Consider the following 144179-nt stretch of genomic DNA (forward strand, 5'->3'; position numbering starts at 1 on the left):
GTGAATAAGTATGTGTATACATATATGTACATATACATATATGTGCGTGTATACATATATGTACATATACATATATGTGCATGTATACATATGTGTATATATACATATATGTACATGTACATACCTATGTATACATATACACCTATGTATGTACATATTTAAATTTTGAAAAAGTACATGTATACACATATGTGTGTATACAGATTACATGTATGCATATACATATACATGTATACATACATATGTATGTGTATATATGTATACATATATGTATACATATACACATGTATGTATACATGTACTTTTTCAAAATTTAAAAATTTATAATTTAGTTGGATAAAAAATAGACATAAGTAGAGATAAATCAAAATAAGTTTTTTCACTCAACATTTTCAAATATACATTCTGAGAGGTTTCTTTTCACTGAAAAGAAAACTAAAATTTTCAACTATAACCCTTGGTATATTTTTCAAAATTAAGATTTGAGAAAGAATTTTGTTAATTTGTTCAATAAAGAAACAAGATATATTGATAAATAAATGAATGAATAAATATATAATTAAGATTCAACATATAGTCATTTACATTGTTAATGTTATTAGAAAAAATTGTTAGCAAATGTCTGGAACATGTTGGTGGTGAGACTGCTAGCAGAAAAAATAATATTTTATCTATAAATCTTGAACTGAAACTATTAATAATTTTAAATAATCACTTTTAGATTTGACAGGTAGGTGGCATGTGAATACAGTGGATAGCTAAAATATAGCCCAAATCTAAGGTAGTTAAAATTGTAACCAGTCTCTGGTTTAACAGTGAAATTTAAAAATTCTATTCTCAATTTGCCCCAGGCAAACATGTTAAATACCCATAAAATGATGGCAAATGTCAAATTCTCCAATATAACAAAATAGAAAAATCTTCTGAAGTCACACCAAGACAATATAAAGCAGGTTTCAGGCAACACATCCTGATGTATGCTTAATGTTTTGTAAAACCTAAAAGAAAAACTAGGAAATGAACCACCAGGACAACTTGCCAGCTCAGAGTTATTTACACCACAAACCTCAAAGGACAGGGTCAATGAGGAGTAACTCTGAGGCTATGTAGATCCACAGCAAATGGTGAATTATTATTGACATAAAATCATTGTATACATGCTTTCTCCCTGTAATAGCAACAAAGTAATCACTTTAAGAAAAATATTGATATAACTGCTTATTGAGAATTATCTTTGTGATTGGTGATTTACATAAATTGTTATATTTATTTAGCCTATACTCAAAAATAAAAAAATATATATATCGTGATTGAAGGCCAGGGAGGATGCAGAATACACTCTGGAAACTTGCACCTATGGGGCATCCACATACTCCTGCTACTGCAGGCATTATGTAGACAATGACCCTCTGCCTACTACTAGATGTTGGAAATGAATGAAAATAGAGAAGACACAGTCCTGATAGACACTGTTCTATAATGATCCATGATCTTTTTTCTGTTTTTTTAATGTTATTGCCTTATTTATTTTCTTCAAATTATGCTGCTGCAATTAAACCAGGGAAGACTGATTTGTCCCATCTGACTCTACTCAACAATAACTTTATCAGAAAGTTTTAGATTAATATTCTCATTATCTAGAGAAACTATTTTCCTTGTCCCAGAAAAACGGCAATGAAAGAGTGTTGATCTCAGGATGTCATCCAAGCAGAAATGTGCTAAGTTCTCCTCTATGTTCCAATTACAAATCTAAGCTGGCTCCTACAGTGCTCCAATCATCTTCTATCTTACTTGTCCTGATGTAAGCACCTCTCTGGAACATCATGTTGCGTAGAAGTAAGTGGGTTTTGTTTTCCTGTTTATCTGTTGGTTTAATTTCTCATATGAAGTTATCACAAACATCAGTCTATTCATTACTTACCTACCATCATGTTTTCTAAGGATGAAGCTAGATAGATAGATAGATAGATAGATGATAGACAGACAGACAGACAGACAGTTCTGTTCCCAGCGTTGACAGTATCGGGATCACACTAGTCATCCTAATGTTAAAAATCCTTAACACTTATTGACCTAAAGAAAGAAACTAAGGCAAAATTAATATAAGTAAAGAATTTATTTGGGGCAAATTTGAGGACTGCAACGTGGGAGACACAGGTTGATGTTATGCTCTGATTAACAGCGATTGCCAATAGGTTTTAAAAGATAAAAGAAAGGACAGTTCCTAAATTGAACATAAACTATCAATTGGCTATACATTATTCATGTATCATAAATTCCAGGAACATAAACAAAATGGGTAGAACTCACATTGTACAACTTGTGATGGAATTTTAAATAACTTGTCAGTTACTCTAGAAACTCCAAGCAAAGGAAGAAATGCCTTTAAATAATTGCCCCAATTTCCCCAAGGGCATGAGTTGGGGGTAGGTGGTGAAGACTCCTTCTCTTGTTTTCTGGGCCTGAGAAATGTTGTATACCTCACATTTTTCAGACTGCTTTGAGCTACTTTTCTTTCTCATAGTGTATGAAATACATAAGTTAACTCATGTTAAGCCTTGTAGAGCAGATAACCTTTAAGATTTTGGTTGTTAGGGAATAAAAATTCATAAATCAAGGCCCATGGTCACACCAGCTCTCCCTGGAGACAGCTTCCTGACCACAGTGCAGTGAGCTGGAAACTAATGAGAGCACGGAAGTACCACCAAGCTGAAAAAAAAGCAGTTATCAGTGATTAGGGCAGCTAAAATAACCAGACTGCATGGGATAGGTCAACAGAGAAAAATCAGCTCCATGAGGTGGGGGAAACAATCTACCTAGTCGTTAACCATGAGACCTTGACCTAAGACTGAGCTTCCAATATGGAGAACAAGAGTACAAAAGGTTTATCAGAGAGCAGCTGCCAGAAATTTGAGAGAAAAACAAACATAACTGAGATTAAGCAATGCTGGCAAATATTTAAGATCTGTCACTACTCAAGTACTGCAAATTTGTAACATTTTTTGTTACTCCAGTACTGTAACTGAGACGCAACGTATAGCACCTTCTTCTCTAGACCTGCCCTAAGGAAGTCTGAATACAAGTTTTGAGAAGAACTGATGGGCACACAGTTTGGAAGTTGACGGTCTCACCATGTTACAGGGGCATGGAAAACATCATGAGCTTTATAGACACAGCTGCCCAATTTTTGTAAACGAAACCTACTCAAGTTCATAGTGATTAAAAGTAGATGACGTATCTACTAGAATAAAATACTTTCTAGAAGAATGTAACAGAGCACAGAGTCTCTACGTATATTATTCGCAATGTTTAGCATATAAACAATCATTCCATTCATGTAAATTAATAGAAATACATGACCCAGTCTCATGAACAACGTAAAGTCAGAGATAACCAGGTCAACACATTTGTGTCTTTCCACAATATTGGATTTTTATTGATGCTATTTCCATCGCAAAAGCCACATGTTAATTGGCGTTCCCAAGGAGGCAATTTCCCTTAGTACTTCCCATTCCCTTGGTACTCACAGCCAAGGGTGTATAGGCCCACACCTTTCCACAAGTCAATCAATATTGCAAACCACACATAATAGTACATTTAATTAATATGTAAATGTTATAGATTACATATTTATAGATACTAATATGTAAATGTAACTATAAAAGTTACATTTAACTTCAAGAGAAAAAGAGACAGAAAGATGGGTTAACAAATCAGACCACGGAGAGTGATGAAGATAAAAAAATCTTTTGGCCTAGGCCAGGCAGTCCCTGGGTCTTGCATGGAAGAGACTTTGATGTGGGCAGAGCCTTCAGTGACATATTTTGGTGCTGTTGAAGCCTGTATCTTTATGGTTACAGAGTCCTCTGATGAGTACTGATAGTAGAAAAATGTGCTTGTTTATGTCCTTATATGGTTTGATGCAGTCTTTGTGTTTTTATTTTATTAAGCAAAACACCTTGTTCTTCTTGGCAAAGTATCCTATGAAGTGTAAGATGGAGTCTCTTTCTGAGGTGGATTATTTATGTAACAGGTGCTCTATATATCCAGACTCAAATCAATCAGTCAGTCTATAAAAAACTGCCCCCAAGATGGTTAATTGTTGTTTCCTTTAGGAGACAAAGATGTTAAATAAGTAATTATAAACTTGTTGAAATAAATAAAGGGAGCATATCATAATGAATGGATAGAATCTCAGCAGATAAATGGGAAGAACAAGAAAAGAAAAATTATCTGACCTTAAATATTGGTGAATAGACTTTTCCTATACGTAAAGCAGAGTGGGGTGAAAAAGATTGAAGAAAAATGAATGGAGGTTTAGGAATCTCTGGACCAATTAAACAGCTTAAATAAAGGCAATAAGAGGATGTGCCTGAAGGAGAAGAGAATAAAGATAGAAACATACAGACAAAAAAATTGAATATGTTAATGGCTGAGAAATACCAAGTTTGATCAAAATCTCCAATTATATATCTAATAACTTTGGCAAAACCTGAACAAGATAAATACAAAGTTAACCACAGTGTGTCACATCATGATCAAACGGGCAAAAATGAAGAGAAAATCTCAAAAATTCAAAAAGAAAAATGACACATTTTATGCAGTGTATTAAAGATAAGAATGACAGCTGACCATATTAGAAACAATTGAGTTCATAATATAATACAGAAGATAACAGTTAAAGAAAAGAAAGATTGTCCATCAATTTTCAATATTCAGTAAGAATATCCTTATAAATACATGTTCAGGGGCCAGGCTCAAGGAGGGTGTCTCACGCCTGTAATCACAGCACTTTGGGAGGCCAAGGCGGTGGATTATTTGAGGTCAGAAGTTCAAGACTAGCCTGGCCAATATGATAAAACCCCATCTCTACTAAAAATACAAAAATTAGATGAGTGGTAGTGGTGTGGACCTGTAATTCCAGCTACTTGAGAGGCTGAAGCAGGAGAACCACTTGAGGCAGAGGTCGTGGTGAGCCAAGATAATGCCACTGCACTCCAGTTTGAGTGACAGAGTGAGACCTTGTCTAAAATAAATAAATAAATACATACATACATACATACATACATACATACATGTTCAGGCAACTGACAGCTTAAGAAATTTGCACCAGGAGAACTACACTATAAAAAATGCTTGTATGAATTTTATGCTCAAGAAAAATGATACTAAATAGAAACTAAAATTTGTAGAACTGAACAAAAGAAGGTTAGAAATAATAAATAAGTAACATGTATGGAAGATCTTAATTTTTTTAAGATTAAATCAAGGGATATATATATAAAATAAAATGGAATGATGGGTTTTCATGTATGTAAAGTTTTCAGGAAATACCTCACTGTTAAGAAATATTTTATTAGAAGTCTAAAGTAAGTGAAGAAAAGAGTAATGAAGAATCAGAAAATATCAGAGCGAAGAATTTTTTAATCAAAAGATAAACAAAGAACGGAGGCAAAATCATGTTTGAGATATTTAAGGATCAATAAAAAGTTGATGTAGCTGGTACAGATGAAGGAAGAAGGGAGTTGTGCAAGATGAGTACCATATTATGTTCTAGAATATGATGAAAATGTGGCTTTTATTCTAAGTGTGATGAGGAGCTACTTCAAGGTTTTGTACAGTGAAGTGACATAGTATATTTGTTATTTTAAGGGAATCAATCTGGTTGTTGCAATGAGAATAGGATGTAGATAACTGGAGCAGTAGAGTGCTAGAAGTGGAGAACAAATGTAATGTTATCAAAATCTGAATATATTTTCAAGGAGAAGCCAACAGGAATTATGAATGAATTTGACATGAAGATGAAAAGGATGAGAGAAAACAAAGATAACTTCAAAATTTTGTCCTTGGCAATTGTTAAATGCATTTGCTATTTCCTAAGGAGTTGGTAGGATGAAGACTTTGGGAGATGTTTCATTAGCATTCAGCAGAAAACAGATGGCATACTCAACTTGGGTAATTTGAAGAGAGTTTAATAAAGGAGTGAGATTATTTACCAAGGTCTAGGAAAATCAAGAAAGACTTATACAAAACTTTATGGGCTAATAACTGTGATTAGGGGGCTGATTAGCATTATAAACCCTAAGTCTGAAAAGACAAAGAGAAAGAGCAGTTAACACAAATGACAGGGAGGACATCCATAAGAACTGTCTGAAGAAAGCTGTGTTCATCAGTAAAGTAAACCAGCACACGCTGATCTTAGTAGGGAGGGCTCCAAGGGAATAAATGTCCCGATCATAATCTCCTCTTACTCTCTAGACTTCATTCTTGTACCTCTCATTATGCAAATTCAGCTACAAACAAGGCGGCAAAGGAAACTGTTGATTCTGTTAATATGGAATAAATTATCTATGATACAAAGCAAAAAGGAAAAATTGTGGAAATGTATCCAAAGGAGTAAATTGAAGATATGCAACACAGGTGGAATATCAAGTTTGTTAGGTTTCTCCAGAGGAACAGAAACAATAAGGGAGATACACACACACACACACACACACACACACACTCATATTTATAATAAGGCTTACATGATTATAGAAGCTGAGAAGTCCCATGATCTGCAATTGACAAACTAGATAGAGCTCCTGGAGAGCTAATGTTGTAGTTCCAGTTCAAGTCTAACGGCCTGAGAACCAAGAGTAGTAATGGTGTGAGTTTCAATGAAAATGTTGGCAGGCTCATGAACAAAAAAGAGCTGATGTTACGATAGAAGTTTGATGGCAGGAAAAGACCATGATCAACTTAAAGCAATAAAGCAGAAGTTCCTTCTTATTCATGGGAAGATCAGACTTTTTTTTTCTAGTCAGGCCTTCAATTAATTGGATGATGTGTTTTATGGAGGGCAATCTGCTTTACTCAGTAACTGATTCAAATTTTTTTTTTTTTTTTTTTTTTTTTTTTTTTTGAGACGGAGTCTCGCTCTGTCGCCCAGACTGGAGTGCAGTGGCCGGATCTCAGCTCACTGCAAGCTCCGCCTCCCAGGTTCACGCCATTCTCCTGCCTCAGCCTCCCGAGCAGCTGGGACCACAGGCGCCTGCCACCTCGCCCGGCTAGTTTTTTGTATTTTTAGTAGAGACGGGGTTTCACCATGTTAGCCAGGATGGTCTCGATCTCCTGACCTCGTGATCCGCCCGTCTCGGCCTCCCAAAGTGCTGGGATTACAGGCTTGAGCCACCGCGCCCGGCCAACTGATTCAAATGTTAATCTCATTCAACAACACTCTCGATGATCACCAATTATCTGGGCATTCTGTGGCCAAGTCAATTCAACACATTAAATCAACACAAAGAACCAACTATTAGGTGGCAAAGTAGAAATGTTTGGGTTTGGAGAGAAAGGTTAGAACAAGTAATATGAATTAGAGAATGGGCAGCCTATATGCGACATACAAACCCATGTGACTGGATGTGTATTTCTTTTTTCTTTTCTTTCTTTTTTTTTTGAGACAGAGTTTCACTCTGTCTCCCAGACTGGAGTGCAGCGATGCGAATTCGGCTCACTGCAAGCTCTGCCTCCCAGGTTCACGCCATTCTCCTACCTCAGCCTCCAGAGCGGCTGGGACTACAGGCACCTGCCACCACTCCTGGCTAATTTTTTTTGTATTTTTTAGTAGAGATGGGGTTTCACCGTGTTAGCCAGGATGGTCTCGATCTCCTGACCTCATGATCTGCCCGCGTTGGCCTCCCAAAGTGCTCGGATTACAGGCATGAGCCACCGTGCTCGGCCGTGTATTTCTAATTAAAGACTCATGCCCAGCTCATTCTAGGACTAGGTAAAAAAATGAAAAACAAGCAAGTCTGACTGAAAATAATTATTTGTTGAGGTAGGAGTGTCGTAAAAGAGTTTTACCTTTCGAGCTAAGTTAAGAGTGATTTAAGAAGGACAGAATTAATCAAATGTGTTGAATACTGCTTGTAGGTTTATTGGGATGAGATCTAATACATGATTACCAGTTTTGTCATTACAGCAATAATTTTACTGAATGGTATCCAGTCTCTGATCTGACCTTGCAAAACATCCCCAAACATCCTCAAATTTGTCAATCCTAGGATACCGGACTTGGACTTCCTTGCTTTTTTTTTTTTTTTTTGAGCCGAAGTCTAACTTTGTTGCTCAGGCTGGAGTGCAATGGTGCAATCATGGCTCACTGCAGTCTCAGATTCTTGTGCTCAAGTGATCCTCCCACCTCAGTCTCCCAAGTAGCTCCCTGCAAACATGAGTATTTGTATTAGTCCATTTTCACACTGCTATGAGACTGGGTAATTTATAAAGAAAAAGAGGTTTAATGGACTCACAGTTCCACATGGCTGGGGAGGCCTCACAATTGTGGTGGAAGGCAAAGGAGGAGAAGAGCACATCTTATGTGGTAACAGGCCAGAAAGCATATGTAGAGGAACTGCCCTTTATAAAACCATGAGATCTCATGGGATTTATTCACTAACATGAGAACAGCACAGGAAAAACCCACCCCCATGACTCAGTTACCTCCCACCAGGTCCATCCCATGACACATGGGGATTATGAGAGCTACAATTCAATATGTGATTTGGATGGTGACACAGCCAAACCATATTAGTGTAGTCTCATGGGAAATACCATATCATAAACTGCCTTATGTAAAAAACAGTATCATAAACTGTGGAGACATATGACTATTAGTTCTCTTTCTTTCTTTCCAAGTATTGCATATGGAACATGAAAGCATATAATGGGTCTACAGTCTGCCTACTCATGCTTTGAAGGTGATTAATACAAATCTCAAAGTATAGTCCTCCTATTCATCCTACCACATGTCCTCCCTACTTATTGTTGTTTCTTTAATGGTAAAAGAAAGTGGAAATAAAATTTATTCTCTGTTAGGGCCAAAGCCAAAGTGGTATCTACGACACTATTTTGAACACTCAATTACATATATTAAACTAACTCTGTTGTGGAAATTATTCTGTATTTTATGGTATATAAATGTCAGTTACAAGTGTTATGTATAATTTAAAATTTTGATTATTTATAATGAGATCTCTCATGAGTTTTTGAATTCTTCAATTATTTTAGTTACTTTGTATTCATGAACAACTACCACACATTTAGTTTATTCTCCATAATATGGAAAACTCCTTTCAAGGACACTTATATTGGTGACTTTTTTCCTCACAAAATCTGCACAGGTTGAAAATTTTGATTAATATTTCAAGTCACTTTCTCACAATCTGTATGTATAGCAAACAAAGCAGTATCGCTCCTGACTGAATATTTAGATTTAGTCCTTCACAAGAAACTTATCCAAGGAAATTGATTTCTTCTTGGTCATGTATTCAGTAACAGTTCCTTGTAACTACTATAATTGAATATCCCTCTTAAAATTCTGTTTTGCCTTTCTTAAAATTTTCAATCACTGGTCATGAACAACTCCAGGAGAGCAATGTTACCACTCACCGTTTTTTCTCTGATTTGTCTAATTGGTCTTCTACTGATTCAGATTTTGATTTCCTTTCACTGTATCGTGAATCCCCTGGAAAAAAGACTAAACAAAGTTTGCATATTTATTTCTATTCATCACAATGCATGATTCAATTGTTTTGACAAGATATTACTCATTAAAAATAGGATAAATGTGTAAATTAGGTCAATCTACCACATTATAATTATTTATTCATTAAATGAAATAGAAAATATGCATTTAATGATATTCTTATTTTTTAGCTCTAAATAGCTACAGGTCAGGGATAATGTTTTGTCTTTTGTTTTAATATCTGGTACAGAGTTGACACTGACAATGTCAGTTGATTCCATTTGAATTCATCATACAATTGGATTGAAATTCTGATGATTCTCCTATAGTCCAGATAAAGAAATGGAAGGAGAATTTCTTCTATCTTTTAAAATATATAAAAAGTGCTAATGTGGGGCTAAAAAGCTTCTATTCTATTAAGTAGAAAAAATTTAAATCATGCCTCAACACTTTCTACAGTAGAGATTACAAACTTCTTAAAAAATCACTGATACCTTGGAGGATGTGGCACAAACCTAAAGGCCTTCTCCCTTATAAATATAAAGTTGGATTCCAGAACCTTCCCAAACCTTAACTTCTAGTATCCCAGGACTATGAAAATAATCCTGACCTAAAATATGTATATAAAATAATCCAGATATGTTATTTCTATCTATAACTGAGGAAACCATATTTCAGTGATATAATTCTAATAATCCCAATGCTTACTAATAGCAATTATTATTGTTATGTCTGTAGTATGGTATAAGGTAAATAGTAATGAATCTGAAGTTACTTTTCCTACACTCGGTTGAACTGACACTGTTTAAAGACTTTATTTTTATTTGGCTCACATTACTGTCCCACATATTAGACATTGCACAGAAAATGGTACATTCTATGTACTTAGAAAATATGTACATTCTAACTGTTATTTTCTTAATTTCTATAAGTGACAGGTTATAAGTTAAAGTTACTGTTTAATAATTTATTCATTAATAATATTTTCTCCTAGTTCAATGTGTGTATTTCAATGTTATTTTCAATTTTTTTGTTTTAACCTAATTTTAGATTAATATTTTAAATATTTAGCTTTATATGTACTATATGATTAGTGGAATGCATAATTGGAATTAATAACAAATTAAATGACTATGCTTAGGACATAATTCTGTGTCATTCACTTTTAAAAAATATTTCCTTCTCTCGAAGTTGACATTACATCAGGGTAATAAAACTTGAGGCAAACAAAACTAATTTTATTAGTTACTTATTACTATTTTAATATTTTCCTGATAATACATAAGCATTTTTATGATTTACGAATTCATATGTACTTTCAATATTTTTATGTTTTTATTTTTTCTCTTTATCTATAATTAAAATCAAGCAATATTGAAAACTTAAGATATAGTAATATAACATAACAATTTTTAATAAACTAATAAAGATATAATAGATTGAAAAAATAATAATATAACCTTATATTTTGTGGAAATCAATGATACTTACAATAAAGTTTAGACAGTATGCAAATTTAGATATTAAGACCAAATTCTACACATACGATATTTTTATAATTATTTTTATATAAAAAATATAAATATTTACATGTTTATCAAGGTTACCCTAATCATGCGTGATTGTGACCAAACTGTAGCTGTGCAAAGCTCAAAAACATAATTATACATTGCCAAAAATTTGGTGAAACATGCAGTATGTTATATTATATATATATAAAACATTCAAAATTATTCAAATGTATACATAACATGTGATAATCTATAATAATACATAAAAGATAAAAATTTGGAATATCTGTGCAAAAGTTACCAAGAATATTAGTAACATTCTTGAAATTAGCTTTAGTGAGTATACTGATGTTTGTTTTATGTCTTTATATTTTACATATGCATCAAGTATATTCTTTGTTATGCATGAAATATATTATTAAAGTGGAATAAAAATCTGCAAAATCTCAATGCTAAATTGAGAAAAAGATGCATCTCATGTAAAAAGTCTTCCATATGCATAGCAATATATTTGGAAATTAATTGCATTTGGCTCATAAATACTTAAAGTGTTTTTGTATTTAAGAAATTAAATAAAGAATAACACTTAGGTATAATTTCAGTATTGATTTTGTAAATGCCTGCTTTCAATCATATAGAAAATTGCCCCTGAAAAATTCCTGAGATTTCTAATGCTTGTTTGTACCAACATTTTCCTCAGTTTTTCTCTACTCAGGAAATACACCTTTTCACAACATTATTATGTTAGTTTAATTATTCCCATACATATTTTTATAATGAAAACCTATTTTAAAAGGTTTCATTTCTTTGAAGACAGTCACTTTTTTGAAACTCTGTTGTCAGATTATAGAAGTATTTTCTTTTTAAATGCTATACTGCATACTGAATTTTTATTATCATGTTAAATATTAAATTAATTAGTTTAAAGAATATTTAAATTTTTACTAATTTTAATTTTTTAAATTATAACAAAGTTCATATATGGAGCAAATGGATAGCAAGTTATTTCTCTGACTATTACAAAGTTGTAGAAAATCTTGACATATTTTGGAAAAGAATGTTTTTTCCCTTTAAAATATAATGTGCAGAGATTTTCTGTTTTATTTAAAAATTATTTGAATTAGTTATGTTGTTGCAAAACATGGGCTTTGTTTGAAGAGTACTTAGAGTTTTGTTAATTTAAAAATATCTACAACTTAAAAAAATCCTTTTTATCTATGCAAGCACACAGTTGGCAGGTCTAGGTAAATGACAAGATTATATGTAATATTTAAAATGCATTTTACTGCAAACAAAAAAAAAAGTTTTCCGTTCATGTAATTATGAAGATCTAATTGGAAAATTAAAAGTCACTCAGCATTTTGACAATTCTCTATGCATGTCACTGAGGAAGATATGAAGGTTGATTAAAAGAATTAATCTCTTAGAAAGTGAAATATTTAATATAAATTTAAAGTGCCTCTAAATGGCCCAGTGATGTTTGTCAATCATTTCTATTTATTCTTATTAAGCTGCATAGTTTCCACATTAGTACCTAATTCAAACCTTTTATCGCCACCCTTAAAAACCTACTCCAAGTCTTTTACTTTAGCATACAACTTTAGTTCCTGATTTATTTTTGGGTGCAAAGTAATGATTTATGTTTACTCAACTTCCCTATTTTCTGCCTAATTTTTTTGATACCTTACATCTGTCTTGTAATTCTGATACATCTTCTCTTGTCTACTTTCTCCCTAGACTTTTGCAGGTAAATTATTTTACCATTTTTTAAAATCACTTATCTTACCATTTTACCACAGTAGGTTTTTGATTAGAAAATTTTCTTTATCATGGGTTTTCCTTTCTTTCTGTCTATTGACTCTTTCATTGTAGATAAAACTCAAGCCCTCATGTCTACAAACTCTTCATATTCTTATGTGTACAAGGTGCCTCCACACCACATTTTTCGTCTCCTCTTTAAATCACTATAAACTATTTTCTTGTCCTTATCTTCTTGCTAAAATTCCTGTCTTATGAACTACAGCTAAGTGTATGAAATTAAGAGAAAAAAAAGGTGGATATATGGATGATGAAATGGAGAATCATAGACAATAAAGATGTCTGAATGTTTATTACGACAAATGTATTAACCAAACATGTATTTAGAAACTAACTCCCATGATTTCTGGTTGGTTGAAGTAAGCTAAACCACAGTTTCCTTTTCTAAAAGAATAAATCAATACTAGCTACTTTGCTGCTTTTTTGTTAGTTAATGCATGTAAAGATCTTATCACAGTGCCTACCAAATAATAAGCATTATTTAAATGTAGTTGATCACATATATAAAACATACACATGTATGTGTTGGCTGTACGTATATGTATATATATTATGTAGTGTGTGTGTATAATCTTAAGACTATGGAATTGTTAAGATATATTTTGTTGGTATTACCTAACTGAAATTAGAACTAATTTAAGTTAAAAACACAATATTCAGTGTCTCCAGAATAAATAATAATTACATTTGTTTCTATTACTGCTTATATTAAATCTGCATTTCTACATACAGAAATAAGTTATTAACCGTAACTGGGAGAAAACTATATCCTTTTATCCATCAAATAAATAAACTTAAATGCTGCCTTTTTGTGTGATTTTCAAGAATGGTAAATTCCTGCATTAACCTTTTTTAAAAATTATGTACCATGTTTTTATATTTTATCGCTACATATACTTATGAATGAAAGGAGCTCTTGTCAAAAAGAGAGACATACATGATAATTTACATTTAACCAGACATATAGGTGTTATTTTTTTAATTTTTAAAATATCGATGCTATATCCTCACTTTATCATTAAGGAGAATATGTCTCTATGACCAGAATTTTACTGACATGTAAGATTATAGCAGAAAAGGCAGTTTCCTATATAGGCCAGTGGACTAAAGTAATTGCAATCAAATATTGCAAGGTCACAATATGGCATTTCTAACACAGGACTCATTATATACAATCTGAATGAGTCCATCTGTAATAGTCATGGTATTATATTTTCCAAGTTCCATTATATGCATGAGTGTATTAAATTCCATATGTACATCGTAGTTTGGAAATCTAGTTTCCAATATGGCAATGTAGAAGAAAGACAGTTTGTAAATCAAATTCTATGAATTATTATGAAAATTTATTTAATCTGTGACTACTGTATCATGAAATGATTCATGTCTTGGTACCATGCATTTTAGCTTTTATTCATAAGTGTTAGCTATACTGGTAGAAACAAAGAAATTGGGAGTTGGTGTCAAATCATCCATGGATTCTTTACTATTTTGGGATCACAAAACTGTGTCTTTCATAAAAGCTATCTATAATTTTGAATTAAAATTCAGGCATGCATAAGAAAGGATAGTTTTCCCCAGACTGGCATAAGCAATGGTAGAAAGGGAACCACAGAATTTCATGTGCACCTAGTACCTCTCCATGCATAAATACGTAGACGCACACAAACAACACACACACACGAACACACACACACACACACGCACCCACCAGCAATATTTACTGCCTTAAAGATTTCCAGAACTAAAAGCATTCTTCCTTTCCTTTTCCCATTTCTGGTCATATCTGTCAGCACAAAAATCTGAGCTCCTGTTTATGGTAATCCATTCCCATATGACTTTTGGTCAAGTCTTCACACTCTCCTCCAAGAGTGTCCAAACTGCCTTCCCTGTAAACAAGATATAAGAAATAATCCTGCCCCCCCCCCCCCCCAGTGAGGTTGTATTTTTGTTCTTGTTGTGAATTACAACCCTCAACATTCTGTGTAACTCTTCTGTGTAGTAAAATTCTTTCAAAGGTCTGAGGATTGGCTGGATAATCTGCTATTTCATTGATCTTACAGGCAGTAGAGCCAAGTGAACTCATCCTGAGAATTTTACTTTACTGAAATTGGGTGCCATTAAAGCCAAAGGTTAGTCTTTGTGATTGTTTTCATCGAGGATCTCCTGTTTTCTAAATATCACCTGAGGGTCATGCCAGAATTGTTAAGATTAGTTTTTCATTTCTAATGCCTTCATTTTGATGCCCACCAGTAAGCAGAGAAATACAGACTTACCTTTAGGGAAGATTTTATGGACAAGGGTGGAGGCTCTCATTTCAAACAGAAGCACTGTAAGGGAAGCTACATTTATTTAAATTATAAATTTGAATTTCATTTTGTACTGCAACAGAAGCCAATCAATCTTCACAGGCAACAAAGAGTGTGAAGTGTATATGATGGAATCAGCATTTAAATGTGATGCAGTTTTATAGAAGCACTTGTTTTAAGAGCTCCGAAAGACTGATTAACTAAAAGTGCTTTATGTGAAAGTATTTTAGCTTCAGTAAGTTTTACATGGCTACAATCTAAGTATTATATATGCTTAAGAAAGCAAATTTGACAGATGCATAATAAAATATATTATAAAATGCATATTTCTTTGTAATAGAATCTAATGCAGGTTATCAGAAGTCAGTTTATTATTTCTAAACAAAGCATAAATTTTGAAAATTATTACAGACTACAAAGTGGAGATAATTCATTTTTCTATATATGCTATATAAAATACATAAAATAGATTATGTTTTAACTGTGCAATTTCTTTGCATAGTTTTTTTTTTTTTTTCTGAGTTAGCTTTAATCTGTTAAATCTGGGTAGTGAACCCTTGGAGGCCATAAGGACCCAGAATAATCAATCAAAATCAGACATGAAGTTGCATGGTACCCTCACACTCAAACTCAGGCACCACATGGAAAATGATCCATGTGAGAATGCAGCCTTGGTAGACAAGTGAACTTTAAGTAAACAGGAAATATTTACCTTCTACTGAAAAGGGTTTTTTTTTTTTTTTTTTTTTTTTTACTATAGGCAGGTCAGGACTTAGGGTTACAAAAGTTCAATTAGTTATTATAATTACAGAGTTCTAGTATTTTGATCATCTCAACACTATGAGTGAGAATGTATCCACTAAAGGCAGTAGCGCAGTGTACTTAAAATGTAAGATTAAAATTAAATTACAATTTAACATTGAAATTAAAATGTGTGTTATTATGAAGTCAATGTTTACCCTTAATTATTATTATAATTTTTAAATATTCATTTTCCTACTCCAATACATTACATATATGCCGAATTTTAGGCACCATGCTTGCAGCAAATGAGAATCTAGCATCTGAAGATTGCCTTTGTTTCTGATTGCTTCTTAAATAGCTTTAGGCAAATTACTTAACATTAATCTGAACCTCAGCTTCCTCATCTCTACCATGGAATGACAATAATTATAAAATACATAAACATATTTAAAATTAAATTTAAGTTCTTATGAGTTATTTAGCATACAGATTCCTGTTATGTGAGGAGCTCTCATTCTGTAAGTCTTGACAAAAGACAGGGACCAACCTACTTCCAAAGAAATGACATCAAATCAGTTATTTTTTTCTCCACAATCCTGGAATCTAAGATGTGAGTACATGTATTAGTTTTGATCTTCCAGATATTTACACCTGGGCAGGACTTTGCATACTGAACATCTCAATGACTAAGGAGCAAGTGAGAAAACTCTTATAGTGGCAGGGACTGTGAGACATATCAAGGAGGAGCTGGAAGAGTGGACTTGGCAATCCATCTGTGACAGAAGTGGTATCAAAAGTTGGGTGCCTTTTGGTATGATTTTTGATCCTCACACTGCCTCACTTCTGTTAATTTCTGTATATTTTCTAAGACTATTCATGAGTCATCCAATATCCTTCAAAAAAAAAATATTCTGCCAAAAACCTTCAAGTCTATTTCTGTTTGCAACTATGAACCATAATTGACATATTTGGTCTTCAGAGTGCAATGAGAAAGATAAAAGATATAGAAACTCTAATACTCTTTGATATGATTTTATGTGAAATATTGTGGTTTTAATTTAAACAGTTTTGTTCAACTATAACCTGTCTAATTTCTTGTTACGTTTAGTGAGTTCCTCCCCTATTAACTAGAGACACTGTATTAGTCTTCAATAGTTGCTGTAACAAATTGCCACAAATTTAGTGACTTAACACAAATTTACTACTTTAATTTTTGAAGGAAAGAGATCTGAAAAGCATCTCCCTTGGTTAAAATTAAAGCATCAGAAAGGTCGCATTTTTTTCTGGAGGCTGTAGGGGTGAAACCATTTTTTTCCCCTTTTCAGCTTCCAGAAGCTGCCATATTCCTTAGCTCATTAACTTCTTCATCCATCTTCAAAGCCCAACTACAGCAGGTTGAGTTCTACTCACATTGCATCACCCTAATTTCTTCTTCTGCCCCTTTCCTCCACACTTAAGAATTTTTGTGATTACATTCTATTTTTTCAGATAATTCAATATAATCTCCATATTTTAAGGTTAATTGACTAGCAATTTTAATTCCATCTGCTACATTAATACTTCTTTATCATGAAAAGTAGCATATTCACATGCTCCAGGGATTAGAATGTAGATATAGCTGGACGACCATTATACTGACTACTATAAATAACACCCCAATAAAAGATTTTTTGTATGTATGTATGTTCAATATTACATGAATGTATATAGAAGAGATGAAAGATTTAAGGCAGGTTAAAATATAATATATTTGCTTAGTCTACAACTAATAATTTTAACCAATTCCAACTATCTTGTTCATTGGGTAAAATATTTTGTGTACATACTTTTTTTAAATTGAAATTTATTTTGAGATTTGTAAATAATTTTTACATGTATGATTGAAAAAATAACATGTCATTTTGTGGATATTGAAATTGAAGTAACAGAGACAGGAGTTGTAGAAGAGGTGGGATCTTAGGAATTATGTGCCTGTAGATAATTTCTCCTTTTGTTTAGTAACAATGCCAGTAGAAACAGGGGAATACAGAGGAATAAGGTGTTTTATACTAAGGGAAAAACAATGAAAAGCTATTTTAGGGCCAAATAAGTTGAAGTCCATTGAAATAAGTGCATATGAAGTCAGCTAGATATTTAACTATCGAATCTGGTTTCTATTACACACAAGAAGCATATTGTGAAATACAAAAGAATAAATGAAATTAAAACTGTGTTATCAAACAGGAAACTGAACATAATTATTTATGAAAAAGCTACCTACTTTATCATACAAGATTACTGAATAATGTGAAACTTAACAATGTTTCTCTAACAATTATCTTAAATATTTCAAAATCACATTTCACGTTTTTTTTTTTTTAGTTTTTGTCTAGGTTCTACAAGAAAAGTTCCTTTGCCACTTGCATTTCTGTTCGTAAGGCAGTTTTTTGAATGGTCAAAGATTATATCCATTTCAAAGAGAAGGGAAACAAAGTGAGTTTGAAGCAAAACTAAGTCTACCTAATAAAACATTGTGTTATCAATACCTAAAGTACCTGAAAGGATAACTAATATTCTTCACAATTTCATAAACAGCCTCTACCCTTCTTAGAAAATGTTTTGCATAAAGCAATGGCAATAAATTAAAAGAAAATACTGTATTTTCTTTGCTGTTTTTGTCTGATAGTTTCACAAATATTAGAATAATATTTTCATTGATATTAATATATTAGCATATTATAACTATATTTAGATTTGAATATACTTGTGTAATTGATCTACAGACTTATGTACTTGTGTAATTGGTTTACAGACCTAACATTTTGTATTTTTAATTTCTTGGAAAATTTTCTGTACATTGAAAAGAACAATATTACTATAGAAATAATTTATTTGTTTCTTGGTATGAGTGTGAATTTTGTATTGTGTGTATTGTGTGTGGTTTTTAGAAGTCCATTTCTCTTTTAAACATTTTAATATTTATGGTCAGCATTTTTTAGATTACCACACTTTAGCACTATTTAACAATTGGAATATTTATTGATATTTAAAACCGTAAAACCCTACAGCAGCAAATTATGAAAACAATATTATATAAGGACAAAATATGATTCAAAGGAAGTTAATCTACTGGAATATTAAAATGAAATGGAAGCCATGGAATGAGATTATGCGAGTTTCAGGTTTAATCTTTATGAACATGTGTGCAGATTTTCACTGGAGACCATTCCCCTTTCCCAGAAGTCTAGATCAACACAATAGGTTAAATCAACTGACCTCCTCATCCTAGTTTCCTCTAGGTGATTTCATTTTCTGCAGTTTTCTATTTAACCTCTAATCTATTTTCCAGGAACTCTTTAACTTTCTCCAGTAAATGCACAAGCCTTTAGGGATATTTGGAGTTTGTTACTATTTGTTTTTAATGGATTGGTGTTTTCTTTAAATAAATAAAAAAAAAGAAGAGAAAACAAATTTGTGCGAGCACTCTTTACACAGTACATTGAGTGGTCAGTAAAGGTTAATTTTACTGTGTTCTATACTAACCAAATTGTTTTAAACTAAACTACTAATGAAATTTGTTGATAGAATTTGAAGCCACATTATGAACTGAGAAGAAGAAATCAGGATATTAGGCTGGAGTAATAATAAGCACTAAGGGTAAAGATAAATTTAGAATTTAGAATTTATAGTTGCAATTTTAAATAGAGACGATGTATAAGATGAGATCATAGAAAGAGCAGATTGCTAAATGGAAGGGATAAATGAATGCTGTTTTTGGAAGTGCAATTTTTACAACCACTACTACCAATCTTTTGTGCTACTGTGTAGAAGAAAACATTCTTACAATTTTCATATATAAGGAGTTATAGCAATCTATCAGATAATTTTAAGTCAGCTTAAAGAGGCCTAATACATGGGCCTATACTATATATACACATGTTTTATAGTATTCTATTAAGAAAACAAAACAAAACAAAAAAAGAAAACATCATCTGTTGGTTGCTACTTAATGGTGAAATGGTAGAATGCATTCCAAAAGATAAGTTTTATAAAGAGAAACTTATATGGGTAAGAAAATTATCACACAAAAAATTATGATCTGTTTGCATTTAGCTTATAATACACAGAACTATTGCAGTCCTAGTAGTTTGTAGTCTGTATTGTTTTCACATTTATATCCATATGTGCTCAATTTTAGCTTCTACTTACATGTGAAAACACACACTATTTGTCTTCAAGTTCCTGTGTTAGATAATGACTTCTAGCTGTTAGATTATGGCTTCCTGTGTTAGATTGTGGCTTTCTGTTCCTGCGTAAGATTATGGCTTTCTGTTCCTGTGTAAGATTATGGCTTCCAGCTCTATTAATGTTGCTAAAAAGACATGATATCATTCTGTTTTATGACTGCATAGTATTCCATAGCATATAGGTACTACAATTTCTTTATCCAATCTACCGTTGATGGGTATCTGGGTTGATACTATGTCTTTGCTATTGTGAATAGCACAGCAATGAACATATGAGTGCATATGTCTTTTTGGTAGAATGATTTATTTTCCTTTGAGTGTATACCCAGTAATGGTATTGCTGGGTCAAACAATAAGTATGTTTTAAGTTCACTACTTTCCACATAGGCAGGACTAATTTACATCCCCACCAACAGTACATAAACATTCACTTGTCTCCACAGCCTTGGCAGCATCTGATGGTTTTCGACCTTTTAATAATGGCGATTCTTATTGATGTGAAATGGTATGTCATTGTAATTTCCATTTGTGTTTCTCTGATAATTAGTGATCCTGAGCATATTTTCATATGTTTGTCAGCCACTTATATGTCTTCTTGTGAGAATTGTGTGTTCATTTTATTTGCCAGTTTTTAATGTGGTTGTTTTTTGCTTGTTGATTTGTTCAAGTTTTCTGTAGATTCTGTATATTAGGCATTTGTTAGATGCATAGTTTGCAAATATTTTCTCCCATTTTGTAGGTTGTTCTGTTGATGGTTTCTTTTGCTGTTTAGAATTTATTTAGTTTACTAACATCCTGCTATTTGGCTTTTTGTTGCAATTGCTTTGGGGACTTAACCAAAAATTATTTGCCAATCCCAATGTCGAAAAAGGTGTTTCCTAGGTTGTCTTCCAGGATTTTTATAGTCTGAGGTATTACTTTTAAACTATTAATTCATTCTGAGTTAATTTTTGTACGTGGTAGAAGGAAGGAGTCCAGTTTTAGTCTTCTGCATATGCCTAGCCAGTTATCCAAAAATCATTTGTTGAGTAAGGATTCCTTTTCCCATTGCTTGTTTTGGTCAGCCTTATTGAGATCATGATTATAGATGTGTGGCTTTAATTCTGAGTTTTCTATTATGTTCTATTGGTCTATGTGTCTATTTTCATACTAGTATCAGGCTGTTTTGGTTACTGTGGCTTTATGGTATAATTTGAAGTGGGTAGTGTGATGCTTCCAGCTTTGTTCTTTTTGCTTAGGGTTGTGTTGGCTATTCAGGCTCTTTTTTGCTTTCACATGAATTTTTGAATAGCTTTTTTCTAATTCTGTGAATAATGGCATTGGCGATTTGCTAGAAATAACACTGGATCTGTAAATTGCTTTGGGCAGTATAGCCATTTTAATACTATTGATTCTTTCAATCCATGAGCATGAAAGGCTTACCATCTCTGATTTCTCTTAGTAATGCTTTGTAGTTCTCCTTATAGAGATAGTTTACTTCCTTGGTTAGCTGTATTTCTAGGTATTGCATTTTTTGTGTGTGGCTGTTGTAAGGTCCCATCAAAACACAGAAGATCCTCAGAGACTACTATGACCAATTCTATGCACACAAATTAGAAAATCTAGGGGAAATGGATAAATTTCTTGAAGCATACAATCTCTCAAGATTGAATCAGGAAGAGATTAAAACCCTGAATAGACCAATATCAACTTTTGAAATTGAATTAGTAATTTAAAAAACCTACCACCACCACCATCCACAACAACAAAGTCCTGGACTAGCTAGATTCACAGCTGATTTCTATCAAGTGTACAAATAAGAACTGACACCAATTCTACTGAAACTACTCCAAAAAACCGAGGAGGAAGGACCCCTTCCTGACTCATTCTATAAAGTCTGCATCAGCCTGATACCAAAATCTGGCAGACACACAATGAGCAAAGGAAAATTCAGGCCAATATTCCTCATGAACATAAACACAAAATTTTTCAACAATATATTAGCAAAATGCAGCAGCACACCAAAAAGTTAATACAACATGATCAAGCAGATTTATTCCTGGGATGCAAGACTGGTTCAACATATGTAAATCAATAAATGTGATTCACCAGGTAGGTAGAATTAAAAGCAGAAGCCATATGATCATCTCAATAGAGGCCAAAATTTTCTGAGAAAATCCAACATCCTTAATGAAAAAAAACCTTAACAGACTAGGCATTGAAGTAACATATATCTAAATAATAAAAGCCATCTATGACAAACCCACAGCCATCATATTGAATGGCCAAAACCTCAAACCATTCCCCTTGAGAACTAGAACAAGACAAGAATGCTTACAGTCAAGACTACAATTCATCATAGCACTGGAAGGCTTAGCCTGAGCAATCAGTCAAAGAAAAGCTATAAAAGGCATCCAAATAGAACAAGAAAAATCTAAACTATCTTTCTTCACTGACAAGATGATTCTATACCTAGAAAGTGTCAAAGACTCTGCCAAAAATCTCCTAGAACTGACAAACAACTTTAGTAAAGATTCAGGATACAAAATCAATATACAAAAATTAGCATGTGACAACCTTCAGGCTGAGAGGGAAATCATATGGCCTGTTTTCTCTCTGTATAGCTTATTTTGTTAGGTGTCTGTTAAAGTCCTGGACTCATTTTTAAATGGAGTTGTTATTTTCTTATTTTTGAGTTTTAAATGTGCTCTGTATATTTTGTGTAACAATCTTTTATTAGATGTGTCTTGCAAATATGTTCTCCCAGTCTGTGGCTTGCCATTTTACTCTCTTGACATTGTATTTCACAGAGCAGAAGGTTTTAATTTTAATAAAGTCCAGTGTGTCAATTTTTTAAATAGATCTGCCTTTGATAATGTATATTAAAAGTTATTATCAAATTTATGAGTATCTTGTTTTTCTCCAATGTTATCGTCTAAGAGTTTTATAGTTTTACATTTTATATTTGGTCTGTGATCCATTATGAGTTACTTTTTCTGGAGGGTATAAGGTCTGGGTCCGTCTATATATTTATTTTGTTTTTGTATAAGGATGTCCAATTCTTCCAGCACTGTTTGTTGAAAAACAATCTTTGCTCTGTTTTATTATTTGTGTTCCTTTGTCAAATGTTGGTTGATTATACTTATTGAGTTTACTTCTAAAATCTCTATTTTATTTCATTAATCTATATGTCTTTTCTTTCTCTAGTACCACACTGCCTTGATTACTGCAGCTTCTTTGTAATTTTTGATGTTGGGTAGTGTCAGTCTTTCAACTTTGTTCTTCGTCCTCAATATTATATTGGTTATTGGTATTTAGAATCATTTTGTCAATATCCACAAACTAGTTTGCTGGTATTTTAATTGTGATTTTATTGAGTCTAGATATCAAGTGGGAAAAAGCTGATATTTTAACAATATAGAGTCTTATTATTCATTAACATAGAGTCTTTCTATCTATTAACAGAGAGTATCTTTTCATTTATGTTTCATTTGTTTTTTACATCAGAATTTTGTGGTTGTCTTCATTTAGATTTTATTCATATTTTGTTAGATTTTTATCTAAGTATTTCATTTTTGGTGCTAATATAAATAGTATTTTGCTATTAAATTAAAATTCTACTTGTTCATTGCGTAAATAGGAAAGTGATTGACTTTTCTCTATTAACCTTGTGTTCTACAAAATTGCTAAAATAACATTAATTTCAGAAGTTGTTTCTTTAATTTCTCATACAGATCATCATGTCACCTGCTATCAAATACTGTTTCATTTCTTCCTTCCTAAACTATATACCTTCTACTTCCTTTTCTTAGTGCATTAGCTAGGACCTCCAGTATGATGTTTAAAATGAATGGCAATAGAGAATATCCATGCCTTCTTCCTGGTCTTGATGGGAATGCTTCATTTCTTCTCAGTAAGAATGATGTTAATCGTAGATGTTTTGTAGATATTCTTTATCAGTTTGAGGTTATCCTCTGTTCCTACTATACACTGAGAGTGTTTTTTTAATCATGAATGAGTGTTAAATTTGGTCAAATGCTTTTTCTGCATATATTTATATAATCATTTCTTTTTAGCCTAATGATTCATAAACTTATAAAAATCTGGCTTCTAGTTGTGAATTTGGTGACATCATGAAACAGTCTTATGCTAAAATCTGTATATTGCTTTCAGTTTAAAAACATGATGAGTTATACAGAAGAGTTTCTATTTCTTCACAGTGAAGGTAAAAGATAAATGGCATGAACCTCCCTGCTCACCCCCACTCCCCCAAAAAAATAAAATAAGAGAAAAGAAAGAAGAAACAGGAGTCAAATTTTGGAACATAGCCATAAGCAGATATAATAGTACTAACTCATTACAGGAAGATAGGCTAGTTCAATTCAGAGGGGCAAATCAGTATTATATAAATTACGGAATGGTCCAAAATCTTAAGAGTTATAAACATCAAGAATGTTGAAATAGGAGAGGAGATGACGTTAACAAACAAGAGAGTTGTTTAAAAGTCTTTTTAAGAATCAAAATCTCATTTCCTTTTCTCTAGGTAAGCATCTTTTCCCTAGCAAGTAGAAAAGTACATTGGTTTTATTTTTGAGGGAGTAAAAAATATACAGTTGTATATGAAAACACACATATATGCATGTATATAGGCAAGTGTGTGTGTATACACACAGACATAGATGTATGTATACATATGTATATATAAAAAGAGATGACTATTGGCTTTACTCAATTTTAGTCTGGTTGACTGAATCTAGGGAACTCCCGGGTCAATATCATTAGGTCCTTTCTTCTAGACTTTGATAGATTCCTCTGAAAAATACCCTCGACATGATGCTTAAATCCTCTAGCTTCTATACATATCTAAAAATATGTATTTTTTCACACACACAGTTCACTCAAGAGACATATAAACACAAATACATATTTTGGAGGGTGTGATGATAAATTAATAATAAATGAATAGAAATTTAAACAAATGGTACAAAACAACAACTATTTTATATTGAAAAAATATTTTTCAGAAAAGAATACTCATAAATAGTACAGTCAATAATAGATCTGGAGAAAATAGGAGAGGCAAGTCTCATTATTTCACACTAGGGAGTCAATTGCTTATGTTCTTCTTTGAAAAATCAAAATAATCACTATGTTATTTACAGACATAGAGGAAAACACATAAATAACTTAAAGGAAATACAGAAATGATAACTTCTGAGAGTAGGCATAAAGTGACTTCCACTTTCTGGTGGCAATGTTTATGTTTTTTTTACTCTTAACATATGAACATGCATAACTTTGATGAATTTTAAAAATAATCATCATGCTTAAACAGAGTTGGAACTAGGAAATTTCTCTGATCATTTTCTACATTTATCAGAGCACACAAATTATGCCCCAAACAGTTGGCCCATTTCTTGTAGAACAATATAATGGTCAAGCCAAGATAAAGATAGAAATGTTTGGACTACAAGGAAGATGCTCTTTTTCTACAGAAAGTGTTCTCTTTCCTGTTGAAAACACTCAGTTTCCAGATATGTGTGTAATTACTGGACCCTTTTGTCCTCAAGTTTTGTTAAAAAGTCAGTTTCTTTCCTTTGAATGAGGAAAGACTAGCAGCGAGAAGGGCAAGGTTAAGGTAGGACTTTATTAGAGAACACCATAAAGCATCTAAACTATTATTCAGCTAATACAACCTTTATTGCTAGTAGGAGCAAGTTGTGACAGTCAGTAAAATATTTAAATGAAATGCATTTAACTGGAAATCTGACTTTTTTTACTTAAGAAAAATTAGGGAAGGAGAAAAGCACTATTAATTTGGCAAAATAATTGTTCTTTCTTTATATTCAGTTTTTTTGTTGCTGTTGTTAATGGTTTGGTCTTTATTAAAAGCCAATATATCATTCAGAAATGATAATAGGCTTTCCTGCCTGGCATTATTAATTTCTTTAATAAAGTGTGTTTATTTTAAGTGTAAGAATTAATTAATTGCATTCTATGCTACCTATAGTGTAGAGGTTCACTTTACAGAAAATCATCTCTCTGATAAACGAATAGGCAGCTGTAATTTTGTCCTTGGGAAGTATTTACTGCCATAATCCTGTTACTAGGGGAACATTCACATTTATAACTAAGAATGGTATCCCATTTCTTTCAAACAAACCATGACACTGAAATGTCATAACCTGCCAGTGAATAAAGAGAGTGTCGTTGTTACATATATCTGCCAAGGTAATAACAAGTGATAGTACCTTTCTTTGAGAGTCACAAATATTAACACACTCACCAATTATAGCTCATAATGAAGAGAAAATTACAGTTCTGCACCTTGAGACCAGAAGTTTTTTCATTAGTACTAAGATTCATTCAGGATGAGCTAAAATAGGTTTTCCCCTAACGAATTCTACAGGCCAATTCTCCAACAGCTTTAAGCCTTCTGGGCAATACATTTCTTATACGTATTCTCAATTCTCAGTAGGAAGCTAGGGAAATAAATATGTGGAAATCATTTAGAAAACAGATTACATATATGTGTGTGTGTATATATAATATATTATAAAGTGTATAAATGTATATAGTATTTTAGGAAAGTCACTTCAGTGTTGGTGATATTCAAACTGTCATTGCTTGGAAGTTCAAAATGTGTTTGACTTTTTAGAGTTTTGAAGACGAACATCATTTCTGCTTATGTTGTTCCAGTTAACATGAGCTAATGCTCTTCATTGTGTTTATTGTTCAAAACAAATTAAAAAATGTGTGTAACCTTAAATGGACATACTTCTTCATGTAATAAACTTGCCTGTTGCTGAGAGTTGTTTTGAAGTAAAATTGTTACAGTTAAATATCTTTTGATCCTAAATAAATAAACCTCCTTGACCAAGTTTAAACAATAAATATAAGGTAATTTATCCACAGGGAAATGTTATAGACCCCAATGTTGGGCAGAAACAAGACTAATTCACTGGACAAAGTAACCAGGGATATTTATACATCTTAGGTTTTTCCCTGTAAATCAACTTCATGTCTATTTCTTTATATGGATTCATATTCTCAGTAACTTAACTCATAGGGCACAACATGGATAATCCACGTTTTCAGAATTTATATGCTCAAGCTATAAACCTTTAACCACACAACAACAACAATTAAAAAACAAAATAAACAACTTACTTCTTAAGTCTATAAATCACCTCATGTTTTTAGGAGATAGATTCTAATTGGTTCAAATTGTGTCCACTGTGTGTCATTGCCAAGTCAGCTGTAGTCAGTGGTCAAAAGCATACAATGACATGTGATTTAAAGGGGTTCAGTACTATGAGAAAGGGTCATTTTTCACACAAATAGGATGCATTATAAGCCAGGTAAATATTCTAGTAGGTCTGTAGTATTGTCTTGTTTTCCATGGTTTTGATATCTTACAATTGCAAATTATTTGTTACAACAAATGACTAATTAAGGCATATAAATAAGGTGCAAAATGTTTTGTACCTTAAATAGCAAGTTTCTATAGCAAACTTCTGATGCCAAAAATCGGCTACATTGAGTTCACTTTAACTAGAAGAATGCTTTAGCGATAGGAATAATTTCCACTTTTAATTGGTTCTGAAGGCAAACAGGTGATATTTAAGTTTTATGAATGTTTGAGAACACACAGGAATTGACTATGTCCTCAAGAAGGGAAGAAAAAGGCTGCAGTTTTTCTCACTTCAAATTGTGGTCTTAGCCATATGTAGTAAAATATACCAAGGGTTCACATCACAGATATTAGATACAGCATCTGCAATATGAATGTCAATTATGAATTGGCTGGCATAGAATTATTTGGCTGTGCATAACTGAGTAAATTGTATGAACCAAAAGCTAATATGTATCTAGATAAGCTATATTTTACAGGCTTTATAAATTCATTTTTGAAAATCCTATAATTTCATTAATTTTGTTTGGATTCATTTGATACATCAAAAGCACAACCTTAAGTATCAGAATATTATTCCACTTTAGGGTGTACCTAAATAGAGTTAAATTTGAGGTCTGTAATACCAGTATATTCACCAATTTTACTTTCTACATCTGGAGACACTGAAAGATTATCTTTTTATTTTTCCTTATAATTATGTGGGAGTCATGTAACTGGAGTCTGGCTAAATGTAATGTGGTTAGAAATCATGTGCATCAACCTAAACCTTGTCATAAAACAAATTCCAGGATCTTCCTTATCTCTGCTTTTGCACACTAGCTGGACGAATGCAGAAAATCTAGAACAGGATTCTAAAGAGTCCAGAGGAGAGCAAGGGGCAGCATGAAACAATAAGCTTTATACCCTCAATTGCCACTGAAGAACTCTGTCCGGTACAGTTATGCAACCATCATCCACTTGCAAATTGAGGGAGAAATAATGATTTATGACATGAAGTCTCTAATATTTGAAATAGTTTATAAACCTGCTATTACTGCTTTGACTCATACTAGTGTATTTGTTATTATTGTTTACATTATAAGAGGGTAACCAATATTTTAGGAGGTTACTCTTTCTCCCTGTAATTTCAAGTTTGTTAATAATTCATTTTTTGAAAAGAAGTTAAAAAAATGTTGTTCCTTCAAGTACTATTCTTATCCAGTTTTAGATTTACACGCTTTTACCGTTGCAAAATAAACATTATGTGAAGGGAAAGAAGAATATACCTTTTAGAAGATGTGGTTTTATTTGTAGTCCTATCACCTACAGATCTATGGCCTAAGGCAAGTAATTTTAAGTGCTAGGTTTCAATTTCCTCATATGCAACATGAAAGCATTAGAGCAGACCCCAAGGTCTCATCCAATTCCAAGATTTAATGATCTAGGAATATCCAGGGCTTGAATAGGATGGGAAGTTGAAGAAATATTAGAAAGAAGAAGAATATAAATATTAGAGTTTGGAGAAAGTAGGTGTTGACAAAGAGACTTGGCAGAGATTATAGAGTGTGTTAGTCCATTCTCACATTGCCGTATGGACGTACCCAAGATTGGCTTGCTTATAAAGTAAAGAGGTTTAATTGACTCACAGTTCTCTTTAGGATTGGTGAGGCCTTAGGAAACTTACAATCATGGCAGAAGGGGAAGCAAACACGTCCTTCTTTACATGGTGGCAGGAAGAAGAATGAGAGAAGGGAGAAAAATCCGCTTATAAAGCTGTTAGAACTCATGAGAATTTACTCACAATTATGAGAACAGCATGGGGAAACTGCCCCTATGATCAAATCACCTCCCATGAGGTCTCACCCACAACACATGGGGACTACAATTTGAATTACAATTCAAGATGAGATTTAGGGCAGGGACACAATCAAACCATATCATAGAGAGAAAACAAAATTGCACAAGGACACAATTTACTATAGTTGTATAAATTCTATGTACAGAAATCTTCATGTGTAGAGTTGTGTTTAATAGTTTAGGTTATGAGATCAAATGAAACAGATTTCAAAGTCAAGCTCTGCTATGTGGTCTTGACCACATATCTAAATCTCTCTGCACTTCTGTACCCATGTTCATAAATGAAGATAATAATAACTTTTTGCTAGGTTACAATTAAGGTGAAAATGTGAGAATTGAGTGAATACATATAAAGCACATAAACTAGCATAAAGTGCATGAGCTATATTCCAAAAACAGGATTTATTTATTAAAGTATTTATTAAATAGTTTCATTTCTAAGTCAAATTAAGTTTTTACATATCTGCTTGAGTTATCAATTTTCCTTTAATTTACCATGTAAACTTGTCAAACCATTTTATGTCTCCATGTCTCAATTTTCTGATCTGTGAAAAAGAAAGTCGAACTAAAATATCTTAAATTATCTTCAAACACTAAAATTATCTTATACCAATTTCCTCTTCATGGGTGAAAGCATCTAGAAATGCCAAAATATGCAAACTAAAGAAATGCTACAAAATTACTACTATATTTTCCCTTTATTGATGTTACAAGCACCTGAGGAAAGAAGCATATACAATAATCTTGAAAAGAATCAAAATTTATCTTAATTTTTCAAAAATATTTAAAATGATTTAAAATATTTATTTGAAGAAAGGCATAAATAACAATTGACTTCAATAGTAAATATAAAAAAATACTGTGAATAAAAAAATGAATTGATGTTTTCACAAATTTACTATTATTAATTCTATTAACAATAGCTCTGAGATAAAAACAGCACATTAAAATAACCCTAAAAAAGCTTATAATCTTAAAATTTAACTCAATTTAAGTTGTTTATTTTTTGATAGTTAATTTGATTTTCATACACATAAAACATAAGGAATTGAATTACTTTTAAGTTTTAGTTAGGATAATACAAACAAGTAAAAGAAAATGATGATTTTCATATTATTCTCACACTCTTTAATGGTTGTTTTAATTGAATCCCCATTTCTCCCTTAACATTATTATTTGTGGGTTGATACATATAAAGGCAAACTTGTGTCATTGCTATACTAATTTTGTTAAGGATAATTAGTTAAAATTAGAACTTTAAACTTTATTCTTCTAACTTCTGTTTCTTGAGGATTACAGAGGTTATAAGAGATTGATTACAGATTTCTCAGATCTTAAATTCATAATACATGAAAGGAACATGAATGATTATATACATGATATATACAATTAAATACTCATAATCAGTGGATTTCTAAGAAACAGCAACATATTTAGGAAAAGGGGTTGGAGTAATTACCATAAAGTTTTGGGAATAACCAAAAACTTTATGTCAATTTACCAAAAAGGAAAAAATAATATAAAATTTAATTTAATGTATAGTCTCAAATATTATGTAGATAATTTTCTAGTTCTCCTCCTGTCTTTTAAATATAACTAATATAATAAAAGTAATTTCTATATTTATCTTCTATTTGTTCTTGAGACCTATCTAAAAGGGGTAAAAAACAATTAAAATGTCAAAGCCCACATAAATAAACCGTGGTGTGCTTATCCAAAAGTAATCTACATAATTTATTTTCATAAATAATTTTGGAGATTTGTATTTCTTGTAAAATGTTTACATAGTAAAACTAGACTGTTTTATTTATCAGAGTTCAAGGGCTATAGATTGTGCTTAATCAGTGAGCAATGATTAAAGAATACAAGTTCTAACTACAAATCTGGTAAGGAAATAAAGTGAAATACATCAAGTAGCATAATTCCATCTATATAGTCTAAGTAATTAAAAACTAAATTGCTCATATAAACCTGTTCATTTTACGTATTTGTATTATATTTCTATAAAGTTATAAGATTCTATTTGTTTATTTAATTTCTTTTGAAAAATCATCAGTCAAGAGTTGTTAAAGGATATGAAGTAATACACTAATTTTCAATAGTAAAAAAAATTATCCAACAAATTTTCAGTTGTTTAAATAAATTGGAGAAATATGAGTATTTATTAGCTTGGAACAATTGCAATGACCACCATTAACTTAACATCTACCCCTTTAATTCAGTCTTAATTTTATCAAGTGATTTTGCTTTTTTAACCAAAAACAGTGAACAGTTATGTACCTTTTTATAAACTCTGTAACTCACTAGTGTCTTATGCTACTTTCATTGTCAGAACAAGATGATCTAAAAATTTATGATATTTTAGAAATGAGTACATCATAATCATTCCTTCCATTGAAGTGAGGATGTATTCTCATACATACTTCAATTCAAATATTATGTATCGGGTATTAAGCATCATGAAGAAGTAGTCTGTTTGTAACACTTGTCAGTTTCCTACCATATTCAATATTCAAACTTTCTAATATATTTTGGGGAAAAAAAGTATTTTCCCCTATGCAGAAACTTAGCTTTCTACTCCACAAAGTGTTCCTAGCTATAACTACTAACTGTATCAGGAGGTACTACTCCTGACCCTGCTGTAATTTACTGGTGAACAGTCTTATTCGGCAGAGTGTGACTTTCTCTGTACCTGTTTCTATAGGTGTGAATATCTCTAACATGCCTCACTATTGTATTCCCAGGGTCTATGTTTTATCTGATTAAACTGAAGAATTGGAGTTTCCCACAGCCCTTATAATGTAGGAGATATGAAAACTTTTCTCACGTGATAGCCCCTGTAATGCAGAGGAAAATTATCCTCACTAATCCATCATAGTTCCTATCTTGTCCTCTATCCTCAGATCTGAACATTTATCAAAGAAGTTTACCTGCAAACTGCCACATTGAAATATACATACCAACCAGAGGACAATTCCACTATCTACCCAGAGAGATTGTCTTGGCTATAGAATATGTTACTATCCTCTTCTGACAACCTCTTCCACACAAGAGAACCTTGCCATCTCCTACAGCAAATTTCTCAAAGTCAGAGTCATGTAGCTAAAATATCAAAGTGGGGAAGGTTGAGAAAGATGTTGCATCTGCAAAATAATCAGAGATCAGCTTTGGCTTAGGGGCTTCCAAGCCAGCAGAGTCATCTAGAATGGGCTTGGTCTCAACAATTTCAATTCTCTTCAAAGTCTTCCAGCCATGATGAGGTCAAACAGATGTACTTGTCTTTTTTCTAGATCATTCAGGAGTTGATAGTTTAATTGTACACATAGAGATTCACTCATTGTGTACATATCTGTATGTGTCTTTATGTTTTAGAACATAGAAAATTTGAATCTAGCAATGAATAAAATTGGCAAGAACTCTACCGTTATGGAACTTCCATTCTTTTGAGATAAGAGAGAAAACAAATTAAAAAGCATCGGGAGTATTGACAGAGAGATGCATTTCTATAGAGGGTCTGGGAAACTTTATAGAGAATGAGACATTTTAGAACAGATGGCAAGAACTGAGGGAGTAAATTACTTAGACATGTGAAACCAATAAATGAGCAAACTCCAAGGCCTGCAGAAGAATTCTTACAGTGCCAAAGGCAAATGAAGGAAGCCAGTCTGGCTAGATTAGAGGAGGAGAGCATGAGAATTTAATAAGAGACAATGGAGGAATGGTATGCTACATTCTTTGGCTTTTATTGGGTATGAAATGGAGAGCACATGAACATTTTTCAGCAGAGCAGTAATGTGACCTGACCTAAGGTTTAACAGAATCATGAGACTGCAGTGTTCAGAAGACACTGAAGAGAAGCAATTATAGGGGGAACAAAAAAAGAATAGTTAGAAGGCTACCATAATAATCAAGGACTTCTGCCATGACAAGGAACCTACTAAACAACATAGTAATAAGAGGCTACTGCAATAATTAGGGAGTAGGTGGGGCATAGTGGCTCACCCCTGTAATCCCAGCACTTTGGGATGCCAAGGCAGGTGGATCGCTTGAAGCAAGGAGTTCGAGACCAACCTGGCCAAGACGATGAAACACTATCTCTAATAAAAATACCAAAATTAGCTAGGCATGGTGGTGCATGCCTCTAATCCCAGCTACTCAGGAAGCTGAGGAAGGAGAATAGCTTGAATCCAGGAGGCAGAGGTTGCAGTGAGCCAAGATCACACCACCGCACTCCAACCTGGGCAAGAGAGCAAGACTCAGTCTCAAAAATAAATAAATAAAATAAAATAGGGAGTACTGTAAATCAGGAAGCCAAAGCAATAACCATGTGCTATTCCAATAACCAGGAAGCTAATGCAAGAATCAGGCTAGAGATGACAATGCCTGGATAGTGTTACAATGGAGAAACTGTGATATGATCAGACTTATGATTTGTTTTGAAAATAGGTCCCACAGGATTTCTAAATATAGATATCTCTATAGCATACACGGTATGAGAAGAAAGAAGGACAAAAGAAAGATACCAAGGTTTTTGTTTGTTACTTTGCTTTTGCTAAGACATGAAAAGATGGCATTGCTGCTGATGTGGAAGAGACTGTGGGTAAAGCAAGTTTGGTGAAACTGAATGAGAATTTCAATACTGGTACTGAATTGTGTTTGAAGAGCTATTATCCAGGGTGTATTCTGAGTAAATAAAAGCATATGATTTTTTTCAGAAAATGTCAATTATTTGTTTATTGGAAATATACTCCTCTTTGTCTCTTAAAAATATACAATGTTTGGCTGGTTGTGGTGGCTCACCCCTGTAATCCCAGAAATTTGGGAGGCAAAGGTGAGCGGATCACTTGAGGTCAGGAGTTCGAGATCAGCCTGGCCAACATGGTGAAACCCCATTTCTACTAAAAATACAAAAATTAGCCAAGCTTGGTGGAGGGCACCTGTAATCCCAGCTACTCAGGAAGCTGAGGCAGGAGAATCGCTTGAACCCAGGAGGTGGAGGTTGCAGTGAGCCAAGATCATGCCACTGCACTCCAGCCCGGGCAACAGAGTGATACTCCATCTCAAAACAACAACAACAACTCTCTCTATATATGTGTGTGTACGTGTGTGTATATATATGTATATATGTGTGCATATATGTATATATGTATACATGTGTATACATATACACACACACACACAAAGTCTTTTAAAGTCTCATTGTCGACAAGTATTTCACCTTTACTTCCAACTATCTCAAATTTGTTGAAAGATATAAATGGTAAGTGTCTGTGGGTTTTTGTTTTATAATTCATAATTACTGTAAGTGTCCCATGGAAGTGGAATTTTATAGAACAAAGTTCAGAAAATCCTTATTGAGCAAGTGTCTTATTAAGGGCCAAAAATTATACTAAGATTTTAAAATTTTTTTAACAAATATTCCTCAGAAAGCATTGCAAGATAATATGGCAACTTTGAAATAATAACAGTGTGCTTGCATATAGTAATTATCAGTAAGTGTTTGCCTTCCCCCTCCAGGGAAGAGAAAGATTTTTCACTTTTTATTTACTCACCACAAGTATCCAAATACCTTGTATTATGGAACTTTTGCTTAAGTTGACCAAAATAGTTGTCTTTAAGGTCTCAATTGCCCTATTTTATACTGTCTGGATAATAACAATTATTAAATATAAAAGTAAAGCAAAAGTCACATCTATACATCTGAGTATCAGGGTAGCAATTTCTCTAATTCACTAAAATTAGAGATAGACATCCAATAAATATTTCTTTGTAACCTTTTAAGATGAACCAATTTTAAAAGTTGAAAATGAGTTGCATTGGTATTAATAATATCATCCAATAGTCTTTACATTGTCATTAAAATACATTTCACTTTGTTAAGAAAAATAGCAAACATATTTTAAAAATATTTTGGTATGAATACCTGAGTTTATCAAAAGACATGCATCATCCATAATTTTAAGGTTAATTATAGCTGCTGCTGCTGCTGCTTTTTTTTTTTTTTTTTTCTTGAGTCTGAGTCTTGCTTTATCACCGAGACTGGAGTGCAGTGGCACAATCTCGGCTCACTGCAACCTTCACCTCACGCGTTCAAGTGATTCTTGTGCCTCAGCCTACCAAGTAGCTGAGATTACAGGTGCCTGCCACCACACCCAACTAATTTTTGTATTTTTAGTAGAGACGGAATTTCACCATGTTGACCAGGCTGGTCTGTAACTCCTGACCTCGAGTGATCAGCCCTCCTAGAACTCCCAGAGTGCTGGGATTATAAGCATGAGCCACCACACCCAGCCAGGTTGATTATAGCTTTTAAATGCAATGAAAATATACCCATTAAAATAAAACAATAATATCTAATTTTTTCTCAAGAAAAATCATCACATAATTATTTAAATTTAAAATTTTAATTTTCTGTATATTTGTCTATATCATTCTATTGTATAGTTGCTTTATTCCAACAGATTTAAGGGCAATGACTTATGAATTAGAGAAGTTGTTTGTCTCTAAGGGTTCCCGGATATGGTCCATTAAATACAGCACACAAATATTTTGTAAGTATCTTCAGTAATGTACTACCAAGTGTGGGGAACAATGTGCTTTCAATCATTTCTATCACTTTGTTTATGATAAAAGCAGGTTTTCACCTGAGGCAAATTCTGTTTTATTGAGTGCCACTAAAGTTTATTTCATGGGTATGTTACTTTTGTTGATAAGATAAACCAAATCCTTTGCTTAAAAGAATGCTAAAGATAAAATGCAAGGCATTTCATGCAGTTTTATTCTTAAAGGCATTAACAAATTATCAAGTGTGGTTTAAAATATATTTACTTCATTTTTTCCCCCTAGTTTATATGCTTCTATTTATATAGGCATATATGTTTTCATCTTCTCTTGCATATTTATGAATAACATAAAAAGTTATAGCTCATATTAAGTATAAACCTTATACTTTTGTCAGATATTTAAAAATAAGGTTTTTTTTTGCATTTATCTTACAATTTTTAATTAGTTTCAAATTGTCTCACATAATACGACTATATTTTCTAAGGGATTCAACAAGTGGCTCGGTGACTGATAATGAAGATGGATGAAGAGAGATCAATAATTTTCCACTCTATCAGAATAATTTATTTAGCACATAAACATGCCTAGGGAATCCTCCATCTTAAAACCAATCTAACAAACAATAAATGAAACCACTCTTGCCCCAAGTCCTGCTCCTGATTCTGCCCCATTCTCTGCTTCCCTTAAAAGCAAGGCTATTGAGGAGATATCTATTGTTGATCTCCCTTCCTCACCTATAATTTCTTCTCAGTCTAAACTAAGGTGCATCCCTTCAGAGATTATTGCAGAAAGCTCCCGTAAAAATCTGCCATGGAAACAACCTTTAGTTCTAGTTTTAAAAGGTAAATAAGGACATTAACAAGATAGTGGAATAGGAATTTCCAGCCCTCCCTTTCCTCTACAAAAAACATCAATTTGAATAAGTGTTCACACATGAAAATTCCTAGAAATGAGATAGCACAGAAATAAGAAAAGACACATTGAAAAAGGAGCAAAGGAGAGTTTTCTAATACCTGTGTCAACCTTCTCCCAAACATTGGGAGCACAGCTTGGAGAGAGAAAGGAGCACTGGACTTTGCCTGGGACCTCACCATGAGGCCTGCCCAGTAAAACCCAGCACAGAGTAGTTCCCCATGGCCCCAGGCTTCAGGCCAGCACCTATGGATTGAGCTTCCAGACCTGTCACTGCTCTAGGCCAGACCCTGAATTCCCAGTCCCAGGCTGCCAGGTCAACTTCAGCAGCCCCAGGCTCAGGATGAGCCCCAAAACCAGGCTGGCTCCAGAGCCCTTGGGTCCAGGAAAACTCCAGTGTCAGGCCAGCTCTCTAAGACTCAGACTCTAGGCCTGACCCAGGGACAAGCCAGATCCTGTGGCCCCAACAGCCCTAGTTATCAGACTGTTACCTGCAGACACAGTCTCCAGGCTGTCCCCTGCAGATAAGAGTCTCTAGGCCTGTCCAATGTTAGGCTGGCCTCTGTGGCCGGTTCCAGACTAACCTAGGGCCAGGTTGGTCCACACAACCCCAGGCTTCTGCCTACCCCAGGCAAATTTAAATACTGCTGGCCATTGACATCTTGTTTTGAGAAATGTCTATTAAGATTCTTTTCCTATTTTTTTTTTTAATTTTTATTTATTTTTGTGCTATTGAGTTGTTGGAGTAACATATATTTTGGTTATTAATCCCTTATCAGATGTATGTTTTGCAAAAATTTCCTTCCATTCTATAGGTTGTGCCTTATCTCTGTTAATTATTTCTTTTGCTGTGCAGACACTTTTTAGTCTGAAGTATTTCCATTTGTCTGTTCTTACTTTTGTTGCTTCTGCTTTTGGTGTCATATATATATATGTATTATATATATATAAAATCATTGCTCAGACCAATTTCATGGAGATTTCCCTAGAGTAGTTTTATGGTTTCAGGTCTTATGTTTAAGTCTTTAATTCATTTTAGTTATTGATTGTTTCTTTCATACTATTGTTGTTTGGAAAAATATTGATATGATTTTAATCTTCTTAAATTTGTTAAGACTTGTTTTATGGCCTAAGATATAAACGACTCTGGAGAGTGTTTCATGTGTTGTAGAGGACTGTGTGCTCGCAAACGAGAAGTTCCCGATAAGCCCTGCTCTTGCAAACAAAGCAGGACATTCCTTCTCTGCAAACAAGAAGGATAAAGGAGCCAGCTGTAAGCAGCGGGCTCTGGGAACTGGTCAATGTTTTACTGATCTTGCGAGTCAAGGAAAGGTCAGAGAAGCAACACATGTCCCGTGACTTGGCAACATTCCACAAATGGCTGGATAAAATAAAGCAGTGTGTGCCGTTCGGGGCGGCCGCCATGTATGTCTTGTCCTGTGTTGTCTTGTGTGTTCATTCCTTTGTTTAGGAAACACGCGGAACCCAACAATGTGTGCTTGAGAATAATGTGTATTCTGGTGTGTTTGGGTGTAATATTCTATTGTATCTGTATAGGTCCATTTGGTCTAAAGTATATCGCAAACCCAATGTTTCCTTGTTGATCATGTGTCAGACTGATCTGTCTATTGCTGAAAGTGGGATATTGAAGTCTCCTTCTTTATGGTATTCCAGTCAATCCCTCCCTTCATATCTTTTAACGTTTTCTTTATATATGGAAGTCCTCCAATATTGATTTCTTTCAATATTTCCTGTTTGTCCCTGGTTTCCTACAATTTAAATATAAGATGCCTTAGTTTAAATATGTTGATCTTTATCCCATTTGCTAGTCTCTGATCTTTCTGGATCTGTGGGTTGCTGTAAGCTATTGATTTGGAAAATTCTTATCTTTATTATTTCAAATATTTCTTATGTTTCTTCTTATTCTGATATTCCAATTATACTTACGTTATGCCTTTTTCTAATTGTCCTAAAGCCCTTGGATATTCTGCTTTTTTCTCATTCTATCATTCTCTTTGCAATTTGATTTGAATTATTTTGACTGACATGTCGTCAGGTTTAGATGGACATGTCTTTATTTTTTCCTCAGCCGTGTCCATCATAGACATTCACTATTTCCATTACCATCTTTTTTATTTCTAGCAATCCCTTTTAATTCCTAGAGTTTCTATTTCTCTAATAACTTCACATATCTCTTTCTCCATCCCGTCTAGGCTTTTTCATTGAAACTTGAGTTATTTGAATTCCCTATGATAATTCAAAGTTTATGGGATATCTGATTCTGGTTCTGATTCTTGTTTTGTCTTTTTAGACCATATGTTTTCTCGCCTATTAGCATGCTGTATTTTTCAGCATGGATTTGAGTAGCAGAGGGAAATATTCCAGATTATGAGCCAATGCCTTAAAACTGACTTCTTCACAAATGAACTCCTCACTCATCCCATCCTAACTTTTTGCCATAATGTTAGACTTACTCAATTTGCTTCAAGTAATTTTCATCCTTCCACACTTCTTTTAATTTTTACCATCTCATCTTAGTTTTAGTCACAGAAAAGGTCGACATTATTTTAAGTTTGTTATTGAAAATATTTTAGTTACTCTTGTCTTTGTTTTTCTTCTACTCTAGCTCTGAAACTTCCTCTCATAGGCAACATATATTTTAATATATTTTTTTAAATTTTCTACTGCTTCATAACAAACTATCACAAAAGTAGCACCTTAAAACTTATGTGGCAGGGTTGGGGTCAGGACTCTGGACACAATTGATCGGGTCCTCTGCTAAGTGTTTCACAAGGCTGCGATCAGGTATCGGTTAGGGCTGGATCTGCACATGGAGGTTTGACTGGGGAAGCATCTGCTTCCAAACTCACTCAGGTTTTTAGCACAATTCATTTTCTTGCAGCTGCAATACTGAAATCCTAGGCTTCTTGCTGGCTATCAGCTGGACACTGTTCTCAGCCTGTAGGGCTCTCTGTTGTTGTTAGAGTCTGACCACAAATTCTGGAGGCTGCTTGAGGTTCCTTGTCATGGAGGTTTTTTCAACATGAATGCTTATTTCATCAAGCAAACAAGGATAGTCTCTAAAGTAAGCTTGAAAGCAACATTGAATCTTATATATTAAAATGTAATAGTAGAGTGACATTCACCTTTTCCATATTCTATTGGTTAAAAGTAAGGTGCAGCTGGGAGCGGTGGCTCACGCCTGTAATCCCAGCACTTTGGGAGGCCGAGACGGGCGGATCACAAGGTCAGGAGATCGAGACCATGGCGAAACCCCGTCTCTACTAAAAAATAGAAAAAAATTAGACGGGCGCAGTGGCAGGCGCCTGTAGTCCCAGCTACTCGGGAGGCTGAGGCAGGAGAATGGCGTGAACCCGGGAGGCGGAGCTTGCAGTGAGCCGAGATTGAGCCACTGCACTCCAGCCTGGGCGACAGAGCGAGACTCCGTCTCAAAAAAAAAAAAAAAAAAAAAAAAAGTAAGGTGCAGATCACACCTATACTTCTATACTTAGATGAGAGAGATATTACACAAGGTATTAATATGAAAGGCAGAAAGTAAGCATGGGGTAGCAGAGCATCTTAGAATATGACTGCCACAATCTGGTTCTAAAAATAAAAAATCCTTAACATGAGTCCTGCTGCTCTTCCAGAATGTTTAAGTAGTTATATTTACATGATTTTCATTAGACGGCAACAATGGTGGTTAACATACATACATGTAAGTATTTTCAATGAAACTCTGTTACAAATAATGTTTTATAGAATTTTATTTCATTCAACTGTGTATTATGCATGTATTTCCATATCAAAGACTGTAAATACACATTATCACTTGAAATGTCTGCAAACTATTACATTATATGGATGTGTATAATGTTTTTAAACATTTCCTAATTGATGAACATATGTTTTTTACTCCTATTTTCTTACTCTTAAATATATAGATGAATGAACTTTTTTAATCTGTCAAGTTATTTCATTATGTAACATTTCTTGATATAAAGTTCCTGGGTCATCTAAAAACATGTGCATTTAAATTTTAATAGTGTTTGTCTTTCAAAAATTTGCACATACATTCTCACCTACAGAGCATAAGGGTATCCATGACCTGGATTAAAATCAGGTAAATTGCTAAAACCTAAGTCTTTAATTTGCAAACCAAGTGCACAAGAAAGTCTTCTCAGGATTACTTTAAGAGCGTATGTTCTAATTTTTAAGGCATTCATAAAATCAGTGAAATCTGAGAACTTGGAGACCTATGAGCTATTTCTATGGTGTTCTTTATTATACCCTAATGAATAATATGATGTAAAACTTTTGACTCTTGGTAGCTTTTGACGTTTGGATGAATTATTTATTACGGTACTTGCATGCAATTCACACTACTAACTACTACCTTTATCACTACCTCCTTATTCGGTATTAAAAAATTTAAATAGCCAATGAATACTTCCCATTTAATTCAATTATCCATGTGTTAACCTTTAATGGCATGTATACAAAAATCAATTATTTCATGTTAAATTATAATATTCTGTTGAAGGATAGTAGAAAGCACTTAAAATTTTCAAATATTGAAGAGAATTTTAATGTTTGAGCTGGGTGTTTTGACGACATAGTGAATTTAAACTTCCACATGTTAAGTATAGCTCATGATATGACCATTTTTGAACACATGATATGACCATTTTTGAACAAGTGCCACTTTTCAAATTTTCTTTGGCACTTATACAAATATTGATACTACATAATATTGAGAGGAACAAATACCAAAAACACTTTAAAGACAATCTATTAAAAGAATATGAAGATAAAGAATGATTCCTTTGTGTGGTAGTCAATAAATCAAATGATATTTGAAGAGTTCAGCTCCTGAGCAAAATCCTATCTGTGATTTTCAGGACAGACCATAGGCAATGACAAAGTTACCTGGTAGGCCTCACAGAAAAAAAACTACTCTCCTCACAGCAGACATGCTGTACAGCCAGTGCATTGCAGTCTCTGTGGGGAGCTGCAGTCAAAGACTCAGACCTCTATTGCCTTTGATTCACATTCCCAGTGTGAGGGCATGGCATATGACTTTTCATTATATGGATTTTGCCTGCTTATTCACTCTTTGTGAAGTCTTCTATATACTTTGACATATCACTGTACGCTATAGTTACAGAATAATTCAGTCCCTTAGCTGTACATTCTCTTTCATATTATTTAAATTTTTACATAATTATCATTCTTCTTGAAATGCTCTCCCTTCTCTTGATTCTTCAAGGTTCAACCTACCTAATACTTTTCTTGTAATTTCTTCATGACAATACTAGATAGTCTATACTTTAAGTTCCTTAAGCCCCTAATACATTTTATAGAACATGTGACACTATTGTTTAAATTTTCTTTTTTAAAACTATCTCTTTTTTCTGACCACAGAGAAACATTTTTTTTTTTTTTAATGTACTTCTTCAGTATGCAACATAACTCCTGACATGGAGCTTTTGCTTAATATTTGTTGACTTCATAAGAATAGATTTCCAATATGTAGTTAGACCACATGCCAATTTCATTCTTTCAGTTATAATATCCTTCCCAATATAAATATTCATGAACTTCTAAATTCATGATGCTTTTTCTGTGATTATTTCTTTATTTTTTGATCTATTCCTTTGATGCTCAGCAGTTCTTAAAACTAATTTCACATTATTTAGCAGTTATTTATGATTTCTTACTCCACTGGCAACTGTATCACATGCATTGGTTCCCATTTTCAGATTGGAATGTTACCTAGCTATGTATTTTACTATAAACTCAACTGAGACAAGGTCACCTGCTTGCTTAGATTAGCAACAGTCACTGGTTGCTTCTAAAATCAAACTCAAACTCCACAGTCTAATAAAAACCAAACACCGCATGTTCTCACTCATAGGTGGGAACTGAACAATGAGATCACTTGGACTCGGGAAGGAGAACATCACACACCGGGGCCTATCACGGGGAGGGGGGAGGGGAGAGGGATTGCATTGGGAGTTATACCTGATGTAAATGACGAGTTGATGGGTGCTGATGAGTTGATGGGTGCAGCACAGCAACATGGCACAAGTATACATATGTAACAAACCTGCATGTTATGCACATGTACCCTAGAACTTAAAGTATAATAATAATAAAAAAAAATTAAAAAAAGAAAAAAGAGAAAAAAAAGAAATTTATCCTTAAAGGTACATGTAAATTCTTACTATATATATTAAAAAAAAAAAAAAAAATTCTACCAATTGAATTTTATGTAACTAAAACAAACATGGCAAATGGTAAATTTAGAACACTAGATTGGTTTTGTCTCTTCGTTTTGTTTTGTGAGACAGACTCCACTCTCTGATGCCCAGGCTGGAGTGCAGTCTCTGCTCACTCCAACCTAAGTGCAATCTCAGCTCACTGCAACCTCCGCCTCCTGGCTTCAAGTGATTTTCCTGCCCCGCCTCCCAGAAAGGCGCGAATCATCACGCCCAGCTAATTTTTTTTTTTTTTTTTTTTTTGTATTTTTAGTAGAGATGGGATTTTGCCAGGTTGGCCAGGCTGGTATCGAACTCCTAACCTCAACTGATCCGCCCACCTCGATCACCCAAAAATCTGAGATTACAGGGGTGAGCCACTGCGCCTGGACAATATGCCTAATCTTCTACACAGATGAGTTAATTAATAAACATACGGTGTTATTGAATATGATGATAGATGTTTAAAAATTCATGTTGATATATTTCAATTAGTAGATTGATGTGAGTTTAAAAATTAATGATATATATGTGATGTCATTTTTAGCATTTTTAATCATCAGCTCATTGTCAATAAATGTGGCCATTTTGTATATTCTAACAAAACACTTTGCTGATTTTATTGCACAATACACTTAAATTAAGTAAAAGAGTGATTTGGTCTGTGTGAGTCTACACAACTCCTTTCTTTTTGAGTTCCCGTCTATATTAAATTTCTTTTTATCCTCCAAAATACTGTGCTACATACTTCATAAGTATTTTCCTATTGTTAGAAAAGTTTATGAAGACAGTAAACATATCAAACTGGAATATATGCCTAGAAAATGATCACATTATTACTGTGAAAGTTTTATTTGTTGACCTTATATTTATTTCCACTAGCATGAAATGTAAAATTGATACTATGTGGGGGAGGTTCAATAATATTTGTGCTGGCTACATACAATTTGAAAGTGCATTTATAACTTTTCAGTATTTAAAAAATATTGTTTAAATAAGAACTATTTAATCAAATTTAAACACATACTGGAAAGAAACATTTTTTTGAAAAGTTCTTGGGCTTTCATAAACATGCTATAATCTTAATTTTTTACCAAATTATTTGATTGACATGATAGTAGTATTTGAGGAGACTACTAGTAAAGTTTCCAAGTAGGCCTGTGAGAAAGAGTAGGCATTGAAGAGGTTTGTGAGAGAGAAGAAAGTAATATATGCATTTACTGGATATAGTAATCAATCTTTCAAGAAAACTTTGGATTATAGTTATACACGGATAACTTTCAATATTCCTAAATAACTCTATACTATTTTATTTTACTCTACAAAACTTGCCAAGCTAACTATAGGTTCAGTATTCAGAATACTTTTTTTGTTGTTTAATAGAAGTGACTTAATTTCCTTTCTTAATGAAATGTTGGTTCATTCAAACATTCTCAGAAAAGAAAGAGACTGATAGTAGTTACTACTATTGCTTGAGTTTTCTATGACTTGTTTCTTAATAACTGTAAAGCTTACTTTATAAAAATTGCCCGACTGCTTATTTTGAAAAAACATTTCTACAAATAGAAGATGTTTGTGATGGTTAATATCTAGTGTCAACTTGATTGGACTGAAGGATGCAAAGTACTGTTCCTGGGTGTGTCTGTGAGATTGTTGCCAAAGGAAATTAACATTTGAGTCAGTGGACTGGGAGAGGAAGTCCCACCCTCAATCTGGTGGGCACCATTTAATCAGGTGCCAGCATGGCTAGAGTAAAGCAGGCAGAATAAAGTAGAATGAGAGAGATGTACTTTATTTTCTAACCTTGATCTTTCTCCCATGCTGAATGCTTCCTGCCCTCAAACATCAGACTCCAAGTTCTTCAACTTTTGGACTCTTGAATTAACACCAATGATTTGCCAGGGGCTTTTGGGTCTTTGGCCATAGGCCGAAGGCTGCACTATTGGCTTTTCCACTTTTGAGGTTTTGGGACTTGGACTGGCTTCCTTGATTCTTAGCTTGCAGATAGCCTATTGTGGGACTTCACCTTGTGATTGTGTGGGTCAATGCTCCTAGTAAACTCCCCATCATATATACATATATCCTATTAGTTCTATTCCTCTAAAAATTCTGACTAATACAATGTTAAACTGACAATATATATTTTAGAGCTTACAAATGCACTTAGCACATATAGTTCATGAAAATATACTGCTAACTCATAGTTTTATTGCCTTTGATTGTTCTCTCTCAAAGTCCAGTCATGTTCAAGGAACGTTGGGAATTCTAACACAATCAAAGACGATTCTTTCAGAAGTACACTGTCTTAACCAGTGGTATAAATTCAAATTTCCTTTTTGTTAATGTGGTGCGTCACATATATGAGTTATTGCTTAGGATTTGAGAAATTTTAATTTTCCAATATTGCTATATTTGGTATATTAGTTAATGAGTTGTATTTTTATTTTTAATTTTTGTCTGCATTGAATCATCCATTAATTGAATTGTCTTTTGTGTTTATTGCTGTGGAGAGTAATGTACTGCTATACAATCTAGAAAGGACAACTCTTTATGAATGATGAAATTAGATATTTGTTTAACAAAGCATTATCTTCCATTTGATGACTTTTATTAAATCTGTGATATGTCCAATCTGGTTCATTTAATAGATTTACAAATAGTTAGATCTAACTTTGATCTTACATTAGCAGCTAGCCTTTTCTGGCTAGAGTGTTCTGCTTTTTAAATTATTTAGTGATTCAGTAGCACAGGCTGCCTCTACAAACCCAAATGTTCACATGTAGCAACAAATGAAACACCATAATCATAACAAGATTATTATAATAGTCATCAGAAAAATGGAAATTATCTGCTTTAATTACTAGATTATAACCCCATTAACTCTTCTGCATGAAAAGTGGGAATTAGGGTATAGAAAAAGAAACCATAGATGACAATTAAAACTCCAAAGCAAACTAAAGGGAGGGTAGGGAAAAACATCATACATAGATTCAGATATTTCAGGTAATTTATTTAGTAGTGCGTATTTATTGTAGATTATAATGAACAAACTATAACCATAGTAAGCATATTATTTTGGTTTTGAATTTTATTTTTTTCAGATTGGCTAAACAAGCAGCATTGAAAGCTACAAACTTAAAAGAACACTCTTATTTAAATATGCCTAGAGCTGTAAATTAGTTATGTCCTAAATAAGTTATTAGAACAATATTGTCACTGATGCATTATTTATAGGTAGTTGTTGAAAAGTTTGTAACAGCAGAAGTACAGAAGTGACATTTCCAAAGACATTAACATGAAAATGAGTAGAATCTGAAGAGAAAAAAATCATTCAGTGTGCAACCTCTTACTAAAATTGTCTTCAATAATGTATACAGCAACTACATTTTTTTACTTCTAATATGCGCATGTAATATTCATAGGTCTTCACTAAAGCTTTCTCCAAATTAAGTTTGCATGTATAAATGAAAAAATAAACACCCCATGACAGTAAAATTTATATGATAACAAAATTATGTCCCAATGTTGTTACCACATGCACAATAAACACACTGAGAACAAAATACCCTTCAAAGTTGTTATGGACCATGCAAGTTTAAAAATAAATACTTACCACTTTCTTACTGTGAAATTAATATTTTATATTTTAGGTATGCCAATATAATTATATTAAATTTTAGGTGATCTGTACCTTTTGATGATTAAATAAAACAGAAAACAAGGGAACACATTATATTCAGTGAAGCATGTTATTAAATTTTAACATAGCAGTATCTCAGTTGTTTATATCTTAGAAAAGAATAACGTTATGCTATTGTATGGAAAGATCTTACTGAAATTAGCTTCTAATTTCTGTACAAGAAATTGTACAGAAATAATCATTGAAATAATTTAGAAAAAGAAGCAGGTATTGCTATAGTCATTGAAAGAGGGATTATGAGAAGTAAAGATGAGTTCTCAAGACATTTATTATGTATTCAATCTTAAATCTTAAATGGTGAAGTCAAGAGCTTTAGGTAATGCATTATGCATATTGTGTATATTAGGAATAAAATCCAATGAAAGTTCTCCAGGGTCATATGTAACTCAAACAACCATGAATAAAAATAGTTTTTGTTAATATACATGGTAGTATTATTTATCTACTTCAAAATTTCATGTACTTTTCCCTAATGTCAGGAGATGGGTATATTAAAATTAAAAAAAAGTATGTCATTCTACTTTGTACTTTCAGACTTTTGAACTTCATCAGTTGATTAACATTTCAGAAAGGTAAAAGGTGATTTTCTTTATCTGATTTCATGGGTTTTGAATATATCCTTGGGAAATTGGGAAGGTTTCTTTGTTTTTAGATTTATTTTGAGATATACTGTTTAGGTTGTTCTTATAATGTGATACTCTATGGTTTCTATCAACACAATACATACATTAGCAAACGTTGGTACTTTCCTATTCATATCTACTCCTTCTCTCAATTTGGCTAAGAAAAACTCAATTTTATCCCGTCACCCTTTGTCCCTACTCAGTTATCAGAAACAAACTAAATGACCGTGTTGTCACATCAGGGGTAAATCCTAATTCATCTAAGCTGTTACGTAGTTGTATTCTCATGAACAATGATTATTTTAGTGACTGGTTTTAGCCAAGCAGATGTGAAGTCGTCTGTGATGGCATAGACCTAGGGAATATTTAAATCTTAAGAAGGTAATGGAAGTGATAATACTGGAAAATATGAACACCTAAAGGCAAAATGAGCAAACTGAAGCGCCAAAGAGAAAGGATAGAAAGACCCCCAGTCCTTGAGTATATAATTGGATCACTAGCCCCTACGTGCAACTTCTTATAATATAACTTATTTATTTATTATTTAGTCAGAACATTCAGTAAGAGTCTATGACTTCTTGTTATCAACGTTATTAAAAGAGAACACTTTCAGTGCTAACTACCATCTATTAGAAGTCAGGTAACTATGTAATATCTTTGAATTACACAAATTACAAAAACAATCACTCTTAGTAGAAAAAAATTTATTTGTGGCATTTCTCACATACTAAATTTTTGCTTTCTGGTAGGTAGAATTATACAAAATTGCTTGTTTTATAATATTTTAGAAGATATTAGCATCATCTGGAGTTCATAAATTTTTGTAACTCTGTTACTATTTGCTATTTTATTTTACCAAGTACACTTGCAAGGGCAGACTCTGAAATGAGTCCCACCTCTGTGCTCACTATTACAGATAATTTTTGGAGAAAGACAATTATTGTAAATGAAATAATTAATTCAAGTGGCAGTTTTAAAATTGTTAATTTAAGAAATATACCTATAAATCTTCGAAGATGTATCCACATAAAGAGAAGGCATGGCAAATGGAATTTCAATATGTTTTACTTGAAAATAAGTAAAATAAATGGAAATTCTTTCCATGTATACACAGGTATATAGGTGTATTGTTTGAATTTCTAATTATGAAGGAGTCTTTTTCCTCTAGTCTCTCTAAAAATGATTTACTATTAATTTATGTCTACATTTAAGGTGCCTAAAGAAGGTACCTATCAATTTCTTTTTATTCAATGTACTATTTTTTGCAGAAATAGTCTTAAACAGCCATTACAGAATTAACTTTTAAAATTTGTTTTCAAATTTTATTTTTTGATACATAATAGTTGTACATTATTTTGGAGGGCAATTAACTTTTGAAGCTAAGATTTGGCCCCAAAATATGAAAAGTCACTTTGAGGTAAATACGTATATGCTGTACTTCAGTCCTGGCCTATGTAGAATTGATAATAAATTTGCAGCAATTTTCTTAGCAGCCACCCAGTGGGGGAGGCAGAGATATCTAGTCTTGCTCCTTTTCCCTTTCTTTTGCTAGCATGTTAATCGTAATAAAACCTATTATTTTATTCCATAAGCATTTATTGTGTGTCAATTATGTATCAGACACTGGCTTAGAAACAGGTGTCAAAGATGAAAACACCCAAACCTTTCCCTTCCAGTGGAGGATGTGTTGTTACTCAGCGTTACATTATAACAATAGAAACATGTAGCTTATACAAAGGTAACAGAAAGTGGTTAAGAGGAGAAATGGTAGTGGAGGCTTCCAGAAGAGGTAACTTTCAAGCTAAATGCTGAAAGATAAATGAAAGAGGCTAAGTGAAGGAAGGGAAGAACAATCAAAGTAAAGAGACCAGCATGGTTGTACTAATAAAGAATGATACTTCATGAACTTTAATGAACTCTACACATGAAGCAAAGTAACAATAGCATTTAGCAATAAATGAATTCTATTAGGTTGATGCAAAAGTAATTGCAGTTTTTGCCATTAATTTTAGTGACAGCATACCTAATAGTCACATTACTTTTTAAAAACATATTCTATAGGAAGTAAGTCAGTGGACTTAAAGCAATGCTTTTGATATCTTCTGACAAGACAGTAAGAAAGGCTGGTAATTAATATGTGTCTTGAGGAAAAAATATATATCGTATTGTAGGGTAGAGTTAGAGCTATGACAGGTAACTTAAGTATATTTGCACTTTCTGTTAGTTATCCTAACATAACTAATAAAACACAAAGGACTAGAAAGCTACATTAAAAATATTTTAAGCTATTAGATTGATGCATAAGTAATTGTTGTTTTTGCTATTAAAACTGTTGGCAAAAACCGCAATTACTTTTGCACTACCCTAATGATTCTCCATATTAGATTTTTTTTTTTTTTAGCTTTGTTTGAGTCATTTATCCATTTTCCAATTTGGAGTAAGTATTTTGGCACTGCATTTTCCTACCTAGTAAATTGTGAGCTTCTAGCACAGACAGATTACTCATGTTTATGTCCTCTGCAAGATGTTATCACAGTACTTCATATACAATTAGTATTTTAACAAGTATTTATTCAGCTGAAGTTTTTGCTTTTCTAATACATTTTTTCCATGCAGAAACCTGTTAAATCAATACATATTGCTAGTGTATTATGTTTTAAAGCTTTAAAGTACAATAAAACTGCACTTTTATAAAGACAGATATAATAGCTATATATGTTCTCTTGGGTGCCTTAAAACATGATGTGTATATGTGTGTGTATAAATACGATAGTTTCTTTAAAATCTACAAAGGAAAAGAGCACATATTTTCTGAGGTTAAAATGGAAGCAAATAAGGTTGATAGCATTTATATTTTCTTTATCAATTTAAACCTATCATAATAATTTAACAATAGCTTTTTAAATTTTCATGGTAAAATGTTTAATTATACTGCACTATAAGTTTATTTTGTTTTTATGGACTCATTTAATAAATTATGCTTTTATTAGGTTTATTTTTCATGTGTATAGTTCATTCTTTCCATTAGAAAGATTAAACATCAATAAGGACATTAGTTATTTAATCCAGTTTATCCTATAAAATGTGATAAAAAGTTATTTACCTACACATATTCCATTATATGTATCAGTAAAACAAAAAATTTAAACTATTTTTAAAATTAAAAATAAAACATCAGAACAGTAAGTTACATGCCCTAAACACATATAATTTTTGTCTATTAATCCTCAATAAGGCTGAAAACAATTCTTACATTAAGTCAGTGTCTTTTTCCCCTAGAATATTCAAAGCCATCAGCCAACAAAATGAAACATTTTTACCTTGCTTTGTCTTACAAAAATATTTAAATACCAACACAAATTAGAATATATCTTCTCTCTTCTGCTTAATCTTTCACACGACGTGGCTTCAAACTTATGATGAGACTCACATGCCGGTTTGAAACTAATCTGCCTTTCTGCATCTGATTCACAGTTTGTCTGCTTTAGCTGGTAAAGTTATCCCAACTCCTCCAAAGCTGCAAAAATGTCAAATTTATTGAATGCCACCCCCTTTCAATTTTCCAAGGAATTACCAGAACATGTAAGATTGCCATATTATTAACCCTATGCCAAGCAATTCTAGACAATACAAATATGCTTAATTACTAAATATGACCTGTGCTTATTTTTTATGTGAAATATCATGCTCCCTCAGAAAGTTACAATACTGACTCAGATTGCTGTTACAAATCATCTCTCTTAACTAAAAATTAGTGCTGTCAAAAAAGAGTAGTAGATTGAGACAGAATAAATTCTGTGTGATTCAACCAATTCATGTTAGTTGTAAAGACTTAACACATATGAAATTAATTATTTGAGAATACTTATCATCGGGTCACGGTTCATAAAGCCAATATTCTCATGTATTGGGCTAAAAATCACCTGTACAACTTATACGGTTAGTCTGTTTTTACTTTATGGATTCATAAATATTTTCTTCAGGTACAAATAAGAAATTTGTCAGGACTGTATTTCTGGTCTATTGGGTTCCATAAGGCATCATACAAATTTAAAACTTTTGACTTATCTCTATGCCTTCTTTTACTTTCCTTTCTTACTATGCAAATACCATGTTGAGCACCTGGGATATTGGGGAACGTTAGAAGCAGGAAAGCATGTGCGCAACTTTACATTTATGAAAGTCAAATTGCATGCAAAATATGAGCTCTTTATTCTCACTGTCGTTCACTTAACTATGATTTAAAAACATAGTGAAAATAGTAAACCTCAAATTATACACCAATAGAAAATACTAACGTGGAAGTCTTGCATAGTTTAAGGAAATCATTTTTTGAACATACAAATAAAACTGTCCTCCACAAAAATTAGTTTTTATTCATAGAATTTTTTGCTTGAAGGACATGATCTGATCTCAGGTCAATACATGAAATGCATTTCCTATTCTTTCTTGATTACCGCTACCTGCACCGCTTAAGATGCTCTCGCTTTATTTAGGACTTCAACGTGAAGAGAGAAACTCTCATTCTTGTAGTTTGAGGTTTGTGAAAATGTCTTCATTGGCTCTTGAAATGTAATTCTGGCCGGGCGCGGTGGCTCACGCCTGTAATCCCAGCACTTTGGGAGGCCGAGGCGGGTGGATCACAAGGTCAGGAGATCGAGACCATGGTGAAACCCCGTCTCTACTAAAAAATAGAAAAAAAAAATTAGCCGGGCGCAGTGGCGGGCGCCTGTAGTCCCAGCTACTCGGGAGGCTGAGGTAGGAGAATGGCGTGAACCCGGGAGGCGGAGCTTGCAGTGAGCCGAGATTGCGCCACTGCACTCCAGCCTGGGCGACAGAGCGAGACTCCGTCTCAAAAAAATAAAAATAAAAAAAAAAAAAAAAAAAAAAAAAAAAAAGAAATGTAATTCTGTTTAAGCAAGTGCCTGCTATCAGATCCTCCCTTATTGGGAGGATTGTATTTTTTGTGTAAAACATGCAGTTGATCTCATATTCTGTGGTGCAGAGTAAGACTATATTCCACGATTGACATGTGCAATATTCTGCATGATTGTCGGCTAAATGATGCTGATGGTGGTTGTATCCCATTGCAAAAATGAATATAGTTATAGTTAATATATCATATGTCTGGTCATCCACCTCTGATAGGATGTGGATTTCACCATCTCAGCTGAAAACAAAGAATATTATGTTCTACATGGAGAGGGACTGCATGCATGCCAATGAATCCAACAGGTACAAAAATGGCAATTTTTACCTGATACCATGATGATACAAAATCCTCTAAATTCAAATCATCCAAGGTGAAGGAATGAGGTGCAAAATCTTCAGTGTGATTGATAATGGTAATTTTACTAGAATTATTGGGCTAAGTTAGAAGCAAAACAACAGATTTTATACTATAGTCAGAATTGAGAATCAAAGTAGAAACTAAGTTTACTCACAGAGAATTATTTCCTCAAGTTATATCTTGGTCATCTGAGTTTTTTTTTTTTTTTTTTTTTTTTTTTTTTTTTTTTTTTTTTACTGTGAAATTCATATCTCCTGTGTAAATGGTTCATCTATTTATATGTTGTCTCTGTCTCTCATTATCCTGTAAGGTCCAAGGTAGAAAGGATCATGCAGATCCTTAATACTTATTTAAGAAATAAGGAAGGAAGGGAGGGAGGGAGGGAGGGATGAAGGAAGGAAAGAAGGAAATTTAATGATTAACCTTATAAAGAAAATGAATACATCTCTGAATTAGAAAGATTTCAGGTTAGTTGTTAGAAAAATTTACTTAGTACTTTGATATCAGATAATGGTCTAAATGTGCAGTGAGAATAGTTTAGATCTATGATTAATAAACTAATATGTTCCTGCTCACATAAAATAGCCACATAGAAGGCAAAATAATGACTTTCAATTTTCAGAAACCTTTAAATAAAAATAGTGCTCTAATGAACCGAAAATACTTATCTGTATTCAGGAAAATAAAACCCTTTAATTCTTCTGAACTTCAGTTTTCCTTATGTATTTTTATTTAAATTTACCACTAGAGTTTGGAGTGGTAATGAAACAAAAGAAAGCTCCACACAGACACACACACGCGCGCACACACACACACACACACACACACACATTTCCTCCAAACATAGATATAAAATCAATTCAGATAACACGTTTCTGAGTGTGACTGAATATGTCTCAATATATTATCTGTGTTAGTCTTTTATTTTCTTATTTTCTAAGTTATCCTAGGAGACCTATGTTCATAAAAACAATATGACATGGTCTTTTCTGCACTTAATGTGCCTTTTCTCTGTTTTTGTTTTACATTTATCCTTTCTATTTATTATCTCTTCTCTCCTCTCCTGAGAGATTGTCTTATTAATCTACTTTCTCTGTTACATACATTAATACATATAATATCCGGCATTTTAATTGCTCTTTCCTTTTTTTTTTTTTTTTTTTTTTTTACTTTTATTCTCATCACTGAACTTTATAATTTGGAATAAATGATTTAAAATTTTGCATTGCCTCAAGGCAAACTTTGGTTTGTGGTTCTTAGGAATAGTGGGAAGCAGTTCTCTTCATATTAAACAGTCCTAGCTACTACATGAGGCAAGGGTTAAGCAGTCACACATCAAAGAGCATTAGTATGACATATCTAATAATATGAAATTTCTAAGATATTTTAAAAATGATAAAATGGGTTCATTCTGATTGAATTTTATTGAGTTACAACTACATGAAAGACTTTCATTGGCAGACACACAGTAAATGTTTGCATTATTTTATTATTAGTTATTTCAAAAAATTGGCACAGAATTTTAACCCTAAGAACATTGTGAAAAATTATTCTGAAAAGGGTGTTTTAAAGAACAACAAAACATTTTCTGTTTTTATACTTTATCAATAGGATAATATTAAAGACCAGCAACTTTCAGCAACTACATATAAATAAATACAAATAAATAGTACAAATAAATAGGAATAATACAAATAATACAAATAAATGGGAATTACTGCTATGTGGTACTTAAGAATGTAACACAAATAGGCTGGGTGCAGTGGCTCAAGTTGTAATCCCAGCACTTTGGGAGGCCGAGACCAGCGGATCATGAGGTCAGGAGATAGAGACCAGCCTGGCTAACCCAGTGAAACCCCGTCTCTACTAAAAAATACAAAAACAAACAAACAAACAAACAAACAAACAAAAACAAACTAGCTGGGCAAGGTGGCGGGCGCTTGTATTCCCTGCTACTCGGGAGGCTGAGGCAGGAGAATAGCGTGAACCCGGGAGGCGGAGCTTGCAGCTTCAGCCTGGGTGACAGAGTGAGACTCCTTCTCAAAAAAAAAAAAAAAAAAAAAAAAAAAAAATGTAACACAAATAAATGTGAATAGGCTTCATGTTATTTATACTTTAAGATGAATGCATTACCTTTATAAATTTATAGTAACATTCACCAGAGGCCTTGAAAAGATGTATATTCCGCTAAAAATCTCTTTTCACAAATACTTATTGTGCACTGCATCTATGTCAGATCCTCTCATATGGCTTGAGAATCAAGAAGATTAAAATGAGAGCTTCTGTTCTCAAAAAGTTCCCATGGCCAGAAATAATAAAAAATGGTATTTCAAAATACAAGTTGCAAATATATTTGCATAGTATGTATTTAACATATTATTAGATTGCATAATGAGTGAGTAGTAACAATGAAGAATGACAATAATGGATGATAACAAAATATATAAAAGTTACATGAAATGTTTAGGATATAAAACCAGAAACCTAGAATCATATTAAGGCATAATTTCTTGACTCTAGACTCAAAGAAGCTGTAAAGTGAAAAAATAAAGATGGAAATTTTATTCTTTATTTTTCAAGTAAAGTTTGGTTCACATTATATTAAATTTATCCCCATGTAAACTTTGCAAAAAACTAGATAGAAAATGCAATGAGATTTGGCATTTTTGATTACTGCAGATTTAATCAAATATTATGCAAAAGAGAAACAGTAATTCATATAAGTGTAAAATATAAGAAATAATGACTCAAGAATACTTAAATATAATAAAGTTGAAATATTTGTATTTATTGAAATGAGGTGGTAGAGTTTTAATTGTTTATCTCAAAGCCAATAATTCTATACAAAAAGGAAGTTAAGAATAGTTTATCTTCATTTGTATTTGCTTACCTCTTCCTAATTGCAAATTTAGGTTTAAAATGACAAAATTTACATTAATATAATGTGCATTTTTCTCAAATTTTTATATGTAAAATATGTGGTGAGTGCATAGGACTGTGCTAATTCAATACTAACAGGGTTATTTTTAAGAGAGAAAACAAAGCAAAAAATTATCTCTGCATTATTCCTCAATTATTCTCTGATGCCAGTTTGCACAGTGTCTTATCCATTTCAAAAAAGATTTAAAAAATCACAAGAATTATATTTTCTTAATATTCCACCAAGTAAAAAAACTGGGCTTACTCATAGGAAGAGCTTTTTGCTCCTCGTATTCGCGAGCTTTGATAATAAGAAACATGGTACAATTCAGAACAAAATGATCATAACTGTGGTGCACTACCTCAACCTGTCAGTGCAACAGATACTTGAAGATTAAATAGGTTTTGTAACTACTAGGAATACTTCAGACATTGTAAGCATTTTAGTCCTTTGAAGAAAACCCACCTAACTCTTAAGAAACAGGAAGGTTCAACAATTTTCTGTTTACAAATTAAATGAATAAATGTGATTTCTGGAATCCAGCCATGCATGTTCTTGTTGTGAGAGGAATACTGAAAAGAAAAAACGTATATCGAGAAGTTCTACATTGAAATTCATTGTAGATAATAATGTTTGGCATGCTGTGTCAGCATGAACATGTACAGATGATACCCAGAATGAGCTACTCCGAAATAGTAGCATAATCTGAAAGCATAAGCTGATTTTAAAAGGGCTGGGTAATTTCATGGATGGTTGATCCATAACAGACTGTCCAAAACTAGAAATGTCTTATGTGTACACTCAGTCTTTGAGGCTAATATTATTGAAAATATTAGTGCCAAAGATAGAGTCACAGGTTACTGAAATTTGTGAAACAGTGGTCTTACATGAGAATATTTAAAGTTACAAATATAGACTTTACACTTGGAAGCCCCAAAGTGTAAAATCTGTGCATGTGTGACTATCATCTGCAAAATACTTTGAATACTGTCATATATTAATTTTAAATAATAGTATAGGTATAAAAAGATAAATATTTTCCATGTTTTAAAAACCTTCATTTTCAAGTATACTTAGTAGTATTGATGATGAATTGCACAAGAGGGAAGAATTAAGCAAAAATACATGGTAACAGATAACTGGTTCTTCTTTATTTTGGCATCTCTCTGTCTCTCTCTCTCTCCCTCAACACCCCTTTCTCTCTTCATGCTTAATCAATTTACTAGGTAGAAAAAGAAAGATTGGTATGGAAAATGTCCAATGCAGCACCTTCCTATTTATGCTTTTTTTTTTTTTTTTTTTTTTGAGATTATGTCTCCCTCTGTAAGTCAAGCTGGAGTGTAGTGGCATGATCTTGGCTCACTGCAGTCTCCGCCTCCCGGGTTCAAGAGATTCTCCCACCTCAGTTTCCCGGGTAGCTGGGATTACAGGCACGTGCCACCACACCTGGCTAATTTTTGTATCTTTAGTGAGATGGGGTTTCACCAGGTTGTCCAGTGTGTTCTTGAACTTCTGACCTCAAGTGATCCACCCATCTGGGCCTCCCAAAGTGTGGAGATTACAGGTGTGAGCCACCATGCCCAGCCTCTATGCTCTTTTTTAATGTGAACTTATGACAATAGAACATGGAGTTTTATTGTCGCATCCTATTGAATCTGAATTGGCTGTGTGTCTGCTTTGACAAATAGCAGATGATGAAATGGTACTATGACAGACCGGACATGGCTTTTACCTAGTCTGGTAGCTTCTAACTTCTATTTATAAGAACATGCAATCTTAGGACACTCCCTCTTGGCAGTCAGCAATTACACTATGAGCAGCACAAGTCTCATGGAAAGGCCAAATACAGGTGGTTCCATCAATAGCCCTAGAGGAGCCTTCATTCCACAGCCAATATGATTTTCCAACTTTGTGATTCACTCCTCTTGGCCATCCGACATAGCTGAGCTTTCAGATCATGGGATCCTTAGGAGATATCTAGTTGCAATCATGTGAGAGATTCCAAGGAAGAGCTACTGTACTGAATTCACTCAGCCCATATACCTGTGAGATATAATATATAATTGTTATTTTAATCCATCAATTATTGGAGTTATTGCATAGTAATAGTGGAATAGTAAGAAAATAGCCACAGTGCAGATAACTGGAGAAAATCTATAGGTGAGAAATATGAAAAAAAATGTTTGGAGTCATATCTTTCATGTGTGTGTGTCTCTGTGTGTGTGCGATAATAACAATATCAAATGGAAATAAAGGCAGTACAAAGGTTCTTAAGAATGCTCCTGGAAAATGTGTGTTATGAAAACCCTATGTATGGATTTCAAATTTTTTGTACCAAAGTAAACTTGTACTAACTGTTCAGATAAGATCTCTGAACAGGATATGGTTTGAGGCACTAAAAAGTACAATATATCAGTTTGAAAAAAACTTCTATCAGAGCAACATGATTTCTACTAAAATTGAAGGACAGCAAACATCATATTTATGGTAAAGCTTGGGTGGAAGAATAATGAAATAATTGATGCTTTAAGAAAAGTTTGTGAGGATGTGCCCCAAAGAAATCAGCAGTTTAGAAATGAATGACTTATTTTAAGAAGAGACTAGATGACATTGAAGATAAAATCTGAAGTGGTAGACCATCCATCCATTTGTGAGGAAAAAGTTCATCTTGTTCATGCCTCAACTGAAGGGGACTAATGATTAACAGCACAAATAATAGCTAATAAGACAAACATATTGACTGGTTCAGCTTACACAATTCTGACTGTAGAGTTAAAATCGAGCAAACTGTCCACTCAATGGATGCCAAACTGTTGTGCCCAGATCAGCTGCAGAGAAGAGTGGAGCTTTCAATGGAAAGTTTAAACAAGTAGATCAAAATTCTGAAACACATATTCAAAGAATTGTGAGAGGAGATAAAACACAGCTATACCAGTATGATCCTGAAGACAAAGCACAATCAAAGCAATGGCTACCAAGAGGCAGAAGTGCTCCAGTCAAAGGAAAAGTGAACTGGTCAAGACAAAGGTCATGGCAACAATTTTGGGGGGATTCTCAAGTCATTGTACTGTTAATATTCTAACATCTTTCTATGATGGTGTTTTGAGAAAGTTAACCAAAGCTTTGGCCGAAAAGCACCAGAGAAAGCTTTGTCAGGAAGTCCTTCTCCACTATAGTGATCCTGCACATTCCTCTCATCAAACAAGGAACATTTTGTGAGTTTCCATTGGAAATCATTAGGAATCCAACTTACAGTATTGATTCGGCTCCTTCTGACTTCTTATTGTTTCCTAATATTAAAAAAAATGTAAAGGGCATCCTTATTTTCATTATTAATAATATAAAAAAGACTGCATTGTATTCTTAGTTGTTTAGGGAAGTGCTACATGACTGCTGTCATGGCTTATAGAAGTGTCTTGAATTTGATGAAGATTATATTGAGAAATAAAGTTTATATTTTTTATTTTTATATTTTCAATAAATAAAACATTAATAATTTTAACATAAAATTATTTATAATTTCAAATTTCATGAAGTTTTTGAAGTGCCCTCAAATTTAAAAGCCAAAACAGGATGAGAAAACAACATTGTAGAAGAATAATACAAAGACTACTAAGAGTATGGGTGGAGGTAGTGTCACACAGAGTCAGTTTACTTGCCAGGGAAGAGTACACAAACAAGTACAACAAGAGCTGGCAAAATTGGTTCACTTAATTAAGGGAGAACATGGTGGCAGGGGTAGGGAGAGTATGTTTCAGAAAGGTAGGAAAATTTATAATAGCTATGCTAAATGAGAATTGAAAGCTTGCAGTCTGGATAAGGCGTCATGAATTCATATGTCTCTATACGGTTTATTGAAAACAAGTGCCATTATTCACTGGTCAGATAAGGGATTTCTTGTTTGGACCATTAAAACTCTAGTGTACCACAGATATTCACCATTCTTAATCATTTTTTCAACTTTCAGGGATGGGTTACTCAAAGTTCAGAGTGGTGTTTGTTTTTTTACAGTTTGAGATGGTCAGCACTGTTTATATAGAAATACCACGTTCAGTTGTAATATCTCCAAACAATTGGAAAATTTTCCATTTATAATGAATCAACATCCTCAGGTTTTATAATCTTTGTTTTTAATCCTGTATTGTTTTTCAGGTCTTCTCAACACAATCTATCAAAAATTAATCTGTTTTAAATTCTTTCAAGGAACATAATAATCTTTGAAATATTTTGAAATTAAATTTAACTTACTATACTTTAACAAAACACATAATCTTTATAACTCTTTCAAGGAGGTTTATTGAATCAAAAAAAAAAAAAAAGTTTTGAACTCTAACAATTTAGGAAACTTGAAAGCAACCCTATTTTGAATCACAAAACACAATATATTAAATCAAAAGTGTGACTCAAAATAAGACTAGAGTTAGCACAGGAATGGAAATAGCTAAAATGGGGAAGATATTTATTCTTTCAAAGTCTAAGTTTCAGATGCCTTATCCTCTGTAACACCAACAAAACATTGGCATTCATTAGTACATTCATCACAAAACCAATGTACACACAATGTTACTCAAACTCAGATTTAATTTATTGGAAAGGTTTCTTCAAAGAAAGTAACTCATTTTTTCCAAAAGTGCTTTGTAGGAATTCAGATGTTTTGAAATTATTAATAACAATCTCTGTTGTGATGTATTTAACTACCAAAGTATTCCAAAAATTACCAAACTGCCTCTATCTCTTTTTTCTCCTCGATAGATACTCTGTTTCCCATAAAACAGACAGGAAATAACTAACCAGTTGTGGACTGTCTGAGTCTGAGACAATTTAAATAGTTTTCCAGTTCTAGGTTCTTAAAAGTGTAAATTCGTGGTTAAAACACAATAACACCACTTTAGCGAGTCATGGAAAATAATATTTTCTTTTAAAAGTAAAATGTACTACTTTTTGAAGATGAAAATGAGCTGACTGTGCTAAGTAAATAAAAGAAGACGGTTGTAAAAATACGATTAGAAACACAGTAACCATCTTTTTAACTCACTATTTACTAAAATATCAGAAATCTTAATAAAAATTTTTCAAACAAAGTGACTTTTTCAATAAAAAAGAAAAAAAGGTAAATTATTTATTGCCAAATTTCTAATGTATGTAGGTATATAAACTACATTGCCATGCCTTTATGGCTTATTTTCAGAAAGTGATATGCAAGTAAAATGAAAACAAATGGAGAAATGTAGAAACACTACAACATTATCTACTTTGCAGAATTTTAAATTATTAAGGATATTAATATTAATGATAAATTCTCAAAGTGTAATGTTGTAAGGATTCAAGATTTATCATATTACAAATAAATAGTTTTAATGTTAATTATGCATACATATTAAATATGTTCTAGATGTAGTTTTATTATTATTATTATTATACTTTAAGTTCTAGGGTACATGTGCACAACCTGAAGGGTTGTTACATATGTATACATGTGCCATGTTTATGTGCTGCACCCATCAACTTGTCAGCACCCATCAACTTGTCATTTACATCAGGTATAACTTCCAATGCCATCCCTCCCCCTCCCCCCTGCCCATAATAGGCCTTGGTGTGTGATGTTCCCCTTCCAGAGTCCAAGTGATCTCATTGTTCAGTTCCCACAATGAGAACATGAGTGAGAACATGCAGTGTTTGGTTTTCTGTTCTTGCAATAGTTTGCTGAGAATGATGGTTTCCAGCTGCATCCATGTCCCTACAAAGGATACAAACTCATCCTTTTTTATGGCTGCATAGTATTCCATGGTGTATATGTGCCACATTTTCCTAATCCAGACTGTCGCTGATGGACATTTGGGTTGATTCCAAGTCTTTGCTATTGTGAATAGTGCCACAATAAACATACGTGTGCTTGTGTTTTTATAGCAGCATGATTTATAATCCTTTGGGTATATACCCAGTAATAGGATGACTGGTTCATATGGTATTTCTAGTTCTAGATCCTTGAGGAACCGCCATACTGTTTTCCACAATGGTTGAACTAGTTTACAATCCCACCAACAGTGTAAAAGTGTTCCTATTTCTCCACATCCTCTCCAGCACCGTTGTTTCCTGACTTTTTAATGATTGCCATTCTAACTGGTGTGAAATGGTATCTCATTGTGGTTTTGATTTGCATTTCTCTGATGGCCACTGATGAGCATTTTTTCATGTACCTGTTGGCTGTATGCATGTCTTCTTTTGAGAAATGTCTATTCATATCCTTTGCCCACTTTTTGATGGGGTTGTTTGTTTTTTCTTGTAAATTTGTTTGAGTTCTTTGTAGGTTCTGGATATTAGCCCTATGTCAGATGAGTAGATTGCAAAAATTTTCTCCCATTCTGTAGGTTGCCTGTTCACTCTGATGGTAGTTTCTTTTGCTGTACAGAAGCTCTTTCGTTTAATTAGATCTGATTTGTCAATTTTGGCTTTTGTTGCCGTTGCTTTTGGTGTTTTAGACATGAAGTTCTGGCCCATGCCTATGTCCTGAATGGTATTACCTAGGTTTTCTTCTAGGGTTTTTATGGTATTAGGTCTGACATTTAAGTTTCTAATCCATCTTGAATTAATTTTCGTATAAGGAGTAAGGAAAGAATCCAGTTTCAGCTTTCTACTTATGGCTAGCCAATTTTCCCAGCACCATTTATTAAATAGGGAATCCTTTCCCCATTTCTTGTTTCCTTCAGGTTTGTCAAAGATCAGATGGCTGTAGATCTGTGGTATTATTTCTGAGGACTCTGTTCTGTTCCATTGGTCTATATCTCTGTTTTCGTACTAGTACCATGCTGTTTTGGTTACTGTAGTCTTGTAGTATAGTTTGAAGTCAGGTAGCGTGATGCCTCCAGCTTTGTTCTTTTGACTTAGGATTGTCTTGGCAATGCAGGCTCTTTTTTGGTTCCATATGAACTTTAAAGCAGTTTTTCCAATTCTTCGAAGAAAGTCATTGGTAGCTTGATGGGATGGCAATGAATCTATAAATAACCTTGGGCAGTATGGCCATTTTCATGATATTGATTCTTTCTATCCATGAGCATGGTATGTTCTTCCATTTGTTTGTGTCCTCTTTTATTTCACTGAGTAGTGATTTGTAGTTCTCCTTGAAGAGGTCCTTTACATCCCTTGTAAGTTGGATTCCTAGGTATTTTATTCTCTTTGAAACAATTGTGAATGGAAGTTCATTCATGATTTGGTTCTCTGTTTGTCTGTTACTGGTGTATAAAATGCTTGTGATTTTTGCACATTAATTTTGTATCCTTAGAATTTGCTGAAGTTGCTTATCAGCATAAGGAGATTTTGAGCTGAGATGATGGGGTTTTCTAAATATACAATCATGTCATCTGCAAACAGGAACAATTTGACTTCTTCTTTTCCTAACTGAATCCCCTTTATTTCTTTCTCTTGCTTGATTGCCTTAGCTGGAACTTCCAACACTATGTTGAATAGGAGTGGTGAGAGAGGGCATCCCTGTGTTGTGCCAGTTTTCAAAGGGAATGCTTCCAGTTTTTGCCCATTCAGTATGATATTGGCTGTGGGTTTGTCATAAATAGCTCTTATTATTTTGAGATATGTTCCATCAATACTGAATTTATTGAGAGTTTTTAGCATGAAGGGCTGTTGAATTTTCTCAAAGGCCTTTTCTGCATCTATTGAGATAATCCTGTGGTTTTTGTCTTTCGTTCTGTTTATATGCTGGATTATGTTTATTGATTTGCATATGTTGAACCAACTTTGCATCCCAGGGATGAAGCCCACTTGATCATGGTGGATAAGCTTTTTGATGTGCTACTGGATCCGGTTTGCCAGTATTTTATTGAGGATTTTTGCATCAATGTCCATCAGGGATATTGGTCTAAAATTTTCTTTTTTTTGTTGTGTCTCTGCCAGGCTTTGGTATCAGGATGATGTTGGCCTCATAAAATGAGTTACGGAGGATTCCCTCTTTTTCTATTGATTGGAATAGTTTCAGAAGGAATGGTACCAGCTCCTCCTTGTACCTCTGGTAGAATTTGGCTGTGAATGTGTCTGGTCCTTGACTTTGTTTAGTTGGTATGCTATTAATTATTGCCTCAATTTCAGAGCCTGCTATTGGTCTATTCAGGGATTAAACTTCTCCCTGGTTTAGTCTTGGTAGAGTGTAAGTGTCCAGGAAATTATCCATTTCTCCTAGGTTTTCCAGTTTACTTGCATAGAAGTGTTTATAGTATTCTCTGGTGGTAGTTTGTACTTCTGTGGGGTCGGTGGTGATATCCCCTTTATCATTTTTTATTGCATCTATTTGATTCTTCTCTCTTTTCTTCTTTATTAGTCTTGCTAGCGGTCTGTCAATTTTGTTGATCTTTTCAAAAAACCAACTCCTGGATTCATTGATTTTTTGGAGGGATTTTTGTGTCTCTATCTCCTTCAGTTCTGCTCTGATCTTAGTTATTTCTTGCCTTCTGCTAGCTTTTGAATGTGTTTGCTCTTGTTTCTGTAGTTCTTTTAATTGTGATGTTAGAGTGTCAATTTTAGATCTTTCCAGCTTTCTCTCGTGGGCATTTAATGCTATTAATTTCCCTCTACACACTGCTTTAAATGTGTCCCAGAGATTCTGGTATGTTGTATCTTTGTTCTCACTGGTTTCAAAGAACATCTTTATTTGTGCCTTCATTTCATTATGTACCCAGTAGTCATTCAGGAGCAGGTTGTTCAGTTTCCATGTAGTTGAGCGTTTTTTATTGATTTTCTTAGTCCTGAGTTCTAGTTGTTTTGCACTGTGGTCTGAGAGACTGTTTGTTATAATTTCTGTTCTTGTACATTTGCTGAGGAGTGCTTTACTTCCAATTATGTGGTCTATTTTGGAATAAGTGTGATGTGTTGCTGAGAAGAATGTATATTCTGTTGATTTTGGGTAGAGAGTTCTGTAGATGTCTATAGGTCTGCTTGGTGCAGAGTTGAGTTCAATACCTGGATATCCTTGTTAACTTTCTGTCTCATTCATTTTTCTAATGTTGACAGTGGGGTGTTGAAGTCTTCCATTATTATTGCATGGGAGTCTAAGTCTCTTTGTAAGTCTCTAAGGACTTGCTTTATGAATCTGGGTGCTCCTGTATTGGGTACATATATATTTAGGATAGTTAGCTCTTCCTGTTGAATTGACCCCTTTGCCATTATGTAACGGCCTTCTTTGTCTCTTTTGATCTTTGATGGTTTAAAGTCTATTTTATCAGAGACTAGTATTGCAAACTCTGCTTTTTTTTATTCTCCATTTGCTTGGTAGATCTTCCTCCATCCCTTAATTTTGAGCCTATATATGTCTCTGCACATGAGATGGGTCTCCTGAATACAGCAAACTGTTGGGTCTTGACTCTTTATCCAGTTTGCCAGTCTGTGTCTTTTAATTGGACCATTTAGTCCCTTTTCATTTAAGGTTAATATTGTTATGTGTGAACTTGATCCTGTCATTGTGATATTAGCTGGTTATTTTGCTCATTCGTTGATGCAGTTTCTTCCTAGCCTCGATGGTCTTTACATTTTGGCATGTTTTTACAATGGCTGGTACCGGTTGTTCCTTTCCTTGTTTAGTGCTTCCTTCAGGGTCTCTTGTAGGGCAGGCCTGGTGGTGGCAGAATCTCTAAGCATTTGCTTATCTGTAAAGGATTTTATTTCTCCTTCATAGATCAAACTTTGTTTGGCTGGATATGAAATTCCGGGTTGAAAATTCTTTTCTTTAAGAATGTTGAATATTGGCACCCACTCTCTTCTGGCTTGTAGAGTTTCTGCCGAGAGACCTGCTGTTAGTCTGATGGGCTTCCCTTTGTGAGTAACCCGACCTTTCTCTCTGGCTGCCCTTAACATTTTTTCCTTCATTTCAACTTCGGTGAATCTGACAATTTTGTGTCTTGGAGTTGCTCTTCTCGAGGAGTATCTTTGTGGCGTTCTCTGTATTTCCTGGATTTGAATGTTGGCCTGCCCTACTAGGTTTGGGAAGTTCTCCTGGATGATATCCTGAAGAGTATTTTCCAACTTGGTTCCATTTTCCCCCTCACTTTCAGGCACCCCAATTAGACATAGATTTGGTCTTTTCACATAATCCCATAGTTTTTGAAGGCTGTATTCCTTTCTTTTTCCTCTTTTTTCTTTAGACTTCTCTTCTCACTTCATTTCATTCATTTGATCCTCAATCGCTGATATCCTTTCTTCCAGTTGATTGAATCAGTTACTGAAGCTTGTGCATTTTTCTCATATTTCTCGTATCATGATTTTTATCTCTGTCATTTCGTTTATGGCCTTCTATGCATTGATTATTCTCGTTATCCATTCTTACATTCTTTTTTCAAGATTTTTAGTTTCTTTGCACTGGGTACGTAATTCCTCCTTTAGCTCTGTGAAGTTTGATGGACTGAAGTCGTCTTCTCTCAACTCGTCGAAGTCATTCTGCGTCCAACTTTGATCCATTGCTGACGATGAGCTGCATTCCTTTGTAGAGGGAGATGTGCTCTTATTTTTTGAATTTCCAGCTTTTCTGCTCTGCGTTTTCCCCATCTTTGTGGTTTTATCTGCCTTTGATCTTTGATGATGGTGATGTACTGGTGTGGTTTTGGTGTGGTTGTCCTTTCTGTTTGTTACTTTTCCTTCTAACAGTCAGGACCCTCAGCTGTAGGTCTGTTGGAGATTGTTTGAGGTCCACTCCAGACCCTGTTTGCCTGAGTATCAGCAGCGGAGGCTGCAGAAGATAGAATATTGCTGAACAGTGGGTGTTCCTGTCTGATTCTTTCTCTGGAAGCTTCGTCTAGTGGTGTAGCCCACCGTGTGAGGTGTGGGATGTTGTTCTGCACCTAGTGGGGGATGTCTCCCAGTTAGGCTACTCAGGGGTCAGGGACCCACTTGAGCAGGCAGTCTTTCCGTTCTCAGATCTCAATCTCCATGTTGGGAGATCCACTGCTGTCTTCAAAGCTGTCAGACAGGGTCATTTGCATCTGCAGAGGTTTCTGCTGCTTTTTGTTTAGCTATGCCCTGTCCCCAGAGTTGGAGTCTACAGAGACAGGCAGGACTCCTTGAGCTGCTGTGGGCTTCACCCAGTTCGAGCTTCCAGGTGGCTTTGTTTACCTACTTAAGCCTCAGCAATGGCAGGCACCCCTCCCCCAGGCTTGCTGCTGCCTTGCAGTTAGATTGCAGACTGCTGTGCTAGCAATGAGGGAGGCTCTGTGGGCATGGCACTCTCCTGGCCAGGTGTGGGATATAACATCCTGGTGTGCCATTTGCTAAGACCCTTGGTAAAGCGTAGTATTAGGGTGGGAGTTACCCGGTTTTCCAGGTGTTGTGTTTCTCAATTCCCCTGGCTAGGAAAAGGGATTCCCTTCCCCCTTGCACTTCCCAGGTGAGGCAATGCCTCACCCTGCTTCAGCTCTCCCTGGTCGAGCTGCACCGGCTGACCAGCACTGATTGTCTAGCACTCCCCAGTGAGATGAACCCAGTACCTCAGTTGAAAATGCAGAAATCACCAGTCTTCTGTGTCGCTCGTGCTGGGAGCTAGAGACTGGAGCTGTTCCTATTCGGCCATCTTGCTCGGGAGTGTTCTATATGTAGTTAATGCACAGTGGTAATGAAAACTGTTAAAATGGCCACTTAAATCATGTAAATATATTTTTGAATATTTACAATCAGAGAATAAGAGCTTTTTATTTTTTGCCTTTTAGTTTTTAATAGAGGCACAAATTACATGCTGTACAGATCTTAAGAGTTCCAGTTTGGTATGTTTTGACAATAATATAAATTTATGTAATCCATACACTTATTTAGACACAATTACAACTAACCAAGAAAGTTGCTGTACGCCCATCCCAAATCAATCCCTAATCTCCCCACCCAACATAGACTATATAATGATGTAGATTTGATTCTGTTACAGAATTATCCTATCATGTAGATTTTTCAATTCCAAAGTTAGAAAAAATATATGGCTTCTGTTGTGTCTGGCTCCTTTCTTTCAGCAAACTTTTGAGATTTTTATTCATTCATTTTGTGTATCGGAATTTTTTTTTTTTCCATTTAGTTCTGAGTAATATAACATTACAAAACATGAGCCAAGAATTGTTTATTCATTCATCATATTGACAGATATTGAGCTTATTTCTGATATTTGACTTTTAAGAACAAAATAACTAAAAACATTTGTGTACAAATGTACAACATAGATGTATGTTTTTATTTCTTCTTTACCAATGCCCAGTAATTCAGAGTTGAATTTTCATATCTTCTTCCATAAAGTATGTAAGTCTTTTATCCTTATTTCATTAAGCTACTTATAACTTTATTATTGATTTTAGGAATTATTTGTATATTATGAATATAAATCCATTGTCATTTATGCTGTTCGGAATATTTTCTCCTAGTCAATGGCTTGCCAGTCTATTTTCTTAGCTATATATTTTGATGAGCAGAAGCTTTAAAAATGTTATGTAGTTTATACTTTTTTAATCATTAGTATTTTCTTTGATCTTTATAAGAATATTGTTTTTTGTTCCAAGGTCAAAAAGGAAATTTTTTTTTTATGTGTTTGAAGATTTACAGTGGCAACAATTGTATCTGAGTATATTATCCATATGTAGTTCATTTTGTGTATTGCTTGAGTATTTTGTGTATTTTTTTTCCTGTGCATAACTAATCATCTGTTTCAGGACCATATGTGGAAAAGGCATTTCTTTCTCTATTCAATAGCTTTGTCGTCATCGTTTTTCCAAAATAAATAAATAAGACATTATTTAACTTCAACATCACAATCTGTACTTCTCAATCTATATTCATTATCTTACCTACATGTTTTATATTTCTATTTTCTTTCTTTTTTTGTTTTCTTTTTCTATTAAACTTATTTTTTAACTTTCAAAGCAAGAACTATTTCTAAAACTGGAAAATCTAGGCACCTGGAAAATAAGAATGATAATCAAGACACTTGTGGTGAATATATGGTATCTAAAAATCATAGCAACCACTTTAATTCTCTATGTGTTATATAAAAGGAACATTAAACAATTTTTATGCTTCATTATTTAATATTCATTATTTAATATTTTGACACACTTATACCAGAAACTGTTTGAAACAACCCTGTAAGTTGCAAATAATTTTTACAGATAAAAATTATGAAATTCAGAAGGTTTAGTAGTCAGCTTAAATATTATGATTCCTGCATAAACAAAAGAACCTAATCAAAAATAAAAATGTCTGAGGTTTACATAGGTCAAAAATCATGTCACATTCTGGTATTGAGAGTATTAAACTTTTTTTGTAGATGAGACAACATGATTTTGAAATGTTGGCAATTTCTTCTGCAATAAATAGCAGAACTGTGTTTCATACATAATATGGATAATACAGACAGCTATACTTTTTCTCAGTACATTATCTTATAGATTTGCCTAATGTAGATGCTAATGCATTGAGACCACATGTTTATTTAGACTAAGTTTTTGATCATTTATGTGCATATAATACTTACTGACATAGAGCTATAAAAAGATACAAAAATGTTGAAAGAACCTATGATGATCCTGAATATAGAAGACAGAGCTTAAAAGTTTATTATTAATGTAGTAAAAATAATTTAGGTTTAATATTAATTTAGATAGCAGACATACCACTGAAACAGGGTCTTGGGAGGATTATACTGAGTCACATTTTACCTTTCAACCAGGATCTGAGTTCCTGGGGGACGGTTTATATGGGCAATATAGTGGGATCACATGGGAAGCTCAGGGAGAGGAGTTATATAGCAACCAGTGTAGAATTATTTTACTATTTTACCAATCAGTACTATTGTACAAGTGTATACTTATAGAATATCTGCAGTTATACTATCACATTTTATCACTGCTATGACATGTATAACACGTATTTTTTTGCCTCCACCTATTAGCAATAGGATGTGTCTGATACCAATGTTACTTAAAGCTGTATTTAGGCAAAGACCCTCATTAATTAGTTATCCTCATGAACATGCAAGCTTGGGCAGCAGACTTATTTATATTTTCATTGCTACAATTGAGTTATGTATACTCTTGGCAATATATGATCAGAGTTTAATTACTAATTACAAGTTCCTTTAAAAATTAAAGTATAACTCAGCAATAAAAATGTTAGTTACTTGGTTTGCAGAAAACAGAGCAGAGAAATACATTTTTGTCATCAGAGGATCGTCTGAAATCTCATGTTTTCCTGTAAAGCAATAAACAAGTGCTTTCTAAAGCCTAAGAAAGAAAAAAATTACAAAATAAAGGTGACAACATTTTATATTTGAAATGGTTATCAAAAGAAAACTATATCACCCACCAAACGGTACAACTAGAAACACGAGAAATTCTACAAAGCAGAAGAAAGAAACTCCAAAACGACAAAAAAAAAAAAAAAAAAAAAAACAGTCTGACCACTTTACGGATCGTGCATTGAGATAGAAACATTACGTTATAATTTAATTAAGAGCAGTTTTTTTTTCCTTCCTGCATTGTATGTAACCTAATGGTGCCTCCTATAATCTGTGAGCTCCACAAATCAATAAAATATAGAATGTACATAAAGTAACACCCCAAAAAAGGAATAAAAGAATAGTTAGTAAAATTGCTTCAGTGAGAAATCCTTAAAGGCATGACAGCATGCTTTATATTCTAGAATAGTAGTTGTCACTGAGATGCTAGTCCCAGTATTCAAGAGGCACACATCACAAAAACACTATTTGCTGTGACTCAGGCTTTTGGACATAATGAAGGAAAAAAACAGTAGTTGTAAGCTTGTTGAGCCAAACTATCAAGAGAAGATGAGAAATAATGCTAAATCACATCTTCAAAAATCCCACATGACAATTGGGAAAAATTCAGCTTACTAAAATAAAGAGAAATAGACATGTCTTTGGTAGAAGAGACTGGTCATGTTGGAGTTTCCTCACATATATTTATGTCTTTTCTCTTTCTAAAAGAAACACTGGGGTGCTGACGAGTTGATGGCTGCAGCACACCAACATGGCACAAGTATACATATGTAACAAACCTGCACGTTATGCACATGTACCCTAGAACTCAAAGTATAATAATAAAAAATAAAAAATAAATAAAATAAAGAAAGAAACACTGTAGGAGGTCAGGGATTTTTCTTTCCTCCTTCACTGCTCTTGATGCCTAGAGAAGTACCTGGCATAGAGTAGACAACACTCGTAAAGAATGAAGAAAGATGGACTCATTTTGCTTATTTGGCAATTATTTGTAAAGAGATGTTGTATGTTCATATAAATATTACAATCCCATATGGCTAACTATTTACAAAAATATCATGAGAACAATGTCAAAAATAAAGGAAACTTGATCTTTTAAAAATGATCTTGTAAATAATTATTGAACAAAGTCATTATAATTACTATAACAGAAGCAACAACTTCCATACACAGATTTCAAATCTGATGAATTTCCATGTATCTCACATGCCCAGTTGGTTCCTGAACGGTGATAGCTGCTCAGGATGCTCAGGAATCAAGTTACCCTCAAGAATTCACTCACAGATTTGAATAAAAGAAGTTTTGAATTGTTACTACTAGCCAGTAACCAGTGAGTTTTTTTGTCCTTCAAGTGGAAGTCTGATGAACAAAGCAGACATAGCCCCGCACTTGGTGGTGATTAGGATGATTTTTAAATGAACTACGCTTTTAAGAAAATGCAGTGAAAAAGAGAAAGACTAAGATTTACATCCTCTGCAATTAGGGTATTAGAAAAATGCACAATTGCAGATTTAAAATCAGAATAACTGACTTGACTCAAAGGCTTTAAAAAAAACTTATGGAATGTATGACATTAGATAACTCTTTTGTTTCTACTTTCTTATCTGTAACAACATGTGGCAATAAATACCTCCAGAGCTTTTGTGACAATAAAAACATGATGTATGTGAAAACATCTTGTGATCTTTAAAGAACTATAAAAATGAAAGTTATTGTTTCAATTATTCCAAACAGGAACCAGAAAGATTATTTCTTAATGGCATTCTGGTGTGATAGTAAATGAGTAAATTCATGCAGAAAAAAGGGGGCAAAAGTACACTAACAGATTCTGCAAAAGGACTCAAATCCAGGTTTACAATATATCATGTTTAAAGAAGAAGGAGAAGAAAGACAATGAATAAAAGGAGTAGAAAGACAATAAAACAGTTCCATTTTTATATTTTTTAAATTGCTGTAACCATTAACACTAACAACTATAGATTTTGAAACAATTTAATTTTGTTTAAATATGTAAGGAAATAAAAAAATATTCTTCAAGTTATAATGGAATCTCCAAATTAAGATAATTTTAATATTAGGATTCTCTTTACACTTTTGATAACTTTCTTTTTAGAACCAATTTAAAAAAAAAAAGTGAGAAAACCAACATTTTAAAATGATGTCCAATTGCAGATGTGTTATCTGTTTCTCATGTAAAATGATTTGGTGAGTTTTTAATACAAAAATTTTAAGTAATTTCAAATATAATTGGTTATATAAATGGTGGGTTTGAGTAGAAAAAAATATTTGAAAATAAACTATATGTGTCGTTTTTAACTGGTAATGTTTTATAAATCTGTAGACAAAGCTATATTCTGGAAGTTAGTAACACCTGTCTGTAGATGTATTTCTAATGGGGGCTTGAAAGGAAAATCAATTATTGGAGAGGCTAATTTTCACTTTCGGATACATTTTTCATGGATATAAACTGCAATTTGTTTACCAGTGTTTTTGTTTTTATTTTGTGTAAATGGTGGCAAGATTTAGCTTTACTAAACTGTTATTTTAGGAGCAGGTATAAAAATTTATGGCTAAATTGAAATTGTTATAATAACATTCTCTCAATTCTTATCCTGCATCCAATTTCAATAGAATGGTTATTATAAAAGATGTGCTTTGTGATTTTTCATCTCCTCTGGAGGACAAATTATGATAATTATAACTGACTTTATAGTAAACCATTCACAATAGTGCTAGTGCTGGGCACTAGAAAACTAAATCATCCTGGAGTTAAATTGAGATTGTTTTTAAGATAAAACTTTATTGAAACAATCTCCTTTCATTAAGGTTTGCTTTGTTAGGATGAAGATGTGTTTATTTATTTAGGTCTTCACCCAAAAAGACAATGAGAAAGGGGGTGCTATGATCACAAAGTAAGCCTTATACAAAATGTGAGGAGTAAGATGTATCCACATCATTGCTTATGTCCCATCAGGCTAATAACCCTGGATAATGGGTACAAAGTGCATTTTGAGAAGATAAAGTTGGGGAGAAATCTAGGTAGTCTTCATAAATCTAGATCACAGTAAAATATTATGGAGGTAATATTTTTGTAGAAAGAAAGATGAAGTATTAGAATTACAGTGGTAATTAGTCATTAGCATTAGCTCAATGGACTGTCATTGAGAACTAATTGAGCAATTCTATTAGCAAGGCTTAATTTGCATAAAGTGGATGAAAATAAATTCATTTTGCCCAGTCCCATAGTGATCTAAGAAATTCTACGTTACCACCTAAAGGGGGCAAATAAAACATTTTAAACAATAATAAAATATTTTATATTCTGATGTAACTCTTCAAAATAACTGAGTTCTTTTTAGAAACATGCAAAAGAACATAAATAACTTCTTCCAGAGACATTCTCCTGTTAACACTTTTAGAAAGTTATGAAATCTGGAAGTTTCTCCACAAAGTCAGGGCAATTTATCAGTGCAAATAATTTTTGGTCAAACATTGTCAAGAATGTCTTTTCAACACAATATAGTTCTAGAAAAAAATCTATGCTATCTGTTCCAAATATTTTTCTAATTCTAAGTGAAATAAAATAGATATCCAAAAATATTGATGCCACTGCATTTCAATTAGTCACAAAGGCTGAGCATGAGCTTTTATGCTATGTTTTTATGTATAATATTTGTTGTTTAGGGAGGTGCATCTGGTGTTTTTCCTTTTATAAAAACAATGAACTTGGAGTGGAGCACGATGGCAAAATAGAAGTCTACACCGCCGAGTACCCCCACAAGAACATCAGATTGTAACAACTACAGACAAAAAGCACCATCACAAAAACCAAAAATCAGCTGAGCACTCACAGTACCTAGTTTCAACTTCATGTAGCTGAAAGAGGAACTAAAAGGTGTAGCAGACACAGTCTTCAATTGCTAATGCCACCCTTCACGACTCCCCAGGCAATGGCTGCACAGTGTTGCAAAACCTCTCTGCTTGAGAGAAGGAGAATGCAGCAACTGGGACACTTTACACTGAACTCATTATTACACTGTCACAGTAGAAAGCAGAACCACGCTATATCCAGCTGATGCCCACTCACACAGGGCACATTTGAACTGGCCCTAGGTAGAGGGGCATCACCCATCACAGTTGGAGCCAGTGTTCCAGCAAACCTCACCACTGCAGGCTAAAGCATTTTCAGGCCCTAAGATACTTGAAGGGCAATGTAGGTCACAAGGACTGCAATTCCAAGCCAAGTCCTAGTGCTGATCTGGGCCTAAAACTAGTGGACTGGAGTTGGTGTCCTGACCTGTCGAGACACCAGCTGAAGCAGCCAAGGCAGTGTTGTGCGACCCCTCCCTCATGCCTTGGCAGTGGCTGCACAGTGCGGAGAAACCTGTGCCTTTGGGAGAAAGAGAGCAAACCATTTGTGAGACTACATTGAACTGAGTGCTGTTCTGTTATAGAAGACAGCAAAGCTGTGCTGGACTAGGCCAGCACCCCTGTACAGAGGGAGCATTTGGACCACACCTAGCCAGAGGGAAATAGCCCATCCTGGAATTCAGAACTTATTTTTCAGTAAGCCTCGCCACTGCAGGCCAAACTGCTCTAGGGTCCTAGGTAAATTTGAAAGGCAGTCGAGGACACAAGGACTGTAATTCCTAAGCAACTCCTAGTGCTGTGCTGGGATTAGAATTGATGGACTCAGGGGCACATGACCTAGGAAGACACCAGATGGGACATTTAAGGGAATGGTTGCACCACTCGTCCTCCAAACCCAGGAAATGGCTCAGCAACAAATTTAATTTTGCTTTCTGCTTGAAAAGAGAGTGACTAGTAGAAGACTGTGTCTTACATCTTGGATACCAGCTCAGCCAGAGTAGAACAGGGCACCGGGCAGGGTCATGAGGCTCCCATTTCAGGCCCTAGCTGATGGATGACATTTCTGGACATACCTTGAGCCAAAAGGAACCCACTTCCTTGAAGAAAAAGACCCAGTCAGAACAAGATGCATCACCTGCTGACTAAAGAGCCTTTGGACCCCAAATAACCAATAACAATACCCAGTAAAGTTGTCATGGCCCCTGGGATCTGAGATGTGCCAGTTTTGTGTGTGACCTAGCATATTCCCAGCTGCGGTGGCTATAATGAAAGACTCCTGTTTGAGAAAAGCAGAGGAAAAGTAAAGGGAATTCTGTCCTGCACATTCGGTTCCAGCTGGGCCACAACAGGGTAGAGCACCAACCAGGCTCTTGGGGTCCCCAAGTCTAGCCTAGGCTCTTAGTCAGCGTGTCCGGACCTGCCCTGCTCCAGAGGGGAGCCCACTGCCCTGAAAGATGAGTCTCAGGCCTGGCAGCATTCACCACAAATTGACTAAAGATCCCTTGGGCTTTAAGGGAACAATGATGATATCCTGGCAGAACCCCTCATGGTCCAATGGTGTTGGTTGTTGCAAGGAGAGGCTCCTCTGCCTATGGAAAGGAAAAGGAAGTGAGAAGGACTTTATCTTAGAGTTTGAGTGTCTGCTTAGACACAGTAGAATAAAACATCAGATAAATGTATGAGGCTTTTGACTCCAAGCCCTGGTTCCCAAACTGTATTGCTGGATCCACCTGGGGATGGGGGAACTCATCCTCATGAAGGGAAGGAAATAAACCTGGCTTGCTTACCACCTGCTGATCAAAGAGTCCTAGTGTTATGAGTACACATAAGTGGTAGCCAGGTAGTGGTTACATCGGGCTTTGGGCAAGACCCAGTGCTGTGCTGGCTTTAGCCCTGAATAAGCACCGTCCCAATGGTGGTGGCAACAAAAGTGTTGTGTCCTCCCACCCTTAGTTCCAGGTGTCTCAACACACACAAAGGGAGACTCCATTTGCATGGGAGAAAGTAAAAGAAAAGAACCAGAGTCTTTGCCTGATAATCAAGATAATTTTTTCAGATCTAATTCAAGACTACCAAGACAGTACCTCTATGAGTCTGCAAGAAACACAGCATTATTGGGTTTTAGGCCCAAGTCCCTTCAAATACCTCAAAAACTTTCCCAAAGATGGGCATAAAAAAGCCCAAGTTGCAAAAACTATAAATGCCTAACTATTCAGTGCCTAGAAACAACATCTACAAGCATCAGGCCATCCAGGAAAACATGACCTTATAAATGAACTAAACAAGTCACCAGGGACCAATCCTGGAGAATCAGAAATATATGAAATTTTAGACAGAATATTCAAAATAGCTGTTTTAAGGAAACTCAAAGAAATTCAACAAAATATGGAGAAGAAATTCAAAATTTTAACCAATAATTTTAACAAATGGATTGGAATTATTTTAAAAAACTGAGGAGAAGTTCTAGAGTAGAAAATGCAATTGATATTCTGAAGAATGCATCAAAGACTGTTAATAGCAGAACTAATCAAGCAGAAGAAAGAGTTAGTCAACTTGAAGACAGGCTATTTACAAATTCACAGTCAGAGGAAACAAAAGGAAAAAGAATAAAAAACAACGAAGCATGACTACAAGACTAGAAAATAGCTTTAAGTGGGCAAATCTAAGAGTTGTTGGCCTTAAAGAGCAGGTAGAGAGACAGATAGGGGTAGAAAGTGTCTTCAAAGGGATAATTACAGAGAAATTCCCAATTCCAGAGAAAGGTATCAATAGCTAAGTACAAGGAGGCTATATAGCACTAAGAAGGCTGAATCCAAAGAAGACTACATCAGGGAATTTAATAATTAAATTTCCAAAGGTCAAAGATTAAGAAAGGATTCTAAAAGCATTAAAAGAAAAGAAACAAATAACACACACTGGATTTCTAGTACATTTGGCAGCAGACTTTTCAGTGAAGACCCTGCAAGACAACAGAGTGACATGACATATTTAAAGTGCTTGACTGGGCACAGTGGCTCACACCTATAATCCCCACACTTTGGGAGGCTGAGGCAAACAGACCACTTGGGGTCAGGAGTTTGATGCTAGCCTGGGAAACATGGCAAAAACTCACCTCTACTAAAAATATAAAAATTAACTGAGGATGTAGGTATATGCCTGTAGTCTCAGCTATTTGGGAGACTGAGGCACAAGAATTGCTTGAACCTTGGAGGCGGAGGTTGCAGTGAGCCAAGATCATAATTCTGCACTCCAGATTGGGCAATAGAGCAAAACTCTTTCTAAAGAAAAGAAAAAAAAAGTGCTTAAAGAAAACACTTTTACTCTAGAATAGTATATCTGGTGAAAATATTCTTTAAGCATGAAAAAATAAAGACCTTCCTAGACAAACAAGTCGAGGGATTTCATCAACACCAGATCTGTCCTAAAAGAAATGCTAGAGGAAGGACATTAATGAGTGTTAAGAAACCATCTGAAGTTATGTGAGTAAATGTGTTTGCAGTAGCATTGAGTGATCTTTTGTATTTCTGTGCTGTCAGTTGTAGTATCTCTCATTTCATTTCTAATTGAGCTTATTTGGATTTTTTCTCTTGTTTTCTTGGTTAACCATGACATCAATTTTATGTATCTTTTCTAAGAGCCAGATTTTTTGTTTCATTTATCTTTTGTATTGTTTTTTTTTTTCAATTTTATTTGGTTCTGCTCTGATCTTTGTTATTTTCTTTCTTTTGCTGGGTTGGGTTTAGTTTGTTCTTGTTACTCTAATTCCTCAAATTACGGCTTTAGATTGTCTATTTGTGCTCTTTCAGACTTTTTGATGTAAGCATCCAAGGCTATGAACTTTTCTCTTAGCACGACCTTTGCTGTATCCCTTTGCTGAGGTTTTGATAGGTTGTGTCACTATTATCATTCAGTTTGAATATTCACACCCTGATTTCATTGTTGACTCAGTGATAATTCAGAAGCAGTTATTTAATTTCCAGGTATTTGCATGGTTTTAAAGGTTCCTTTTGGAGTGGATTTCCAGTTTTTTTCCACTGTGATATGAGAGAGTGCTTGATATAATTTCAGCTTTCTTAACTGTAATGAGAGTTGTCTTGTGGCCTGTAATATGGTCTGTCTTGGAGAATGTACCACGTGCTGATGAATAGAATGCATATTCTACGATTGTTGGGTAGAAGGTTCTGTAAATATTTTTAAGTTCATTTGTCCCAGAGTATAGTTTAAATTCATTGTTTCTTTGTTGACTTTTTGTTTTGATGACCTGTTTAGTGCTGTCAGTGGAGTATTAAAGACCCCCACTATTATTGTATTGCTGTCAATCTAATTTCTTAGGTCTATTAGTCATTGTTTTATAAATCTGGAATCTCCAGTGTTGGGTACATATTTATTTAGAGTTGTGATATTTTCCTGTTGCACAAGGCCTTTTGTCATATAATGTTCCTCTTTGTTTTTTTCTAAATGCTGTTCCTTTAAAGTTTCTTTTGTCTGATACAAGAATAGCTACTCCTGCTTGCTGTTGGTGTCCATTTGCATGGAATATCTTTTTCCTCCTCTTTACCTTAAGTTTATGTGAGTCCTTATGTGTTAGGTGAGTCTCCTGAAGGCAACAGAAACATGGTTGTGAATTCTTAGCCATTCTGTAATTCTGTATTGTTTAAGTGGATTGTTTAGGCCATTTACATTCAATGTTAGAGGAGATGAATAAATTGCTGAAAAGATACAAACCTCTTAGCTTAAGTCAGGAAGAATTAGAAACCCAAAACAGACCAGTAACAAGCAGTGAGATTGAAATGGTAATTAAAAAATTAGCACCACGACCAACAACAACTACAAATCCAGTACCAGAAGGATTCACAGCTGAATTCTACAAGAAATTTAAGGAAGAATTGGTACCAATCTTACTGACACTACTCTACAAGATAGAGAAAGAGGAAATCCTCCCTAAATCGTTCTAAGAAACCAGTATCACCCTAATACCAAAAACAGGACAGGACATAACAGCAACAACAATTAATGATCTGCTTCATACAAGAAACACACTTCATCTATAAAGATAAAATACATTTTAGGATAATATTGAAAGAAAAGACTAAACAGGTCATTATATAATGATAAAGGGGTTAATCATTAAACTCCCAAAGGTCAAAGCAGGAAGCTAAATAATAATAAATATATATGCGCTCAATTCTGGAGCACCCAAATACACAAACCTAATATTATTAGAGCTAAAGAGAGAGCTAGACCTGAATACAATAATAGCTGGAGGGTACAACACCCCACCTACAGTATTGAAATGATCTTCCAGACAGAAAATCAACACACAAATATTGGACTTAATCTGCACTATTTCAATAAATGGACCTAATAGATACATACAGAACATTTTATCCAACAGCTGAAGAATACACATTCTTCTCCTCAGCACATGGATTATTCTCAAGAATAGACCATATGATAGATCTCAAGAGAAGTCTTAAGGCATTTAAAAATTGAAATAACATAAAGCATCTTCTCTGATTACAGTGAAACAAAACTGGAAATTTATAAAAGGAATTTGGGAAACTACACAAATACATAGAGGGACATTATATAATGATAAAAGGATTAGTCCAACAGGAAAATATCACAATCCTAAATATATATGCACCTAACACTGGTGGTCCCAAATTCGTAAAACAATTACTACTAGACCTAAGAAATTAGATAGCAACAGAGTAATAGTGAGGAACTTTCATACTCCAACAGCGCTAGACAGGCAATCAAGACAGAAAGTTAACAAAGAAAAAATGAACTTAAACTATAGCTTAGAATAAATGTACTTAACAGATATTTATAAGACATTCTACCCCAAAACTGCAGAATATACATTTTTCTCGTCAGCACATGGAACATTCTCCAAGGTAAACCATATGATAGGCCACAAAACAAGTCTCAATAAATTTAAGATAGTCAAAATTACATCAAATACTCTGTCAGACCACAGTGGAATAAAATTGGAAATTAACTCTAAAAGGAACCCCCATAACTATACAAATATATGGAAATTAAATAGTCTGCTCCTGAATGATCTTTGGGTTAACAATGAAATCAAGGTGGACATTAAAACATTCTTCACGGCTGGGCAGGATGGCTCATGCCTGTAATCCCAGAACTTTGAGAGGCCAAGGTGGGCAGATCACTCGAGCTTGAGAGTTTGAGACCAGCCTGGCCAACATAGCGAAACCCAGTATCTACTGAAAATACAAAAAAATTAACCGGTGTGGTGGTGTGCTCCTGTAATCCCAGCTACTAGGGAGACTGAGGCAGGAGAATCACTTGAACCCAGGAGGTGGAGGTTGCAGTGAGCTGAGACTGTGCCATTGCACTCCAGCCTGGGCAACAAAAGGGAAAACTCTGTCTCAAAAACAAACGTTCTTCGAACTGAATGATTATAGTGACACAACCTATCAAAACCTCTGGGATACAACAATAGCAATGCTAAGAGGAAATTTCGTAGCCTTAAATGCCTACATTGAAGAGTCTGAATGAGCACAAATAGACAATCTAAGGTCACACCTCAAGGAATTAGAGAGACAAGAACAAACCAAACACAAACCCAGCAGAAAAAATAAATACAAAAATCAGAGCAGAACTAAATAAAATTGAAACAAAAAAATACAACAAATAAATGAAACGAAAAGCTGGTTATTTGAAAAAATAAAATAGACATACCATTAATGAGATTTTTCAATAAAAGAAGAGAGAAGATCCAAATAAGCTGAATTTTATAAACAAAATAGGAGATACTACAAATGATACTGGAGAAAATCAAAAGATCATTCAAGGGTACTGTGAACCTCTTTATGTGCACAAAGTAGGAAACCTAGAGGAGATGGATAAATTTCTCGAAATATACAGAAATTCTTGTAAACCCTCCTAGATTAAACCAGGAAGAAATAGAAACTCTGAGCAGACCAATAACACTTAGTGAGGTTGAAACAGTAACAAAAAAATTGCCAACAAAAAATGTCCAGGATGATATAAATTCACAGCTGAATTCTGTCATTCAGAGAAGAATTAGTAGCAATCCTGCTGAAAATATTTCAAAAGATAGAGAAAGATGGAAGCCTCCATAAATCATTCTGTGAACTCAGTATTAACATCATACCAAAATCAGGAAAGAACATAACAACAGAAAAAGAAAACTACAGACCAGTATCTCTGATGAACATAGATGTAAAAATCCTCAACAAAATACTAGCTAACCAAATCCAGCAGCATATGAAAAATATAATAAACCATTATCAAGTGGGTTTCATACCATGGATGTGGGATTAGATTAACATATGCAAGACAATAAATGAAATACACCACATAAACAGAGTTAAAAACAAAAATTATGTGATCATCTCAACAGATGAATAAAAAGCATTTGACAAAATTTGGCATCACTTTATGATTAGAACCCTTAGCAAATTAGCATAGATGGGACATGCTTTAAGGTAACAAAAGCTGTCTATGACAAAGTCACTGCCAGCATAATACTGAATGGGGAAAAGTTGAAGGCATTCCCCCTAAGAAGTGGAACAAGACAAGGATGCTCACTTTTACCACTTCTACTCAACATAGTATTGGAAGCTTTAGCCGGACGAATCAGAAGAGAGAAAGAAATAAAGAGGGTCCAAACTGGTAAAAAGGAAGTTAAACTGTCACTATTCACCATAATATGATTGAATACCTAGAAAACCCTAAAGACTCCTCCAAAAAGCTCCTACATCTGATTAGCACTGCTATATAGCAACAGTGATCAAGCTGAGAATAAAATCAAGAATTCAACCCCTTTTACAACATTTGCAATAAATACACAAATAAAAAGGAATATACCTAAGTATGAGGTAAAATAACTTTATAAGGAAAATGACAAAAAGCTGCTAAAATAAATAATAGATGACACAAACAAATGGAAACACATTCCATGCTCATGGATGGGTAGAATCAATATCATGAAAATGACCATACTACCAAAAGAAATTTATAAATTCAATGTAATACCTATCAAAATATCATCATAATTCTTCACAAAATTAAAAAGAAATCCTAAAATTCACATGGAACCAACAAAGAGTCCACATAGCCAAAGAAAGACTAAGCAAAAAGAGCAAATCTAGAGGCATCACATTACTCAACTTTAAACCTTACTACAAGGCCATAGTTAACAAAATAACATAGTTCTGGTATAAAAACACACGCGTAGACCAATGGAACAGAATAGAAAACCCAGAAATAAAGCCAAATACTTACGGCCAACTGATCATTTACAAAGCAAACAAAACCATAAAGTTAGGAAAGGACACCTTATTCAACAGATGCTGCTGGGATAATTGGCAAGCGACATGTAGGAGAATAAAACTGGATCCTCATCTCTCACCTATACAAAAATCAATTCATGATAGATCAAGGATTTAAATCTGAGACTTAAAACTATATATATATATATAGTGTGTGTGTGTGTGTGTGTGTATATATATTCATTCTACAAGATATCATTGGGAAAACCCTTCTAGACATTGGCCTAGCAAGGAGTTCATGATGAAGAATCCAAAAGCAAATGCAAGAAAAGCAAAAATAAATAGATGGGACATAATAACTAAAGAGCTTCTGCACAGCAAAAGAAATAATCAGCAGAGTAAACAGAGTTGGAGAAAATATTCACAAGCTATGCATTGGATAAAGTACTAATATCCAGAATCTACAAGGACTCAAATCAGTAAGGAAAACAAACAAACAAACAAACAAACAACCGCATCAGAAAGTGGCCTAAGTTCATGAATAGGTAGTACTAAAAAACAGATATACAAATTGCTAAAAAACATACGAACATCATCACTAATGATCAGGGAAATGCAAATTAAAATCACAATGAGATGCAATCTTACTTCTACAAGAATGGCAGTAATAAAAAAATTTTAAAAATCGTAGATGTTTGTGTGGATGTGGTGAAAAGGGAATACTTTTACACTGCTGGTGGTAATGTAAATGAGAACAAGCACTATGGAAAACAGTGTGGAGATTCCGTAAGTAAGTAAAAGTGGATCTACAATTTGATCTAGTAATCCCACTACTTGATATCTACCCAGAGGAAAATAAGTTATTATACAAAAAAATACAAACTCATGCATGTTTATAACAGCACAACTTGCAGTTGCAAAACTATGGGTCCAGCCTAAATGCCCATTGACCAATGTGTGAATAAATAAATATACAATGGAATACTACCTGCCGTAAAAAGGAATGAAATAATCGCATTCAGAGCAACCTGGATGTAGTTGGAGATTATTATTCTGAGTGAAGTAATTCAGGATTGGAAAACCAAACATCCTATGTTCTCACTTATATGTGGGAGTTAAGCTACGAAGACACGAAGGTACGAGAATGATATAATGGACTCTGGGGATTCCGGGAGAAAGATGGAAGGGGAGTGCAGGATTAAAGACCAAACATTGGGTACAGTGTTTGCTGCTTGGGTGATGGGTGCACTAAAATCTCAGAAATCACCACTAAATCACCACTAAGGCAATCTGTAGATTCAACACAATCCTTATCAAAATACCAATGATATTCTTCACAGAAATAGAAAAAAAAAAGCTATTCTAAAATTTATATGGAATCAGCAAAAACCCAGAAAAGCCAAAGCTATCCTGAGCAAAAGAACAACACTGTAAGAATTGCTTTACCTGACTAACTTATACTACAGAGATGTTGGATAGAGAAAATGTGGTACATACACACTATACAGCCATAATAAAGAATGAGATCCTGTCGTTTGCAACAACAAGGATGGACCTCGGGGTTATTATGTTAAGTGGAATAAATCAGACAAACTTTGCATGTTCTTACTTACTTGTGGGATGTAACAAATCAAAACAATTAAACTCATATCGATCAAGAGTAGGATGGTTACCAGAGAGACTGCAAAGGGTAGTGAAGGGTGTGAGGAAAGTGGTGATAATTAATGGGTGCAAAATTAAAATAGTTAGAATTAGTGAATAAGACCTAATATTTGATGACACAATGGGGTGATTATAGTCAAGAATAATTTAATTGTACATCTAAAAATAACTAAAATAATATAATTGTATTGTTTGTAATACAAAGTATAAATGGTTGAGGGGCTGAATACCCCGTTGTCCAAGATGTGATTATTATTCGTTGCATGCCTGTATCGGGGTGTGTCATATATCCCGTTAATATATACACCTACTATGTACTCACAATAATTAAAAATAAAACTGAAAGAGTTTTTCTTTTCTTTTTTTATTTATTTATTTATTTTTTTTTTTTGAGACGGAGTCTCACTGCGTCGCCCAGGCTGGAGTGCAGTGGCCGGATCTCAGCTCACTGCAAGCTCCGCCTCCCGGGTTCACGCCATTCTCCTGCCTCAGTCTCCCGCGTAGCTGGGACTAGGCGCCCGCCACCTCGCCCGGCTAATTTTTTGTATTTTTTAGTAGAGACGGGGTTTCACTGGGTTAGCCAGGATGGTCTCGATCTCCTGACCTCATGATCCGCCCGTCTCGGCCTCCCAAAGTGCTGGGATTACAGGCTTGAGCCACCGCGCCCGGCAAAAGTTTTTCTTTAAATGTAAGAAGTAATGCCTGTTGTCCGTTACAGAAATGGATAGATAAAATAATATTTTAATGTATAGGTAATTCAGGAAGACACACTAATAAACATGATGGTAGAAATTTTAACAGATTAGTGAATCACTGCAAGAATTGAAGAAGTGTCCTAGAGATTTGTTTCTCAATAAATTTTACAGATATGATTTTTTTTAAGATAGCAGTTTGGTTTAGTTGTTGATGAAATGTTATTGGTAATACACTTTTTTTCATAATATTTTACAAATGCATTTTAGATTCCAGTTGCATATAATTATGTTTATACATAAATTATAAAAAATATAGATGTTATTCCTAATCATATAAAGCTCATAGAATTTTTTGCCACACAGTAAGCATTCAGTATCTTAATAAGTGTTTAATTAATGAATAAATGAATAAAAAACTCAATAAACATAGACATTTTCAATTTTCCAAAAATACTACTGATTTATTCATAATATAAAGACAAATCACCAGATGACTCTTTTTGAGGTAAATGAATCAGGTAAGTTGATTTTTTGAAAGAAATTATTTGGTGATTGCAAAGCAAGAGGTTTCATATTGTGCATGTAGTATTTTGTCTCCAAATTTGTAGTTTTTTCCATTCATTTGTTGATGTATTTGATTATTTAACAAATACTTGTTAAATGCCTATTATAGCATAATAAATGTGCTAGGCATGGCCATGGAATGAATAAAATTGTAAGCATTGCCCTTTACCTCAAAGTATCTAAATATATTGGCAAATACAGAGGCATCAAGAGGAACGTTTGAACTCCAAGTTAAATATTAACAACAATTAATTCCAAGAGAGTACTTTATAAACCCAAATGGTATTTTATGTATGTACAATTTACTGGTTGTCTGCTCAAATAATTTTCTCATAGTGATTACTTCTAGTGCAGAAACCAAATTATATGAGAAACTGCTCATCATGTAAATCAAGCAAATGGAACTGGATAATCTTAAGGGATGTTTTCATAGTGCTGTGGGTTTGAAAAAAAAAATTCTGAAGAATAACTTCAGTCTAAAGAACTCTGTACATTAACTAAATATTTGTTAAATATCTACTATTCATAGCAAAATATTTTATTATTAGCAGTGTCAAATTGCTTCTCCCTCTCCTTGAGATTATGATTGACAATAATGAATATACTCTCTATTCTCCAACAAATGTATCACTCTTTACGAGCCAATCTGTAAGGTGAAGAGGGATGTCATGATAGAAAAGACAGCGTGGACATCAATATTCTTACTCATTTACTTTAGCATAGTGTATGTTTCTGCCATTATAGTTTTTGGCCATATAAAACTGGCTAACATGTTCAGTTATATATTTTATCTTAGCATTATTTGATTCCATGAACACTTAAAGAAGTATTAGAAGAGTTTCTCTCCAACCATCTGCATGTGATATTTTAATTATAAACTAATAAGTAAAAAAAAAAAAACCTATAAAAACATATATCTCACCAAATACATACACACAATTCTATTGGTTCTTTTTATACTAAAAAACATCTCTTGCAAGAAAATCTCATACGCTTTTTCTTAGATTCCATTACAGTAGAGGAAGTTTTTTGTCATTTGATTTAAAAATGCTGTGAGAATATTTGTTGCAAGAAGTCTGTTCCCAGCTAACAGACAGAAACTTAGACACAGATATTGTTTCTTGAGCTGGAATATGTATGGAAAGTATTGTTAACACAAATAAGATTTTGGTATGTTCCATTCTATTCAGGGAAGAAAGACTTACACCTGGGATTGTATACATTTTTTATAAATATTCTTATGTATCATAATATTTTAATTATGAAATATTTAATAAGATACAATAGACTATGTCAAGTTTAGAGTTTTGTTATTTATTTTATTATTTCTGGTTGAAACTTGAAAATAATATTAGATAATTTTTATTCAGCCTCTTCTGTTTCTTGCTCAGGTTTTTTAGATAGATGCTTGTGTGAGATCTTAGGAAATTGATACATTTGCACTGTCAAAGAAAAGCTTATATGAGTTTTGCAAAAAATCAGATGCTGGAAATCTGTAAAAGAAAATCAATGATAGTTTACCTTTTTTCTCATTACAAAGCTTGACCTATTATTAGGCATAGATAAAACTTAATGTATTTGGTATTCTCCATGACAGCCACAGCTATTCCATATTAAATTTATATATACATTATGTTTATAGATACATGGAATTATTTAAGAATAGGAAATTTACTGACAAAGAGATATATTAATTGGGAGGTTTTATTTATCCTCCAGTTGCTGGTTGAATTTAGCATTAAAAAATACAAGAAATGAATCATAAGTCATCTTCCATGAAACTGAAGCTGTAGGTTTTCAAGTCTTAAATAAGAAAAAGTTTATTGTGTCTTTCAGTACATGGGCAGAAAATCACATATGGAAAATTCTTTTAGAGGCTCTGATATGCATAAACATAGTGGAAAAGCCACTTTAATCTCCTTAGCTTTTACAGAATCTTCTTGATTTCTAGATACATTTCTTGCTTTGTGTTTGGATTTTATGTCTTACAATGATGACCCTCCCTGTTTTCATTACCTAGAAAAATACAGTAGGTATTGCATCAATTGTCTAGAAAGTGTATAATAGAAATAATGTTAGAAATGCCCTAAATAACTTTAGTGACTCACTGTAGTATTCAGTTATAGAACAAAAATATACACAATTATAAATCTCAATAATATGAATGATTTGTCAGTGGAGGATATTTTATTTTGCACAGAAAATAACTAGCAAATTGCATAAACTCAGTGTTTAAATTTATACCTGGACATTTATGTATTCATATATATCACTAAAGTACTTATATGTGTAAACTATATATACATTATATATATGTTCTTATACATATGCAGATGCATATTCATATGCATGTCTATATATACTCATACATATTCATGTGTATATATGTGTGTATGCAAGTGTAGATTTATTACACAGTATACATGTAGTGTAACTTATGTGTATACTTACATTTAAAACAAAATTATATAGACAGATAAAATTAGGAAAATTCATTTATTATGTTGTAAATGTAAAGTTTCGGCTTTGAAGTAGAGTCCAGAATCTTACCGCTGGCTAACTCTATATCTTTGATCAAGTTACCTAATCTTTATAAACCTGTTTCCTCTTCTGGAAAACGTGTATGACACAAATCTATGTCCTTCAGAGTTTGCTATTGTAAGGATTAAATAAGCTAATGAATGCAGAGAAGAAAATTGCACAGTCTATTCTCATGGTAGATGTTCAATTAATATTGAACACCTCCTCCTTATTCCAGTCCCTGTTTAATAGCATCACTTATTGGGAAAAATTATTGTGCATTTTTGTGCATATCGTGTAGGGAAGAGTCCAAATTGAAAGAAATTGCAAAACTGTTTGTCTTCTCATACAATGAAAAAATAACAAAGTGACTCTGAAGAAATTATTGCTTTACTTTTTACCTCAGTCGGTTGAAAGTATATTATCTCTGAGCACAAGCTATTATTAACACCAACAATTGTTTTTATCTTTCTCTTAGTGTTTCAAATTATCTGAAGCTATGCTTTAGGATGTATTCAAATACTCCATCTTCTGTGCTCATTATCCTTTTAGCTTCATACAACAATCATTTGAGTAGTTTGAATTTCCAATTCGCCAGCTTGGCAAAGTGATGACGTAATCAGTGTCCCCTCGCTGCTAGTAAGACAGTTGCATTTCAACACCTCACTGTTTGGGATCCTCTGCAGCTACTTATCTTTGAGGAAAACTGCTCACAAGTCAACGTGGGGCACAGGAATTTGTTCAGCCACTGATTTTTATATGTTAATTTCTATATTAAATTGAATACTAATTGACAATTTTACACAGTTCCTGGGCTTTTTTCTTATTTTTTCTAATTCTCACAAGCATGAGGTTGGACAGTATGGTGCGTAGAATCTCAGTCAACATGTATGTTCCTTTTATATGATGTAACCTAAAGAAGAAGGGGTTAATGTTTTCTAATCTCAGCTGAGGTAATGCTCTAATATCCTCTTATCTTTGAGTTATTTATTAATAATTGTTAATTTTATCATTATTCGTTTATCTAACATTAAACAAACATTAAATGAGTACCAGCTATATTAATATGACCCAGTCACTGTTGTATGTGTTAATGCAATTACTCACATTCCTAATGGAGAAATAAATTGATAATAATGTTTACCAACTCATTCCTAAGTGTTTATGACTATGTGGTATAATGAACAAGCACCATAAAATCTTTGCTGAAACAGTATGTACAGGTTTTCAATGTTATTGTTTCTCTGCTGAGTTAGATGATTATCTCAGATATGACTAGGGATGAGCTAATAACTGTATAACATTTAGAAGATTCAATTATTTGATATTACTTCCCTTGCTAAGCTGTGTCTTTTGAAAATTAATATTACAAATATATATGAAAAACAAGGAACATGCCCTATAAAACGGAATGGAATTGAAAGACACAGTTAACTCTAGCAGTATCTAAAGTTGTAGTCAATTCAGTCCCCATATTTGAACAGGTGACACAAAAGATGGGAAAATAGCAGGTCTACTCGGCAGTGCTCATGTCCTTGATACCAATTGCTACCTATTCTAGTTTTATGTTTTGATGTTTCACATGACAGTTGTTTTGGAAATGTGTTTTACCACAAATAGTTGACAGCCATTGATCTAATCGTTATTACAAATAACTGATATTACTACATGTTTTTTATCTTATAGAATATATGTAGGTTAACAACTGAATTATTGTTGGGTTTGACAATAATACTCTCATGAATTTTATTGATAGAAAATGAGTCAATGTGTAAGAAAGTGAGATAGAACATAACTGAACAATATTGCTGTAATTATGAAACTCAAGTGGTACATGCCATATGTAAAATTAGTCAGCACTTTGTATTAGCTCATATTTTCATATTTCCTAAAACAGTGTTAACTAAATGTATACATTTTAATAGTCTTTTTCTTTAAGAGCAGTTTTAGGTTTACAGCAAAGCTTAATAGAATGTATGGAGATTTCCCATATACTCTCTCCCTTGACACATGCCTAGCCTCATTATCAGCATCCCCCACCAGTGTGATGTATTTGTCACAGTTGGTAAATTTTCACTGACACATTATTATCACGCAAAATCTGAAGTTTACATTCAAGTTCACTTTTTGTATTGTACATTTTGGGTGCTTAGAAAGATGTGTAATGACCTGTATCCACCATTATATTATCATACAGAGTAGTTTTACTACTCTAATAATCCTCTGCGCTCTATTCATCCTCACTTCCCTCTGAAAACAACTACAGTTCATGTATCTCGATCTGTTAATTTATTGTTTTCACATAAATTGAAAAAAAAAAAAAATTCAGGCCAGGCATGGTGGCTCATGCCTGTAATCTCAACACTTTGGGAGGCCAAGGCGGGCGAATCTTGAGATCAGGAGTTCACAACCAGCCTGACCAACATAGTGAAGCCCTGTCTCTACTAAAAATATAAAAAATCAACCAGGTGTGGTGACAGGCACCTGTAATCCCAGTTATTCAGGAGGCTGAAGCAGGAGAATCGTGTGAACCCAGAAGGTGGAGATTGCAGTGAGCCGAGATCAAGCCATTGCACTCCAGCCCGAGAGACAGTGTGAGACTCCGTCTCAAAAAGAGAGAGAGAAAAAAATCAGTATATCTTTTATATAGTAATGCCAGTGTTTTGTTGCTTTGTTTCAGCATAAATACTTAGCAGCACAGTGAGTTATTATCATTTATCACAAAGGAAGAAATTGAGCCATTAACAGCTCAGTTAACTTTTCCAAGGTCATAGAACTAGAGAAATGATTCTGGTTTCCTTCAGTAAATTATAATGTCTTCTGAAACATTTTCTCTACATTTAGCATGGCGCTTTATGAAAGTGCTTGAAGTCCATAAATGTTCATGACTGACTAATCTACAAGTGGAGCTGATCATAGGAAGTCTAACCCAGTAAGATTTGCGTGTTTTCCTAATTTTACTTTTTCAGTCATAATAAAATGGTGCAGAAAATACAATGTTTAATTAAATTGAACTCTATTTTTTTTTGAAAAAACTTTCAATATCAATTGACAGTTTATAACTGTATAAATTTATGAGGTACAAAGTGATGTTATGATTTATGCAAGCAATATGGAGTAATTAAATTAAGCTACTTAACATATCTACCATCTCAAATACTTAACTTTTTTTGTAGTGAGATAATCTGAAACTTACTATCTGAGCCATATGAAATGTACAATATTCTATTATTAACTATATTCACTATGCTATTCAATAGACCTAAAAAAATAAGTGTTTCCTGTCTAAATGAGATTTGTGTACACTTCAACCATTCTCTCTCCACTTCCTCCTCCATTCAGCCTCTGTAACCAACATTTTACTCTATGTTTCTGTTAGTTTTATGATTTTAGGTTCCACGTATAAGTGAGAACATGTGGTTTTTGTCTTTCTGTGGCTGGTTTATTTCACTTAGCACAATGTTCTCCAATTCCATCCATGTGTCACAAATGACAGAATTCCCATCTCTTTTAAAAGCTGAATAGTATTACATTGTGTATATCAACCACATATTCTATATCTATTCATCAGTTGATAAACATTTAGGTTGATTCCATATCTTGGCAACTGTGAATAATACTGCAGTGAACACAAGAGTGCAGACATCACTTCTACAAACTGATTTCAAATCTTTTTAGTTATACATAGAAGTGAGATTTTTGGATGGTATAGCAATTCTAATTTTAGTTTTTGAGTAAGCTTTATACAGTTTTCTATAATGATTGTATGAATTAACATCCATACCAACAACATACAGGGATTCTCTTTTCTTCACATCTTCGCCAACCCTTGTAAACTTTCATCTTTTGATTACAGCCATTCTGACAGGTGTGGAATGATACCTCGCTGTGGTTTTAATATGTATCTCTTTAATGATTAGTGATGTTGAGTATTTTTTTCATGCCTGTGTTGACCACTTGTGTGTCTCCTTTTAAGAAATGTCTATTAAGATTTCCTGTCCATTTTTATTTATTTATTTTTGCTATCGAGTTGTTTAAGCTCCTTATATATTTTGAATATTAATCCTTTATCAGATGTATGGATTGCAGATATTTTCTCCCAGTTATTATGTTGCCTGTACACATTGCTAATTGCATTTTTTATTGTGCAGAAGCTTTTTAGTTTGGAACAAATCCATTGGATTTTATATGCTTTTGTTATCTGTATTTCTGGGGTCAAATTCAAAGAATTATTGCCCATCTCAATGTTGTATAGTTTTTTCCCTATGTTTTCTTCTAATGATTTTACTTTATCTAGTTAAGTCTTTAATCCTTTTTTAGTTGATTTTTGTACACAGTATGAGACAAGGGCTCAATTTTATTCTTCTGCATATGATATGTAGTTTTCCCAACACCATTTATTGAAGACTATCCTTTTCCTATTGTGAATCCTTGAAACTTTCAGCAAAATTCAATTGACTATACATGTGTGGAATCATTTCTGAGCTTTCTATCCTGTGTCATTGGTCAATGTGTCTGTTTTTTTAACAGTACTGTGCTGCTTTAATTACTATTGCTTTGTAGTATAGTTTCAAATTAGGATGTATGATACCTCCAGCTTTGTTCATTTGTTTTTTGTTCTTAATTGTCTTGGCTATTTGGGATTTATTTGTGGTCCCATACAAAAAAAAGACATTGAAATTTTATTAGACATTGCATAGAATCTGTACACTGTTTTGGGTAGTATGTATTATTAACAATATTAATTCTGCCAATCTACAAACACAGGAGAGCTTTCCATTTATTTGTGTCTCATTTAATTTCTATAATCAATGCTTTATAGTTTTCAGCATATGGTTACCTCACCTCCTTGGTTAAATGTACACCTAAGTATGTATGCATGTGTTTATTTGTAGCTAATGTAAATGGTATTGTTCTCTTGAATTTTTTCTTCAGATAGTTTATTGCTTACTCATTTTTTGTGTTACTTTTTGTTAGGCAACTTTACTATCTTTTTATTATATCTAAGAGTTTTTTAGTGAAGTCTGTAAGGCTTTATATATAAGATAATGTCTTTAGCAAACTAATAATTTCACTGCTTCCTTTTACATTTGGATGTCTTTTATTTATTTATCTTGTCTAATTACTCTGGCAAGGACTTCCTACAATTTGTTAAACAGAAATCAGAATTGTCATCCTTATCTTGTTCCAAACTAGTTTCACTTTTCTTTTTTCGATATTTTTATGTGAATGTTCTCTCAATTATTCTTTTTTTTTTTTCTTTAAGCTCTGAGATAAAGTGCAGAACATGTAAATTCATTACATAGGTATATGTGTGCCATGGTGGTTTGCTGCACCTGTTGACCCATCCTCTAAATTCCCTTCCCTAGACCCCTAACCCACAACAAGTCCTGGTGTGTGTTATTCCCCTCCCTGTGTCCATATATTCTCATTGATCAGCTCCTACTTGTGAGTGAGAACATGCAATGTTTGGTTTTCTGTTCCTGTGTTAGTTTTCTGAGAATGATGGTTTCCAGCTTCATCCATGTCCCTGCAAAGAACATGATCTCATTTCTTTTTATGGCTGCATACTATTCCATGGAGTACATGTACCACATTTTCTTTATCCTGTCTATCATTGATGGGCATTCGGGTTGGTTCCGTGTCTTTGTTATTATAAATAGTGCTGCAATAAACATACATGTGCACATGTCTTTATAGTACAATGACTTATGTTCTTTTGGGTATATACCCAGTAATGGAATTGCTGGGTCAGGTGGTATTTCTGGTTCTAGATCCTTGAGAAATCACTATACTGTCTTTCACAATGGTTAAACTAATTTGCATTCCCACCAACAATGTAAAAGCGGGTTTCACTTTTCACCATTGAATATAACATTAGCTGTAGGCTTCTAATATACAGCCTTTATTGTGTTGAGGTAACATCTTTTATACACCTAATTTAATGAGAGGTATTTTTTTTGAAAGGAGGTTAAAATTTGTCAAATTTTTTTTTTTCTGCATCTCATGAGATTGTCATGTGGTTTTCTTCTTCTTTCTGTTAATGTGATGTATCTCATATATTGATTTGTGTATGCTGAACCATCTTTGCATCCCAGGAATAAATCCCACTGAATCATGGTGGAAGAGCCTTTAATATTTTGCCAGATTCAGTCTGCTAGTATTTTGCTGAGGATTTTTGCACCTATGTTTATCAAGAATATTGGCCTAAGGTTTTCTTTTTCTTTGAAAAGGAGAAAAAAAAGAATTTTGTGATGTTAATAATAAAGACAAAGTAGTTATGAAATTGCCTTTGTGATTTTAATTCTGTTGAGCTCATTATTAAAATACATAAAACGGATGGAAAAAATGTCAGAGGAGACGTAATTTTCAGATTATGATGATACGCTATTTCTATTAAGAAAGAGCTAGTATAGAAATAATTACAACTTAAATATTAGACAGGTAGATGTCCCAACTGCCAAAAACCTCTTCTAATTTTGGCCATTTTCTGACAATAAATACAGGAATATGTTTAAAAAAATACTTGTGCCTCCTCTAGAACTATCTTGGCAGACTCAGAAGGAACCTACCCATTTTGTGCATTCAAATATACCATAGAATGTTTACTATGCATTCTATTTTTTTTTATTGTTGTACTTTCAGGTGTTAAGCATGTTTTAAGAGACAGACAATCCTGTGTATGTGATTTATCTTGGGATGTAATGTCATACTTTACTTCAGAGCTGTGGTTGGGAAGGTAACAGAAGAGTGGGGAGAAAGGTAAAAAGATGTGGGCAAGGAAAATAAAAATACAGAAAACATTTAAAAACATAGTCAGCCTTCAGATCTCATATGTACGGCTAAATATAAATATTATAATATTTTTAGCCAAAAGAAGAATGCTTCAACCGTCTTGAATCTTCAATTGTATACTCTGTATACCCTTCCTGTATACTCTGTTTTACCTGTGCAGATCCTGATATCATCTGAATTTGAGATCCCTCAAAATGAATAAGCATTTTATTTCTTCTGATTGTTATTTATACAACAGTAAGTACAATAGCTTGATTATAATAAATGATCAATAATAATTTATAAATATAAATTAAATATAGCTTATTGTCCCTCTGTCAATTAATTTGAGCAAAAGTTATATAAGAACATAAACATAAAAATTCCACATAATTTTCTAAATAATTCAGTAATCCTATATGATCTTAAAAATACTTTTCATATCTTTCTTTGGGAGAAAAAATGAAATTTATCTTGATTCAGAAATGAAATGATAATAGAGGATAAGTAGAAACTCAATAAAATTCCAAAAGGCATTATTCTCTCTTAAATAATTCAGTGTGGAAATGAATTGGGTTTAGTGTGATAATCTCTTTGAGAGATCTCTAAAAAGATAAAATATAATTTAAAGCATCTGTGGCCTACTGATTAAATTATTAATGTCGAGTGAGAAAGCGTTATTGCTGGTGCTGAACCAAAAAATTTGTCTGTGTATGTAGGAAGTTTCTTTCTTTTTTTTTTTTTTGAATTTTTTCCTAACAAGTATGAACAGGACTTTGGTTCGGTTGTGTGCTTTCTTCATATATCACAAATATTATTTAATATGCAAAATCATTGGGAAAGCATCAATTATGCAGAGCTAGTTAAATGAAGTATGCTAATATGCAATGATTCTAAACTACCACAGGGTGGTAGGAGATTCACTTTCCACAACATTTATCTAATTAGCAGAACTAACTGCTTTGCTATACTTCCACTACATTCAAATCCCTTATTAAAAACTATATCATTGTTACTGCTCAATAAGTGTGAATAAAATCTCAGAGACAAAAATTATACTTTGTGATATGCTATACTTAAAGTTCAATTCAACTAGAAACAACAAGTATCCATGTATTAATTTGGTTGATTTGCATGTTTACATATTTTCCTACTTTTTCATAAAAGACAATTTACCTTTAATGATCAATGTAGGGGAAGTTCACGGGGCATTGTAACAAATGTCCATTGTAACAAATGTCTCCACAGGTGTAAAGCCACCTAAATGACTATTTCATCACAACATTCCAAATATGAAAATACACATGTATGTATTATTGAATCAAAACTTTAGAGTTAGAAACAATTCTCAAATATATAGGGGCCCACTTTCTTATTTTACATGTATAAAATTAAGGTTAGGATATATTGCAAAGATCACATGGATAATTTGTGACAGAAATAAATCTAGTAACTAAATCTATGGAATACAAATTATTTATTGTATTAAAATTATGCACACTTATGTGCTCATCCAGAGTCTTACTATTAGATTTAAAGATATGCAGAACAATTAGGTTGGTGAAAAATGAGTTTTATTTTCATTATTTCCTATGTGTGTTCATATGGGATTGGTGGAATTATTTATATACTTTTACATATTTAGTATCTGAGTAACACAATTTTATTAGTTTTTTTTTTTTTTTTAATCAGGTCAAAAGCCAACTTGTACCCACTTTCTTGTCTACTTACATGAAAAAAAAAAAGAGATTAAAAAGAGTTTACTAGACTTGTTTGTTCCATCAAATATTACCATTTGAATTTTTATTACCTCTTAAAAATATTTCACATATTATTATGTATACCCACTTTAAAAATGTGTTAACTCCGTCATGAAATTTTAATTGTTGTTATGTTTTATGTGGATTGTAATACAATATATCTATCTGAACTAGAAACACTTAACTATTTCTTAAATGCTTGATAAAAGTAGATTTCACATTCCAAAATATTTAATTCTTAAGTGCAATATTCAAGACATGTTTCTCTTCTGTATTTTAGTTTACATATATATATATATACACACACACACACTCACACACACAGATATACACACATATATATATTAAACAATACACAGCTCAAATTCTAATTGACATTCAGGGACTAAATACTAAAATTATTTTTAAAGTTTTATCTTTCCCAAAGATATTTTTATATATCTGTAAATACATACTTTTACATTCTTAAAATGTTATGATTATTTTCATTCTATATAATTTGGAAGGAGAGAGTACCGTGTTGGGTGTTAAGGAGAATTTGTATGTAAATTATGTTTTACCTTAATTATTTTAAATATTTTCTGGTATATAAACACTACAAATACTAAAACATTTCCATTCTCCAAGCCAATGTTCTAGAATATCAATTTTAATACATACAAAAGAGTAGGCATAAAGACTTTTAAAAAGGCAAGATGTAACAGTGAATTAGTGCTATAAAATTGTGTTAAAAAAATACTAAAGAAATATGACCAGAGTTTATTAGGGCAAAAAAATTGAAACACATGATAGATAATTAAGATACAAATATAGTATTACATGGTAACTCAGAAAAAGCCTTCAGAAATCGGTAGGATACATAATAAGGAAAAGAAAAGTGTTGGAAATTTGTTGAAGGAAGTGTGACCCTTAGGTGAAGGCAGGCCGGATGGGAGTGGTGAAGTAGACGATGTTGTCACATAGACCCTAAGGGTTTCTCAGCATGGAGATATTAATAAAAGTGTGAAAATCCACAAATAAACCCTAATGGTATCTATTTGTAAATACATTGAATTTGAGAGATTGGCATTATATTCTAGTAGAAATACTAAATCTTAGAGATTGTGAGACAATCACATGGGAGATATTTTTATTACAACATGAAATTTGGTGCCACATATAAAAAAGGATGTGAATACATTGAAATGAATGAGAGAAAAGTACTAAGGGTTAAAGACAAATTTTGTGAAATGTCAGACTGTAAAAGACTGTGTAAAAAAATTAAAAATACGAGCTACCATGGAAACCAAATGAACAAAATGCTTTTGATCACCCAATCAGATGGATCATGTCCCTCATTTGAGCCCTCAGCCATGTTATGCTTCCCTAACTAGACTGGAAAATTCTTCATCATCTTCTCCACAGACACCCCTAACACTTTATCTCATTGAACAACTATTGTTTTTATAGACAAATTTCATATGGCATTCAGTAACATCAAAGAGTATACAAATAAGGTTGCTGTTAATGTTTTGGACATCATCAATTATGAGTAGGGATCAGGGAGTGAAAATCATTCTGTCAAGCCAATGATAATAAAAGAAACATTTAATTGTTTGGAAAACGGTATTATTCCTCAGGATCATTATTCTTATTTTACTCATACATGAAGACAAAATTAGAAATACACAAACTTATTTTTTGATTGATTGTAAATGCATTTCTGTGTTTTCAATCAAGAAAATAATCATATTTTAAACTTGTTACACATATAATCAATAACATGTAAGATGTAATTGAAATAAGTCTTCTTCCTTCCTATTGACTTTGGATGGTCTGATGACAATATGCCTTGGTGAAGTTAGTTTTGCAATGTATCTTTTAGCAGTTCTCTGAGTTTCTTTCAGCTGGGTTCTCAACCTCTGGTAAGACCAGAGAAGTTTTCCAACTCTTCTTATTGTTTAGAAAATTTATGAGCAGTTAAGAGTCTCTACATTTTGATGTTTTGCATGATGGCCAAAGTATATTTAAGAATAATATTTTAGAAACTATTTTATTTCACATAGAAATACAGAATAAAGGGTCTAAAATGTTTATGTATTAGAACTAAATGTTTAAACATTATAACTAGTTTTTTTAAATAAAATAAAACAAACCTGCGGAATTTTAATTTTATACTTCATTACTCCATGACACAAAATTAAAAATGAAGATGCAACTAAGATGACAAATTATTTTAATTGATATACAACTGCAAATATCTCATTGGTAAGGTACTTTGTGTTTTACTTGCCTGGATTTCTTAGGCATAAATAATAGTTATAAATGTTTCATAAAGGAATAGGAACCCATAAAATACTTAGGTAGAGAGAAATTTACTGGAATATTATTTTAATATAAAAATTTTAATTTAATGCTTTATATTATACAGTATAGAAGAAGCTGAAATATTATGAAACATCAATATATTCATTTGCAATGGCAAAAGGTAAATATGATGCTATAAACAAAAATAATGACTATTTTAGTTCCCATTGGCTGCCACAAAAATTACAACAAACCACATGACTTTAAACAACAGAAATTAATTATTTCACAGTTCTGGATCCTTGTCTAAAACCAAGTTTTTGGCATGGTCTATTTCTTCTGGAGGGCTGGAAAAATAATCTGTCCCACTCCTCTCCCTCAGTTCCTGGTGACTGCTTGAACTTTTTGGCATGCCTTGGTTTGTGGTTGCATAACTTCAGTCTTAGTCTCCAACTTCACACGACTTTCTCCGTTGCATTTCTTCTTGTCCAAATCTCCCTCTGATTCGATCCTATAGGGACGACTTCATTGCATGTAGGGCCCACCCTAATTTCAGAATGATTTCATATGAAGATTCTTATCTTAATTACATCTGAAAAGATGTAGTTTTCCAAATGAAGTAGGTTTCGTGTGTGTGTGTGTGTGTGTGTGTGTGTGTGTGTTTCCAAACAAGGTCTCATTTCCCAGGTACTGGTGATTAGGACTCAAACTTATCTTCTGTGGGGGCCACTGTTCAATGCATTCCAGTGTCAATCAAGTTATGAAAAAAAACATACGAAACAGTTACTATATGCTCTGTCATGTACTAAGTGTTTTGAGAGCTATTAGTTTATTTTAGTACTAAAATGAACCTTTGAATAATTCTGCCTCTGAAGGAAGATTTTCTGGTTTCAAATGCTGGCTCTATCATTGACATATAACCTGACTTTATCATACCTCAATTTTCTCATCTAGAAAGTGGGCATAATAAGGATTGTTGTATGTAGTGAGCTAATATAAAAATATGTGTATGTTAAAAACACATAATAAAGCTAACAAGTGCACCACAAAATGAATAGTAAAAACATTTGGTAATGCAAGTTTTGTTTCCAAACTATAATGAAATAGCTGACTAACAAATCTGTCTACACTCCAAAAATAACTAGAAAACTACATGAAATATTTGAAACAATAATTTTTAAATCATGAATCATAGGAAATATACAACAATGACAAATGAGAGAAGGAAAATTAGCACTGTGGGTGCCACAGCCAACCCAAACTTTCTGTTTGGAGCCAGTTTCCTGATCTCAGTGCAGACAAGGGAACTGAAACACAACGAAGAACTTACTGAAATGTAGAGATAATTGAATTTGGGCAGGCTAAGAAGTCTGAAATTTATGAAGCAAAATTTGTAAAGAGAAGGAGATCAGCATAGAGATCACTTTCAGTTGTGATTAGGATTCTAGGTTGCTTATACATAATCAGAAATTTCTGAAGGCTTTAAAACATTTTTTACAAAGACCTATAGACATAACATTCCACAGAATTCATACAAGATTGAAGAAGCTTAACATTATCCATGTTTTATCAAATTTGAACTATCAATTCGTTAGAATATATATGACATATACATATTTAACAATTTACATTAGACATACATAAAAATGTCATTAAACTCACTCATAAGAAGATATGAAATTAAATAATTCTAACTTAAAGCTGTTGGAACTTTATCCTGAGCCTTGAAAGAAATGCGGGTATACAACCTGAGTCATGCTGCATGTAGCTGCAACTTCTTTTTTGTTTGTTTGTCTTTTAAATTTCCTTGAAATGTAGTAATCGGTAACCAATCAAACTGCTGTGGCGCGTGCACTTGGTCTTGTACGGAAAATGTTGTAATCCTGCTAGAACTTCTCTGCCTTTAGCTACATAATTGAAACTATAGCTTTTCCAGTTTGCAAAATGCTGACCCCATTCATTTAGTGTCCGTGCTTTTCCCCAGTGACCAGCCTCAAACTTTTTATTTGAATAGATTCGATAATTAATAATATTTTCTCAGTCTCATTATTTAAGTTTGAAAAAGGCCACCAGGCCAATGAAGAAGGCCAAAAACATTAAGCAGATCTCAAAAAGATCTACAAATGTACCTGTATATTTACTATATGAGCAAATAGCACAACAAATACTGAAAAAATTTTTGACATTGGTGAAATGTGGATATCATGTATTAGCAAGGATGTGCACCAACTGGAACTCATACATTACTGGCATGGTAGTAATACGGAGGTCTACAGCAGGCAAAACTATAGTGACGGAAAGCCCGAGGCTGTGTATGAGTGGAGGTATTGTTTGTAAAGGACACAGTGAAACATTCTGGTAGACTATAAATGTATATCTTGATTGGGATGGTGATTAACTAGACATACACATTCGCCAAAACTTGTGAAACTGGAAACTGTACATTTAAATTGAGTGTATTTAATTTCATGTAAAATACACTTCTATAATGTGAATTTAGAAAGTAATAAATATTTTTAAATAACAAAGTGTTACACTCTGAATTAATTTAATATTTTCTTTGTATATTTATTAATCTTCAATAATATATGTCCCTTCCTTTTCTAATGAAATGAATAAACAGTTAACATAAATTACTAATTGGGTCATGTCTCTTTTTTTAACTAGTATAAATACATCTTAATGAGATGGTCAGTTGGAGCACTCTGAAACTTTGTTGCTGGGAATAAATACATGAGTGATTTACACAATAGCGGTAAGTGTTTGTGCTACATTTTAATTCACTAACATATAACAACCAGCATGAGAAGCAGAAAAATCTACTATGTTAATCAGGGCATGCCTGCTGCCCTCTTGAATTTTATTCTACACTTCTTGATCCCCAGGTAAAGCATTAAAGTCTGACCTGTGCTATGTCTGCACATGTATTGATTTGTAACACCAAATAAGGCAGCACAATCAAAGAGAAAAGTCAGAAAGAAACATCAGCTCCTTGCATGAGATGAAAGCTCTGCTGTTAATCATACTATTGATGGTATCACTAATGTAGTTAGCAACTAAATTTAGAAAAAGAGAAAGAATTCATTTATCCTCATCAAATCTGCTTTCATGACTGTGTTCTTAGGAAAGTGGACTGCTAATTATCTAGCATATGTATGCATTTAAAATTTAGTCATTTCTCCCTTTCTTTCTTCCTACCCTTCCTCCAAGCCAATGTGTTTATAAAAATAAATACTGAGGCTAAATATCATAACCACCTTCCATCATAACACTTTCAATATTGCCAAGCTGTGCAAAGCTTCAGACGAAAAATCTTTCTTACTTGTTAATTAATCTCATACATAAACATGTCCAAACTAAAACAAAGAGAGAACATATGAATAAATTTTAGAAGCAAGTTTCTAATGTAACTAATTCATTTAGTGCCAGAAGGTGAACATGTATACATGTGCAACTTCATTGTTACAATATTTTGAAAAGCATAAAGTACTAATTAGCATACTACATATACAATAGTATTATCTATTACCAGAAGTAGCACAAAGCCCTTGATTATCAAGTTTTAGAGTGTCTCCACTGTTGCTTTATGAGATATTCTGGGGACTGAATGAAAACTTTCTCTTTATTAACAAAGGGAAAATTATAATGTATTGGCTACTCTGAAAAGTGAAAATAGCTACAAAACATTGTAAAGAAAACCTGAAATTTTTCATTAACATTAACACTTGACATAAATATTGGACCACTAATCTGGGTGAGTACCTTATTTCAAATGATAATTCCTATTTTATGATATTTAAAAACTATCAGTAACATTGGAGTTCATATAGCACCTCCCAATCAGCAAACGCACTATTACCAGAGAAGAAATTGACATATTAACTACAAGAACCACTTCATTGTTGAATCATTCCAGTTAAACAAAACACACACACACACAGATAGATAGATAGAGAGAGAGAGAGAGAGAGATACACACACAGGCACAGATACATACACACATACACACATACCTGTTTTTCTCCCCATGTAGAACTACAACTGTATGTTACTGGTATAAATTCAGACCTCTAGCATCAGATAACAAATATCCTTCACCTTCTACATAAATAGCCCTTCCAATTTTGAAAGCCAGTCTAGGGTCTTAAATGTCTCTCTTCTAGACTGTCTAAAGTGAGCAGTAGCATGCTGAAGCAAGATTGGACTGCCTGTTGGTACAAAATTGATAGTGAACGTTCAGAAATTTTTCCAGCCTTTGTATCAGGTTGGTAGCTTGAAACTTGGCGTGACAAAATATTTACATCATGGTAATCAGCAAATAGCACAAATCAAGGCTTCTTTCCTACTGACCTCTAGCTGGCTGCTAACCATTTAGCAACACATCAGTGATTTTATTTCTTTTCAAAAGTAATTTCTCTTTCAGAAAAAGAAAAACATTGGAGAAAGGGAAGTTAAGGGAAGGAAAGAAGGGAAAGGCAGGGCAGAGAAAAAGCACTATAAATTTCCCTCTTAACACTGCTTTAGCTGTGTCCCAGAGATTCTGATATCTTGTATCTTTGTTCTCATTAGTTTCAAATAATTTCTTGAATTTCTGCCTTAATTTCCAATTTACTCAAAAGTCATTCAGGAGCAGATAATTTAATTTCCATATTGTTGGTATGATTTTTTTTTTTTTTGAATAGGCTGAGGATTGTTTTATGTCCAATTGTGTGGTTGACTTTAGAGTATGTGCCATATGGTGACAAGAAGAATGTATATTCCATTGTTCGGGGGTGGGGAGTTCTATAGATATTTATTAGCACCATTTGGTCAAGTGTCAAGTTCAGATCCTGAATATCTTTGTTAGTTCTCTGTCTTGATGATCTATCTAATACTGTCAGTGGGATGTTGAAGTCTCCCATTGTTATTTTGTTTTTACCTAAGTTTCTTCATAGGTCTCTAAGAACTTGCTTTATGAAATTGGGTGCTCCTGTGCTGGGTATGTATAGATTTAGGATAGTTAGGTCTGCTTCTTGAACTGAACCCTTTACCATTATTTGATGCCCTTTTTTTGTAATTTTCAAATTGTTGTTGGTTTAAAGTTTGTTTTGTCTGAAACTAGACTAGCAACCCCTGCTTTTTTCTGTTTTTCGTTTTCTTAGATTTTTTCTCCATCCTTTAGTTTGAGCTTATGGGTGTCATTGCATGTGAGATAGTTATTTTAAAGACAGCATAAAAATGGGTCTTTATTTTTTATCTAATTTGCCATTCTGTGCCTGTTAATAGGGGCATTTAGCTTATTTATATTCAAGGTCAGTATTGACATGTGTGAATTTGTTCCTATCATTCTGTTGTGAGCTGGTTATTATGAAGACTTGATTGTGTGGTCACTGGTCTCTATATTTTGGTGTGCTTTTGTACTAGCCAATAAAGGCCTTTCCTTTTCACAGTGAGGATTCTCTTTGAGACCTCTTATAAGGCAGGTCTTAGGGTAACAAATCCCCTCAGCATTTGCTTCTCTGTAAAGGATTTTATTTCTCCTTTGCTTATGAAGCTTAGTTTGGCTGGATATGAAATTCTTGACTGAAAGTTATTTTCTTAAGAATGCTAAATGTAGGCTCCCTACCTATCTTGGCTTGTATGGTTTCTGTTAAAAGGTTGGGTGTTAGCCTGGTGAAGTTCCCACTGTAAGTGGCATGCCCCTTCTCTGTAGCTGCCTTTAACACTTTTTTCCTTTTATTTCAACCTTGGAGAATATGACTATGTGTCTGGGGATGGTCTCTAATGTAGTATTTCATGGGGCTTCTCTGCATTTCCTGAATTTGAATGTTTGCTTCTCTAAAGAGGTTGGAGAAATTTTCATGGATGATATCCTGAAATATATTTTCCAGGTGGCTTGCTTTCTGTCCTCCTCTTCTGGGGATGCCAAAGAGAACTAAATTTGATCTCTTTAAATAATCTCATATTTCTTGGAGACTTTTTATTCTTCTTTATTTTTATTTACTTTTGTCTAACTGAATTATTTTGGAGAAACAATCTTCAAGCTCTTTCCTCGGCTTGGCTGATTCTGTCTGTATTCTGAAATTCTTGAAGTGAATTTTTTGGCTCTATCAGATAAGTTTCTTTCTTTCTTTCTTTCTTTCTTTCTTTCTTTCTTCTTTCTTTCTTTCTTTCTTTCTTTCTTTCTTTCTTTCTTTCTTTCTTTCTTTCTTTTTTTTTTTTTTAAGCCAAATGTCTTTCAGCTTCTGTATGATTTTATTGTATTCCTTACAATCCTGGGATTGGGTTTTGACTTTCTCCTGAACCTCTTTAATCTTTATTCTTATCCATATTCTGAATTCTATTCCTTGTCATTTCATCGATTTTAGCCTGGTTAAGAACCATTCCTGGGGCACTAGTGTGGTGGTTTGGAGGAAAAAACAACAAGAAGACGCTGCCTTTTTGAGTTGTTAGAGGTCTTGCACTGGTTCTTTCTCATCTTTGTGAGCTGGTGTTCCTTCAATCTTTGAAGTTATTGTCCTTTTATTTATTTATTTAATTTTTGCTTTATCTTCTTTGATGTCATTGGGAATTTGATTGTGGTATAAGGTGGGTTCAGTTAATTGGCTTTGTTTCTGGTAGATTTTAGGTGGTCAAGGCTCAGTTCAGCACTACTGAGCTGCATGCTGTAATTCTTGGTGGTTGGTTTTAGCCCCAGGCTTTGTTCTGTGGTCTCTTGAAGTTAGAAATCTGCTGCGCTGGAGGGGCCAAGGTGTTGAACTGCTGGCCACAACACTCTGATGGGTGGTGCCAACCAAAGCACTTTGTTGGGTGGTAGCAGCAGAATCCATGATGAATTACAATGCCAGTAACAATACAGCATGACGGGGTGCATGCTGTTCAGCTGGGGTGGGGTGCTGGTGGGTGTAGTGGTATTGGCCTCAATGTGGGTGTTCACAGCAGCACTGATGGTGGTATGAGGGAAGGGGGTTGGGGTTATGGCCTCTTGTCTCCTTGTGAACATTCACACTGGTAGCAGTGTTGGCATGGGACCAGGGTGCTGATGGATGCAGGGCTGGCAGCGACCATGCACACATTCATGCCAGTGCAGTAGCAGTACTCATTTTCTTGAATTTCTAAATGATTACAATTTTTTCAGTAATACTGTGCAAACATTGTTTTCAGAGGAGAAAGTTATATTTAAATATATTTCAGAGAAGAAAGTTTAAAAATTCCCATCAATAACCATAGACATCTTTATTGACAAGCTGAGAGGGGTGAGGTGAATACTATATACTTTCAATAAAACTTGGTTTAGGAAACTATAGCAAATTTTTACATTTATCTTCATGACCACAGTATCTGTCTTCTAATTTTGTTCTTATTCCAAGATTTTTCTTTTTGAATGCATTCTCTGGAGTGCTGCTTAAGGTACCTTACTAAAATGTAAGTATTATTAAGTTACCACTTCATTTAATTTCTCCCCAATTGCTTTCATCACTATAGATTTGTAAACAATTCTTAGAATGTAATATATGCTCTTTGACCTTATAACCGTCTTCCATTCCATTCAACATTTCTTAATTCAAACACTTAAGAGTGAGTAGCTAATGTATGTTAGAATTAGATACCACAGAGATTTATAAATGGATATGGCATGACTCGTGAATTAAGGAGGTTACATTCCGAATAAGAAAACAGATAAGTAAATAGATAACCGATAAGATAAGTAAATAGATAGCAGAGTTTACAAAATAACTCAAACTATAACCCAAATTCACAGATGAAATGAAATCTTTGAATTCAGTTTATTGTAACTCTAATTCTTCCCTAAATACATACCAACACATTACTAGGGAAATAAATATGAGAAACTAAATATCTCAGGAGAGTGAACTATATGGGATAGCATAAACATTCTCTGCAGATTAATGTTTATTCTCACTTAGAAAACACAAAACAACCACAACTCTTAGCTTTGCTTCTCCTCCTCATTATCTTCTTTAAAATAAGGTTATTTGTTTCTTTATTTAGGATGAGGTCCATGCTTATGCAACCATCTGGGAAGCAGAGGAAAAGACAACAGGGTTTTATAATAACATTTGGAGATTTGTTATTTTCTGATATATATATATATTATATTATATATCCATATTTTATATATATATATATATGGAAAATTCACTTTCCCATAGGTACATCACTTTCCTTGCTGGAATTCCTAGTGAAGCAGTTAAAGTATGCTCTTCTGGTATATTGACTGTTTAAGCTAAAGACACTTGAAAAATAGCGGGTGCAAGATCACTCTGATCTTTGTGCTATTTCTCAAAACAGAAAACAGAATTCCTGTATGAAAGCCATTCTTATATTAGAAGGAAAAACAACACCCTTATGTTCAAGGACAAGAAGTCAAGACCAAGAGAAGGCTGTACTGACCTTGCGAAACTAACTCTTATCTTTTAAGTCTTCTCATATAATTTGTCACAGCTTAACAAATGACTATTCTTTGTCCAATTCATTATTTAAGTAACTGACTCTCATTGCTTCTTTGAGGTTTTCATGTCTTTAATAACTAAAATGCATATTGTGTTTTACTCCTGTTAATCTATCAAGTCAATTTAATTCTTGAATCTAGCCAGGACCCTAAGAAGATAAAGTTGGAGTTTGGCTGCCTTTACACTAGTCACATTTGACAACTGATACCATTACAGCAAATCCTCTTGAATTACTCAAGCACAGGTAGTATATTCTGGATGACTTGCTCTCACCTAGAACCAAGCTATCTTTAGGCTTTTCATTATCTTTCCGAGGTCAAGTCTCTAGCAGATCAGTCATTCCTGTCTTTAGTAGTCCCATGTTTTACTAACTCTAATTAATCTTTCTCTTCATCCCAATTTCTCTGGGCTTGGAAATGAGGCAGGACTAGTGTATTTCCCCTAGGCTCTCTTCTATTACCTCAGAGCATGCCGAACTGCTATAAGTGAAAAGGGAGATCTTCTCTGTAATAGCAGTAAAATCTGTGACTGGAGCCTATGCTATACTGAATTGGGATATCTTTACATTTTTAGAAAATCATCAGATAATAACGTGCTTTGCAAGGATTCTGTGTTTATATGATTGTATTGTTTAATGTCAGCATCTACTGTTGCTGTAATTTTCCCTTAAGCAATAAAAGCTCTGAATTAGCTTGCATGAAGTATTTATACTCAGAAAGGCAGACAAAAATTTACATTAATAATGTACAACTTGTTATATAATACATTTCGGTCACTGTTACTAACCCAGACTGGGGAAAATGAAAATCAAAGAATTCCTAGAGAAACTACACCCTAAGATGAATTTTGTAGGCTCATTATGAATTATTCAGTTAAAGAAAGGATGCTTCGAGCAAAAGTGAAACATATGCAAAGTGTATTAGAGCTGAAAGAGCATAATGCATATGGAAGAATACAAGACTACATGACTGACATGTATCACCTGAAGAATGGATGGGTAGCAATAAGACTAGAAAGAGAAAGAGGACAAGGTTAGGCTTTGTGTAGGGTGCAGTTTTTGAATATATAATGAAGGCTGTAACAAAAAGAAAAGTCCTCTAAGGGAAGATCAAATGTATTAAAATTACATCTGAAAACTGTATTTGAAGGAAAGAGAATGGATTGGGCAAGAGCAGAAACCTAGAGGCAAGAAAACAAAGGTACTTAGGTAAGTTATAATAAAAATATCAAGAAATAATTCCCACATATATAAAAATATTTATTTTTTTAACTATGTAAGCTAATAGTTTATTTTATTATCAATGAGAACCATGAGATAAAATAAAATTGTTTGACCTGAAACTTAGAATGTAAAACATTGACGTGATTCTTTTTGTGACAAAGATGATGAGAAAGGCTAAATGATATTTACCATATGTACGAAAGGGAGAAGCAGATACAAACATTAGTCAATTGGTGTTAACATAGTTTTATATTAGATTAATATCTATTTTGTGTCTTGGTCATCCCCAAATACTGTCCTTTTCAGTCCTGACAAAACACAGTACGTTCTCTTTGATACAGTATAATCAATAAGAATTAGATGTGGATTAGAGGCGGAGTGAGAAAAACGAAGATGATGGGTGAGAAAACAGAGAAAATATTTCAAAATTCAACAGTACCATTGCCTAATGGTGCTTACTGTTAAAATTTGCCCCCAGACACAATGACATTGGAAAAGTGTGCCTCTGCACGTGCTATGCCTCTGCACATCCCTATAATAGATTATCTATATTTTCTATCCTCTCTCCCATATCTTCTATTCCCAGTATTCTTGGAAAACACCTAGACTACATTTTTAAGTTTAAAGCTCCATTTTATTTTAACCCCTTTAAATGTTTTGTTTAATTACACTTAACCACTTCACTTCTGGGTTTTCCTGGGTTTATCACACTATATACTTGATTTCCATGGTACTATTTAATTTTTAAATTCCATAATAAGTTGTGTTAATGTCAATGGTACTTTTACATTTAAAAGCCCTATGTTACATTGTGTTATTTATTTTTGTTTATATTTTTCTTCTGGGCTTTAGGACTCTGGAATGCGAAAACTAGGTTATTTTTATTTGAATGCCTAAGAGTAGGATACTTTCTATCACCTAATAGGTGTCTGTTAAAGTGTATTGAATGTGAATATATCATAACAAAAATTCTAAAACAAAGGCATGCCAAAGCTAACATATATGAGTGTCTACTAAGTAGATTTTTTATATGTAACTCTTCCTTAAAACTTTTAAAATTCTGTGGAATCAATGTACATTTTTTTTTTTTTTTTTTACATAGAAGACATTGAAATAGTAGCTTAAGAAGCTAGCTGTTGAGTAAACCATACTCATTTTCAAAGCTATTTCTACCAAAACACACAACTTACTTGAGGTAAGACTCATTTACAAATCTTAATATCTCTCAAAAAATAAGGTCCACAAATTGTTAAACTGCTATCATATGTCAGGTATTGAAAAAAGTTTCACATGTGTAATTTTATGTAGCTCCCCTCTAACAATATAAAATGGGTTCTGTTATTCACATTGTACTAGGGGTGGAAAAAAAGTGGGGTCTAGATGCAAAAAAACCTTGTTTACATCACAAAGCAAGAAAGAAATGAACTGGTAAGTCGGCTCATGTTTGTTTGACTCCAAAGTTTGGGACCTTAATTATTATGCCAAATTAAATCATTCAGATTATAAATGAATCTATATTGACAAAAATAAGGTAGATAATAGCTACACAGGAGACTTGGCAAGATCTGGCAATTCATGAGACTATGACTTTCCAAATGTGGTTTTCAGATTTCTCCATACTTCATTGAAGAGGAGAGGTTTCCGTTTCCTGAATACATAATTAAGAAAAAAAATTTACAGTTTTATATTTTTTTCTGAATAATAGGGATTTAAAAGACATTGGAAGATCATCAAAAATCTTGCTACATATATTAAATATATTTACCTTAATTTGACAAACTTTTGTGAGTTAATTTTTGTACTTCCATTTATCTGCCTTACCTGTTCTCACCTCAAGGGAAAGACACACATTAGAATCATGATTTATTTATAAACACTAATTTTTAAATATTAGTTATTAAATACTGTCTCAACCATCTTAGCTGGAAAGCTTGGATACATGTTTGATGATTTCCTCCTTCTGACTCCTGACATTCAATAATAACCAAAAATAATTCTTAAATTGTGTAAATAAATCTTGTCAGTAGGTTCAGGTATAACATACACATGGAACGCCATTGTACATAGAATTAGTCATTAGACTCCTCAACATATCATATGAAGTTGACTGGGAAGTTATTCTCCTGTACCCTTTATAATCTGTGTTTCTGTCTCTCCCTAAACATAAACTACTTGATACCTACATGCTTTTATACATTCTGTTTTTTCATCCTTGTATATACCTTTCCCACATCTCTTCCAGGAAAATACATGTTTATTGCTGAAGGAACAATTTAAAAGTTGTAAAGAATATGCTTCCTGGCCTAGACAGAATTAAGACTTCATCCTCTTTGAAACCCGTTCTCTGCAAACACTTTATATAGTCTGAATCATACTGCTTTATAAATTTAATAATTACAAATCTATGCTTACTCATTTAATGGAGTGTTCTGAACTGAAAATGACAATTTCTTGCTTAACTATAGTTAATACACTGCATTTGTAATTAAAGGTCTGAACAGAACACCAGGTAAACACTCATTACTTTAAATTTTGTGTATTCTATGGTCTCTAATATAATTTGTATACAGAGTATAACTTAATACATTCTAATTTTAATGTTTTAATAAAATACCAATGATTAGCTAAGGTAGACATTGTGGCTGATTACTGACATAAAAAACAAAATTTGTTAGAGTAGAAAAACAATGTAAGGAACTTAGGTAGATGAAGAGATTTTATAGGTTCCTCTAACAAACAGATACTGATACATTCACCTTTTCAAACATTATAAAATCTAAGTAATATTAATTTACTCTTTATCATTAAACTAATTTTTCTGTGATATAAAAAACCTTTATGTGAAATGTTACATGAATAAAATTTCTGAATTCATTTTTAAACAAGAGTAATGTTTCTCCAGTGATGAAATGTCAACTTCTGTATTTCACACACTGTCAGATTTTCTATATTGCTTAAGAAAATATCTTAATAAATATATAAACCATGTCCTAACTCTAAATTCTGAAATTTATTAGACATCTAAAGGAGTGGGCAACTCCCTGACAATATTTTGTCTTCACTTTGAAATTCATGCAATGACTCAGTCAAAGATTCTTTATGTTCTAAAGTTCTGACATAATAGAAAAAAGGAAAAGACAGAGTTCTCTAATGTAAGGCAACTTAGAGTTCTGGGTGTGAGGATATATATTAGTTACAGTTATGTCACTAATTCATTATGCCTATGATTTATCTCACTTTGCCATTCCATAAGGACTTATGAGCAGATCTCCAGGAACTATTTTCTATTATTGTAATCATTAATTCATTATAACAGTATTTATTCAGCACTTAGCTGTGTCCACTGTGTTGTTAGTGACTTGTTTCTTTTTCAATCCAACCTTAACGGTGACTCAACTATTTTTCTTTCTTTACAATCACATAGCTCAAATTGGTTCATAGTCTTAGAGTACTGTAGCAAATTCTCTCTGAAATTCTTATGCTTTGTTTTTCTTCCACTATATCCCCTCAATGAGTACTACCATATTTGCCTTCTCAAAGTACCACTTGATGTATGCATTCTATGCCTCAATAATTTTCTTAACATCTCAATGTTTATTAATTCAAATTACAACTAATTAATACAATGTAATATTAGCTCACCATAATTTTTCTATTTTTTTATATGTTTTAACTTCATTTTATACATGTAAGCCAGATTTCAGGCAATGAAACACTTTCTCAAAAGAAAATTGGGCTCTGAACCTCAACTAAAGTATAGGAGATGTTCTAGGTAAACAAATGAGAGAAGAACTGCCTCTGGTCAAGATAAAATAAAGGGAACCTTACACTTCTACCTGAAACTCCTACAACATTGACAAAAATAAATGAGACAACAATGTTTAAACAGTGATTCTTAAGAGATGGGATACAAGTAAATTAAACTCTATACTAGATTGAATAGTGTCCCTAAAACGTCATGACCACTTGGAATCTGTGAATGTGACCTTATTTGGAAATGGGGTCTTTGTGGATGTAATAAAGTTAAGTTGAGGGCATACTGAGTAAGAGTGAGCCCTAATTAAATGAGTACTATCCTTATAAGAGGAAAATTGGACACAGAGATAAACAGGGAAAGTGTCATGTGATAAAGGACACAGAGATTGAAACTATGCCACTATAAGCCAAGGAACACCAAGAATTGCCAATCACCATGAGAAGCTGGAAGAAGCAAGGGAATGTTTCTCCAGAGATTTAGAGAGAGCACAACACTGCCAACACCTTGATTTCAGACTTCTGGTCTCCAGAATTGTGAGACAATACATTTTTATTGTTTTCAACCATTCAAGTCTGTGTTAATTTGTTATGGTAGCCCTAGGAAGTATTTCAAGCCTTACAACTGTCACAGTTTTACTGCCTAGGGAAAAATTTAAGACTTAAGCTCAAGGAGGGAGAACTCTGGTGGAACTTGATGATCTCCCTGAGCTGTTAACTCATGACACATTCCATGAGACTCAAGGCCTCTGGAATACTGGAAAACGGAAAGCTTCACATAAAGATAACTCCAATAACCTGCAGAAGGTTCTCTTTCATTATTTATCTGGGTACTGACGAGCACATTTGTATAAGGAAAGTACCCAACCTGTGATGAAGAACCATTCAAAAGAATCTAAGTGCAAATTCCTAGACCTCCCACAACACCAGAAGTAGTTCATGTTTTTACCTACCACAACAGAATATCTCATAATTTACAAGGTATTGAATAATCAGAAACTGCTCAGGAATGAAGCTATCAACTCTAAGACCTTTTTACCTGTGTAACAAAGCAAGCCTTGAATTCTCAAAAATCCCATCAGACATGTGTAGAAGAAGGAAAACAAAGCCCATAATTAAGATAAAAAAATAAATAAATAAACTGAAATTGTTCTAGACGTGATAGAGATGACAGAATTACTAGAAAAATATTTTAAGAAGGTATTAGGCTTCAGCTCTGGTGTATATAAAATCTTAGAAATCATCACTCCAATCCTTAGAATGTAAAAGTAGAACAAACTGAAAATCAAGACTTTTCTTAGGCCCATCAGATACCTGGAGTCACAGTGAAAACCATGATGTCAAAATCTGTAGAAACAAAAGAACCTAGAGAATCACTACTAAGATGTGTGTAGCTAGAACAGAAGCTTCCGAAGCCACAAACTGAGGAACAATTAAATGCTAATATTGAAGAGCTACTGAAATCTGAGTATGGATTAGCATGGGAGTGAGAAATCCTTAGTGGGGCTCTCACGCTTTTTTGGATTCTGCCACCAGAAAAAAAATCTCCAAATTCATACGGCAAAGATTTGAAAACAACAGCAGCAACAACAACAAAAAAGCAGTTCTTTGTTCTGGCAGAGGTATGGAACGAGTAATCATGATGAAATACACTGAGAGTGTGTCCTATAGCAAGAGCCTACTCCCCCAAAAAGTAGATTTTCCTGGAATTTTAACCCATATGGAAGAATGGTACATTTTCAATTTTCACTCCCTGGAGCCTTCCTGCCTCATCTGGGTAGGAGAAAAATGCTGAGAAACAAACACCTGTGGTAGTTACATCTCAGAGACACAGATGCACTAAAAGACTGAGATTTAATCATAAGATTATAAAATACTTTCTTCCACATGTACTTTAGCAATGAAGAAACAGGGCTCCGGTTCAATAATATCAGATTACAGCTTGAACTTTTGGAGGAATACTTGAGGAAACCCAGAATCAATAGGAGACATAAAAACCAGGGCACTAGAGAAAATGTGAAGCCACTGGAACCTACAGATATGCCAAAAATTAAACATAAAACTTCTTGCCAGATGAATGTGAAGCCTACCACGGAAAGACTGTTTACTTCAGTTTCTACGACCCAATACATCACTTTGACTTTCAACAAATAATTACAAGGCGTGGTAAAGGTAAAAAAGCATGCCACATATCACACACACATACACACCCACAAACACACACAGAAGCAAAAATACAAAAACAAAACTAGGATTAGAGGTCAATTTGCAAATCACACAAGTATAAAATAGACAAATTAAAAGTGATATTTAAAATAACAATGATTAATATATTAAGGGGTGTAATGGGAAATAAATAGACAATATGAGAGAGCAGATGGACAATTTAAGCAGAGGCAGAAGCTCTAAGAAAAAATCAAGAGAAAATGTTAGAATTCAAAAATACTAAGACAAAAGAAGAATGCCTTTGATGGACTTAGTGGTAGACTTGACATGGCTTGTTGAAGATTCGGTGAGCTTGAAAAAAAGGCAATAGAAACTCCACAAACTAAAATATACAGAGAAAAAAATGAAAAATGTAGAACAGAATATTCAAGAACTATGGGGTCATTTCAAAAGTCATACAAGAAATAAAATTTTAATAAAAAATAAAGAGAAAGAGAAAGAAGCAAAAGAAATATTGAAATTAAAAATGGCCCAAAATTTCCCGAAATCAATGACAAACACCAAACCACATATCCAGTAATCTCAGAGAAGATCAATCAGGATAAATAGCAAAACAAAAACTACATCTAAGGATATAAAATTCAAAGTGCTAAAAGCCAAAAAGAAAAAGAAAACATTTGAAATAGAGAAAAAAAATGAAACTAAATAAGCAAAACAAAACCAAAAGCAACATCCTACCTATAAAGGAATAAGGATTAGAATTACAGCAGACAGAAGTCTGCTTTAGCAGACTTATATGTTAATATGTTAGCAACCATCTTAACATATAACTAAGTGAAAGAAGCCAGTCTAAAGAGACTAAAGGTCATGTGATTACAGTTATTTTATATTCTGGAAAAAGAAAAACTACAGCAATGGTAAGAAGATCAGTGTGTGTCAAGCAGTTAGGGGTAAGGAGTGTTGACGTGGTGAAACGCAGGACATTCTGCAGTGGTGAAGTTATTCTGTTAAACATTGTCATGGTAGCAATATGACATTATGTATTTACCAAAATTCATAAAATTTTACAGAACAATGAGTTAAAATTATGTATTCAAATTAAAGACAATTATTTAGGAACCCAGGTGTATCCCTGAATGAAATGCAAAATGTGACAAAACAACTTAACTTTAGAACAAATGTAATAAGTCACCTCACCAAGGGAGATGAGGGGAAGGTATTGACCTAGGTAATTGAAAATGAGTGGAGATGTAACAGTAATGACAAAAGACACAGTCAATAAACAACGAATATACTGCATTTGATAAAATTTCTTCCTCGGGAGTTATGAGTTTAAAATTATGACACTATTATACATATATACTGACATTAAACAATATATAATATAATTCTCATAGCTGAAAAAGGAGTTAGGAATTAAAAAGTTAGAATGATCTATGTGGTAATTGATTAGAAGTGAATCTATTATATGTATTCCTTTTATAGCTTACTATAAATACACATGCAAGCACCTATAAATATGTATATACACATGAGTTAATATGCACAGATATGAATCTTTGCTCTATCACCCGAGAGGGCCTAGAAAAGATGACGCTTCAGTAGCAAGGACACACCTAGCACCCATGGCTTCTACTGCCATATTTTCTAATAAAATCTAAAATAAGAGAAACCATTTTCTTGGAGAATTGGCTGATTCTATACCCGAGGAAGGAATGTAATAATAAAAATAATTAATAATGAACCTGGAGTTTCTTCAGTGCCAGAAATTAAGGAAATTCGCAGATAAAAGCACCCACAATAATGGGATCATAACAAAGGGAAAACAGCCAGCTGAAGGAGCTCAAAATGGCCAAAGCTGCAATAATTTTAGGGTCAAAATTAGTAAATTATAAATCACTTGCCCATGTGTTTAATAAATATTTGTAAGTCTGTAAAAATATGAAAGTGAATAAGTAAATGGTGGGAAAAGAGACTTGTGTCTTTGGAAAAAAAAAGTCAAAACACACATCTCTTATGTAAAATAATTTCAAATATCTCTCCACTCTGTAAGTGTCGGCTGCACTCTATTTCTCCAAAAAGTACATTATGGGAAAGGTGAATTAGAAAAAGTAACTGTAGAGTGGAGAAACCTAAAATATGCTTTATCAGCCATGGAATTAAGGTCAGCATCCATAAGTCATTTTTGTAGTATGTATCCTTGATATGATGTGATGATAATAGCTTTTATCTTTGTTGTCTATTTCCAAAAACACATATATCCAGAGTAATTAGAAGAAAAACATTAGACAAACCCTAGGCAAAACTTCGAAACCCAAAACCGGCAAAATGATCAAATACAAGAAACATCTGGGAAATAGTCTCAGACAAGAAGATCCGAGGAAGACATAACTATTAGGTGTAATGTGGTGTCCTGGTTGTAATTCTGGAAGATAAAAGAGGCATTTGTTAAAAACTAAGGAAACATAATAAACTATGAACTTCAATAGTGATGTATCAATATTTGTTCATTATTTTTAACAAGTGTGCCATATAATGTAAATTGTTAATAACAGGAGACACTGGATGTACCTGTGGGTATATAAGAACTGTCTGCATGATCTTTGCAACTTTTATGTAAATTTAAAACTTTTACAAAAGAAACATGTTATTAATACTAAGTTGTTGTAATTGTGTTCTATGTATTCAGAAACTAGAAGAAAAAATGAGCATGTCAAATAAAGACATGGGAAATATTTTTAAAGCCCCAATTCAAATATATCAGTAAAATGTTTGAAATAGAAAATGCACTATATGAGACTGATAACTCTGTAGATACTGCAGAAGAAATCATTAGTGGACTTGTAGACATAGAGTAGACACTCTCTTAAATGAAAAAGAGGCAAATAACAAAAAAGAATTACCTGATTGGGATGTAATTATAGTATTTGAAGGATAAAGTAGAAGGAAAAATACATATTAAAAGACATAATGACCAAAACAATGCAAATTTGCTGAAAATTATAAACCAACAAATTTGATAAATTCAATGAAAATGAAGTATAAGAATCACCAGGAAAACTATAACAAGACTCATCAAATCAGACTGTTTAAAACTTGTGATTAAAAATAAAATCATAGACCTGGCGTGGTGACTCATGCTTGTAATCCAACACTTTGGGAGCTGAGGTGGGGGATCCCTTGAACCCAGGAGTCTGAGACCACCCTGGGCAACGTGGTGAAACACTGTCTCTCCAAAAAATGCAAAAATCAGCTGGCTGTGGTAGCCGGTGCCCCAGCTACTTGTGAGGCTGAGGCAGAAGAATCGCTTGAGTCCAGGAGGTGGAGGTTGCAGTGAGGCGAGATGGCACCACTGCACTCTAGTCTGGGTGACAGAATGACACTGTGTCTCAAACAAAGACAAAAACAAAATCTGTGGGGTTGAAGCTAAGAAGTCTGTATTTTTTTAGCAAGTGCCTGAGATGATTCTAATGAACAAGTATCTGAGAATGATTGTTCCATGTCATGATGACCTACTATAAACATTACTAATACATCGAATTTTATTGCTCCTCCAGAAATAGTTCCCAAGATACCGCTGTGAGTTGCTTAATTAGCTGTTCTGTATTAAAGCATTCAGTGATCAAAAAAGTATAGTTAATTTGGTTAATATATCTCCTCCTTGAACATTCATGATATATATTAGCAATAATGTAGGAAGATAACATTAAGTATTATAATTAAGGTTTTCTGCTCTATGTATTTTTCTTCTATCTCAGACCTTTATCCATTGAGTTAAAAGTCATTGCTGCTACCCAAAGTATTTGTCTTCTCTTGAGGGGAGAGTCACCAAAGAAATCAGTTTAGTTTCCAAACTAAATAAACTAGGAAACAAAGTTTCCTTGCTTTGAAGAGTGGATTCTTTTTCCCTCAGCATGTACACAATGCTTAGAACACTGTCATTCGTGTGTGTGTGTGTGTGTGTATATATATGTGTGTGTGTGTGTATATATAAATACACACACATACATACATATATATACATATATACATGTGTGTATATACGTGTGTGTGTGTATATATATAGCTTAGAACACTGTAATAAACTGAACAGAATGTCTCAGTAAATGCAGTTTACAGCATAAAAGATGGAGTTGGGAAAAAATGTGTCATTATGCAAGTGCCAGTTTCCCATCTGAAGTTGACCAGCTGGTGGATAAGAGATGAGAGAAACTACTCATCCATTGGAATGACTAAAATTTTTTTAAAATACACCAAAAACACATGATGGAGAGGATGTGGATAAACTGGATCTCTCATAAACTGCCGGTGAAAATGTAAAATGCTACAGTCTTTCTGAAGAATCAATCATTTGGCATTTTCAAATAAAATTAAATACATATTATCTTATGACAAAATAATCACACTCTGAGGCATTTATCCCAGAAAAGTGAAAGCTTATGTTCAGAAAAATGTTCGCAGTAGTTATTTGAAATAACAAAAAATAAAAAGAAAACAAAAGTTGTCCTTCGACAGGTGAATGATTTAATAGCCTCTGGTATTTCCATGCCATGGAGAGCCAGTTATCAAGAAAACAAGCAAAATATTGAAACATTTCACTTGGATGGATTTCAAATACATTAGACTGATTTTTTTTTAAAGCTAATCTTGTATAAAAATAATCTCAATTGTAGGATATTTTAAAAATTGACAATATTGAAAGATGGAAGCAGATTAGTGCTTTCCAACAGATAGGGATGGAGAAAAAGTGGTTATGAATATAAACAGCATGAAATTTATATTTATGGTTCTGGGACAGTTTTATGTCTTCATTATTTGTAGTGGTAGGTATATAAATCTACCATGTGGTAAAATTTCAGAGAACAATTCACACCCACATACATATAGAAACAAATAAATGCATGCAAAAACGATAAATCTCTTTAAAGTCTGTAGTTTAGTTGGTAATATTATCCCAATCAATATCCTGATTATGCTATTTTACTGCATTATCTAAACTGTTACCACTTGGGTAATCTGGATGAAAGATATACAGTTTGTCTTTGTACTGGCTTTTTAGTGAGTCCATGAATATTTCAATATAAAAAGTTTGAAAAAAGGAGGCAGACCAAGTTGGCTTGTGAACCGTAGTTTGCTGAGTCATATATTTCTCAATTGTAGATTATAGAATTAATAAAAAATTAAATCAAACTTATTAATTAACTTTTTTAAAATGTTGTGACAAGAGATTAAAAAAAAAAAACAACCTAATGTCATGTGTGTCTTTGGAAAAAGGTGTTCCACTATATCTTGAAAATTTGGAATGATCTAAAGGCAAAGGATAATGAGGTCTTGCTATGCAAAATGTAGCTTAGAACACTGTAATAATTTGTAGAAGAGCGATGTTTGACTCAGTGTTTCCTGAACATGTGTCTTAGAGCAGCCCTTCTGATTTGCAGACATCAGGAAGCATCTTTTGATGCTTGAGAAAGCATCTAAAACTTTTCTTTTCTCCAAGACATTTGTTGGACATGAAACAAATAAACTTGAAACCATAAGGCAGATCTTTATAGATAATAGGAAATTTAGAGGACTATATGAGTTATGGGAGCTAGGCTGTAACACAGTAAACATATCCTTTCACGCACACAGAAAAACCCAGTAGCTTAACATAAAAGCATATTATTTATTTATTTATTTTCCCCACACTACTTTCCTAGTGCAGGCTGACTTAGACTTCGCTCATTACTGTTCCTAGCAGTCTTGTTTTGAAGATACAGGCTAAGACAGGCTCCATTTTGAAACATGCTTTCCACAATCATCTTGGCAAGTAGAAGAGAATTCTGTAAGATTATAAAAAGCAACTCAATAATTGACACATTTTGCTTCTGTTGCTGAAACAAGTCAAACACTGTAAAATATTGAAAATATTTAATCTGAGCCAAATACGATTGATCATGGCCCATGACAGCCCTCACGAGGTCCTGAGAACGTGTGCTTAAGGTAGTTGGGGTGCAACTTGGTTTTATGCATTTTAGGGAGACATGGACTTCAATAAAACACATTTAAGAAATATGTTGGTTTGGTCCAGAAAGTTGGGGCAACTCGAAGTGGGGGTGGATGTGGGGAGGCACAAATCTAATATAGGTAAATTTAAAATTTTTCTAGTTGACAGTTGGTTGAATTTATCTAAAGACCTGGGATCAATAGAAACGAATGCCTGAGTTGAGATAAAGGACTATGGAGACCCAAGTTCTTATTTGCAGGGGAAGCCTTTAGGTACTAGGCTTCAGAGATAATAGTTTGTAAAATGTTTCTTATCAGACTTAAAGTCTGTGTTGATGTTAGTGCCAGAGAGGCATAGTGAGGCATGTTTGACCCCTATATCCCCGCATGGCCTGAAACAGTCTGTCAGGTTAAATTTTAAAAGACCCCTGGCTGAGGAGGAAGTTCATTCAGAAGGTTGGTGGCGGGGTTGGCGGGGGGGCGGGAGGGTGCTTCGAATTTTGTTTTTAGTTTACATTTTCATTCAATTTATTTTCTAGGATTCATTCCAACTTCCAAAGCTGCTCAGAAAGGTACTAGTCATTTCAGTCTTTGATTAGCCTGGAAGGAGTGGGAAACTAATTATGAGAAAGAAGGTTGAATGGTTACCTAAAATGTATTAAGATGAAACATAATTTCATGGACAGCTGAAGAACACAAAGGATGAAAGGATGAAATGTACTGTTTTCCCTTCTCTGTTAACACTGTGTCAATAATTGAGCATCCCATTTCCACAATTCCACATACTTGGGGTGTGGGGTACATTTGAACTAATCAAAATTAAATTTGCAAACTCAGCTTCTGACAAGTGAGTTTTTGTCTTTTACAGAAACATTATTTTTAGGAATTGTTTAGTAAAGAAACCTGGTAACTTTGTTTGTTAAATTGTCTTATTACTAAATGCCTATTGATATGTTTTAGGAATCTTATGTGTCACAGAAAAGAGTTTGGTAAATTCTGCTTAAAGAGTAAAGAATATATTACCATATCTTTTTCTCTTATTCTATTGATTGAAAGACTCATTTTTGTTAAGATGTCCAGCCTCTCTAAATACCTCTACTGATTCAATGCTATGCCAATCAAAATCCAAGATAACTCAATATGGAGGTTAATCTTTTTTTATTTTTCAACAAATAGTGTTGAAATGACTCAATAAACTAAAAGAAAAAAAACACACACACACAACAAAGTAACAATAAAAAAAACCTCTTTGATCTTTTTCCCACACTACATACAATATCAGTTCAAAATGAGTAAGAGTCATAAGCATGAGTTAAACTATAAATGTATAAAAGTAACTGTGAAAGAATAAGATAAAAATAACTCTAGAAGAAAACAAATTTTAAAAATCATCATGGCCTTGAATAAGACAAAGATTTATTGGACAGGACAAAATTACTCCCAGAAAAAGGAAGTAAAGCAAGAAAAGCAACAATGAAATACAGGCAAGGCTTACTCGTTTTTATTTGTTATTAATTTTCATGCTCAGCTACTAGCAAGCACTAATTTACCTTCTGTCACTACAATTTTGCCACTTATAAGAATTTCCTATACAAAGACTCATACACAAATCGTTGTGTCTGCCCTTTTTCATTTAGCATAATACTTGTTTTGTTGTTACATGCATTGATAGCATTTCTTTGTGTGATTACACTGTGAGTTTTTAGTCAATTTACTCATTGATGGACATTTAGGTGGCTAGTTTCGAACTATATAAACAGAGGTACTGTCAATATTCATATAACGGTTTTGTGTGTGCATATGTGTATATATATATGCATACACACATATAAAAGGGGTAGTCAAAATTACATTGAAGATGCATATTATTAAGAAAAACATGCAACAAAATTAATTTATACTTTGTTATGACAGGTCTGAAGAAGATCTAGTATGAAGCAGCATCCAGAAGGATAAGACAATTTGAAAAGAACCTGTATCAGAGCAACACGAATTCTGCTAAAATTGAAACAAGAAAAAACATCAAATTTACAGTGAAGTTTGGGTGGAAGAATGGTGAAATAGTTTATGCTTTACAAAAAGTTTGTAGGAACAATGCTTCAAAGAAAACAGCAGTGTATAAATGTGTAACTCATTTTAAGAAGAGATAATGTTAAAGATGAAGCCTACAACAGCATACCATCCACCTCATTTTCAATAAAAAACTCATCTTGTATGTCCCCTAATTTAAAAGGACTGACAATTAAAAACACAAACAATAGCCAACATCACAGAAATCTCATTTGGCTCAGCTTACACAATTCTGACTGAAAATTGAAGTTGAACGAACTTTTCACTCAATGGGCGTCAATATTGTTGCACCCAGATAAGTTGCCCAATAGAGCAGACCTTCTCATGGACATTTTAAAGAAGTGGGATCAAGATTGTGACGTATGTCCTCAAAGAACTGAAACAGCAGAGGGCTTTACTAGTATGATCTTGAAGACAAAATACAATCAAAACAATGGCTACCAAAAGACAGAAGTAGTCCAGTCAAAGCAAAAGCAGACCCATCAAGAGCAAAGGTCATGGCAACATTCTGTGGAATGCTCAAGGCATTTCCAGCTTGCTGACCTACCCTACAGATTTTGCACTTGCTGACCCCCACAAACATGTGAGGGAGTTCCTTAAAATATATAATCTCTCTCTGAGTGTGTCTCTCCATCTCCGCCTGTTTTGGTTCTATAGTCTATTTCTCTGGAGAATCCCCACTGTTATAACACTGAAAAACCGAGTCATAAAATTATTAAAGTACCAGCAATTCGCTTGTTTATAATAAAATGAATCATTTAAAATTCCAGTTAATGGAAAAGATATTTGCTGTCCTAATTAACAAAATTAAATTTTAGAAAATCTAGTATTACAAATAAAGTTTCAAACAGAAGACAATAATTAAAAGTACATCTGTTAGTAGGTTTATAAATAAGGTTTTGATATTTTGCTCTTTTCTCAATCACTATTCATTTTATTTATGGCTTTGTTTTAATTATCTCCTATAAGTTGATGATTCTCAAATATATATGCTAAGTCAAACAACTCATATAAGATCTATATCTTTGTTAAAAATTGCCTCCACAGAAGTTCCCTATAGGACTTCAAACAGCATTTTAGAACTAAGTTTGTTATTTTCTTACTTCATAACATGCTCTCCTTCCTCCTTCCAATTTTCCAGTCATTATCCATACAGATACCCATGCTAGATCCTAATTTTTCAGACTCCCTCTCACCCCAAATTCAATGGATAACTAACATTTTTTTCAGTGCAACCTCTTTACTTCCTCCCCAATATATCCTTTCCACTAAATACTGTCAATACTCTAGACCAAGCCTTAATCATCTTTGATTATAAAAATTGTAGTATAGCTATCTCATAATCTCTCATGTAATCCTTTTCTCTCAACATCTGTATTGCTGCTTCAGTTACCTTTCTAACCTATAATACTGATCCTATTAAGCTAGGAGGTAGTACTCTACTCCTGAGGTGGAGCTCAAATACCAGACCAAACTGAGGACTACCTAACATAGGTCAGGGGCAGAAGCAGCTTTCCATAAAACATACTCACCAGTGTGCCACGTCAGTTTACCATTGCCATGGCAGCACCTGGATGTTAGAGACCCTTCCAGGGCAACAACCTGATTATCCAGAAGTTACCACACTCGTCCTAGAAATTGCTTTATAAATGGTCCCTCAATTTGCAAATAATTAGAAATGGGCATAAATAGGATTGCAGAACTGCCTCTGAGTTGTTACTCTGGGCACAGAGTACTCTGCCTGTGGGATATCTGCTCCACAAGAAGCAGTACCTGCTACTACTGTACACTGCTGCTTAAATAAAAGTTGCTGTTTAACACCACTGGCTCACCCTTGAATTCTTTTCTAGGTGAAGCCAAGAACCCTCCTGGGTTAAGCCTCAATTTGGGGGCTTGCCTGTCCTGCATCGCTACACTATTTGAAATACTTCAATATCTCTCCATAGTAGTATGTTCTACAGATATTAGCTCTGACAAGCCAAAGACCACCAAGAAGTGTGTTCGCTTGACAGGAACACATTTTTGTTTTTTCTGTTTTGAATAGAATTTGAATATCCTTTGGTCTATCTACTTGACAGGGGCCAACACTCCTGTTTCCTTTACATTCCAGGATCTCATATTTGCCCAATTTGCTTGATTCCTGCACACATTGACTTTGCACAACTTATGCCTGATTTATAAGACCCTTCATGTTCTGACCTCTGTTTATTTTTCTAACTTAATGACACCAGCCCTTTTTCTCCTGATCACTGTCCTTTGACCCTATTTTATAGGGACACTGAGGACCTTTAAGGCTCTGCAGATGCTGTTTTGTAATATTATGTGTCTTAGCACCTGCTGTCTTCTGCAACTGGAGTTGTCTCCCTCTCTTACACTTCATCTATGTAGCGAAATTCCTCTCAATGTGCACTTCCTTTGGTAGAAGTGTCAGTTCTCAAAAACATTTATTTGGCTTTCATGCCTTCTAAAATATTCAAGGTGCAAAAATATAATCATATAGTCTTTACTCATCGGCTTTGACGATTGTTATAAAAATAAGACGCTCTATTTAAATGATTTGCCATTACAGTTGATTTGGAATAAACCAGATGTTACTTAACAAATATACAAAATAATTGCTTTCTCTACTGAGACCACATTGACCTCTCTTTAGTCATTATCTATAATGTATCTATTGTCTAGACAAAACAAAACTCTGTCTCCATATGAATTTAAAAGGTTTATTTTACATTCTAATTATATTTTATAATATTCTCCCCTTTCCTCTCAGAATTTAATCAATTTCTTGCAAACATAATGTTAAAAAATATATAGACATTTATATAGCAACAAATTTGAAATATAATATTATGACATTCAGCAATATAAAAATCTCCATTCAACAATATAGAGGGGAGCAGTGTCATGTTAACTCAAAACAAAACCAAACAAAAAACTTAGCACATTATATTGTTGCATGAGGAAGACTCATTAATTAGAACATGTAGGGTAATGAAATTGAATATGGTCTAGGTTCGATTAGTTAACATGAAATTCAAATCCAATAACCAGTAACCTTCAAGAAATATAGACCAACTATAGTAATAATTAATTTACCTTGCAGAGAAACCATTTAAATTCCAAGATTCAGCAACATCAAATAGGTGTTGGAGGTGTGCAGGAAAAAATTGCAACAGTGGTTAAGGTACTTGAAAACAACAGCATTGATTCATTTTTTCCTTCTTCCCTATACTACTATTTTCTATTGGCATGCTATTTTAAAAAGAAAATAGGGACTAGAGTTAACCTATACTGAATTCAAACATTGAGTCTATTTATTCATATGTGCCCTTTGTTAAGTTACTTAGATCTCTAACTCTTTAGATGAGTTTTCTCATCTAAAATTAAGTAATAGAATACCTACTATTAAAAAGTGTTCTTGGATAAGAAACTGCACTGATGACCTGTATTTATTGAGTATCATCTGTGACCCAGATTCTGTTTTAGGCATTTGAGAATTTTGTTGAAAGGCTATCACAACTTAGTCCACAGATGCATCTGCAATCTACAGAGGAAGACAAAACTGCAAATCCAGGGAGACAGAGGTACAGACAAAGTGGTAAATAAATAGCATCTATAAGCATTGTTGACTTATTGAACTTGTTTATTAAGGAACAAAAATATTAAAAATTGATAAGAAATTTGGAAACTAGTCTGGAAGCGAAAATCAGAGTTTGGAAATTAAAAGCAATATGGGAAAATATTTTGATTTTTTTTTTGGTAACATAAGAGAAAATGACAGGTCTGAATATGTTTACAATCTGAAAAGAAAGGGTTGGTGGAAAGGGAGATGCTAAAGTATGTAGGGGATTTTTCTATAGTAACTTAAGAAGCAACAGAAATCTCCTATCTCCAAAATTTATTCCCCACTGGCCTATTATTTTCTCCAAAATTCTATGTTTGAGTACTTTATGCCAAGAAATTGTTTCCATTCCCAGTTCTGTAAAATAAACCTGTGTTACTTGTGTTAGCTGGGGGAAGTCTGCAGTTTTGTGCAAAGGATTCGAGGATTTAGATTATTAGCTAACTATAAATCAAAAGTCCTAAACATAAAGAGGTAAAAAAACAATTTTGTCGTGTGTTTTTGTGTTGTTGAATTTATTAAAGGCAAATATAATTTCTGCATGGGAATATTATCAAAAATGAATGAGGTTACTGGTAAGACCAAGAGTATTATGAGCCAAAAGCATATAATAGGCCTAAAGTAAATCTCTTTCTGGATTACATAACTGAGGTAAGATAGATGCTTACTAGTTTCAGAGATAGACACTCAGTTCATTCTGAGTTACAAAGAATAAAATGCTGAGCTTTAACTCAGAATTTCTAAATAATGGCAATGGGGAAATATTTCATAACATGAGGATAGCATACTTGTTATTAGACTTGCCTTTCTAACAAAAGAGCTAAGACTGCTCTTTTAGAATTAATACAGATGAGATGAAAAATGATTACTGTTCACAGAAAGTAATGTGCCAGTCAATGATTCACTTTTCTAAGTACTGTATTTCCTATATATGCTTGTGCTTGCAATTACTAAATTAACCTCATAACAGGAAATCAGAAGAGCCCTTAAGTTTGTATTATATCCCAGTATGGAGGGACATTAAACTGCCAGCTGTTCACTTTTAATAAAACAATATAATGTTTATGAAGTCCAACAGAGTCTTAGAAAGCTCTGTGTCATCGCAGTTTTTCTGTTTTGCCCTGCCCCCCATGAATAGAAAAGAAACTCTTCTATCATATGATGAATTCTTGTAATATCCCAAAGTGACTTTAAAAATTTCAATAGCCTTTCCCTCTGAAAAATAACACTTCTTTCATTCTCTTGTTGCATATTTGTGCTTTACTTTAGTAAGTGAACACTGAAGAGGATATTTGAGAGCTCTAATAGCTTCTGTTGTGTTCTTGTAATAGTAACGTTTTTAGCATCGCTGTAGTTAAGAACTTGTCAGCACTTATAAACTCCTACTTTAGTGAAATTTCACTTGGCATATGAGCTTTCAGCCCAGGAGCAATTTTCATTTTAAGCTTTAAAATAATCTCTCAGGGTATTTGTGATGGTGTGGTTAAACTTAAAACAAAAGCTTACTATTCTCAGATGATTCCAAATCCCCTCCAAAATTGCTCTTTGCAAATTTCTTCCTCCATAAAAATCAATTAGCTGATAATAGTGAAAGAGAGTGGGAATATTTTAACAGTTTTAATGATAGATGTAATACAGTATTACACATCAAAATTACATAATTTTAAAGTGTCAAAGACAAAAATGTTGATGAATAGGAATTGTGTACACTTTAGTATTTGACAAATATCATTTGATAAACCAAGTTGTAGATGATATCTAAAATATGAAGGTGAAATGCTTTCAGTACGAGCCTTAATGTTAACCTTTAAATATCATATTTTGATGTTTCAAATGAATGCAAAACTTTACTGGTTTTATTTTTACTATCTAGCAAACTAAAGAATTTGAGATTGTTAGTGTATCTCTCAGTTTTTTGGGTGTTTCCTCTTTGATTGCTTTCCTGGCTTCTCCTTTTCTACTGCATTTTAGAGTTTCCCAGAGCACTTCCCTCAACCTGTGCCTCTCTTTAGGTCATCTCACCTTGTCACATGACTTTAAATGTCATATTTATTCTAATAAATCTCAAACTTTTATCTCTACATTGGAAATTTTCAGAGTTCACATAGTTACTTGGGATATTTTACAGGCATCAAAAATTTAAACTGCATATATTAGAATCTTGATTCTTCCTCTTTCATCAACCCACAATCTGTTTCTTTTGGTCTTAGCAACCCCGCTGCTCATGAAAACAAAAGTAGATATCATTCTTGAGTCCTTCTTTTCCCTCTCCCCCACACTGAATCAATCAGCCAGTACTTCCAGTTTCACCTCAAAACAGACCTCAAATCTGTTTCTCTCTATTTTCATTTGCTACTAAAATCTCTAATCAATTATCTCCCAAGCTGTAAAGAAGAGTAAAAGGGACATTTTAAAATACAAATGCCATAATGACCTTGCCCTCAAAACCTCCCTATACGCTACTAACAGTATTCAAATGCCTTAGCTTGATTGGCAAGGTTGTATGCTATCTGTACCGTCCTAAATCTCAAGCTTTATCTTCCATCATGTTCTAGTCAACTTCAGGATGCTCTAGGGACATGAATCATTTTTTGGACATTAGATAAAAGAGAAATTTAGATTTTTTTTTCTTATTCTCACCCTTTGTTAGGATTTTTCACTTGCTTGTTCATTTTAAGAAATTTCTTAAAGAGTAATTGAACAATATATCAAAAAGAAATCCAGGAAATTGAGCACCAAAACTTATAATGATATATTGAGGGTAATGAATTTTAACTAACTAATTACATAAAAGTCCCTGAGTTTTTAGTGATAGTAAACAAATGAAAGATAGATAAAATTCTGACAAAGGAAAGTTCTTCTTTCAGAGGAATATCAGCTACATCACCTAATATATACAGAAGAAATAGTAGAATTAGAAAATTACCATCTTGTAACCCCCACATAATGATTGGCTCAGGCAGGAATCCTCAATTGATGCCAAAATGATTGAAAGTTTTAGGTAAATAGGTAATTCCGATCATCTCAAATTATAATCTCACTATTTGCCTATTAAATGCAAAGGTGAATATTAGCTGTATTAAGAGGTCTCACAGTAACCAACTTACATAAATGTCTACATATGGTATTGCCAATAGCCCCATAGCATGACAATATGAGTCTTTTGATGTGATTCACCAGTCCTATGCAGTGTTGGCCAGAATAGTTCAACATTGATCAAATCATGAGGAAGCCATAAGAAAACAAGCAAAAAGCAGGGTATATTCTAGGACAGTGAGCCAGAAACATTCAACATAAACAATATTGTAAAGAACAAAGAAATGGATGAAGTACTTTAGATTGGGAAAGAATAAAAGATGTAATAGTCAAAGCCTGTATGTGAAACACATTGGATTCTAGATCTTGCTTAAAATGAAAAATAATGTAAGCAGACAATGGAGTATTTTCCAGCACTAAAAAGAAATGTGCTATCAAGTCATGAAAAGACATGGAAGTAACCTTAAATGTGTATTGTTAAGTTGAAGAAGTCAATCTGAACAGGCTACATAGTATATGATTCCAATTATATGACATTCTGAAAAAGGCAAAACTATGGAGACCGTAAAAAGATCATAATTGCCAGGGGTTAGGAGGAAGGGAGAGATCAACTAGTGGAGCACAGAGGAGTTTTAGGGCACTGAAGCTATTCTGTATGACACAATAACAGTGAATACATTTCATTACACATTTGTCAAAACCCTTAGAAAGTACAGTGCAAAGAGTGAACTCTAATGTAAACTACAGATTTGTTAATTATATTGTCAATGTAGGTTCATCAATTGTCGGTTGTAACAAATGTACCATTCTGGTGTGTGCGTGTATGTGTGTGTGTGAGAGAGATATATATATATATATATGTGTGTGTGTGTGTGTGTGTGTGTGTCTGTGTGTGTGTGCGTGCGTGTGTATGTGTGTGTAATATATACATGTTTAAAATATATATAAATAAATAAATGTATATAATTTTGGTCTGCTATCCAGGCTGGAATACAGTGGTACAGTGGCATGGTCATAGCTCACTGCAGCCTCAAACTTGTAAGCTCAAATGATTCTCGGGCCTCAGTCTCCCAAGTAGCTGAGACTAGGTGCATGCTGTAAATATAAAACCACTCTAAAAATTAAAGTCTATTGAAATAATATAAGCAGACAGCAGTCTCTTGAGTATCTTTCTCTTTGTAAATTCATCTACCTGGAATTTTGCAGGGAGGGGTCCTACTGGATTTTTGTGTGGGAGAAAGTAGATACATATATAAAGTTAATGAGATATGTGAAAATACCAGTTTTGAACTTGAATTGGAGAAATCTGTATATATTAATTTTTTATTTTAAAAATACTTGTTTCTTGTCTCTATCTATTGAAAAGACTCCATAGAAAAGAGCAGTTCTAGCTCCATGTTTTGGGTTCTATATACTATTTCCATATAAAATGAGCCCATGCTCTTGGTTGAAATGGCTTATTCAAAGGATGGGTCAGTAAATACGTAAATACGTAAGATGAGCCTGGCATATTTGTTTGTCATAATAGAAAGGAGAAAAGCTATTATGACCACCAAGGTAATGTAATAAAAAAAATACTCAGGTACCCGCATGAAAAATACTTAGGTACCAGTGTGAAAAGGCTGTCACTGGACAAAGTAGAGATTTTTCCAGTAATTCAAGAATAACTGGAATTAATTGAAACACACAAATTATTTAAAAAATTAAAAAAAAAACCTCCTTAGTTATGTTTAGATAATGCTGATAAACCAAGTCATTAGATGGAAATCTGGTAAATACATGAAAAGAAGCAAGCACTTATCCAGCCTTTTCTATACAGATTTTACCTCAACATAAGGGCACGTTTTTAATGGAATGATCCAGTTAACAGTAGAAGCCTGTGTGACAGAACTTTACAAGCACTAATAAAATAATGGATCATCAATTCCTTATACTATCACCGAAAGAGACTTTACGAGTCTCCTGGTGAAAATACACCTCTGTACAAAATATTCGTAGGAAAATTTCAAACTTGAATCTAATCAAACCTAAATCTGACTACTAATACTCACAGAAATCAGAAAAAGAGGTATATAAAGGAAACTATGGACATATAATCAACAAACTAAAATCTTTTGATACATTATCTCATGAAATCACTCACATGAGTAAAACAAAGATGAGAAGGATAAATGAAGAACTTATAGGTTAAAGAGATTTAGAAATTTAAACTCAGTTAAATCTTTATTCCTATTTAGCTATTAATTTGGCCAAACCAATTATTATAAATATATTTGAGACAATAAGGGAAATATTAACATTGACTGAATAGTTTTTAAAAAGTAAGAGTATTTACATTTAGAGATAAATATTAAAATATTCACATATATAAAGTTATTCAAAATAATTTAGAAGAGTCAGGCATGCTTGTAAACTCATGCTTGTAATCCCAGCCCTTTGGGAGGTTGGGAGTGGAGGATCAATTGAGATCAGGAGTTCAAACCAGCCTGAGAAACATAGTAAGACCTTGTGTCTACAAAAAATAAAAAATAAATCAGTTGGACATGGTAGTGTATGCTTGTAGTTCCAGCTACTGGGGAGCTGAGGTGGGAGAATCGTTTGAGCCAGGAAGTCAAGACTACAGTGAGCCTTGCCTTCCACTGCATTCCAGCCTGGACGACAGAGTGAGACCCTGTCTCAAAAATAAATAAATGAAACAAAATAAAGTAATTCAGAAGAGCCGAGAGTGGTGGCTCACACCTGTAATCCCAACACTTTGGGAGGGTGAGGCGGGCAGATGATGAGGTCAGGAGTTCAAGATCAGCCTGGCCAACATGATGAAACCCCGTCTCTACAAAAAATAAAAAAATTAGCTGGGCATGGTGGCACAAGTCTGTAATCCCAGCTACTCAGGAGGCTGAGGCAGAAGAATTTGATTGAACCTGGGAGGTGGAGGTTGCAGTGAGCTGAGATGGCACCATTGCACTCCAGCCTGGGTGACAAGAGCAAGACTCCATCTCAAAAATAATAATAAAAATAATAATAACACTGATAATTCAGAAGAAAAAAAGAAGAACGTAAGTGGACATATGAAAAATAAGTAGATAATTGTTAAAGCTGGGCAATGGGGACATTATGTTGTTCTCTCTATTCCTGTATATTTTGTAATTTTTCTTAATAAATTATCTTGAATTGATATTACCTTGTAGAAGCTTAGTTGATGTGTGGTAATTAAAGTATGTGGTTTTGACTTATTTAACAAACATTTCCAAATGGTTTATTTTAAGGTTAAATATTTAAACAGAGATTTTAGTAGATGAGAATATCAAACAACGTAATGATCTATTAATTTACTTACATGTTACCTAACTTATTTGTCTGCCTATAATTACAGTCTTAAAAAGTTTAAATGTATGTTTTAGAATAAATTCCTAGTACACAGAAAGTGAACACATCAAAATAAGTTAATATTTTAAGAAACAATACATACTCTGGAAATTAGCAAAGTAATCCTTAAATAGGCAAAACTGATGCAAGTAATGAGTAGTAGGTTGGGGTGTTCAAAGTGGACTTAAACCAATTTCCATTGAGTTTTGAGCTTTACTCCAGAAGTAGAAAACAGTATTTTCTTTAATCCATGCAAGCTGAAAATAGCAAAGAGGAAAGCTTCCAAATGGAATAGAAAACCACTAGAAAATATCTTTTTATTTTTATTTACTTGTCTTTTTTATTATACTTTAAGTTCATGTGCAGAATGTGCAGTTTTATTACATGCATATACATGTGCCATGGTGGTTTGCTGTACCCATCAGCTCGTTATCTACATTAGGTATTTCTCCTAATACTATCCCTCCCCCAGCCCCCCACTCCCCGACAGGCCCAGGTGTGTGATGCCTGCCCCCACTCACAACCCCTGTTCATGTGTTCTCATTGTTCAACTCCCACTTATGAGTGAGAACATGTGGTGTTTGGTTATCTGTTCTTGTATTAGTTTGCTGAGAATGATGGTTTCCAGCTTCATCCATGTCCCTGTAAAGGACATGAATTCATCCTTTTTTATGGCTGCATAGTATTCCATGGTATATATGCCACATTTCTTTATCCAGTCTATCACTGATGGACGTTTGGGTTGGTTCCAAGTCTTTGCTTTGTGAATGGTGTTGCAATAAATATATGTGTGCATGTGTCTTTATAGCAGCATGATTTATAATCCTTAGGGTATATACCCAGTAATGGGATTGCTAGTCAAATGATATTTCTAGTTCTAGATCCTTGAGGAATCGCCACACTCTCTTCCACGATGGTTGAACTAATTTACACTCCCACCGACAGTGTAAAAGCATTCCTATTTCTCCACATCCTCTCCAGCATCTCCTGTCTTTTTGATGATCGCCATTCTAACCGGTATGAGATGATAATCCATTGTGGTTTTGATTTATATTTCTCTAATGACCTGTGAAGATGAACTTTTTTTCATATGTTTGTTGGCTACATAAATGTCTTCTTTTGAAAAGTGTCTGTTACAATGACCAAAACAGCATGATATTGGTACCAAAACAAATATATAAACCAATAGAACAGAACAGAGGCCTCAGAAATAACACCACATATCTAAAACCATTTGATTTTTGACAAACTTAACAAAAACAAGCAATTGGAAAAGGATTCCCTATTTAATAAATGGTGTTGGGAAATCTGGCTAGCCATAGGCAGAAGGTGAAACCGGAACCCTTCCTTATGCCTTATACAAAAATTAACTCAAGATGGGTTAAAGACATAAATGTAAGTCCTAAAACCATAACAATACTAGAAGAAAACCTAGGCAGTACTATTCAGGACATAGGTATGGGAAAGACTTCATCACTAAAACATCAAAAGCAATGGCAAAAATTGACAAATGGGATCTAATTAAACAAAGAGCTTCTGCACAGCAAAGGAAACTATCTTCAGAGTGAACAGGCAACCTACAGAATGGGAGAAAAATTTTGCAATCTGTCCATCAGACAAAGGGTTAATATCCAGAATCTACAAAGAACTTAAACAAATATGCAAGGAAAAAAAAATCAAAAAGTGGGTTTTTGTTTATTTTTTACAAATAATCTTCCAAATAGTGTTTGGCCTGCAAAGTTTCCCATATCCATCTCATTCCAGTACCAAACATGAAGAAATGATAAGTCATGCTTCCAATAGTGTGTATATTAAGACCTGACGGAGTACTGTGGCAAAAAATGCCAGCTATAAAATGGAAATGGAATGGAAATCCATTCGGAAAATTTACAGGAGATACCCATAGTTAGGTATATAATGGCAATTTTGAATTCAATATTTTGAAATCTATCTGATTACAAAATAAAAATTGTGTTACTTAACTACTGAGAAAAATATGATTATAGCCCAACAAAAACACCACTAATGACCACATTTTCTTGGTTTTCATATGGTCAGATCTAGAATAACTTACAGAAAAATGTCTAAGTCTTTTCTTTGCATTACAAGTATCTAAACTCTATAGTGAGTACCAATAACCTTGAAAAGAAGCAAATGAGATACTAAGCTCAGAATGAATAAATGCAACATGCAGATAAGCTAACATCGGAAGTTTCTGAAAAAGCAGATGAAGCAATATGACAAAGAATCCTTCAATATAAATGTACTATAAAATATTGCAATGAACATATGACTTATCAGTTTGAAAGTTCCTGCAGTCAACTATGAGTACATAGGAATCAAGGCTTGATTAGAGATTGGGCATCTAGAATTGGCTATAAGTGTTTGGAGAGACAATATCAGTTAGTGCTTAGGCATTGACTTTGACAATTAACTGACTTCAAGTTATAGCTTGGTCATTTTTGGAGTTGCAATATCATGTAAGTCACTGTTTCTCACTGGTTTCACTTTTAATATGTGGATGAAATTATTGGCCAGCTCATGTGGTTGATTTGAGGATTAAGTAAGATCATAGGGGCAAATTAATGAACTCGTGCTTTGTTTAAAAATATTAAATGATACAGTGTTTGTGATGTACAATTCGTAACTAGTGTTATTCATCTGAATCGTTAACTCAATAATCCTCTATTAAGAGTGCCTCTGAGAATAGAGAGAAATCACAGCATTAAGTAGTGTTAAAAACAAAAACACTGAAAACCATAGCAAAGCTACAGCTAGGAAAGAACTGCTGAAGATTAAGTGATTGAGTTGTGCAAATTGTAGTTGCCACCAATTTAAGAATTTATGTGTAATGTAGCTAAGTGATATTTGTTATGTACTGTTTCTTATAATTAAACATACATAAATTCCTGGTGAGTGTGAATACAAACACTTCAGATATTTTCAGAATTAGTTTACAGGAGACCTACAAAAGGAAAGAAACTCATCATCAGTCAACTTTCAATTAAAAAATTATTATTTGTGGAAACTCAATGTTACCTTACACTGGTGTGTCTATTATACAACAGCTGTGTGTGGTTTAATGCATGGACATCATTAAATACATAAAACATATTGAATTTCGGGCAGACGATAGTCACTGAATTGTTTAAAGACATGGTTAAACATATAAGCTGGGCTTAGAGCACAGAGAGCCTCGGGGGAAGCCAAAGAGTTTATGCTGTATTCAATAAGCACCAGGTAGTACCCACAAGGGCGTGGGACCAAAGCTTACTTTTGGAAAACATCAATGTGTTGCCATTTTGTCATGTGCTCAAAGAATGAGAGATAGAAGCAGCAATTTGTAGTTGGCAACTCTGATTTTATAGGTACGTTTTCATAGTTATTTGTTTATATTCACATATGTGAAAATAAATGCTTCTAATGGATACTTATTTACAATTATAAAGAAAATAATATTTTTACAAAATCTTCTGTAACATAAGGTGGTTGGTTTTGAAATTCTATTTAAGGCCATTCTGAAAGTTTTGGTCATTATAGCTAAAGTGCTTCTGTCCATGTAATTCATTATAGTAATAAAAATAAACAGAAAAGAATATATTTTCCTAAGTGTATTTACAATCTTTTTGTTTAAAAAAATTATTAAAATGGATTTTTCTTAAATAAAATTTTAAAGCTACAAATTGATGTTCTGTGTCATTAAATGAAGATCAACTATTATGGCTTCATAGCAATATCAGATTTGAAATATAAAGTGTGTATAAATGAAAAGTTTTCTAGTATTATACAAATTGGTATATTTCCCTTTTTAAAATTGTTCCAAAATTGTTCTATTATATTAAGTACTTTGAAAATCACCTTTGTGTTCTGATTTTAATAAAATGAGATTCAAAGTAAGAGAAAAGTACATATGAACATTGTTGTGTGATTTTTCGTATTAGTTGCTATATAATTTAAATGCCTTGGATTGGTAAATAGAATAGTCCTGCCTTTCTCTTCATCAAAACTATTATATTAATGTGTAATGTGCTTAATATGCCAGTGGCTTTTTAAAGATAAAATCTCTATTATATGTATATGCAAATACTTAGTTATATTACTGTCCAAGACTCAAATAAACTATTGTTTTTTTGTGAAAATAAACAGTATAAATTGTTTTTCTTTCAATAAACTTTGACAACAAATGAAAGGTAGCAGAATATGCTAAAGAACATCAAGAGCACAACCCTTTTACCAACACAATGATTAAAACATGCAATTTAATCTTATTTTCAGTTAGTTTCAAGTTTGGAAAACTGATTTTTGAATACAGTGGGAGAAATGCTTTACACACTAAATCATCATTATACAGTAGTCATGTAATGCTTTCAAGAGAAAATAATAAAATATGCAAAAGGGAGAATGACAGTCACTCCTTAAAGTTTTCAGCTACAATACAGAATAAAGTCCTGTTATTTGCCACAACATGAATTAACCTGGAAAACATTATGTTAAGTGAAATAAGCCAGGCATAGAAAGACAAACACTGCATGACCTAACTTATGTGTGGAATCTAAAAAAGTTGGTTTCATAAAAGTAGAGAGAAGAATGGTGGTTAGCAGAGTCTGTGGAGGGTTGGAGAAAGGAGAGGACTGTCAGAGGTTAATCCGCTGGTAATAAGTTAGAAGGAAGAATAAATTCTGGTGTTCTATTACACATAAACAAAGAGCAAGGTATCATATATTTCAAAATAAGTAGGAGAGAAGATTTTGAATATTATCACATAAAAATAAATTCTGGTGTTCTATTACACAGAAGCAAAGAGCAAGGTATCGTATATTTCAAAATAACTAGGAGAAAAGATTTTGAATATTATCACCATGAAGAAATGGTAAGTGTTTAAAGTGAAGATATGGTAATTACCCCAATTTGATCATTATACTATGCATACATGCATCAAAGCATCACATTGTATTTCACAAAGATGTACAATTATTGTGTGTCAATTATAAACTAATGTAAAAAGTTAATAAATTAATGTTTTAAAAGATCATTGGAGAGTATTAAATAGGAGTAGGTACTTGGAAAGTACTACCAGTAGTCACACTGGAGAAAAAGTGTGCAAAAGTAGTGCCAGAGCACAAAGTGCTAAGCATGTGTGTGGGCTATGTACTTACACACAATAAAACGTGCACATACAATTTTTTTTCCTACTAAAATGATAACATTATTTTACTTTTGAAATTAGAATATTCAGATTTACACATGTTGTATGCTGAGCTTGTTTACATACCTATTCAAGAAATTTGACTATTTTTCTTTATTTTTTATTTATTTATTTATTTTTTTATTATACTTTAAGTTCTATGGTACATGTGGATAACGTGCAGGTTTGTTACATATGTATACCTGTGCTATGTTGGCGTGCTGCACACATCAACTCGTCATTTATATCAGGTATAACTCCCAATGCAATCCCTCTCCCCTTCTGCCTCCCCGTGATAGGCCCCAGTGTGTGATGTTCCCCTTCCTGAGTCCAATTGATCTCATTGTTCAGTTCCCACCTATGAGTGAGAACATGCGGTGTTTGGTTTTCTGTTCTTGTGATAGTTTGCTGAGAATGACGGTTTCCAGCTGCATCCATGTCCCTACAAAAGACACAAACTCATCCTTTTTTATGGCTGCATAGTATTCCATGGTGTATATGTGCCACATTTTCTTAATCTAGTCTGTCACTGATGGACATTTGGGTTGATTTCAAGTCTTTGCTATTGTGAATAGTGCCGCAATAAACATACATGTGCATGTGTCTTTATAGCAGCATGATTTATAATCCTTTGGGTATATACCCAGTAATGGGATGGCTGGGTCACATGGTATTTCTAGTTCTAGATCCTTGAGGAATCTCCATACTGTTTTCCATAATGGTTGAACTAGTTCACAATCCCACCAACAGTGTAAAAGTGTTCCTATTTCTCCACATCCTCTCCAGCACCTGTTGTTTCCTGACTTTTTAATGATCGCCATTCTAACTGGTATGAGATGGTATCTCATTGTGGTTTGGATTTGCATTTTTCTGATGGCCAGTGATGATGAGCATTTTTTCATGTGCCTGCTGGCTGTATGAAATTCTTCTTTTGAGAAATGTCTGTTCATAACCTTTGCCCACTTTTCAATGGGGTTGTTTGTTTTTTTCTTGTAAATTTGTATGAGTTCTTTGTATGTTTTGGATATTAGCCCTTTGTCAGATGAGTAGATAGTAAAAATTTTCTCCCATTCTGTAGGTTGCCTGTTCACTCTGATGGTAGTTTCTTTTGCTGTGCAGAAGCTCTTTAGTTTAATGAGATCCCATTTGTCAATTTTGGCTTTTGTTGCCGTTGCTTTTGGTGTTTTAGACATGAAGTCCTTCCCCATGCCTATGTCCTGAATGGTATTACCTAGGTTTTCTTCTAGGGTTTTTATGGTATTAGGTCTAACATTTAAGTCTCTAATCCATCTTGAATTAATTTTCATATAAGGAGTAAGGAAAGTATCCAGTTTCAGCTTTCTACTTATGACTAGCCAATTATCCCAGCACCATTTATTAAATAGGGAATCCTTTCCCCATTTCTTGTTTTTCTGAGGTTGTCAAAGATCAGATGGCTGTAGATGTGTGGTATTATTTCTGAGGACTCTGTTCTGTTCCACTGGTCTATATCTCTGTTTTGGTGCCAGTACCATGCTGTTTTGGTTACTGTAGCCTTGTAGTATAGTTTGAAGTCAGGTAGCGTGATGCCTCCAGCTTTGTTCTTTTGACTTAAGATTGTCTTGGCAATGCAGGCTCTTTTTTAGTTCCATATGAACTTTAAAGCCGTTTTTTTCAATTCTTTGAAGAAAGTCATTGGTAGCTTGATGGGATGGCATTGAATCTATAAAATACCTTGGGCAGTATGGCCATTTTCACGATATTGATTCTTCCTATCCATGAGCATGGTATGTTCTTCCATTTGCTTGTGTCCTTTTTTATTTCACTGAGCAGTGGCTTGTAGTTCTCCTTGAAGAGGTCCTTTACATCCCTTGTAAGTTGGAATCCTAGGTATTTTATTCTCTTTGAAGCAGTTGTGAATGGAAGTTCATTCATGATTTCGCTGTTTGTTTGTCTGTTACTGGTGTATAAGAATGCTTGTGATTTTTGCACATTAATTTTGTATCCTGAGACTTTGCTGAAGTTTCTTATCAGCTTAAGGAGATTTTGGGCTGAGACAATGGGGTTTTCTAAATATACAATCATGTCATCTGCAAACAGGGACAATTTGACTTCTTCTTTTCCTAACTGAATCCCCTTGATTTCTTTCTCTTGCCTGATTGCCCTAGCCAGAACTTCCAACACTATGTTGAATAGGAGTGGTGAGAGAGGGCATCCCTGTCTTGTGCCAGTTTTCAAAGGGAATTTTTCCAGTATTTGCCCATTCAGTATGATATTGGCTGTGGGTTTGTCATAAATAGCTCTTATGATTTTGAGATACGTTCCATCAATACCGAATTTATTGAGCGTTTTTAGCATGAAGGGCTGTTGAATTTTGTCAAAGGCCTTTTATGCATCTATTGAGATAATCCTGTGGTTCTTGTCTTTGGTTCTGTTTATATGCTGGATTACGTTTATTGACTTGTGAATGTTGAATCAGCCTTGCATCCCAGGGATGAAGCCCACTTGATCATGGTGGATACGTTTTTGATGTGCTGCTGGATCCGGTTTGCCAATATTTTATTGAGGATTTTTGCATCGATGTTCATCAGGGATATTGGTCTAAAATTCTCTTTTTTGTTGTAGCTCTGCCAGGCTTTGGTATCAGGATGATGTTGGCCTCATAAAATGAGTTAGGGAGGATTCCCTCTTTTTCTATTGATTGGAATAGTTTCAGAAGGAATGGTACCAGCTCCTCCTTGTACCTCTGGTAGAATTCAGCTGTGAATCCATCTGGTCCTGGACTTTTTTTGGTTGGTAGGCTATTAATTATTGCCTCAATTTCAGAGCCTGCTATTGGTCTATTCAGGAATTCAGCTTCTTCCTGGTTTAGTCTTAGGAGAGTGTAAGTGTCCAGGAAATTATCCATTTCTTCTAGATTTTCTAGTTTATTTGCCTAGAAGTGTTTATAGTATTCTCTGATGGTAGTTTGTATTTCTGTGGGGTCGGTGGTGATATACCCTTTATGATTTTTTATTGCATCTATTTGATTCTTCTCTGTTTTCTTCTTTATTAGTCTTGCTAGCGGTCTATCAATTTTGTTGATCTTTTCAAAAAAACAAACTCCTGGATTCATTGATATTTTGGAGGGATTTTTGTGTCTCTATCTCCTTCAGTTCTGCTCTGATCTTAGTTATTTCTTGCCTTCTGCAAGCTTTTGAATGTGTTTGCTCTTGCTTCTCTAGTTCTTTTAATTGTGATGTTAGGGTTATCAATTTTAGATCTTTCCAGCTTTCTCTTGTGTGTATTTAGTGTTATAAATTTCCCTCTACACACTGCTTTAAATGTGTCCCAGAGATTCTGGTATGTTGTATCTTTGTTCTCATTGGTTTCAAAGAACATCTTTATTTCTGCCTTCATTTCGTTATGTACCCAGTAGTCATTCAGGAGCAGGTCGTTCAGTTTCCATGTAGTTGAGCGGTTTTGATTGAGTTTCTTAGTCCTGAGTTCTAGTTTGATTGCACTGTGGTCTGAGAGACAGTTTGTTATAATTTCTGTTCTTGTACATTTGCTGAAGAGTGCTTTACTTCTAATTATGTGGTCATTTTGGAATAAGTGTGATGTGGTGCTGAGTAGAATGTATATTCTGTTCATTTAGGGTGGAGAGTTCTGTAGATGTCTATTAGGTCTGCTTGCTGCAGAGATGAGTTCAATTCCTGGATATCCTTGTTAACTTTCTGTCTCGTTGATCTGTCTAATGTTGACAGTGGGGTGTTGAATCTTCCATTATTATTGAATGGGAGTCTAAGTCTCTTTGTAAGTCTTTAAGGACTTGCTTTATGAATTTGGCTGCTCCTGTATTGGGTGCATATATATTTAAGATAGTTAGCTCTTCCTGTTGAATTGATCCCTTTACCATTATGTAATGGCCTTCTTTGTCTCTTTTGATCTTTGATGGTTTAAAGTCTGTTTTATCAGAGACTAGTATTGCAACCACTGCTTTTTTTTGTTCTCCATTTGCTTGGTAGACCTTCCTCCATCCCTTTATTTTGAGTCTATGTATGTCTCTGCATGTGAGATGGATCTGCTGAACACAGCAAACTAATGGGTTTTGACTCTTTATCCAGTTTGCCAGTCTGTGTCTTTTCATAGGAGCATTTAGTCCATTTACATTTAAGGTGAATATTGTTATGTGTGAACTTGATCCTGCCATTATGATATTAACTGGTTATTTTGCTTGTTAGTTGATGCAGTTTCTTCCTAGCCTAGATGGTCTTTACATTTTGGCATGTTTTTGCAATGGCTGGTACCAGTTGTTCCTTTCCATGTTTAGTGCTTCCTTCAGGGTCTCTTGTAAGGCACTCCTGGTGGTGACAAAATCTCTAAGCATTTGCTTATCTGTAAAGGATTTTATTTCTCCTTCACTTATGAAACTTAGTTTGGCTGGATATGAAATTCTGGGTTGAAAATTCTCTTCTTTAAGAATGTTGAATATTGGCCCCCACTCTCTTCTGGCTTGTAGAGTTTCTGCCGAGAGATCTGCTGTTAGTCTGATGGGCTTCCCTTTGTGGGTAACCCGACCTTTCTCTCTGGCTGCCCTTAAGATTTTTTCCTTCATTTCAGCTTTGGTGCATCTGGCAATTATGTGTCTTGGAGTTGCTCTTCTCGACGAGTATCTTTGTGGCATTCTCTGTATTTCCTGAATTTGAATGTTGGCCTGCCCTACTAGGTTGGGGAAGTTCTCCAGGGTGATATCCTGAAGAGTGTTTTCCAACTTGGTTCCATTTTCTCCCTCACTTTCAGGCACCCCAATCAGACGTAGATTTGGTCTTTTTACATAATCCCATACTTCTTGCAGGCTTTGATCATTTCTTTTTTCTTTAGGTTTCTCTTCCCGCTTCATTTCATTCATTTGATCCTCAATTGCTGATACTCTTTCTTCCAGTTGATCGAGTCGGTTACTGAAGCTTGTGCATTTGTCACGTATTTCTCGTGTCACAGTTTTCATCTCTGTCCATTCGTTTATGGCCTTCTCTGCATTAATCATTCTAGTTATCAATTCTTGCACTCTTTTTTCAAGATTTTTAGTTTCTTTGCCCTGGGTTCGTAATTCCTCCTTTAGCTCTGAGAAGTTTGATGGACTGGAGCCTTCTTCTCTCATCTCGTCAAAGTCATTCTCTGTCCAGCTTTGATCCGCTGCTGGCGATGAGCTGCGTTCCTTTGCAGGGGGCGATGCGCTCTTATTTTTTGAATTTCCAGCTTTTCTGCCCTGCTTTTTCCCCATCTTTGTGGTTTTATCTGCCTCTGGTCTTTGATGATGGTGACGTACTGATGGGGTTTTGGTGTGGGTGTCCTTCGTGTTTGTTAGTTTTCCTTCTAACAGTCAGCACCCTCAACTGTAGGTCTGTTGGAGATTGCTTGAGGTCCACTCCAGACCCTGTTTGCCTGGGTGTCAGCAGCAGAGGCTGCAGAAGATAGAATATTGCTGAACAGCGAGTGTACCTGTCTGATTCTTGCTATGGAATCTTCCTCTCAGGGGTGTACTCCACTGTGTGAGGTGTGGGGTGTCGGTCTGCCCCTAGTGGGGGATGTCTCCCAGTTAGGCTACTCAGGGGTCAGGGACCTACTTGAGCAGGGAGTCTGTCCCTTCTCAGATCTCAACCTCCGTGTTGGGAGATCCACTGCTCTCTTCAAAACTGTCAGACAGAGTCTTTTGTGTCTGCAGAGGTTTCAGCTGCTTTTCGTTGTTGTTGTTGTTGTTGTTGTTGTTGAGCTGTGCCCTGTCCCCAGAGGTGGAGTCTACAGAGACAGGCAAGACTCCTTGAGCTTCTGTGAGCTCCACCCAGTTGGAGCTTCCCAGCCGCTTTGTTTATCTACTTAAGCCTCAGCAATGGCGGGCGCCCCTTCCCCAGCCTCGCTGCTGCCTTGCCACAAGATGGCAGACTGCTGTGCTAGCAATGAGGGAGGCTCCCTGGGCATGGGACCCTCCCAGCCAGGTGTGGGATATAGTCTCCTGGTGTGCCCGTTTGCTAAGATCCTTGGTAGAGCGCAGTATTGGGGTGGGAGTTACCCGATTTTCCAGATGTTGTGTGTCTCAGTTCCCCTGGCTAGGAAAAGGGACTCCCTTCCCCCTTGCTCTTCCCAGGTGAGGTGATGCCTCGCCCTGCTTCAGCTCTGGCTGGTCGAGCTGCAGCAGCTGACCAGCACTGATTGTCAGGCACTCACTAGTGAGATAAACCCAGTACCTCAGTTGAAAATGCAGAAATCACCTGTCCTCTGTGTCGCTGGCCCTGGGAGTTGGAGACTGGAGCTGTTCCTATTCGGCCATCTTGCTCCACCCCTCCACTATTTTTAATTAAACCTTTAACAATACACTATGCAATTATAGCACTGGTTTGAAACTGCTAAAAGTCTGCTTACAATTATTTTAAAATTATTTTGCTATGTTTTATCATTTGGGGAAAATATAATTATTTTCTATATCTTGTAAATATATTTTTATCACTTTTTTCTTCTGGAAAGCCTAAGAAGATTCAACTTTTTGATTAGCATATTAATGTTGCAGTTGATAACTGTCTTATAAACAGCACTTTTCTTTAATTAAAAAAATCCTGCCAAACACATAATAACCTGGAAAATCACAAGATTCTGGTTGCAAAATGTTAAGTAATGACTTTTAACCTAATAAATTCAATTTAAAAGTTTTGAACATCAACGAAATCCAATAAATAGTTCTGCAGAAATCTCCATTAAAGTAAATGTTTAGGGTACTGACAGTTAGAAAACAGTGATTTAACTTAAAATCAATTTTACTTCAGAATGTCAATGGAAGGCAGTTAAAAAAAAAGCACAGTTTAATTTGTGATTAACCATGGATCACACTTTTTTTCCTCTTTCTTGCAGTTCACCCTCTAGTCATTTCATTTTTCATTAGCACTTTCCACCAAGGATTGGGATTGGAAGAGACAGGAAATGAAATTCACATAATCAATTAAGCACCTGATTTTCACTCTTTTACAAGGTCAGGTGGAGAAATGACATTCTTGTTTCTGCTAAATAACTCCATGTAAACTACACTTCTTGGGCTT

The sequence above is a fragment of the Chlorocebus sabaeus genome, chromosome 3 (genome assembly GCF_047675955.1).
Source record: "Chlorocebus sabaeus isolate Y175 chromosome 3, mChlSab1.0.hap1, whole genome shotgun sequence".
Lineage (NCBI taxonomy): Eukaryota > Metazoa > Chordata > Mammalia > Primates > Cercopithecidae > Chlorocebus > Chlorocebus sabaeus.